At 42.5% G+C, this 144,179-nt stretch overlaps 1 protein-coding gene across 5 annotated transcripts; it reads left to right on the plus strand.

The window, feature by feature from the left end:
* The first annotated feature begins 3,043 nt into the window (after positions 1-3,043).
* Positions 3,044-121,151, plus strand: MET (MET proto-oncogene, receptor tyrosine kinase). Of its 5 annotated transcripts, none has more exons than XM_073328145.2 (21): positions 3,044-3,232; positions 32,365-33,579; positions 54,684-54,875; positions 68,988-69,122; positions 70,394-70,567; positions 77,411-77,571; positions 81,080-81,182; positions 81,413-81,549; positions 83,667-83,831; positions 84,256-84,355; positions 93,971-94,189; positions 101,190-101,336; positions 104,457-104,613; positions 105,142-105,282; positions 107,647-107,877; positions 110,402-110,482; positions 111,633-111,814; positions 114,693-114,802; positions 117,475-117,640; positions 118,484-118,620; positions 118,732-121,151. In XM_073328145.2, exons 2-21 carry the CDS (start codon positions 32,380-32,382, stop codon positions 118,940-118,942), a joined length of 4,149 nt encoding a protein of 1,382 aa, XP_073184246.2. In that variant the 5' UTR covers positions 3,044-3,232; positions 32,365-32,379; the 3' UTR covers positions 118,943-121,151. The 5 variants fall into 5 exon arrangements, with proteins under 5 accessions (XP_073184246.2, XP_073184253.1, XP_073184250.2 ...); XM_073328146.2 differs by lacking the exon at positions 3,044-3,232 and adding an exon at positions 3,610-4,032; XM_073328152.2 differs by lacking the exon at positions 32,365-33,579.
* The last annotated feature ends 23,028 nt before the right edge of the window (positions 121,152-144,179 follow it).

Genomic DNA, 144,179 nt, shown 5'->3' on the forward strand with positions numbered 1-144,179 from the left:
TTCTTTACCTTTTCCTTTTAAAAATAATAAGGATCTATCCAAGTCTGCCGTAGCTGTTTATACTTCTGCCCTGTTAGTGCTGGATGATGACTGATCCTGCATGGGAGCACAAGGGGAATTGTGGGGCGGGGAGAGCCTTCCACACTGCTTGGCAGAGGGGTGCACATACTGTACCTCCACAAAGAAGTAGCAGGCACCTCTAATCATGTTTTTCACTACCCCTGGAAGCATTGTGTCTGCCTGGGAGCACCACAGAATGCCTGAGGACTGGCATTTGTGTGTTCTACCTCCATATCCTCCTTGGAAGGCAATAGACAAGAGCCTTTAATCTGTATTAGTATTTTGAGCACTAATGAAGGGCCTCATCATATTTTGTTACACTATAAGGGCCTGATCCAAAGCCCATTGAAGTCAATGGAAAGATTCCAATTGACTGTGAAACAAATTATATCAGGCCCTGAATCAATCAAAATGATCTCTTTAGTGTTGATTTTGTTTTGGGGTGCAAAGGCTGTTTTTATTTTTGTTTTGCACAGCACCACACACTTTGTCAGCATGTATGAAATAATGAAACAACAAATAAAAATAATCCTTTAGTTGTCCTGTAGCCATAGGACTGTAGGGTTTTTCTTATTAAAATATGAACTCCTTTATGTTATTTTTGGAAGTGCAAGATATTATGGTATGCGATTCCACAAATTAAGCAGATAAAATAAAAAGGGTCAAATTCTGGTTTGATGACACATTTGCTTTTGGCAATGAATCATTTCCCATCTAGGTTAGATGTCTCTATCACTAAAGCCAACAAGTTAGTGTGAAACACAGACATATAAGCAAATTGTGAAAGTGCTGATGATGCATATTAGTGGTAGGTTGGCCGACTGCTTTATAAAAATAACCACTGGGGGTAAAGGTTATGAGGAAGTGCCTCTAGGCTTTGTGGGTCAGACTGTTATTGCAGTGATTTTTGTAGGCACCTAGAAGTCAAGTGTTGCAAAGCTAAAGTCCCTTTGTAAAACTGGACCTCAATCTCTCAGGGTCTGTCTACACTGCAATGAAAACCCAGTACTAGTACAACTCAAGTTAGCAGATCCGGGGTTCATTAACACAGGGCTTGAGCATCTACAACCATTTATAACCCCAGGTTAGGAATTGTTGAACTCTGGCTCCCAACCCGGGGCTCCAGCATTATGCAAGCCCCAATCCAACAACCCATATCTCCAGGGCCTAAATTCTCATAGAGTATTTCCTGGAGCTCCTAGTCCCCCATCCCGCTCAGGGCTTCAGGCCCACGGGGGTACGCCCTGCAGCTCAGGGCTTCAGGTGTGGAACCCCAAGCACGCCCAGAAACCAGCTCGCAGACCCCCAAAGGGCTGCAGACCCCCAGGTGAGAACCAACAGAATCAGGCTGGAGTCATTATTTACCAGAGCTCTGCTCCAGACAGCTCCAACTGAATTTAAACCCTACAAATCTCAGACTTTCTAGCACCTTCCCAAACTATAGCTGCTCTAGCTCTTTATTCATGGTGCAGTATGGGAAGATTTGACTGTCCACCAAATGTGACTGTCAAGAGGACAAAAAAAGTCAGTCTATGGGAATATGGAATACTTCTGGCAGACTCCCAGAGCACAAATCCAGTGGGGCTGTGTCTCCAGTGCAAAGCCATAAGGCGTGAAGCCTGGATCCCGGCTTCACTCAGGCTCAGCCCCTCTACTCCTGTGGACTCGGAAACCTGGGTTAGCACAATTTGTGTGTAGATGGGAAGGGGGGTTAGGCTTGAGAGTGAGTTCAAACCACGGGCTTACATTGCTGTGTAGACATACCCTCAGACAGTGCCTCAGTTTCTGATCTGTAAAAATGGAGAGGATACCTACCTTACAGAGGTGTTGTGAAGATAAATCCCCAGTACTTCATATCTGAGCACTTAGTATCCCTTGCGACTCACAGGGGCACCTTTACTGATAGATGGCTATTTAATTATCTATATGGGATTATTTAAATCCATTTCCTAGAGGACAGATGTTCACAATACAATTCCCACCTCTGACACTGCCGGTGGAGAGACTATGGACCAATTCCCCTTCTCAGGACAGCCCGGTTTGTGCTGTAGCTCGGCCAGCATGGCCAGGCCACTGCCACTGAGTTGCTGGATGAGAAGTTAATATTTCTTCAGGTACCAATACTCTCAGGTAGTAACACAGGGGAGAAAATCTGCTTTTAAATCCGATGTTTTCTGAAAGCAGCATAAATAGCCCACCTCTGTCTGAACACGTTTTGTCTTCCGGCCTTAGAGGAACCACCTAAGGGCTGGATCTGGCAAGCCTCTCCCGGTGCGCTTGCAGGATCCAGATCAAGGAGTTCAGTGGGGCTCTGCAGCTGCCGCTGGGAGCAGGCTCGGGGCGGTTAGGGATGCGGAGAGGGGAGGCAGTTGCGGTCTTTCCAAGGTACTCTGGGCGGTGCGTGGCACTTCGGGGGAAGTCCGGGTCCCCCGGAGTTTGCTTGGGGGCAGTTACACAACGAGGGAGAGGCAAACAGCGGCAAAGGTGGAGGGGAATCGCGATGGGTGGCAGGGCCCAAAAGGCCACTGGGGCTCTGCGGGGCTGGCCAAGTTTGGATCCCCTCCCAGATCCCCATTGCCCGCTCCCCGAGCCAATGCCTCGCTTGTTGTCCCCGCTGAGTCGGGCTCGTCCCTGCGCGGCAGCCCCGGCTCCGCTCAGCAGCCGGCCCCGGCCCCCGGCCGCAGCTCGGAGCCCGCCTGGGCTTAGTCCCTGGGCTGCTGGCCCAACTGGTTGAGGGGAGCGTCGCAGGAAACTCCCCCTTTTCAGCTGGAAAGTTGGGGCGCGGGGGACGGAGCTGAGGGGCCGGGGGGCTCTCCACGTGAGCAGCGCCGCCCCCCCCCACCTCCCCGGGAGAGGGGGAAGGGCCGCTTCCTCCGCGCTCCCGGGCCCCTGCGAGGCAGGCGGTGAGTCACGGCCAGGTCAGGACCGCGCGGGGCGAGGCGGGGGAGCCGAGGCCACCCGCTGATTTACCGCTGGGAGCCGCCACGGGAGCGGCAGAGGCGCCGAGGGAAGAGCGCAGCGCCAGAGTGACCGGCGCCTCCAGGTGCCTTGGGGAGCAGCAGGGCGGCGCCCACCCCCCAGCAGCGACGTTGCCTCCAGCTGGCGGGAGCGCAGCGCGGGAGTCGGGGACCCAGATGCGGAGCAGCTGCCTCGGCTTCCCCGCCCGCTCAAGGTACAAACGGAGAGCGCCGGGGACCGGCCTGTCCAGCCACCCGGCGCCTGGGTCAGTGCTCAGCCCCCGCGTTGCAGGAGGGGGATTCCCCCATCGCCCGGCTCCGCGAGCTGGAGCCTCAGTGCCCCGGGGGCGGGGAAGGGGCCAGATCCCGCCGTTCTCAGCCTGAGCGAGGTCTGGAGGATCTGGCCCCAAACTCGTGCGAAACCGAATCGATCCCGTTGGCTGTGGCCGCGGACTGGAGCCCGCGGCCGGGGGGCGGGGAGGAGGGGTTAGCGCACTTGTAGCTGTCAGTAAGCGCGGGGACAGCAGGCGGGAGAGACCGGGGCAGTGGGACGGGCCGCGCGCTCCTGGGGCTGAGTCAGGGGGAGTTCTCCGGGCGACCGCAAGGAGCGCGAGCCTGCATGATTCAGGAGTGAGTGACTCCGCCGAGGGCGGAGGCGGGAAGGTGAATGAAGTGTGTGTGCGTGTGCGGCGCTTACAGTCATCCACTCTGGAACCACCGCCGCCTGACTCAGCCTGACGGCCGCGGCGGGGAAGCGGCCAAGCGGCGCAGTAGCCGCGAGGAGCCCCCGCACCCTCCAGCGCTGAAAGGGGATCGCCTCGCCCTGCCTGCAGGTGCACGTGCATCTCTGCTGGCCTCCTTCGCGCTGCGCCTCCCGGGCGGCTTCTGCCCTCACCCGTTCCCAATGAGATGACCCCGCTGCTTGGGAATGTAGCGGGAAGCGTTGGTGTCCGGCTAGAAACCCCTAGAGGGGACCCCAGCGGGAATACCGCGTTGTTGGCTTTAGCAGAGACAGGTACTGTATGCATGTTGCACTGCCCTGGCGTGGGAGTCAGTTAAGGGGGTCAGATTAATTCCGACCCGGGGAAACGTCAACTCCACTCTGGTGTCTTCTGCATTAGTGTTTTATTTTACAGCAATCGCTGCTTTAGCAGCTGGAAACTTCCTGGGTTTGAGATGTAATAATAAAACCCTTTACCACCCTCCTCTGTGTAAGGAGCGTCAGAGAGTCTAATTTTGACAGAATCATGTCAGTTCTTCTAAACTTTCATCAGATGATTATCTATATACTTTTTTCATTTTTAAGGTATCCTAGTCAGTTACTACAAGGGTAATTGTTCCAAAGGGCATTAGAAAGAAAATGCCACACTTACAAAGCACTCTCTCTAGAAATGTTGTAAGAAGCATCACATTGTATAACACAATATTTAGGCTTGTATTTCATATGGAGCCATCCACCTACCGTACATATGTTGTTTTTAACATGCATCTTGTGTACTATTTTTCTTGTCAACTATTACACTTTCTCTTTGTGACTGTCTATTTGCAATGATCACATGGACCGTTAGCTGTGCTGTTTGGGGCGTAAGAGGTGCAGAAATGTAAATGAAGTCAAAGGCTTTGGGTTATTCAGATGGTTTTGTCAAATTTAACTTGAAAGTTCATTTTAGAAAAAAATGTGTTTTAAATATTTGGCTACTGATAAATTCTTGCATAGTCAGTCAGGCTTACATCAAGTTAAATGCTTTTTTTTTTTTTTTAAAGTATACTATCTTCCAAATTACCAGAGTATGTACTTTACAGATCTGGTGTATTTAAAATATTTCTTGCTGTTGTATTGTAGATTTTTTATTTTAAAGATTAAATTTGTCCACGATTAGGAATAATTTACACTCTGTAATGAAACTTTAGTACTGTGCCCATATCAACATTAAGTTAGATGGTCTCTTCTTTATAAATATTTATGTATGTTCTAGAAACTGTAAATATTTAGGTTAATCCTCACCCCCTAAAATGTTGAATATTTAAATAGTACAAATACTTTAATATCTGTGCAGTTCATTGGGAGTTGTTGCATTTATAATCTACAGGATTTACTTTGAGAAGCTGCAATGTATGGATGTTTTCAGTTTTCCCAAAAAACCTTTGCATGTGGTGGTAATTCATTTGCTTTTGATATATCTCATTCAAAATGTCCTTTTGCATTGCTGGCAAGCAGAATTAGGTGGAAATCATTTTTGAGATTCAAAAGGCACAAACTCATACTTAGGCAAGGTACAAAACGTCTCACTTCTCTATAAGAGCTGTTTAAATATTTGCAGCTAATATTTACAGTGTGTTATCCAATAAAGACCACAACGCTGCTGTTTTGCAAGAGTCACACATTAAAAACAAAATAACCTGAGAGATTAACTATCTCATTGTCCTTTGCACCCATTACCTCCTTAAACCTTCTGTAGCCATAGATAATTTGTAATACAGGTCTTTTAGTACACAATTGATAATTTGAAGAAAGGTAAATACACCAAATTAGTTATGTACAACAATCGTTTTTAAATTCACATCAAAATCTATTTCCAGAGGGTTGCAGAAGTTTTGTCTTGTCTTTTGTCTTAGTGTTTTTCAGAATTTATGACCATTCCATAACACTTGTTTCTCTTGAGACACAACTGCAGATGTTCTTGTTAGAGGGTTGCTTTCTTTACAAAAAGTCATTCTGAAGCCAGCCTATGGCTTACAGTTGATGGTAATGCAATGGGAAACAGAGTAATTAAGGCCTAAGTCAATTAGAAACCCAAAACTTAGCACAGGTTCATTGAGAGGTTCATGAATAAAGAATTGTTAGCAAATTTTGGCCTCTTACCTCATCAAGTCTACAAGTCCCTAACATCCTCTTTCCCCCTCCCTACTGGCTCTGAGACCCCTCCTTCATTTGTAATCTTCTGGGGGCTTGCATGGTGACCTGCAACCCCCTTCTGCTTTGTCCAGTGCTGTTGGGGGGCCAAGTGGCTTTTCCTCATCCTTCTGTGATCCTCCAGGTGGCTGCTCCACATTGTTTATCTCAGAGGGGAAAGGGGATGGCCTCTTCGGTCTGCTGGACTCCAAATCAGAGTAAAGACATTCTGGAGCTTACCCCATCCAACTGGCAGCTGTGTAGCTGTAAACATGCCTGACTCCACAGCAGCCAAGGGAACCTGACGCCTGAAAGATACCTCAGAAATCAGGGCTTCCCTAGCTACAGTGCAGACTCCAGGGCAGTGTCCACACAAGGAATTCTGAGGTCTCTCTCAGGACCCAGCACCCCTTTGTAGTAGGCACTTATCTTAACTCTACTCACTTAAGAGAGCACATTGGGACAGATGCAGTGTTTTCACATGTTTGTACAGTGCCTAGCACAATGGGATCCTGCCTGGGATCTCTGGGCTCAATAGTAATACACATAATAAATATTAATAATACCAATGATAAAATGGGGAGATAAAAGAGCAGTCACCTGGTATCCTCTGAAAATCCCAGGACCAAGACATGAAACACTGGCCCCAAGGAGCCTTAAGGATCCCAATTCCAAGGTGTGTTGGCGGGGAGGGAAGAGAGCGGGGAATTCTCAGGGATATTTGCCACCTGTCACTCTGAACAAACACATATGGGTTTCTTGTCTGCAAACCAGCTCCCCTAGCTTTAGTACATGAAAACCATGTGACCAGGTTTCCCACACTTATGGTCATTACCTCTTTGGGCTGCATTTAAAGCATTGGCACAAAGACCGAATGTTTAACAGCCCATTACCAGTCAGTGGAGGCATCATCTTGTGCATCTTGTCTATGATTGCCTCCTTTATAGAGTGTGTAGCCATTGAATTCACAATATGCAGATTCTAGCCATGCTCTTTCTAGTTCCCTAGTCTACCCAAACCTCTCCACTCCTACGTACTTCTATGGGGTGAGCCACTGTGGAGATGAGCTGACCACAATGTAAAGTATTGATCTGCATGGGCTGCCCATCCCCCACTGTGCAGCCAAACCATCAGGTTCTGTTTTGTTGGGCTTTCTTTCTGAAGAATGTATTTATCTTAGCAATGGTTTTAACAAATCTATACCTCATCCACAGCAGCTAACACAGGCATGTTAGCAGAAACCATCTTCAAAGCAGTTTTTTCACCCAGGGGAAAAGTAGTGTAGACAGGGCCTTAAAGAAAGGAATAATTAGGTGACCTCTTTTCCCCAGAACATCAGGCCTGTTTCATGTAGAGCTGTTTGAAATCCCACAAATTCTCATTACTCTTAGAATCGCTGACCTTGTGTTGCTTTCCTTGTTTCAAATACCTTTTAGGAAATCAAATCAGGGTTGCAATCTAATTTCTAAAGGCATTCATACACATGGTATGTGTGCTAACTTGTTTCCTTTAACATTAACAAATCTCCCAAATTGCCAAGCTATTTGCCTTCAGGAATATTATTATGTTGTACAGGAAGATAGAGCATTTTTCCTGCAATTTTAAATATGGGAGAAAAAAAAAGGTAAAGTTATTGGGCCAGATTCATCCAGGATGTAATGCCTGTGAGGGAAAAGGTGTTGTTTTAAGGATGAATTTTGCTCAAGGAGATGGAGGGCCATTTCTTGTTTTGTTTTTAAACTACACAATTATATTGTTATGCCACCTGATGTGATCAGATAGTGCCTGATACAAAGCCCATTGCAGTCTATCCTGTTGACTCCAAGGGGCTTTGAATCAGGTGGGTACTGTTTGCACAGATATTTGGGTTGAGACATGAAACTGAAGCAAGAGAATTTGGGGCACTCAGTAGTTACTCCTGGGGGAATTCTGCATCACTGCACATGCGCAGAATTCATGCCCCCTGCAGATTTCTTTGCTTCCCAGCAGAAAAATGACTTCTGACGGGGAAGCAAAGGGAAACCACAAGAATGGTCATGCGCCCATTTCCCGACAGTGCAAGCAGGTCGGTTTGGGCACCCACAGCAGCCAATAGAGATGTAAATCACCACTCAGGGCGGGTGGTGGTCTGAGTAGTCATGCATGTGTGAGAGAGACTGTCTCTCTCAACTGCTGTTGTGGTGTGCTCGGCATGGAGGGGCAGGGCTTTGGGGTGTTTCTGAAGAGGGAGACGCGGGGCAGATTCTGTTCCGTCAGGCAGAGGAGAATGTAGCAGCCTGCCTGCTTAGTGAATTGTTCCCATTGTTCTTATTGAATTCCCCCAGGAGTATAAAACAGGTGTAAACATTTTTACATTTTACATCTACATTTTACACTCCTTTTACATTGCCAGAGTGATGTAAAGGAGCCGTATTGTAAAGGACAGTATGGCCTTATAAATGCTTATGGTGCTTTAGTGATTAGAACTGGTCTAAATTTTTGGACTGAAAAAATTTCCTATCAAAATGTGCTCCATGAACTGTTTGCTATTAATCTTTTTTGGAGATGGTCAGTAGCCAGTATAAATTGTGAGTTTGAGTCCCCAGCCCCCACTTGCTCTTCGTTTGCCTAAGATGTAACAGTAAGCATATGGATGCATATATTTGTTGACTAATAACTTGAAGTAAACCGTCAAATACTAGCTACACTACTATTAGGCAGAGGGGGTTTGGTGATTTCCTCCAATGCTCCCCACTCCCATTTTCCATCCATTGTACTGTAATTTTAAATAAATTACAAAAATAATTGAAACCAGCTGGATTATATTGCATTATTTTGACCAAAAAAATGCAGAATTTTGCAGAATTTTAAAATATTGTGCGCAGAATTTTTAATTTTTTGGCACAGAGTTCTCCGAAGAGTAGGTGGTGTACAATTTTGCTAGAAGATTTCAGTAACAATGGTTTTCATAACATACCGATATCTGGTGTTCTCAAACTTCATTGCACCGCAACCGCCTTCTGACAACAAAAATTACTACACAATCCCAGGAGGGGGGAAACAAAGCCAGAGCCCACTTGAGCCCCAGGGCCCAGGTTGAGGGGGCCAAAGCTTGAGCACCTCCACCCTGTGCAGGAAGGGAGGAGGGGGACAAAACTGAAGCCCAAGGGCTTCAGCCCCAGGCAGGGGGCCTGTAACTTAAGCCCCATCACCCAAGGCTGAAGCCCTCAGTCTTTGGCCCCAGGTGGTGGGGCTTGGGCTTCAGCTTTGGCCTGGGGTCCCAGCAAGTCTAAGCCAGCGCTGGCAACCCCACTAAAATGTGGTGCCGACCCACTTTGGGGTCCCGACCCACAGTTTGAGAACTGCTGCAATATATAATAGTTGCAGAAGAACTTCAACAGAGAGTCTTTGAAGTGTGTTTTACAGTTGTATGATACAGCTTCTTCTACTTACTAGCCCTAGGGAAATCAAGATGAAATAGATTTTTTTTTGTAGGGGAGGCAATCCTGGAATTCATCAAATTCAGATGAAGCCTTATGTGAAATGAAAAATACTTAAATGCTGTGCCTTCAAAGAATTACTATTTTATTCAGTTTCTTATACCATGCCCATCATTGTGGTATTTGATCCCCAGCGGCATTCTGTTGTGTATGCCACAGCTGCAATTCTTGTCTTATGAGCTATGTCTGCATAATTTTTCTTCCTGTATGGTAAGGTACAAATAAGGATTCATATCCTTAGTCACTCTTCTCTACTATAGCTCCTTCATATTAATGCTTCTCCTACTAAACAGCATCCAACTTCTTTTGACATGTGCTGGCATAATTTCTGCTAAGGATCAGTGATCTAGCTTGATAAATTTAAAAAAATAAGGCATATAACTAAATATATGACATTCATTGAAATTCATTTTTTACCACAGAGCTACTTCATTTCAAACATATAGAAAATAGTAAAAGATTGCAGATGCAATTTGATTAAATCTGCAGTTGTTACCATTTGCCTTCTGAAAATTGATTTTCCCCCCAAAGCTTGACATGCTTACTGATTAAAAACCATGCACAGACTAAGACAGGTTTCATTTGTTTGTGTTTGTATGCCATCCATGCAAGTTCTAACAGGTTTTGAAATGTACTGTAAGTCTGGTATACTCATAACCTACTGGAAAGGGTGAACTTACTTAGCAATGGCCATTTTTGTTTTAAACTACATGATGACACATCTTTAAATTCTATTGTGTAAAGAAAAACACCTTCTTACTGTGGAGAGATTTCCTGTTTGTGTGTGTTTGCTGGAACTAAACCTTCCCCTGTGTGTTGACCAAACTTTTCTTCGTAATCCAAAATGGTAGTTACAAGCTATCCCATGAGCTTACTTTTTTGGACAGGATATTTTACAAAATAACTGTGCATTTGGAGCTGATGACAAAGTATAGGGGCCAAATTATGCCCTTGGTTACACTCCTGCAACCTGACTGAGCTTACTTATTAAGGTTGCACAGGTGTAAATCAAGACAGATTTATGTGGCTATCTTTTATTGATACAGTCACACATTGTAAGTTTCTCATTTCCCACACGTGTAGCTTTTGACTGAAGACAAATACTAATGATACATAGGATCTCGCCCACTGCCATAATAGCAGGAGCAGGTAAAATGTACTTTGTTGTGGCAGGATTTGATGAGCGAAAACCCCCCCAATTGTGTTAATTTGTGGGAAAACATCAAATCTCTTGTCAGTTTGTCATAAATAGAATTTTAACAATGTAAAGCAAGTTTTTACTTTTTTAAAAACAATAATGGTTTTAATACTTAAATTTAAGTGAGGGATAGAAAGAGATTTGATGTCTGTTATAACAGGAGCCAAAGTATTTTTTATTCTTTTAATGGTAAAAATTGTGTCTGAATTTCGTGTATGAGGAATCTGTCTCTCTTGCGGGATCTAATGTTTTTGCAGGTGGGAACGGGATGACAATGCAGGAGCGGAGGGGAGTGGGTATTGCAGGGCAGGGCAGGAGCAGGATTAAAAAAATAGTCCCGCACAGGGCTCTAGTCCAGAGTCTGTCTTGGTCTGCTTTCTCCTTACCACAATTCTCCCCTAATGACTCATTGACTCTGTTAGAGCAGAAAGGTTAAAACTTTACTTTTACTCATTCATTTTTGCTCACTAGGAAGTGGTTTGCAGGACTGGGTCCAACATCTCTGATTCAGGGCTGAGAATTTTGGGCAACCCCTCCACCACTGAGCCCCATTGGCTCCGATAGTTAGGGCTTTTGTGGGTCAATAATTAGTTGTAATTTTTTCTTTATAATAAATAAAGACGTAATGTTGGGAAATATGTATCTGTGTAAAATATCTCTAAATATGTATTTTACCCAATGTGCAGCAGCTGCTTCATATCTTTTGAGAGGTAATATATAAGCTATCACCCTCTATTTTTTTATATCTTTATTTAACACTGAGATGCCTCTAAGAAATCAGCCAGTTTAATCCTGGCTGAGTTGAGAGGCAGATGGGGATAGCTGCCACTTACTTTTATGTATAAAAGCATTATCTCCTTTTGACCAAAGCAGTTGCCAAAATTTGGGGTCCTATAAGTTGTTTCTGTTAGGAGGACATAAGAATGGCAATAGTGGCTCAGACCAATGGTCTATGTAGCCCAATATACCAGTGCCAGGTGCTTCAGAGGGAATGAACAGAATAGGCAATCAGAGTGATCTGTCTCCTGTTGTCCATTCCCAGCGTCTGGCAATCAAAGGCTAGAGATACCCAGAACAAGGAGTTGCATCCCTGACCATCTTGGCTAATAGAAATAGGAGAGATTGTTGGAGTCAGGATATACAAAGTTCTGTTTCCCTGGACACAGTAGGAATCAAACAGAATAGAGTTCTTTGCTTGCAGTTCCAAGCCTCTTTCAGCCAACACTCATTTGCAAAAGCTCTCTCTAGGCTTTTTTTCTCAGGGCCACTCTCCCAGTGTTTGTCCAGGCTGTATTGTCTTTGGCTTTCTGCTTCTTCTCTTGGTCTGCTTCTGTGGTGGATTTTTTTGCTGCTCTCTCTCTTGCACACATATGCCCAGTTAGTAGAACAATACCCAGTAAACCCCCTCTGTCTCCATGTGGTTTGCATATGCCTTTTTTTGGGTGGAGGCTGGTGCTGTTTCAGCTAGCTGCAGAGGTGAAAGTAAGCTGGTCCGGTCCAGTACAGCGTACTGGCAAGAGCCGGCGTGCTGTGCCAGACTGGACCGGCTTCCCCAGCACTGATTTAAAGGGCCCGGGGCTCTAGCCGCTGTGGGAGCCCCTGGCCCTTTAAATCACCGCCAGAGCCCTGCTGCCGTTACACCGGGGCTCTGGCAGCCAGGCTCGGACGGGGATTTAAAGGGCCCGGTGCTCCTGCCACTGTGGGGAGCCCGGGGCCCTTTAAAGCGCCACCAAGCCCCACTGCTGGAGCCCCGGGGTAGCAGCAGCAGGGCTCCTGCAGTGATTTAAAGGGCCCAGAGCACCACAGCGGCCGGAGCCCAGGGCCCTTTAATTCTCCCCTAAGCTCCGGGGCTCTCAGCTGCCTCTGCAGCTGGTAGCTCCGGGGTGATTTAAAGGACCTGGGGCTCCCAGTCACAGCCAGCGCCCCAGGGCCTTTAAATCTTGATTTAAAGGCCCCACCTCTTATGGTTGAGGCCATGCCTCTTCCAGTTGAGGCCATGCCCCCCTCAGGACTCCAGCATACCGGTAAGTCCTTTAAGTTACTTTCACCCCTGGCTAGCTGGTTCATAAAGGAGCTGAATGGTTTCTTACCACTACTTTAAATGAAAGACAGCTGTTGCAACAAGGTTTAATCCAACCCATAAAAACAATTTTAAAAATTGCAAATATATATTAACATTGTATGCATTTGAATGCATCCCTCTTCCCTCACCTCTCCCCCATATGTCAATTGTTTTAGGGCTAGACTGAAGCTTTGCACAGTGTATGCAGCAGAACAAAGCTGTGCTGCCTTAGGAGGAGCCCCCGGGAGGAAGTCACAATTTCTTCCTGGCTCCCACCACTTTGCTCCTGTCAAGGTTCCTTCCCCACTCTGAACTCTAGGGTACAGATGTGGGGACCTGCATGAAAGACCTCCTAAGCTTATTCTTATCAGCTTAGGTTAAAAGCTGCCACCACCAAAGCGTTACACAAAGAACAGGAGAAGTGCCCACTTGGAAACGTCTCCCCCAAAAAATATCCCCCCAAGCACTACACCCCCTTTCCTGGGGAAGGCCTGATAAAAATCCTCACCAATTTGCTTAGGTGAACACAGACCCAAATCCTTGGATCTTAAGAACAAGGAAAAGCAATCAGGTTCTTAAAAGAAGAATATTAATTGAAGAAAAAGAGTAAAAGAATCACCTCTGTAAAATCAGGATGGTAAATGCCTTACAGGGTAATCAGATTCAAAACATAGAGAATCCCTCTAGGCAAAACCTTAAGTTACAAAAAGATACAAAAACAGGAATATACATTCCATTCAGCACAACTTATTTTATCAGCCATTTAAACAAAACAGAATCTAACGCATATCTAACTAGATTGCTTACTAACTCTTTACAGGAGTTCTGACCTGCATTCCTGCTCTGGTCCCGGCAAAAGCATCACACAGACAGACAGGACCCTTTGTTTCCCCCCCATTCCAGCTTTGAAAGTATCTTGTCTCCTCAGTGGTCATTTTGGTCAGGTGCCAGCAAGGTTATCTTAGCTTCTTAATCCTTTACAGGTGAAAGGGTTTTTCCTCTGGCCAGGAGGGATTTAAAGGTGTTTACCCTTCCCGTTATATTTATGACAGCTCCTGTGGAGAAGTCATTCACTATAGCCCTTTGCCAGCTGTATGTTCCTTCTCTTTTGGACCAGCTCAGTTCTGCTGGCTAGTGCCTTGAGGAAGAGGGGCCTACTTGAAGTGAGAAGTACAAGAGGAACAGTCCCTGCTCTTTTCCGTTCCCATGCCCAAACCCACAGTGCAGGGATCTGTAACATGGCCACAGAAACTTACTTCTCCTTACTGCCCTATGTGGCCATGTTAGGAGCCAGGCACAATCTGACCCTCAAATTGTAACTTTTGTGGCACAGGACTCATGAGTGAAATCTGGCCCCATTGAAGTCAGTGTGAGTCTTGCCATTGACTTTAGTGGACTCTGGATTTCACCCCAATGCTTTGCCTGTGTTTGTACAGTACATAGCACAATGGGGATGCAGTCTGCAATATAAATAGCAGAGCTTGATGAATTTTTTCATTTGAAATATTTCTCTGTTGAGAAAAAAATTCTTTTTTTTTGTTGTCAAAATGGAAGCTTCCATGGAAAACAGCAGTTTTCTCAAAAAAAAAAAAAAGATTATGGAAACAAAACATTTTCTGCCCAGGTCTAATAAATGGTCAATGAGAACAACAACCTGTTACAGTTAGGCTGACCACCCATCCCAAATTGGGCAGAACAGGCCCAAAATGCAGGAATACTTGGAGATGAATCAGGATCAAAACTTTGATACTGGCCCTTATTTTTATGGTGAAAACATGGAAAAGCCTAAATCTAAATACCCCCACCTGGATCTGAAGTTTGTGGCTTGGCCTGTTTGTAGATTTTACAGTAAGTGTAATAAAATCCTGTATCTGTAGAGGAACACATTTTTGCACTCACACTGGTGTAAATCTGGAGTAAAACCACAGACTTCAGTTTATTCCAGATTTATGCTGGTGTAGATGAGAGCAGAATTTACCCCTATATATTTAAGACTTGATATTTCTCTGAAGCAGAACTAGAATCTCTGCTTTGAAAAACACAGTTACCACATATATTTTTATATAACTTGTACCCCCACCTCCCAAAAAATTAATTTCTGTAAATCAGTTTAGAGAACATATGATAAATACCAGATGGAGAGTTTAATTAAAGACAATGAAAGGTGACAGTACTTGAATATATGTCATAAGTCGATTAATTACCTCTCCAAAATGTTATTGAAAATGATAAATGAATTACTGGACTAGTATTCAGGCTTCCTGGCAAATTCTAAGTGGATTTTAATTTTAAATACTACATAATACTATGATGCAAATCCCTTGTTTAAAATCTTTAGATTCTTTGCATTTTTTCCTAAAAACCAGAGTTCCGTATCTTGTTGAAAGAAAGTTGGTTGTAATTAATGCTTTGTGTTTGGTGGTGCCATAGGTATCATCCTTCCAGATGTCCCAAAAACGGTGGTTTAAAACTAATACAATCAAACATTAATATTGTTTATGTACATTTAGTGCTTACAAAATAGGGCCCTGGTCTTTTAAATGAGCCCTTCACAGGCATCATGCATACTTGCATACCATGCAGGCTTGGGATACCCAGGAGTCGGTCTATCTAAAGCTCATTGCAACATTGCGGACTTTGAAATCCAATAGACCTCCTACTACCAGAGACTATAAGGCCAGATTTTGCCTTGGAAATGTGCTTAGCTCCTACTGAAGTAACTGGGAAATGCCCATGTGAATTTAAGGACAGAACGTGGCCCATAGTAACTGATTGTTCATAATGGTTATCTTGATTATTGGTTAACCCTTCTGATGAGGGCAAACTTGCCAATGTGGTCTGCCACTACCTTTGGGCAAATGCGCAAGGACAGAGTGTTGCATCAGAATAAAATGTGTCCTTGTTTGCATACACACTGCTCCAGTTTACTAAATCAACATGCTCAGCTTATCTGGATGGGCTACATCTGCCAAATTTAGGACCCCATCTACTCTCCAAACTCAGGTAAAACTCCCACCAACTTCAATAGGAGTGTTGCATGTGTCCTGAGAGCAGGCTAGAGCCCTCATTTACACCTTGACCCCATTTTTTCTAATTCCAGTATTTATAGGGTTGCCAGGTATCCGGTTTTCAACCAAGTACCCAGTTAAAAAGGACCCTAGCAGCTCCAGTCAGCACTGCTGATCAGGCCGTTAAAAGCCTGGTTGGCAGCGCAGCAGGGCAGGCAAGGTCCCATCCCTACCCGGCTCCGCGCAGCTATCGGAAGCAGTGACATGTCCCTCCAGCTGAGGGGTGGTCAGGGGGTTTCGTGCACTGCCCCCACCCTGAGTGCCAGCTCTGCAGCTCCCATTGGCTGGGAACCACAGACAATGGGAACTGCGGGGGCGGCACCTGCAGATGGTGGCAGCACACAGAGACCCCATGGCCACGCCTGCACCTAGGAACTTGAGGGACATGCCGGCCGCTTCTAGGAGGCACCTGAGTTAAGCACCACCTGGAGCCTGAACCCCCTTCCACACCCCAACTCCCTGTCCCACCCTGAGCTCCCTCCCACATCCAAACTCCCTCCCAGAGCCCGCACCCCTCCCACACCCCAACTCCTTGGCCCCAGCCCAGAGTCCCCTCCTGCACCCCAAACCCCTCATCCCCAGCCCCACACCAGAGCCTGTACCCCCAGACGGAGCCCTCACCCCTCCCACACCAGAATCCCCTGCCTCAGCCCGGAGTCCCCTCCTACACTCCAAATCCCTCGGCCACACTCCCCAGCCCAGAGCCCCCTCCTGCAACGCAAGCTCCTGCCCCAGCCTGGTGAAAATGAGCGACCGAGCAAGAGTGGGGGAGAGCGAGCGACAGAGGGAAGGGGGATGGAGTGAGTGGGGGCCGGGGCCTTGGAGAAGGGTGTTTGGTTTTCAGCAATAGAAAGTTGGCAGCCCTAAGTATTTAGTGTTTACCAAGCAGTTTCAAATCTGAATAAAAAATTTACCTGTGACCATTTTGCCTGGCGTTGCCTGCATTTGCTCTACAAATAAGATGGGCAGGGAAGCATAGTACAGTGACATTTCCTGGAGCTATGTTATACTCTCCAATTCTGTGAGTGGAGGGTCTAAGGATCAAGCAGTTCCTTGCCTGGGGAGGCCCAGCTCTGCAACATTGCTCCTCCCTTCTCCTGACTCCACCAAAGTCCCTCTTTGAGGTCTCCAACCAGGCTTCCCTTATGGAAAAATCCTATAGAATTTAATATTAAATTAGAACCTTTCTATAGGTTCTTTGAGTGGTCCTTATAGAATTTAATAGCGAGTTATATTTTTGCTATAGAGTTCTATAGATTGAAAACAAAACAAAACAACCCCGCCACACGCTGTACTATGGTTAACACTTTCTATTCAATTCCATGGAACCTCATGGGTTTCATGTCTCTCAAACTCTATAGGATTACTCCATAAGGGTCAGGATCTTGTGTGCAGGGAGGTGGCAAATTGCTGGATATGTGTCAGGGGGAGGAGAAGGAAGATCATAGACGCAGCACCGTCCCCACCCCCCAATCCCCAGTCAATAAGTTGGAACTTTTATGGGTAAGTTACTGGCAGTAGCTTACTGGGTTTTCCCCTCCATTCTGTAGGTTTTGTAGGCTTCATCCTCAGAGGAGTCTGGAAAGCTGGAAGTCAGCATGGAGGTGTATAACCCTCAGATTGATCTCCATATATCACATGTGAATCCAAATTCTTCAGAAGTTCAGCTGCTTTGTGGGGCTGAACTCCCTGTTTCTTCTTCAGGGTGGGAAAGTGATAACATGGTGCTGGGTCATTATCTGTCTGAAGGACTACTAATTCCTTGTGAATCTGTGTCATTTCAGTTTTTCTGAGAATGTGTTTAGAAGATTAATCACATGATTTTGTTTCATAAACCTTAAGCTCTCATGATAAAATCTGCTTGTGAGTAGTTCAGTGTCATGTTTGCTGCTTCCAGAGAAAATAGCTCTTTTTTTTTTAAACTGAGGATTTTTTTTGCTTAACATGCTTTCAAAAACATATTTTTCGGAAAGTAACACCACACTACTTTCAAACTAAATATAAGTTAGGCCAAACTGCCTTCAGATAAGCACACACAACTTCCATTGGCTTTGGTGGGAGTTCTTCCTGCTTATCTGAGAGCAATGTTTGGCTTGAAGGTCCTTCTGGCTACAACAGAAGCTAATACAAGTTAATTGTTTCTACAGTACAAAACCTCTTTCAGGAAACAACACTAAACAGTAAGAGATAGCTGAAGAATAAGAGACCTGTTTTCCTACTACTTATTGGTGAATCTTTAGCATTTTTCAAATTCAATTCTGAACGTAAGTTATTGACTGAGAAATGCATGCATATTATTAATGGGGCTAAAAGCCAATCAGTCAAGTCTCTGACAAGTCAGTGTATTTATAGGTAAGGCTATGTTTTATTCGGGTAATTTTAGTAAAAGTCATGGACAGGTCACAGGCAGTAAACAAAAATTCACAACCAGTGACCTGTTCATGACTTTTACTATATACACCTGACTAAAACTTGGGAGGTGGGCGGCTCGGGAGGGTGGCCCTGGGGCGTGGTGGGTGCTGGGGAGCGCGGCGCGGCCTGGGGGGGGTGCTGTGGGTGCTGGCAGGGGCGTGGCCCAGGGTGGTGCCGTAGGTGCTGGTGGCGGGGGGGAAGAGTCACAGCCTGGGGGGGGGGGCACGGTTGCTCAGGGCGGGAGTTGCGGCCTGGGGGCGCTGCAGGTGCTGCGGGGGGGGGGGGAGGGCATTGATGGGGCTGGGGCAGGCACCAGCTCCTAGCTCCACGTGCTGCATCCACTCTGCCCCAAACCCCAGTTCTGGAGCTCCCATTATCTGGGAACTGCGGCCAAATGGGAACTGTGGGGGTGGTGCCTGCGGGCAGAGGCAGCACGTGGAGCTAGGAACTGAGGGAGGGGAGTTGCTGTTGCCCTTCCAGGGAGCCTCCCCCCATCCTCAGGTAAGTACCGCCCCGCCCCCCAGCCCAGAGCCCCCTCACACCCAAACTCCTGCTGCTGAGGGGAGGAGGGGCCCAAGACTGCCCCAGCAGAGCTGGTGCGCCTGACCTGGGTGGCTGCCTGAGCTGCTCAGGTGGCCCCCGGGCCAGGCACACCAGCCGCTGCAGAAGTCACGGAGGTCACGGAAAGTCACGGAATCTGTGACCTCTGTGACAAACCCAGAGCCTTATTTATTGGGAATTCAAAGATATTTAAAAAGACAATGCCCATGTCCATTAATTAATGTTATTGGGAAATAATATGTTTTTTCACTCATTCATTAGAGAATAGTTCATTTCTTCATTAAACAATATGTAAGATTTTTAAAGATTTATTGTTTTACTCCCTATCATCCTTTTGACTTATGCCCTGCACAACTCATTGTTTGTCATGTATTAAGGGTTGCTCATTTTAAATGATGAAATATTGAGATTTTGTTATCTTAAAAGTTCTTCTGCCTCTTAGGATGTTTAAGGGCCCAATTCTCCAGTCCTTACTCAGATAAACTCTTTCTGGAATCAATGAGAATGTTGTCTGAGTAAGGGTTGCAAGACTGGGCCTTTAGTTACTTGGAAAAGGTGGCACATTCACAATAAAGGGATATCACTTGCCCAGACAGGCATGTTGTTTACTCACTTCCAAACCCAGGCTTTTCTACAAATATCCAGGTGCATAGTAACTTAGACCTGCCACTCCCCCATCCCTGGCAGCTGTATCCTGTGCAAGTTAAAAGCCCAATTCTGAACCCTTATTCTAGTGAGTAATTCTTAGTCACACAAGGAGTCCAACTTGGGATAAAGGTCTGATTCACAGGAGTGCAAGCAAGAAACTTCAGCTTGATTTCCTGACCCCAGTTACATGATCTGGGTCAGGGATCCAAAAGTCAATACTCTTGTTACATGATAAGGTTCACTGACTGATACCAGGGGCTGCTATTAAAGCATTGAATTCAATGGTGTTACTTATTTGAGCAAGCATTACTCACAGGAGTAAACATTGCAGGATCAAGTCCTAAGTGACACACATATACCAAATAAGCATCCGCTAGTTTTACCCCTGTCACTTTATTTTGCTTTCAAGTTAGCAGGTCAAGTTAAAGACTAAGGGCTGATCTACCCTGAAAACTTACATCAGCATAGCTACGTCACTCAGGGATATGAAAAATCCACCTCCCTGAAAGAAATAGTTGTGCTGAACTAACCTCCGGTGCAGATAATACTAGAATTCTTCTGTCGACCAAGCTACAGCCTCTCAGGGAGGTGGATTAACTACAGAGATGGGAGAACCCATCCCGTCACTGGAGTGAGTGTCTACACTGAAGCACTACAACACAGCAGCTGCAAAACTGCAGCTATGCTGCTGTAGCATTTTAAGTGTAGACGTAACCTAAGGGGGAGCTTTGTCTCTAACTTGTCTTGCCCTACTCATGTGAAAACTACAAACTGCCTTGGCTTCATTAGAATTTTGCTTTCAAGTTAGTTAAACCTTTTTTTTTTTCTAGTGAAGGTACAACCTTATTTTATGAAAGCTGAGATTCTGGAGCACAAGTTATCAATCTGGGGTCGGTGCTGTTACGGTGTAGTGTCCCACACCAGCCCATTCCAAGCCCTTATTTGGGACTCACCCATACTTTTTGGAATTATATAAATGCAAAATCGTAGAGATCCCTGTGGTTTGTAGGACTCTAAGTCAATAACCACCTGCATGTCTGTGGCAGGATTTAACATGTGTTAGTTCATTGCTCCCAAATAGAGAACAGACTTCATAATTAATGAATTTATTTAAAATATCCTCCTCATCAAGACTAACAGCAACTGAAACACATCACACACCTATATAGGTGCAATCCAAGCCCAATATAAAGTAGTCCTGGCCCCCTGAAAGAATACCTTTTGTTCTGCCCCAGCAACTGAGAAGCAGTCTCTGTGCTGAAAGTAGAGTGCTTTTGGTGGAAAGCCCTCAACTCTGGAATGTTTAGTTCAGCAAGGCCAGAGTTTATTAGCCCTTCAGCTAACACTGCTGGGCCTGCCTGTTCATTGTGGGAATGGATAAAATCAAGGCCTTGATGTTGAAGTTTTTAAATTGATTGTACATGCAATATTTTTTTATAGAAACTATGCTTAAGGCTAATCTCTGCCATCAGATCCAAGGCTACTCTCCAGTTTTTACTTGTAAGTGGTAATACTTAGCACGTTATATTTTCAAAGCATTTTGCAAGCATGAACTTACTTATCCTCATGTCACCCTTGTGTGAAAGATAAATAATCTGAAGTCTGGAAGCAGCTTCTTTGCTTATCTTACAAACTCCGGGAATCCTGCTTTCCAGCTCCAAAAAGGTCTCCAAAACTAGGCATGTTTTGGCCTAAAGAGTAAGTCTGAACAAGTCTGAAATTAAATGAAAATCATTTTACAAATGACCCTTGGGACTATTGGTTGTGCATTTTAGCCTTTTCAGATATCTAGCTAATGATATCTAGCGAATGGAACTATCTGGCTTCAAGTCTTTCTTCACAGCTCAAGCAGTATCAGGAGCAAATATTTTGTTTATTTCAGTTTTACTATTTAATAGACACCTATCCCAAGTGCTAGGCACTCAGATAGGAGTTTTAAACTGATCCAAAATGGAGGGAGAAGCATAAACAAAATGACAGCAGATCCCATCCAACACAAAGCCAGACACTTAGCATGAAAATAAACCCACCCCTGCACTCTGACGACTCAGCATCCCAAAACTCTGCACCAAACAAATGGGCTTTGCAGATGATCCTAGGGTGGCCAGATGTCCTGATTTTATAGGGACCGTCCTGATATTTGGGGCTTTTTCTTATATAGGCACCTACTATCCCCCACCCCCATCCCGATTTTTCACACTTGCAATCTGGTCACCCTAGCAGGTCTTGAAGTCAGCAGATTGGGGGGCTTTCAGAATGAAAGTGGGAATGAATTCTGTAGTTGATGGACCCGCAAGAGAAAACCCTGCCAACAAGAACCAAGTTAGTTCCAGCTCAGCCATCTCCACTAATTGTAACAACGTTGCACAGAAGAGAGCTGACCCATCAGATAGGCTAGTCCCAGGCAATTTAGGCATGTATAAGTCATCACCAATACCAGAAACTCTTTCAAAACAGATCAGTAAGCACTGGTGTCATTCTCACAGCGAGCTATTTTGCTTAACAAATGGGTCAGCAGTAGCTCACCTTCTAAACTGAGTTAAGGTGTGACCCTGTCTAGAGTACATTTTAATAATCTAATCTTGTTGTGAGAAAGTGAAGGTTAGCATTCAAAAGAGAAAGTCACAAGCACTGAGCCTAAACACAGATGGGGAAAAAAACATTGCACATATTTGATCATCCAAAAACTACAGGGAATCTACCCAGACACTCAAATTATTAATTTTGGTAACATATGATGGATATACACCACCAACCAACGGTGCGTAGAAGATCGTAGTTCTGTTTTTGTGAAGGATTTAGCAATTTCAGCATTTGGCTTTGTTCTGAATGAAAACGAACTGAAAATTTTGAAGTTTTATGAAGGAAAATTCTGGGGGGTGGGGGGAAAATCATGTTGGGGCAATCAAAAGGTTTTGTTTCAACAAAATAGTTTTTTATTTCAACTTTATTTTTTATTATACAAAATTTAAAAATATTCAAAACAAAAAGTTGTATCCAAAGGAAAAATTGAAATATTTAATTTTAAAAAATGTCACCATTGTCAGAACTCTTTTTTTCCTGGTTTTCTTCCAAAAATAAAAATCTGGCAAAATCAACCCAATTTCACAAATCATTTTATTTCAATGGAACCACATACTCTGACAGAATATGGTCCATTAGCATTTCTCCAGCCAGTTCTAGATATCTGAGAATGCTAAAATGCACAACCAATGGTCCTAAGAGTCATTTGTAAAATGATTTTCACTTAATTTCAGATTTGTTCAGACTTACTCTTTAGGCCAAAACATGCCTGGTTTTGGAGACCTTTTCGGAGCTGGAGAGCAAGATTCCTGGAGTTTGTAAGATAAGCAAAGGGGCTGCTTCTCCATTTCCTCTGGTTACTTCCCCCTGCCTACCATTATCACCTTAGTCTTTAAGGTTCAACCTGCTTAATCAACTCAGTCTTATCTGTGCACCAATCTCACCTAGACAGCGAGGGCAGTCAATCATCCTATCTGGGCTAGATGAGATGTTATATAAAGGAGCATGGCAGCAGCCTACTGAAAATACCTGACTCTTTGGGCTTGTCTTCACTTAGCATGGATTGACGCTGTGGCGATTGATCCACCGGGGGGTCAATTTAGCGTGTCTAGTGAAGACCCGCTCTCCCATCGACTGCAGTACTCTGCTGGAACGAAAAGCATAAGGTAAGTAGATGGGAGAGTTTCTCCCATCAACCCAGCGCAGTGTAGACACCTCAATAAGTTGACTTAAGGTACAAGTAGCGTAACTTAGGTTGACTTTACCCTGTAGTGTAGACTGCCCTGGCCTGCCCTGCCCTGGTTCTCCGCACTAACTCTCCTCATAGACATATTGAATAAGATGCGTGAGGACACAGACCATAGATGGCCCTTAGGACAAAAAAAGCAATTGACCAACACTACTATGGACTCTCAGGTCTTGTCTACACTTATTGGGGGATCGATGTGTGGCGATCAATACGTTGATGGTCGATTTAGTGGGTCTTAGACCCACTAAATTGACCACAGATCAGTCTCCCGTTGACTCCTGTACTCCACCGGATTGAGAAGAGTAGGGGAAGTCGACTGGAGAACATCTCCCATTGACATTGCATAGTGTGGGCCCCGTGGTAAGTAGATCTAAGCTACGTCGACTTGAGTTATGCTATTCATGTAACTCAAATTGCGTAGCTTAGATCGACTTTTCCCTGTATTGTAGACAAGGCCTCAGAGAAAATTAATAAATCACTTAATATATGTTATGTACATAGATTTGATCCTTTATGTTGGCTTCATGTTCAGATAATATTCTATCTGTGAGCAATAAACATTGATGTGCAGGACATATTTTAGGAATTAGTAACTGGCTAGGAAGAGTTATTGGTTCTGGTACAGTTAAAATCATTAACTGATGACTAAACCCCAGGAAATGCCCTGCATCAGGATCATTCATAATTGCTATTATAACATTTTGACCATCTCTGTACTTTCCCTGGGTTACTTATTATTTGCCCTTTTCCCTTTCATTTTATGACCCATTCCATTCTGTTTATTATCCCAGTATGTAAAACTGCTAGCTTTACTACAAGTATGGAAAGGTGTACAAAACCTGCTTTCTAGTTCAGTGCAAGAACTACGCATATGGCAAGAACACAAATGGAGAAGTAATACATCAGGGTAGTCAAATGCGTGGAAATAAAACTCTACTTACAGCCAGGCTTGCCTACTTGGATCTTCATGAAAGCAAAGACTGCATACCAGGGAACTTAGGCTGCCCCTGTTCTGTGCAGACCACCACAACATGTTTGCACTTATGCAAGCAGATCTTCAAAAGGACAGAATTTGTCAGGAACAGTGAAGTGTCAGAAAACTATCTTTCCCTACCAGGGTGACTTTTTTTACTTATACCAAAAGTACTGTTAAAGGACGCACATCTTTACTTGAGGTTGTGTGCCTTGATCTACTCCTTGCTGAGTAGGCCTCATCTGGAGTATTGTGTCCAGTTCTGGGCGCCACATTTCAGGAAAGATGTGAATACATTGGAGAGAGTCCAGAGAAGAGCAACAAAATGATTAAAGGTCTAGAAAACATGACCAATGAGGGAAGATTGAAAAAATTGGGGTTGTTTAGTCTAGAGAAGAGAAGACTGAGAGGGGACATGATAACAGTTTTCAATTGCATAAAAGGTTGTTACAAGGAGGAGGGAGAAGAATTGTTTTTCTTAACCTCTGAGGATAGGACAAGGGTAGGGGCCACCAAATGAAATGAATGGGCAAACAAATAAAAGGAAGTTCTTCTTCACACAGCGCACAGTCAACCTGTGGAACTCCTTGCCTGAGGAGATTGTGAAGGCTAGGACTATAACAGGGGTTAAAAGAGAACTAGATAAATTCATGGAGGTTAAGTCCATTAATGGCTATTAGCCAGGATAGGTAAGAAATGGTGTCCCTAGCCTCTGTTTGTCAGGGGGTGGAGATGGATGATAGGAAAGAGATCACTTGATCATTACCTGTTAGGTTCACTCCCTTTGGGGCACCTGGCATTGGCCACTGTTGGCAGACAGGATACTAGGCTGGATGGACCTTTGGTCTGACCCAGTATGGCCATTCTTATGTTCTTAAGAAGCAATGGGCTTGAATTGCAGCAATGGTGGTTTAGGTTGGACTTTAGGAAAAACTGCCTAATTGTCAGGGTGGGTAAGCACTGGAATAAATTGCCTAGGGAGGCTGTGGAGTCTCCATCATTGGAGATTTTTAAGAGCAGGTTAGACAAACACCTGTCAGGAATGGTCTAGATAAGACTTAGTCCTGCCGTGCAGGGGACTGGACTAGGGGACCTCTCGAGGTCCCTTCCAGTTCTATGATTCTGTGATAATGAACCTCAGCAAATACTGACTAGTATATTCCAAATGAATGCTATGCAAAGTCTGTTTTCTATTTTCCTGCTATTGTCAACTAATAACACCTTTAAAAAGAAAAGCCATGTCCTTGTACGTCAGGATGTGGAAAACACAACTGTATTGACAAGTCCCAGTCCATCTGAAAATGTTAGCAGTATCACAGATTAACATATGGACTATCCATTCTTGTGTGTTTGTCTTGTTTTTCAATTATTCTTTCAATACTTTCAGCATCTTTCTGATCTTCTCTCATTATGGGTTTGGTTCTGCAATCCTTACACTGCGTAGCACTTCCTCACGCTAGTAGTCCCAGTGAATCTCAACAAACGCTGAATTCCTAATTAGCCCTTTTTGAACAATGTAACACTATCAATCTGCTCCAGTCAGCTCTGTCATTATGAGAGCACCTCTACTGCCATTGTAGTCTGTCACTAGCAGAAGCAATTAAAAACAAAAATTGTGCCACAGACTCAAGACCTGCCTTGTCCTTAGGATGTTAAGCACTACAGGAGGTTTCAAAAGAAATGCCAGGATTTGTATTGCACTGCAATATACTTTACAGTAAATTAATGTTAAACAAGTAAAAAAAATATTTTTCTCCCTAGCAAAGAATAAATTGATTGTTTTGTGTTCTAGTGTGTGTTAAAAATAATCCTGGCAAAACAATGAAAACTCTTTTTACTGTAAACAACTGTAAATGATAATAATATATTGGACCTGTTAATGGACTGTGCATATTAATTAATATATTTTATGCATTGAGTTTATAAATTTATCTGATTTCTACTGTACTAGATTTTTATTTTAGAATGAATACAGTAAAAAGCTTTCAAATCAGCCCAACAGGCTAATGAATTCATCTCTTGGAAAGCCATTGCACATATTGTCAGTACTGTTCAGATTAGAATTTCATTTTTAGGATAAAGCAGGACACTGATTCCCCTATACTTTTCTTTCAGTGTATATAATAAATGTGCTTATCAGATGTTCTGGACACTTGCACATCAATTATATAAGCAATAGTTGGGCCAAGGTTCAGCAAATGAAACCTTCCCAAATCTTTTCAATGAAACCCCGCCCACCAGCAGGGAGAAACTAGTTAATGGTTTTCTACTGGCTGAAAAGCAGGCACATATACAGATACCATTACCTTGACCCCAGTTTTGCTTGCTGCTGATCAGTTATTTATGAAAAAAATCACAAGCAAATAGATCCCAGAAACTGAAACTGAAGCGAATGCCAGTCTCAGTATAGACAGCAGTGGCAGAATACATCTTAATGTTATTACCTTTACTTGAGTCTAAACTTGCTTCATAAATGAAGAAAGATTTATTTGACAAGAGTGGGATCTCACTAATTTGCACTAATTACTCAGACACGTTAAACTATTTCATTTTGAAAATTGGCAAGTAAGGAAGGAAGTCCAAAACCATCTCCCATTAAAGTCAATGGAGAGTTGGATCAGGCCATAATGTTTTATTCAAGCAGTTTGGGCTGGGAGCTGTGTAGCTATGCAGTGGGAAAGGGAAAAGCATCCTCCTCCTTCCCCAAATTCATGGAGAAGTTCCACAGCCATTCCAGGGAGGCTGCTTCCTAATGACTGAAGTAAACCTGCACTTCTCTAAGGTACTCCCCCCGAGACTCACACACACACACACCCCACAGAGGAGGACTGGATGATTCATTTAGTATGCCCATCCTCCAGCCTTGGCCTTACCTCTGCCCAGCCCACCTTTGCTGCATCACCCCATTTATTCTGCCGTGTATGGAGCTTGCGCACGCAAACCTGCCCTACCCAGCTCCCACCTTACCACAGAACCAGTTCCATTGCTAATTGATGACCCACAGTTGGGGTGGAAGGGCTGTATTTGCCCTCAGAGTAGGTCTACATTGAAAAAATGTGTCATGTTAGAAATCAGTTAGAAAGCACAACCACCTAACACATTTCTTAATTTGACTGTCTGTGATTATCCACACCGGGTATGTCCTCACTGTACTTTGTACCTCAAATTAATTGGCAATCAATTAACTCAAGGTACAGAAGTTAGCAAAGATGAGCCCACTAAGAGCTAAGTCATGTTTAACATTCCGCTGGTTAACATGTTACAGTGCACCTTCCCCAAGTGAATAAACAATATAAAAAGCAAGAACCCTACAGTACAAAATATTCTTTGTCACTTGCCAGGGTATATCTCAAGTAATCATTTCTCTGCCATTGCAGAGGCCTCGAGCACTAGTGTACCTGGGTCCCTTCACTTCTCTGCCTGTGGTACGTAATTATCTAATCTCTGTGGGTTTGTAGTACTTTGGTCTAATTTTGGTTGTTCAGGTTGGCGTGCAGGTGCTGGATGGTGTTGGAGGCCTTTGATGTGCAAGGAGTTGGACTGAATGATCTGGTGGCTGTAAATTCTATGACTCTATGTCTCTAGTTTATTTGCCAAGTGCTGTTTTGATTTGATTAGTTATGACAGTACTTTGACGTGCTCTCTATTAACTGCTCTGCACTGTATTTTGTAGAAATCATGGTGTCTTAGTAAGTGGTGTCTGAGATGCAACTAATAAGATCTACAATCTCATAATTAATAACTGTAGTGCTCTGCTATTAAATCTTAGCTAAAAATGGGAAGAAGCCATCATTTTTGTGTGGTAATCATAGAGTTTGTAGATTAGTGAAGTGTGAATTACCACATCTCGGCTATATCCCACTGGAAAGGACCTATTTTAGGAATGTGTTTTCTAGTGTAAACTTGCCGTTAACAACATAAGAATGGCCATACTGGGTCAGACCAATTGTCCATTTAGCCCTGTATCTTGACAGTGGCCGGGAACAATTGCTTCAGAGGGATTGAACAGAAAAGAGCAATTTTTCAGGGATCCATCACTTGTCATGACACAAACAGGCCCCTATCATTTCTTGTCAGGTAATAAAGCAAGGAAAATTGAGATGTGCCAAATAACAACATACAAAAGCCTGGATTTGTAGGTTAAATAGTATCATTCTCTCTGAGGTTTCATGAAGTGCACTGTGATCAAACCAAAAAGGAAGAGAAATTGTTAACATTAATGCTATAAGACCAAGCACAGCTACGGCATTTGGCTTCCTCACATGTTGCAGACTTGACATTACCTAGCAACCAGCGTTGGTCTGGAATATCACCGCAATAAAAGCAGCATCCTCATGGCCATCAAGAAAAGTTATTGCACTTGTATTTTTATAAATGATGACACAGTGTGAATGAGGCTTGTCAATGGAAAAAAGCTATCTAGTTCCCAGTGATGGATGTTAGTCACTAGCACACAAACTCCAAGTACCAAATATGTATGGGAAGCATCAACCACAGCACTTAAGCTGCCAGCACCACGGGCTGACCAAAACCCAATTTCTCATGGGTTATATGAGCTAGTGTCTGCTGAGGGATGGAAAAATGGGGGCATTGTGACATGACCTTTGAAAATATCCACTCACAAAAGACAGAATCCATCCACAGAATTAGCTTAATAGGAAGCACCACGGGTCAAAATAAGTTAAGACTCCTCTAGACAGATGACGCAGATGGGGATAAACTGATCAAAGGGAGGTCACTAAAATACAACATAGAAACTAACAGATTAGTTTTTTTCCCTTAGCAACAGAAAGGTATTAACTAATACCTTGACCTGCACGAAGAAGAGAAAATGGAACAAGTCCATAGCCTGGGTATTATGGCACTGATTCAGCAAAGCACCTAAGCATGTGCTAAAGTCCCACTGAAATCAAATTAAAGTTAAGCATATGTTTAAGTACTTTGTTGAATTGGGGTGCTAACACCTCTCAAGGGATGAGCTGCTGCATTTTTTACTGTATTTTTTATTTTATTTTTACTATCTTTTTACGCTTTCAAGTACTTTTCAAGTGTATCGCCAAGTAAAGCATTTTGCAGCCTTGAGGATATAACAAGATGGCTCACTATGCTGAAGTCTGCAAAAGAGGAATAGTGACAGTCTCCAGGCCGAACATTAGGTGAAAAGAGACATTGTGTGCCATCAGTGTCTCCTTGAGATCCAAAAGCAGCAACGGAGATGCCCCAAGGCTGAAATGCCAGATATACACCTCCAAGAGTTGGTGCATTCTGAACCGTGCACCCTTTCCTGAAGCTGTATCCCTCTGGCTATCAGCATCATTCCTGTCTCACCAAGGTTGAGCCTACAGCAGTTTGCTTCTGCTTCCCATTCTTAGACACCGTGAAGCAGGAAATCCATACTGTATGGGTTTGCAAGAGGAGAGCCATCTCCTCTTGCAACTGTATACATGTATTGACCTTGCGGGTTGTATGGATGGACCTCTGCAGGAGTCGGCATCTGAGACTTCTTGGCACATGTCACAAACACAAAGGAAGACAAGGTGTAGACACGATGGGAGGGCTCAGACTGCAAAGCCTGGATGAAGTTTGGTTCTCATGGGTTGTTCATATTTTCCTTCCTTGCTCATGGAGTTGAGTGTGGTACATATTATTAGTGCCGCCCATTGCACTGCACTGAATTAACGGAGCTATTTAGTTCTGCACCTTGGATCTGATTCTGTAAATCAACTTCAGCAGGAATTTGTCTGCTCCAGACTGCAGAGGCAAGCCTGGGACTTGAACTCCAGCAAGGAGATTAGTTAGCACCTGTGATTAGCAGCTCTTCAAGACCACAAGGAACCTGGGGAGCTGGGCAACACTTTTCCAGGGTAGGACCAGTTCCTGCCAGGAACTACATAATTGCTAGTAGCAGCTAGTGCTGCCATACCGAGGGAAGTGGGGACAGTGACCCAGCTGGGGCTTTCCTTTTAGCTCTGGGACCTGAACACCAGTGTGGCATGGGAAAAGAATAGTCCACCCTGTCTTTACACCTTCTGGGTCCCAGTGTCTTAAAAGCTGGTATTTTGCTCTTTTGGTCTTGAACACCCAGAACAATCTCTGCAGGAGTTCTCTGCGCCTCTCAGATATCCAAGGGACCAGGAAGGTGGGTTTGGGTAAGGGATCTGCATTCTGTAGAGGATTTTAGGGGGCGGGGAAGAGGGGAAGGTTTTGTGTGTATTGTCTAATACATTGGAACAAGATGAATGTATTGCAATCAAGTAACCTTGTGACTATTTTTGTAACTTTCATCTATCCACCCTTCAGTTTCTCAACCTATTGTTTGCAGCTCTCAATTCTTGTGTCTTGTTCAATATTAGAACTTAAGCTAGTTAGGGCAAAGAACGTGTCTGCCTATATGTTCTGCCAGGAGCCAGCACTCTGTAGATACTACAGGTAAATATTAAATCAAATTATCACTATTTTATAATAATAATATCCCTGCTTTTTTTTCCCCCAAACCAAATTCTTTTTCTTCCCAATATTCTGCTACTGTATTGCTAATTAATAGCAGAAAATGCCAGTTGCGTAAAAAATAATACTCTCATTACTCACTATCACATGAGTGGATTGTCTTTCCTAGCAGTTTTTCAGAGACTGTTGCTGATAGTCTTTGATTTTTTTCTCCATTCTTGATCATGGTTCTTGACAGACGGTTGAGAGGTTTTCGGACAAGGGACAATTCTCTTGTTTGCAAACACTGTGTGTATAGACTAATGATGTAAGCCGCAGAAAGAATGCAATATACATTGAAATAATGTATATGAAAGAGTACATCAGAATTATTTGTGTTGTTTAAACCAGTCTAACGAAAATATAAAAGTTATATATTTGTTATATAAAATTTTCAGTGACTTGTAAAATTCTGTCATTTTAACCAAAATTTTGCTTTTTTTAAAAAAAAAAAAAGTCAGTACAAAACTCCTGATTATTATATTTTGTATTTTCAAGTCTGTATTTAGGTCTCCAGAGACTCAGTGTCCTTGTGAGCATTTGTCTATCAGAAACAAGTGTTTAACTATAGCCAAATTATAAGCCGTTTTTTCCATAAAATCTTCTAAACAGCATGTAATCATATTTCTTTTAGAAAGTATAATTGTTTTCTACATCAGGAAGCCAAATTGAGTTTAGCAATTGTGGCAAGATATTAAGAGAATGATGTCTGGTATGATTTATGATCTAATGTAGATACTGGACCAAAATACGTGCCAACCACAATTCATGTACTTGGTCAAATGAGAGGGTTTTAAATATCACACTAGTCATGGGCTTTTGATTTTTAAAGCCACATAAAATAAATGAGGAAAATAAGTAAGAAAGAAATGTGCTAGGTTTGTTGATTTCATCACTTTATGGTTCTAATTCATTTGATATCTCTTTGTTTACAACACAGGGCTTTGCCTGTATCTTCTGAAGGTTCACCCAAGTGACTTATCACTGTGGTACAGGGCCTAAAATTAAACTTGCACATGTCAAGAACCACAAAATACATAAAATGTTTTAAGGATATATTATAATGCCTTGTTTACATGAGAGAAAATGACCATTCCAAGAACTAGAACTGGTTGAATTCTTTTCAGACAAAACATTTTTTGCCTTTTATGGAATTTTCAGGGAAAAACAGAATGGCTTTCTGGTAGTGAAAAATTTAATTAACCATTTCAATAATGATTTTGATAAAAATGTTGTGAAACACTGAGCAAAGAATAAAATGAGTCCACTTAAATACAAATGTCAATATTTTTTGTGATTTTTTTTTTTTTGGACCAGCTATACTAAAAACCACTCCAACCCCTAGGTGTTGCAGAACATCTCTCTTCCACACAAAGTTCTTCAGCCACTTTATATGTGTTTCAAGAACTGCTCTGATGTGAATTTCTTTCAGACTATTTAAGGATTGGGTTTATCTAAGCCATTTCAGTCTAAACTATTTTAGCATCAATGTGGAACTAGAGTAGCTGATATTATCAGCTCTCCACTTCTACCCCACAATGCACCGGTGGTCTTTCAAAATCCATCATAATCCATTGCTGCTGGGAAGTGTGCTGGCAGTTTTGAGATAGGTACCCATTAGACATTGTAATGGCAACAGTTTAGAACAGGACACAGGGCAAAACTGCAACTTGTTCTCAAACTGGATTAGAATGGCTAATACACATACAGCATAGAAGCAGATCTCTGATAATTGATAAACTGAAGCTTTACTATATGAAATATAAACACTATTTATTTAAATATATTTTGACAGGTTAAATCTATAACAATGAAGACTGTTGCTGCGTTTACTTCTGGGATTATTATATTCCTGTTTTCTTTGGTGCAAAGGACCAGTGGACAATGTAAAGAAGCAGCTATAAAGTCAGAGATGAATTTGAGCATCAATTATCATCTTCCTCATTTTATCACAGAAACGCCAATACAGAATATAGTTTTATATAAGCATCATATCTATATCGGAGCAGTCAACAAGATCTATGTCTTAAATGAAAACCTCCAGAACATTTCTGTGTACAAGACTGGACCCGTGCTGGAGAATCCTGATTGTGCACCATGTGAAGATTGCAAAGAGAGAAACAATTTATCCAGTAGTGTTTGGAAGGATAATGTCAACATGGCTCTGCTCCTAGAAACGTACTATGATGATCAGCTCATCAGCTGTGGTAGTGTAACTCGAGGTGTATGTCAACGTCACATCATTCACCCCGACAACCCTGCCGACATAGAAAGTGAAGTGCACTGCATGTACTCAAAGCAGAGGGATGGCGAGTCAGACAGCTGCCCTGACTGTGTTGTAAGCACTTTAGGAACCAAAGTTTTGGTGACCGAAAAGGACAGATTTGTAAACTTTTTTGTTGGGAATACTGTGAAGTCTTCATTTCAACCACAGCATGCACTACATTCAGTGTCGGTTAGAAGGTTAAAAGAAACCCAGGATGGTTTTGAGTTTCTCACAGATCATTCTTATATGGACATTCTCCCACAGTTCAGGGACTCTTATACCATTAAGTATGTCCATGCCTTTGAAAATGACCACTTTGTCTACTTCCTAACAGTCCAGCGTGAATCTCTTGACTCCCAGTCTTTTCACACAAGAATCATCCGTTTCTGCTCTTTTGATTCTGAGTTGCGCTCTTACATGGAGATGCCTCTTGAGTGCATTTTCACTGAAAAGCGGAGGAAGAGGTCAATTCGAAATGAGATATTTAATGTTCTGCAGGCTGCATATGTCAGTAAGCCAGGTGCAGTTCTGGCCCATGAAATGGGGCTTAGTGTGAACGATGACATTCTGTATGGTGTTTTTGCACAAAGCAAGCCGGACTCTTCGGAACCAACAAACAGATCTGCTGTCTGTGCAGTCTCTGTCCGAACAATCAATGAATTCTTCAACAAGATTGTAAACAAGCAAAACATGAAATGTCTTCAGCACTTTTATGGGAAAGATAGCAAATACTGTTTGAAAAGGGTAAGTGAAAATTACTTTGTCATATACTTTATGTCATATACTTTACATATATAAAATTACTTTGTCATATAAATTCTTCCACCCGTTACTCACATTGACTACTCCATTACTGTGTGATTGTCCCATTGATTGTAGTAGTGAGATGCAAGTCTTTGCTGGCTAAGGCCCCTAATCATTTACAGGTTATTTGAGTTGTCCATTTAAATAGGCAATGATTAGCACAAGTTTGCCAATCTTTGCAAGAAGCAATTACTGTAAATCGACTGCAGGAGTCAATGAAGGGCTTAAGGAGATAAAATAAACTATTAAAGGGACTGAAAAAATTCTTTTTAAAAAACAACTAATTTGTTTTCTGGTTTTGTGTGCTTTTGTTTCTAAGGATCATTAGGCCGTAGATGGAACAATGAGGGAATTATATCTCCTGCTGTCATTAAAAGGGGTTCACTAATATCAGTCGCCTTGTGCATTGAGTCCCCTACAACTAAAACTCACAGAAAATGTTAAAGGTGAAATAAAGGTTTGGGGTTTTTTGTTAGAAAAACAAATCTGTTTCATAATATAAATCATTTAATGGCCAGATTGTGGTACCCTTACTCATGTTTCATACACAAGCAGTCCCACTGAAGTTAGTTTAGTTAATCCAATCAGTGAGATTTCTTGTAGAGTGACAGGTTTCAGAGTAACAGCCGTGTTAGTCTGTATTCGCAAAAAGAAAAGGAGTACTTGTGGCACCTTAGAGACTAACCAATTTATTTGAGCATGAGCCTTCATGAGCTACAGCTCACGAAAGCTCATGCTCAAATAAATTGGTTAGTCTCTAAGGTGCCACAAGTACTCCTTTTCTTCTTGTAGAGTGAGGTGCTGAATCTCACCCTACCCGAATGCAGTCCCAGTCCTGCAGTGAGAACTAAGCAAATGTACTCTTGTCTCTGCAAATTTCTCTGTGAAGGATTGGGTCCTAAAGAAGTAACCTAGAAGCTCACTTTTTCTGAGTGCAATGTAGGGTTTATTAGATTAATGGAATCTGGGTAAGAGGAGTTTTTTGTGGTAAATATTGTCTACTAAAAGATGAAACCTGAATTCAGATAATGAAGGGTTCCATATCTTTACATCTGTGCTTTCTCAAATCTACTACACATTGAGGTTTCAGAGTAACAGCCGTGTTAGTCTGTATTCGCAAAAAGAAAAGGAGTACTTGTGGCACCTTAGAGACTAACCAATTTATTTGAGCATAAGCTTTCGTGAGCTACAGCTCACTTCATCAGATGCATATCGTGGAAACTGCAGCAGACTTTATATATACACAGAGAATATGAAACAATACCTCCTCCCACCCCACTGTCCTGCTGGTAATAGTTTATCTAAAGTGATCATCAGGTGGGCCATTTCCAGCACAAATCCAGGTTTTCTCACCCTCCACCCCCCCCCCCACAAATTCACTCTATCACCATGTCAAGGTTCCTCCCCCACTCTGAACTCTAGGGTACAGATGTGGGGACCTGTATGAAAAACCTCCTAAGCTTATCTTTACCAGCTTAGGTCAAAACTTCCCCAAGGTACAAAATATTCCACCCGTTGTCCTTGGACCGGCCGCTACCACCACCAAACTAATACTGGTTACTGGGGAAGAGCTGTTTGGACACGTCCTTCCCCCCAAAATACTTCCCAAAACCTTGCACCCCACTTCCTGGACAAGGTTTGGTAAAAAGCCTCACCAATTTGCCTAGGTGACTACAGACCCAGACCCTTGGATCGTAAGAACAATGAACAATCCTCCCAACACTTGCACCCCCCCTTTCCTGGGAAATGTTGGATAAAAAGCCTCACCAATTTGCATAGGTGACCACAGACCCAAACCCTTGGATCTGAGAACAATGAAAAAGCATTCAGTTTTCTTACAAGACGACTTTTAATAAAAATAGAAGTAAATAGAAATAAAGAAATCCCCCCTGTAAAATCAGGATGGTAGATATCTTACAGGGTAATTAGATTCAAAAACATAGAGAACCCCTCTAGGCAAAACCTTAAGTTACAAAAAAGATACATAGACAGAAATAGTTATTCTATTCAGCACAATTCTTTTCTCAGCCATTTAAAGAAATCATAATCTAACACATACCTAGCTAGATTACTTACTAAAAGTTCTAAGACTCCATTCCTGGTCTATCCCCGGTAAAGACCAGGAATGGTAGACTAGACTCTATCACCAGCAGGAGAGTGAATTTGTGGGGGGGCGGGTGGAGGGTGAGAAAACCTGGATTTGTGCTGGAAATGGCCCACCTGATGATCACTTTAGATAAGCTATTACCAGCAGGACAGTGGGGTGGGAGGAGGTATTGTTTCATATTCTCTGTGTATATATAAAGTCTGCTGTAGTTTCCACGATATGCATCTGATGAAGTGAGCTGTAGCTCACGAAAGCTTATGCTCAAATAAATTGGTTAGTCTCTAAGGTGCCACAAGTACTCCTTTTCTTTACACATTGAGGGTTTCCCTGATGGTGCTGGTGGCATCCCAAGCAATTAGAACAACAAAGAGGAAACAAAAGAAAAACCCCTCCTTCCTCTCTATTGAGTGGTCTGTGGTGATGTCAGCGGAAATATGGAATCCTGTATTCAGGACTGGACAAGAAGGATTTTACAAACAAAATATTTAAAACATAGACATATTTGTTTGTAACCCATTCTGTTAAGGACCTGGGTAGGGTGAGATTCTGTTACAGGCTTTACACAGTCCCTCCCAGATGGCAGCGGATGTTAGGCGTTCAGCACCAGGATGGGGCGAAGGTCACACTCGGTGAATCAATCACTGCACAGATCCTCTGGCATTTCCCTTGTGGCAGAGGCATGCTCCACTGTGGAGAGTCGCCTAGCCACTGGGCTAGAATAATCTCTAAATAGGCTCCATTATGATTCTGCAGCCTTCAGTGAAAGATTCCTTGCCAGAGGTTCCCAGAGCTGAGCTGAGATACTGGAGTTGCCACTTAGTGCTGGCACTGTGAACATGTCACATTCTATATTTTACTATTTTTCTTCCTAATTTTCAGGAAAATAGATACAGTTTAGAAAATTCTTAATATAGTAGCTTCTGTTATCTTTTTCTAGTGCCTTGTCCTCGTCTTTTCTCAAACCTTAATATTTCTTCTTCGTTTTTCATTTTGTGTTTCACTCTGAGTATCCATTTCTATTCTCTGAAAATAGTTTTCTTCCTTATTCTTGGATTATTTATTGGAGGGGGGGGTTAAGATCCTTTTGATCCTTTTATCTCATTCTTCTGTTACCCAACCAAACCTCTTTAATAAGATGGTCTTTTCACAGCAAAGTGCTCCTTTAATATATTGATGGAATAATCTATGAGTTTTCACATTCTAAGAATTTTTTTCCTGCTTCAAAATGCTTTCTAGGCTCTGCCACTGTTTTGCATATCTGAGCTGAATGTATTATGGCTTCAGAGGGTTTATTACAGTTGCATGTTTCCAAGAAATGTCATCAGAATTGCAGATTTCTGCTCTTACTGCAGCTATATAACATTGATAAAGGATTGCTTCAAAAGGAGGAAAATGGGTCTGTGCCTTTTGTGCACTTTTATTTTGTATAAAGAAGGCTTGAATGTAGTTTTTTACCATGGAAATATCAAGACTGTCAAGATAGACATTCTTTTTTTGGAGGAGAACTCATTGGAAGGTTTAAATATCTATTGTGAGCTTTCTCGGCCCTGGATTGAAGGGGTAGGTGATTAGCAAAGGATTTTTAAAAACTGGGAGTGTGCCCTTTCATTGCTTCATTATGATGTATAAAGAAGACATAAAAGGTTTTGATTTGGTTTTGGGAGGGAAATAAAGGTCTTTTTTTTCTTTTTTTGTTTTAATCTCAGAAATATCAAGAATGTCAAATCTCAGATTTTGCTGGAGAACCTCTGGGTGGTTTTAGGGATGTTTACTGTGACCTTCAACACCTTAATTGAAGAGATTAGGAGTTTGAATATTTATCTCACGGTTTCCTTTATCCAGAGTGTTCTTTAATCACTCAAGTTCAATAGGTTTCAGAGTAGCAGCCGTGTTAGTCTGTAGCCGCAAAAAGAAAAGGAGTACTTGTGGCACCTTAGAGACTAATGTGTTAGTCTCTAAAATGCCACAAGTACGCCTTTTCTTTTTGAAGTTCAATAGGAGATTATAAAAACAAACAAAAATCAAAGAGTTTTAAACAGTCTGACTGAAAATCTCTTCTCCTGTCAATTACTCAGCTTTCATTTTCTTGACTCTTGTAATGTCACCATTTCACATATTTTTCCAGTCTAGAAGGATGTAAATTTCTAATGTAAAAAACAAACAGGGAAAAAATTTCCTTTTAAACACTCATCAAACAAAAGCACTTTTCAGGCGTTCTTTGTGCATCATACAGAAGTTTAAAATGCCACAACCCAACTTTTCCCTTTTGTAGGTCACCTTTCACTTGATATAAAACTTTCTGTAAACTATGACAATTTGTCATAGCTTATTTTGGCAGAATCAGAATGTTATTTTGTGTAATTTAGCCAAAATGATGTCTCTCTTTAATGTTATGAGAGATGCAAACCACAGTCCTCTGATGCAAGAGAAAATGTACTGACTTCTACAGGATTAAATAACAAGAGACTTCAAACAGTACTGCAGTAATGAAAGTGTAATGTTAGCAACATCCAAACCAAATGCTGCGTCTTTGGCATTGTTTTCAAGGCAATCCTATAATATTTGATCATTTACAGTCAAAGGCTGATAGGTGAAGGACAAATCACATTAGCAGAAAGAGTTGCAAGACACATTGTCTTTGTTTCTGTTAGGCTAATAGATAACCCTTTGAATGACTATTCCTCGTGCTTTTGTTGTTTGGTGTGAAGCAGTTGAAGTGAGAAATGGGCCCAAATGAGAACAAATTCTCTGAAACTTTCCCTCTACCCTTCCTTCCCTAATTTGGGTGTTTGAATGAAAATGCTTCAACTCACCTCAGTTTGGTTGACAAAACTGGTTTTGGATATAAAAACCTGCCAGTTTTTACAAAACATGAATCAAAACTGGCTCCAGTTTTCCCTGTCTTTCAGGGAAGCTCATATAAGACCAAGCCCATTAAAGTCAGGCTGGCAGATCCACAGCTGGTGTAAATTGTCATAGCCCTATTTAAGTCAATGGAAATATGACAGTGAACACCAGATGAGGACCTGCTCCAGTTTTGACATTGATTTAAATGGGAACAGGAGAGCAATCAGAATCAGTTTTGAATCAGAAATAAAAAAGTGGAGTAAAAGTAAAGGTTTTCTGGTGCCTAAGCCAGGGCAAGAAGAGTGCTGTGAAGTGGTTGCAAATCTCTCCTGGAGGTTTTCGAATCATTGCTCTGGCATCTCCTCACCCACACCCGCTGTGGAAACTGGGTGTCGGTTTTAGTGGATTGAGCCTTAGTCACTGGTTCAAAATTAGTCATGTTCAGCTACTAAAATAGATGAAGATTCAGATCAAGAGCCAAATCCTACTTGCCTTTCCTCACTTATGCACATAGTCTCAAGGTGCCCATCTAAGTTCTGACTTCAATGGGACTCCTTAGGTGGGTGAGATGAGCAGGTTTTGGGCTCAACAGGTACAGATGTATTCTACATTGTAATATTTTTACTGAGCAGTAAGCTTAGAATTTTTTTATTTAGAATTTTTCCACATTGATTTTTTTTATGTGGTAAACAATTGTGAGCCAATTTGGCTCTCAGTTACATGGATCCAATTCCCATGGAGCCGTGCCTGTGGAACTGCAAGCAGAATTCAGCTCTAGATTTCCTGTGGCACAGGGATTCCTTTTGTTTTGTTTTTCCTGTGAGTTTTCACATCCAAAAGTTACTCCATACAGTGTCTTTGATCCAAAACATGGCAAAGCACTTTGCAACCAAACAGAGAAACCAAAGGCTGTTTTTTGTCACAAAATACCCTGAGATGTGGACAGACAAACTGGTCACCACTCCTATCAAAGGAAGAGCACAAACAGATAAAAATAATTTTGAAGGAAGGTGAAATGAAAAAGACAGTAAAATAAACATGCAGTGATGTTTCTTTATTACTGTTGCAAAGATGATAGATGAGTTAAATTTGGTTATGTTTATATTATAATGGAAGAAAATAATTACGACCTTCCATCAGGAAACCACAAAGACCCTTATTGATCTGTCATCCTCAGGGTATGTCTAGTAATATTTAATAAAATAAACAGAGACAAATAACTCTTTAGAGGCCCTGTAATCTCCCACACCATTTAGATTACAAATTTTTGGCAGAATTAAAAATAGCCCCACATCTGTGTGATTATAAAGGCTTGGAGGGGCTCATTTAAACAATCTCGCACGGTAAAGGAAATGGATTTTCTATTACAAGTAGAATACAATATGGGCTGAAATATTTCTCCTAAGAATCAGGCACTAGAATCCTAATTTTTTCATTAGTTGATGCTTTTGGAAATGCTATATATTAAAAAACATAAAAATATCAGCTGAGATCCTCGCTCGTGATGCTAAAAAGAACTGTGGGCATGTAACCTTCCTTAAGGTTGGTATACCACAGTAATCCAAATTAAAAAGCTGTAAAAGTTAAGGGCCTGATTGTACCCACTAAATGTATGCATAGAGGGTACTGGCGTATGCTGCAGCATCCCCTCTCGCCTTTACAGCATCTGTAGAGGGTTCTCGGTAGGTCATCTGTTGGATGCGTAAACAGGATGTGATGGGGCAGTGGGAAATGTACATTGTCCTCTAGGAAAACATGCTTAGCTCACGGCAGAAAGATAATACGGTGTAAAGGTGTATTATCTCTGTATGATCATTCTCAATTAAAGGGGAGATCCAGGGAAGGAACCAGGTATAGAAGCCCTATCATTCCATTGGAATCACACTGCCAGGAAGTAGGAGGTGACTTTTGGAGACCCAGATGTGGTGCAGAAATGTCCTCCTGCTGATCCCTGGGATCCATGGAGTTTGGGGCTGCCACTTGCTACCCTGATGGGGAGAAAGCTCTGCAAAGAGAACCTTGCTGAATTTCCCTCCTCCTGAGCTCCCTGCTGAGGACTGGTCTCTGTGTATCTCCTACTCTGTTGTTCAGTGTGATGAGGATTTTTTTGTTTTGTTTTTAATCATTTTCTTTCTGAAAGTCGGGTTATTCTGTGAAACTGACATTTGTTCTCCTGTCATCTTCTGGCAAAGGCGCTGCTTTTTCAGTAAAGCCAACTAATAATGCTCACCTCCAGACTTTTAAATCAAATCCTTTGATTGAAGAGAAAGCTGCCCGTTGGTCACTAGTATGGCAAGAGAGTGTACTGCATACTCTGAAAATGCACAGCCCAAACTTCTAGTAGCTCAATGAACAGTTTCTAGATGCAAAAAGAACAGGAGGACTTGTGGCACCCTAGACACTAACCAATTTATTTGAGCATAAGCTACAGCTCACGAAAGCTCATGCTCAAATAAATTGGTTAGTCTCTAGGGTGCCACAAGTCCTCCTTTTCTTTTTGCGAATACAGACTAACACGGCTGTTACTCTGAAACCAGTTTCTAGATGTTGACCAGTGGACTGAAAAATTGTATTTTTTTTTTTATGTCTCAGATTTGTAAAATGCCTTTAAATGTCTCTTAAAGCACGTGAACATTAATTACATAACAAAATAACAGGTTTTTTTCATAACAGGCTGAAGCCCCAGCTAGTCTGCAACCTGGCCTCCTTCAAAGTGCCTACTCTATCCCCTCCATTCCACAAACGATGCCATCCATTGTCCTACTCCTGCCTCTGACCCTCCTTCCATCCCATCCCGTATGCCTGGGACACTCTCCCGAGGTCTGTTTCTAACGTCAGCTCCTTCTCCTCAGTCACATCACTCCTAAAAACCTGCTTTTGCTATGTCACCTATGTGAAACAAAATGAACAAACATAATAACACACTGCATCATCCAAATGTACACATTTGCCTTACTGCATAACCACATTGAGTATAGTCATAAAGTTTAAGGCCAGAAGAGACCACCAGGTCATTTAGTCTGACCTCCTATACATCACCGAAACCACCCAGAACCCGCATGTTAAACTCAACAACCAAAATTAGACCCAAATATTACAGCCCCTGGGAGACTAGACTATTATATGCCACAGGAAGAGAATATGAGGGATCAAGGTGCACCAATACCCAAGGACCCTGCATTGGCAGGGGAGTGATTAAGTGAAATATATACAGATAATCCTGGCAGGTGAAGATGAACCTCACCCCCAAAAGTCACTGCCAATCTGACCTAGAAGAAAATGCTTTCCCAACCCCACATATGGTGATCAGTTAGACCCTGAACATGTGAGTAAGAACTAGCCACCTGAGAGAGACAAAGCTCACTTTCACCTCAGAGCCCTGGCTCTCCCCATCCACTGTCTCCAGCCATAGACACTGTCTCTTCTGATACTATAGAGGAAGGTGATGTAAAAAAACCCCACCCAGAATACACTGGAGAAGGGGGAAATCCCTTCCTGGCCCCAGGTGACCAGCAGAGACCCTGAAGCATGAGCTTTTAGGAACATAATTTATGGAAGTGAGCCCAGCCCACTCCCATCACAGACAACCCCATCATACAACTGCACGCATGATTGTCCAGCTCCCTCTTAAAACTAACTGTTGTTTGCCCCTACAACTCCCAATGGGAGGCTATTCCAGAATCTCACCCTTCTGGTGGTTGGTATTATAACCCATGTCCCTCCACTCCTAGTTCCCCCTTTTTGTCACGTCTGAACTGAAAGTCTAAATCATGCAAACACATATGTATGGCACTTCAACTCCCTCTGTACCTATCCTGCTTCAGCTATCCTCAGCATCGCTTCCAGTCAGTCCAGTCCAATCTGATTTGTAGTTTTATCTGAGTTGATGACCCCTTGGCACTTTCACAACTGCCAGCCCTAGAGCAGCAATAGGAAATTGGGCTTCAGCATCAGGAGACTTTGAAGGAACCTCAGTTCCTTAGTCCAGGTCTGCCTTCAGCACCTTCACAGTAAATGCATTGGCTTGTCACAGAAGTAAGCAATTGTGTAACTTACGCTTTGGGACAGATTCTGCTCTCACACAGGTCTGACATCGTTGTAACTCCATGATTCCTGATTTACACCTGATTCAGAGAAACCAGAATCAGATCCTGTATTTTATAAAGAATACCATTACTGCAAACAATGGGCCAAATTTATTGGTGGCTTAAGCAGTGACATAAATGGTTTAGTAGAAGACAAATTCAGGTGGCAAAGCAATGCAAGCTGTGCAATTTGGCTTGCAGCAGGTGAGCAGAATGAATGGTTGTAGCAAGAAAAATACTAAGGGAGCAGAAGAAGAGATTGCAGCCAAAAAAAAAAGCACCCAACAGGAGGATGTGCTCTGCCTCCTCTGTGTGTATGTTATTCTGCTTTTGCACACTTACTGAATGGAAATAGGTATAAATTATACTACTTTACCTTGAAACTCATACCCATTTTCTGACCTACTTTCATCCCTTGTCTCTTACACCAGTGCTTCTCAAGCTATCTGATGTGGGGGACCGGCAATTTTTTTTTCCAATGTGCGCGCAGACCGGCAGCCAATGGCTCGCGGACCAGCACCGGTCCGCGGACCACCACCGGTCCACGGACCACCACTTTGAGTAGCACTGTCTTACACCACTGTTTAAGGGCTTCTCTAAACATGGAATTATTCCACAATAACTATTCCATTGTAAATTCATACCCTACCTTTTTCTGGAAGAACTTTCACAGACAAGCCATAAGTCACAAATGTGTCCTAGGGACTTCCATGGGAGATGCACTTGCTGACACCAAGTCTGTATTTAGCTCAGTGACTCTGGGATATTTTACCAACATCCTCTGTGTCTTATTTTTAATTCATTAAAACTGAATAATGAACCACCACCTCCAGAATGATAATCTGTGTACTGAGTGAAACGTCATAAAATTAGTATAAAGGAAATGGACGAAATTCAAAGATTGCATAGGTCCATTATATCTGACTGAATCAATAGTATTTACTTAGTGCTAATGCACTAACTAGATTACAAGAACTAATGCAATGGTGGTCAATGACAAAAACAAATAATTCTTTGAATGATCTTGACAATAGAATGTGCAATGTTTTTAATTTGTATTAACTAATTACACTAACATGTACGTCTTTTCTACCTTGTTATCTTAAGTAAAATAATCAGTCTCACCTCTTTTTTTCTGTTATTCAGCAGTGAAATAGACCAAAGTAATGAGTATTAAGAGTTGATTGGAATGATGATATTGCTATGAGAAATGTACACCGGTGACTTTTTTCACAGAACTACCATTTATTTGGGGTCTGATCAATTTAAATAATCTCTCTGTTGATTTCAGTGGATTTGGGATCAGGTCTTTAAAGTGTGTGTTAAATGTAATATTTCCTTCCAAGCTTTTTGTTTGTCTGTTTTTTGTTTTGCTACAAGATGCTATTTCCATGTGACTTTTTGCGTGCATAGTTGTGATTATAGGCAACACATGTAGCATCACCTATAGCTAAGGTTGCCTAAACATTTCCTTTCTAAAGGATTATTTTCAGTTGTTTATAACTTTCTCAGAGCTTTACCTTTGCAGCCAAAATATGAGATGCTTGCTCTCAGAAAGGGAGTGTACTTTTCCCCTGAAAGTTTCATCAAAAACATTTGAGTCATTTTCAAGCACAAAAGGAGTGGGAGGTGGGAACAATTTTCTACTTTAAAAAAATTGCAACTTTTTTATGTTTTAAAGAAAAGCTCTAATGTTTTAGCTGAAGTTTGTTAGAAACTTGATGTTTGAAAAGGACAGAGGGTCCAATCCAATACATTGAAATCTGTAGGATTCTTTCCATTGACTTAAATGAGTGCTGGATCAACTCCATAGTTCCTCAGGCATATATGTGCCTTTCATTGGTTCATAGAAACTCAGATTTGACTTGTCGAAAGATAGTGGAAGATGGATCTGCTTATACCAGGGATGAATTTAGCCCAGTGGATTTGCCCAGGTGTATGAGAACAAAATCTGTCCCATTCTGCATATTTTTCCTCTGTTTCACCACTTCATTTGTCACAAGGAGCAGGGCTGGGTGTAGGAGGCAAAAGGGTGAGTTTGCTCAGGCCCCCCATTTGAGAGAGTCCCCAACGTTACAGAGGGGCCAAATTAGAGTGAGTGGGATTCCAGCCTGGCACACTGGGTCACAGTGCCACTCAGAATTGGTGTCTGCCTTCAATATTGCATGGAGTGACTCGCCTGCCCTAGTGGAGCCCAGATGCCATCATAGCCACCACTGGCATCATTGTACCAGGCCTGAGGCAACACACCAGGCCAGGAGCCCAGAGACAGGAGCAGGTTGGGGGATACCAGTCCCACCAGCAGTGGAGTCAGAGCTCAGGGACAAGCGTGCTCCTGGCCACATGCAGGGTGGAGCTCCACCCATCCCCGTGAGGAGGGCAGCAACCCCACAAGCTTGGGCCCTCTTTGACTTTACTTTTTTCCCCTCTTCTTAAGCTCTTTCACCTCCATGGTAATTTTTTTGGATGGGGGGAACCTCCGTTTCAAATTTTGACCCAGGCCTCCAAAACCCAAAGCCCTGATAAAGAAGTGTGGGTCCTGATGCTGCTTTGTTGAAGCCAAAGAAAAATATTCCATGTGGTTTGATTGCCGTTTTGAAAATGGACATTTCTCTAATCCCAACAGACAGCCAATAAATTCTTCCTGGGTGGAATTCACCTATGACAGGGACACATGCAGAACAATCAGGTCCTGGATTGGAGCCTTAAGCATAGGTGCTGGAACTAGCGGTTCTGGGGGTGGGGCAGCACCCCCTGGCTTAAAGTGGTTTTCATCGTATACAGGGTTTACCGTTTTGTTCAGTGGCTCTCAGCACCCCCACTATACAAATTGTTCCAGCACCCCTGGCTGTAAATGCCTGGTGGTAAAAAGTCTGCCTGGCTGAGGGTGGGTATTACATGGCACAAGACACCACAACTCCTACTTTACAATGGGAATGAGCAGTGGTCCAGTGCTACCCCGGGCAGCATTATTAGGTCATGTACTAATTAACTGAGTCCCCCAGACAGCCTATACTGGACAGGTTTCTATGAAGTCTCTGCTGCAAATTAAACCTGCCCTATTAAGTCAGGATACCCAGGGAGGATAGTGCCTGCCCTCCTTGATATTTAACCTCCCTCAGCAGCTCATCAGTGCAAGGAGGGTGCAATGTACCAATGGGGGTGAATCAGTGCCTTTATTCATAATATTTTGTTGAGCAAGCCAGATGGGAGGATATGGACATGCAGTTAGCACCAGCAATAACTTAGGTACCAACAAGTTACATTGTTCTTTTCATGAGCGTTTACTCTGTGGATCAGTGAAAAACAAAACCCAAATATTGTTTGTATGGCATTTCCTGCTTATTTACATGCTGCAGTTTTTCTTGGGAACACACCAGCCTGTTCTGGGAACATGCATAAGTTGTGCAATGTTTTACTGAGGAGCAGAACTGGACTGATTACAGTATTGGATGAGTGGGAGGGTCTGCACAGGGCATGTGCCCTGGGCATGACATAAATGATGGCTCATCATGAGTCCTTTCCATGGCTGATAAGGAGGGAGGTAGCTCAGGGTTAGGATCAGGGAACCCAATGTTTCATGGATCCTCCTGTCAGCATAGGTTCCCCCCAGAGGTTACATCAGCAATTGGGCTTTGCAACTCTTCTATGGCACAGGTAGGAAAATCTGTTGACTCATTCCCTAGTGCATTTCACAAGTGCTTCACCCAACTCCTTGGACTGGGTGCTGGATCTAAATGTGGCCCTGGGTGAGGATTTGCATACATTCTAGAAGAGGACCTTGCAATTGCCTCTGTTCCTGCAGAATTTGCATATCTCATTTATTTCCTGTACTTATTTCTTGAAGTTTGGTCTATTGTACTGTAGATGTTTGTTCTATAGAGTTTTCTTCTAATCTGCTTTCTTCCAAGGCAAATCATGTGAATTAGTCATGTGAGTAACTTGAAAGGAATTCAGACCGTGAGTGCCAGTTTATATACCCACAGAGGTAGGAAATCTTCAAGATTTTAAATAACATTTTGTCCAGTTTCACAAACATTCTGTACTACTTAATCATGCAGAAAAAATTCACCCTTCTGCCTTTGAGGGATGAAAGGGGAAATCTATTTACGTGTCTGCTTTACCTTTTTCGTTGTATTTTATTCATTTTGTCCAGCTGTGCCGTGACACCACTTGGGAAATGAAAAAGGAGATTCTTCAAGATGTCCTTTGTTAAGGAAATAGGCCAGAGAAGGATGAAGCAAATAGGATTTGTAATTGTGTCAGAAACAGGAAAGTTTGACGTTGTTTTTCCCCCTCTTCTCTTTTGGTTGCGGAGTTATAACTGCAAGAACCATGTAGTTGTCTCTACTAGAGCCCAGAATTAAACAGCTTGGTATGTGACAGAAGCGGAGATTTATGAGTTATGTGAAACCTCAGGAATAATTCCTTCCAAAACAAGCAGTGACTGAAAGTCCAGTTCTTTAGGGCACTTTTGTAATGGGTTTTGGGTTCTGCACAGGACCGGGAAACTGGAGATATGGGTTCTGCTCCCAGCCTTCCAACAGACTTCCAGTGTGACATTGGGCAAGTGATGTTAGCTCTGTGGGTGAAATCCTGGCCTCTCTGAAGTCCACAGGGTCAGGTTTTCATCCTTTGTGTCTCGGTTTCACTGTGAAACAGGGAAGGTAATAGTACTCATCTACCTCACTGGAGGGTCATGAAACTAAACTAATTCATTGTTTGTATACTGTCTTGAAATCTCAGATGGAAGTCACTATAGGGGAGAAAAGTATTTGTGTTTTATTAAAAATATACAAGACTGTTTAGAGAGGGGAACCATCAAGGTTGCCCCATTTTCCCCTTATTTGCTCTTTCTCTTGAGACTGTGTTGATCCATCTAAGCTTCCTACTTTTTCGTAACCATATTTCATGAGGGCAGACACGCTTGAAAATTGTGTTCTATGGGTGACGATACTATTTATCGCTAATCCTAATTCCTTGACCCTTGGAACCATAGAGACAAAACATTGTTTTGAAGAGCTGTCTCTACAGAGACCTTGGGCTTCTCCCTTCCAAATAGGCTAGGAAATCAGTCCAATATCTAAGACTATCTATTCTGTGCACTTTACACCAAATTTATTTTTTGAATATTTATGCCATCATTGACAAATCTCCAGACCCACTAAATGCTGGTAGTCCTGCCCACTCTCTATGTGGATGGGAGTGCCTGATCATGGAGATGTTATTGTGGGACAGTACGTGTGTTGATATATATTGCAAACATTTCCTTGCCTTTTCTTTGCTAAAAATATAGGTTTTGATTCAGCAAAGTGCTTAAGCACATTTATTTATTTATTTGTATTATTGTAGTGCAGAGTGGTTCTCAATCTGTGGCCTGTGACCACTTGCAGCCCAATCAGCACACAGCTGCAACCCATGTGACATCCTCAGTGCCATAAAGGTAGTATATATGTTGTGTGGATGTGGCCCATGTTATAAATAGACAACCCACAATGGCAAATAGGTAGCATTTGAGCATGTGCTTAATTGGACCATTCAGTGGAACATAATTAAATGGAACATACAGAATCTGTTTTCCTGCATTGGGGCCTTAAAAAGAATTAAGCAAATGTTTAATTATTTTTAGATCTTCAAAGATTACACTACCATAGAATCATAGAATATCAGGGTTGGAAGGGACCCCAGAAGGTCATCTAGTCCAACCCCCTGCTCAAAGCAGGACCAATTCCCAGTTAAATCATCCCAGCCAGGGCTTTGTCAAGCCTGACCTTAAAAACTTCTAAGGAAGGAGATTCTACCACCTCCCTAGGTAACGCATTCCAGTGTTTCACCACCCTCATAGTGAAAAAGTTTTTCCTAATATCCAGTCTAAACCTCCCCCACTGCAACTTGAGACCATTACTCCTCGTTCTGTCATCTGCTACCATTGAGAACAGTCTAGAGCCATCCTCTTTGGAACCCTCTTTCAAGTAGTTGAAAGCAGCTATCAAATCCCCCCTCATTCTTCTCTTCTGCAGACTAAACAATCCCAGCTCCCTCAGCCTCTCCTCATAAGTCATGTGTTCTAGACCCCTAATCATTTTTGTTGCCCTTCGCTGGACTCTCTCCAATTTATTCACATCCTTCTTGAGGTGTGGGGCCAAAACTGGACACAGTACTCCAAATGAGGCCTCACAAATGTCCAATAGAGGGGAACGATCACATCCCTCGATCTGCTCGCTATGCCCCTACTTATACATCCCAAAATGCCATTGGCCTTCTTGGCAACAAGGGCACACTGCTGACTCATATCCAGCTTCTCATCCACTGTCACCCCTAGGTCCTTTTCCGCAGAACTGCTGCCTAGCCATTCGGCCCCTAGTCTGTAGCGGTGCATTGGATTCTTCCGTCCTAAGTGCAGGACCCATACCGTTTGTGTTTGATGAAGCTGACCTCAGACTGCATACTGCAGACTGCACAAAGATGCCACGTAACTGCTTGACTTCATAATTTTAACTAATTTTAGTTAAATACATAGAAATATAAAGTCTTCATATCTGCCATGTACTAATTATGTTTTTTGCCTCTTTTCAAAAATGTTAATCCATTTCTCTCTATCAAGTTAGTTTCAGATTCCCCAAACCTCTAAGTACTGCTACCTGCACATTTATTATTTTACTTTTGTATTGAAAAGTAAGTGTGCTTTTTTACACATTCACCATTCACTTGAATCATGAAAGCTTCTGCCATGATTAATAATTCATTTCTAGTTCATTGAAGATATTAAATATTATATCTTTTTTCTGATTGAGGAACTCAATTTGGGAGCAGGATTTTGGACTGCAGAGGCAGAGACCTGAAGAGACCATTAATGTTTGCAGATTAGAACATAAGAAGAACATAAGAACGGCCATACTGGGTCAGACCAAAGGTCCATCTAGCCCAGTATCCTGTCTTACAACAGTGGCCAATGCCAGGTGTCCCAGAGGGAATGAACAGAACAGGTAATCATCAGGTGTCCATCCCCTGTTGCCCATTCCCAGCTTCTGGCAAACAGAGGCTAGGGACACCATCCCTGCCCATCCTGGCTAATAGCCATTGATGGACCTATCCTCCATTAATTTATCTAGTTCTTTTTTGAACCCTGTTATAGTCTTGGCTTTCACAACATCCTCTGGCAAGCAGTTCCACAGGTTGACTGTGCATTGTGTGAAAAAATACTTCCTTTTGTTTGTTTTAAATCTGCTGCCTATTAATTCATTTGGTGACCCCTAGTTCTTATGTAATGAGGAGGAATAAATAACACTTCCTTATTTACTTTCTTCACACCAGTCATGATTTTATAGACCTCAATCATATCCCCCCCTTAATCATCTCTTTTCCCAGATGAAAAGTCCCAGTCTTACACATCTCTGCTCATATGGCAGCTGTTCCATACCCCTAATCATTTTTGTTGCCCTTCTCGGAACCTTTTCAAATTCCAATATATCTTTTCTAGGATGGGGCGACCACATCTGCACGCCGTATTCAAGATGTGGGCGTACCATGGATTTATATAGAGGCAATATGATATTTTCTGTCTTATTATGTATCCCTTTCTTAATGATTTCCAATATTCTGTTTGCTTTTTTGACTGCCACTGCACATTGAGTGGATGTTTTCAGAGAACTATCCACAATGACTCCAAGATCTCTTTCTTGAGTGGTAACAGCTAATTTAGACCCCATCATTTTATGTGTTTATAGTTGGGATTATGTTTTCGAATGTGCATTACTTTGCATTTATCAACATTGAATTTCATCTGCCATTTTGTTGCCGTAACCCAGTGTTGCGAGATCCTTTTGTAGCTCTTTGCAGTCTGCCTCGGACTTAACTATCTTAAGTAGTTTTGTATCCTTTGCAAATTTTGCCCCTCACTGTTTACTGCATTTTCCAGATCATTTATGAATATGTTGAATAGGACTGGTCCCAGTACAGACCACTGGGGATTGCAGGATCTGCAGCTATTGCAGAGACTTCATAAAAATCCTTAGATAAAGCCTTTATTTCACTCAGTCTGGTTGATATTGGATATTTTGAATTATGATACTTGTCTAATTGGGTAGCTTCGTAAAAAGTCACTTTTGGAGGAGTTGGAGGAGAGAGGGTGGCAAATATTTTGAGGCCATCACATTTTGGACATTTGGTTTCAAATGTGCAACTTTATGTCAAGACATTTTAAGTTTATGTCAGCTAAATTGAATGTACAAGCATCAGTTAATCTTTAGGCAGTGACAATTCTTGCTAGCCTAGTTCAGAGACTTTTTTGACCAACTGGCAACATGTATTTTGCAGACTGGATCCAGGGCAAATTCCAAGTAGTTACAATCTCCCCTTTGAGCAAATAGGATTATTATCTCATGTCCATACTGGATATGGGCAGAATTCAACACTTGCCTACTACACCTCATCACATTCCAATGGCACACCTCTATCACATTAACATTTTTCTTTCTGAGTCATATACACCACTTGCACTCCTAGTCATGCATAAAAAACAATGTAACTAAACCCAAACTCATACCAGCAGGGTCCCTGGTTATTTCAATATTTGTATGATTTGTCACTAGGATTTGGCATAATATTGTAAATGTGTAACCCAGAGATCAGTTATTTTCCATATTACCACAGAATACTTGGCAGAGTATTTGTGTCAGGAAGAGACTCAGGCTTCACAGGGTCAAAGGGTTAAAACAACAGCACATCCTTTTCCCAGTAGTATTTTGTGTTAGCTCAAACAGTGATTTACTTTAGGTTGCCTAGCAAAAGCTAAGAGAAATGGGTGAGACCATTTAAAATTTTCCATCCGACTTCTTGCTCTAGTTTTTGGGGTGACCTTTTTGCCTCTCTGCTCCATTCAAAGAGCAGCTTTGTGTTTATCCCATGCAGAGCCAGGATTTGTGGAAAGGCCTTGTGTTCAACATGTCCTTGGACATCTGGGAGAAGGGTCAGTTTAGTCATATCTGTCTTTAGGATGATACAGGAAGGTGTCATCTGTTAGGAGCAGGAGGGAAAATATAGGCCACTTGTTCTTAATAAGGGATTGGAAAATGTTTAATGAGGACTGGCAGGGTGTTCAAATTGCAGAAGATGAGGTTTTGATGTACATTTTGTGCCTCAGACGGGAAATCTTCAAAGGAGGTCAGCAGCACAGATGTAGAGGAGTCCAAAGTTCCTCTCTCAATATGGGGAGGGATTATAGCAAGGGAACAGAGGCTGAGATGGATACATGTTCAGAGGGGGTACATCTGAGTTGTATATCCTGCTCTGGTGGAACTATTTGTGCTCATTGCATCTCTATGCAGATGTTTTGAAGACACTTCTAGACTGGCCAGACTAGAACTGCAAAATAACCCTGCTTTTGAGGACAGAAGAGAAGAGGGGCTAAATTTGTTAAGTATGAATCAAACATGAGTTTTAGAGAAAGTGAGCGTAGTGGTAATTACCTAAAGTCATTACCCTCTGATGATTATTTGGTGGCCTATATGAAATGAGCTCATTGTCCAAAACAGTTCTTATGGGCAGGTGTCCACATCACAGTAACTGTCAGCACCAAAACCAATCCAGCAAAGCACTTCAAACATACAAATAGTCCCACTGAAAAATCAGTGCTGGACCAGGTGGGAGGAATCAACAGCCTTGAACCTGGGTCCACATGTCCCCAGGCAGTGCTCAGACCATGGTCACTTGAATGACTGGAGAAAGGGGCCAGCGAAGCTCTAACTTGCAAAGGGCCTGGCCCACAAAGCTCCTGACTGGGGAAGACGTCCAGCCCCATTGATTAGCGGGAAGCTCTACTTAGGTCAGAAAGAGGCACAAGAAATTGCCTGCGCAACTAAAGGAGTCCTTGGCTAGTGGCTGCTATCGAGCCTGCCTACTTGAGTCCTGAGCCCTACCCTGACTCCTGAGCCCTGCCTCCCAGATTGTTCTTGGTTCCTCCTTATTCCAGACCCCCGTCTTTCCCAGTTCTTGATTTCCTGCCTCACTCCAGGTCCCTGCTCCTACACCTTACCCCTGATGCTAACTCCGGCTTCAACCCCTGGCTTGGCGCCTGGCTTTGACTCCGGCTTTGAGCTTCAGTTTGGCACCTGACTCTGGCTCTTACCTTTGGCTTGGGGTCTGGCTCTGACCCTAGCTCTGGGAGTTCCAGGCTGCTGATGCTAAACATTAGGCATGACCGCCCATGCCCCATTCCCTACACCAGGCCTAATTTGGAACCCCTTCTTGGCAATATTGCCGTAGAGATGCGTACAGTTCTACATGCATGAATTACCTTCCATCATCCATGTATGTGATTGTTTCTTCAGGTCACAGTTAAAACACATTGATTGGGCAGCATGGGGAAGCTGGTACTGCTACAGTTTATGCTAGAATTGTTCCGAGGATTAAGAGAGTCTTAACTTTCTAGTGCTGCCAATGAGGGTCTCTTCATAAACACTACAATTCATAAAACCATTGGGTAGGTTGGAAAAGGGCCTTAAATGTCTTTGGCCATTTATCCAGCACTAACAAGCCTCAAGGAACTAATTTATTTGCATATTTGGTTGCCTTCTCTTTGATAATATTCTGTTCATAAGTAATATAAGGTAAATCATCTGCAGCGGGAGAATTAGAATAACTATGTAACAGTTATGTAATAGTTATGTAGTAAAAGCTTATTCTGGCTTGCTGTTTAAGGGCCTGATCCAGACTGCACTGAAGTAAATGGAAATACCGCCATTGAAGTCAAAGAGTTATGGATCAAACTTTAATATCCCCCACCAAAAATTCCTTTTTTAAAAAAATCGATAAATAAAAATTGAAAGAAAAAAACGCAAGCTCAATACTGGTTTCAAAAGAAAGATCCATGATATTTTGCTTTCTTTGTACATGTAGTCATAGAACATGTTCCAGTAGAAACATAGCTAGACTATTTCCAATTTTAAAGTGGTTATAGATCTTTTAAGGGATCCCTGTTTATTATCTATATTATTTCACCAAAATGGAAGATGAAGCATCAATAGTAATGGAATTATCAGTTAATAGATTACTATTGAATTGTCAGTACAGCATAGTTATCTTCTTTTCTAAAGATTAACCTGAAGTATATTGTTCAAGAAATTTTTCCAATGAAAAGAAAAATCCATGTATTCTCCATTAATAATCAGAAGAGAATTTTTTAAAAGCTCTGCAAATGCAGCATCTATTCTAATAATAAAAAGAAAAGAACTCCTTTTCTTTTTGCGAATACAGACTAACACGGCTGCTACTCTGAAACCTATTCTAATAATGTTCATGATAAATATAAAAAGAGATTGAAAAGAATAATATATGAGCAGTAGATGATCAAAATAATCTCAGCCTAAGTAATTATATTGACCTGGTTTTATTTTTAATCAGAATCAGGACATAGATTTTACCCATTTTATCTCCCTCACTTCCTCTCTTGCCCTTCTCCCCCCCCCCTTTTTTTTTTTTTTTTTTACTTTTTGTCACTGAAAAGGGGGGAAGGATAAAAATGGGGAGGGAGAGAAGGAAAAATCAGGGGGAGGGGTTTGAAAATTTCAAAATGCTGTGAACATTCTTTCCCAATTTTTTCTGTATATTTTTGCAAAATATACTATATTTGGGCAGCTCTAAGTTTAAAGCATTTTTGAGACCTTCAGATGAAAAGCACTGTAAAATATATTACGTATACTGTATTATATCTTAATGTAAATGCTTACATAATATCTACTTGTTGAATAGAAAAACCATCATTATCTTCTGGGCATCCAGACAAAACATATTAAAACAAATGGGAAATATTCCCATAATGTAAAGAAATCATTATCTTCCCCGTGGAACGTGATAACTGGTGAAACAATTACAGTTTGAAACCTCTAAGTACGTCTGATGAAATGCATTTGTGTCCACTTGCCAAATGACTTTCTTCTGACAAAGAGCTTTTCCTGCCTGTGCCCTGCTGAAGAGACACTATTCACATCGACTTTATTTTCTGACAGACATTTTCAAGAAATGCGTCGTACTGTGGAGCACAAGATGATGAATATCGTCTAGAGGTTACAACTCCTTTGCAACGGGTGGACTTGTTTATGGGGCGATTCAACAGTGTCCTGCTAACTTCAATATCTGTCTTCACCAAAGGGAATCTTACTGTTGCTAATCTGGGAACGTCTGAGGGCCGCTTCATGCAGGTAAATATAACTGTGACATTAGCACACTTTAACGTGAGTGCAAAGAGTAAGCAAGATGAATTAGAACCATAAGAAGCCAATTATATATAAATGGGGTTGGGGAAAGAGTGGGGACAATATAGTCACAGATTAATGGAAAATCAGGTGAGCTGAATAAATTGAAGCATCTGTAAGGAAACATAAGACAGAATACCCGATACAGCATCTCTGAAGGAAGTCAGCTTTGAGTTCATCACAAGACTCAAGGGTTCTATGACTTTCTTATTTTTAGCCCTGTAGCCATGGTAGTAAGGTTAGCTTGTCCCCTTTCTGGTCTCACTGAGTGCACCCCTTTGGATCTTAGGCCTCTTGCTCTTACCTTTTTCTGTGTGGAATATCGCAATTCTCCCGCTCTTTGACCGGGACCAGGGTCAGGCTGCTCCACCTATATTAGTCACTTAACACTCTGCAGGACTAACTTGGTTTTGGGCACATGAGTTTGGGCACATGAGTTTCCTCCCTTCTGGGACCTGTAATCAGTACTATAATGCTGATAACTTTCTTAAAACAAAATATTCTTATTTAGCAGTCAGAACAAAACATTAGAGGAAAAAAGGAGGTTAAAGCAAAAGAGAGCCTCTACGAATAATGGCAACCTAGGCCAGGCTTAGCGACACCCCCACAGATTCCCATGTTGCCTGTGTCTCAGTCAGGTTCCCCCTGCCCCCTACAACCTGGAGAAAATGTCCTTTTAAACCCTGCCAGTGTTCTTTATGCTCCAGGAGGGTTCATCAGTTTTTGGTGGACTTTGGCACCTCCTGGTCAAATGAGTTCCATAGGCTCTGGGGACTGAACTGAGTCATCAGAGCTAATAGTTCTGGCATTTTCTCTTTCCATCCTTAAGTGGAAGCTGATCAGAGGAAGTAGAAATGGATCTTGAGCTATTTTCTCCTTCCCATCTGACCCACCCAGATGGTCCCCCTATTGGGAAGCATTTTAATCAAAGATATTCAGAAAAAAACCATGCCAAAGCCAGTCCACATACATTATTAACAGATTGTTACAGGACATCCATGTACGTGTCATACTTGCTGTCCCGCCCCCCTCAGGGGCTGAAGGAATCCCACCACCCTACTGGAAAGGACACATGGGACACCTTAGAAAAAATCAGTGTGAATCTCAAATGTGAATTTAGCAAAATATGAAGTGATTATGCTGTAATGTTTACTAGAAGTCCCCGTGATGAACTCACTGCCTTAAGGATGGAGATTGCTTTCAATACGGGATGCCTAGTGGTTAGAGCAGAGTCCTGCAAGCCAGGGGACCCAAATTCTAGGCCTGAATGTAACCACTGACTCACTGTGTAATCCTGAGCAAGTAACTTAACCTCTCTGCCTCACTTTCCCATCTATAAGCATGGGCAATAATGCTTACTACCCTCTTTGTAAGGTTCATTGTGGGACTTCAGTGGGCTTTGGGTAAAGCCTTTGGTGATCTCTGGAGGAAAATACAAAGCAGTACTTTTATTTATTATATTTTTATTATGCATTCATGTCTTGAACCAGACTTTTTATTCAGGATTTTGTCCATCTCACAGAACAATAAAATATAACAATTAAAATACTTCCAGTCTACATTTCTCATTCTAGGGCCAGCCATAGATGAAAAGAAAGGCTATTGTGTGAGCTGCGTATTGCCATTAACAGAAATATTCACATCATTGAATTAGATTGGCTTGAGTTACAGGGGGAAGTTATCGGGAAGATCATACTATAATAACACTCTAAGCCTTTCTTTATCCTGAACAGCCTTAGGGTCTAGTACCTCCAACAGCAGAGTGAACACTCAGACAGCCTTTAATGACTGGTAACAGCACATCTGTATAACCAAATGTAATATTTCTTGCCTTGAAAAAAGGTACCATGTCTCCAGGATACAGGAATTACAGTATTTTCCAGAATGTAATACACACAAATTATATCTTTTTTTTAACTCCACTAATAGTTGTCTAGGTATTGCTTCCAAACATATGTTGATTAGCAAATTTTCAACTAAAAGCAAAATGTAATGGAGTTTCTATAGTAATCTGTCTGGTATCTGCAATGAATAGAAATAAATTCATAGCATATGGGCCACTTATTTTAGTGTTGCTGGGAAGTAATTGCTAAAAATCAGGATAACCTCACAATGAAACAATTCAGTGTGCCACTCAACCTTCCAAATATTGTATTCAAATTGTATAGCGAAAAGCCACATTTCATAATAGTGATTTTATTTACCATACCTACCTGATGGGTTAAATTTGCAGTGGGCCTCAACTTGCCCTGTCTTTGTACACATCCATATTTGCTCTCACAAGTCGTTTGCACTCATTTAGTGTATTAGCATTTGTGTATTTAAATAATTGAATTTATATGCACAAAATCTGTTTGTGGTCAAGCGAATAGATTTTGCATATTAGGACCCTGATCCTGCAAATTGACTGTGATCATGCAGAGCCACTTTAACTTCAATGGGCAGTCAGCTGCAGGATCAAGGTGTAAAATTTCTACACTTTGAGTGCACACAAACACAGGCCATGCATTGAAAATATGTGCCTATATACTATTTCAACCAAATAAATTTTCAAGACAACTATTAATGGCAAAGCAAAAAATTTCAAATGTAGATCCCCAATGTTGGGCCCCAATCCATAAAGGGACTTAGGCACCTAAACCCCACTAGGCTGCTGCCTAATCCTATACGTGCTTAAACTTGCTACATGCCTAAATTTTCACTGTAGAGTTTCCTCGGTGCCTAAGTTTCTGCCTCTGAGTATGTGCACTGCTGCCTCACACTAGGCATCCCAACACCAGTCTCCTTCCTAAAACACAGTGGAATCCACAAACCACCAGGAGCTAGGCATTTGCCTGCTTATCTAGCCTGCAGGGCCCTATCTAGTAGGCCTGCATGGAGCCCCATTCAAGACCAGAGATGAGGACGTGTCCACCTTATAACTTTTAGCCCAGTGGTTAAAGTCCTCACCTGGGATGTGGGAGATCCCAGGTTCAATTCCCTCCTCCGTATGTTGGGGAGAAACAAACTGAAGAGGGATCTCCCATCTCTCTGGTGAGTGCCCTAACCACCAGGCTATAGGGTATTCTGATGTGGGGGCAAGTGGTCTTCCTCAGTCTCTCCGGTAGAAACTGTTCTACTTTGGATAAATTTTAAAGAGTTATTGGACTGGGGAGAGAGTGAGAATGACTCTGTAGTCCAGCGGTTAGAGCACTCACAGGGTAGACGCAGGCTCCAATCCTGCTGTTCCAATGGCTATTTAATTACTTATCCAAAGCAGAACAGCTTGAACAAGAGAGATTGAGGGAGCACCCCCCACTGTGTCAGAATAGCCCGACCACTTTCCTGGGAGGTGGGAGACCCCTGTTCAAACCCTTTCTCTCTGGTAGTGGGGGAGAAACTGAACCTGAGTCTCCCAGATTCTGGGTGAGTGTTGCTAGCCGCTGGGCTAACAGGCAATAAGGGAAGCAGCGCCAGTACCTCCTTCTCCAGTGTTTCTGACAAGAAATGGCTGAGGTGCCTAGGCAGCCTCATTCCAAGAGTCGATCTTGACTCACAAAGAGAGACAAGTGCCTCCCTGCAGCATGGATTGAGGTGCCTAATTTCCTGAGAGAGGTCGGGTTTAAGACATGCCTCTCTCATTGGTATCTCCCACCAGCTAACTTAGATGATGCCCTGCCTATTGAGCTGGTTTTTATGCATCCCATTCTTAGGTGCCTGTTTCTCCCCATTCATTGTATAAAGGCACCTAACTCAAGCTTTGGTGGTTCCCATTATTTTTCATTGTAATTTTCTACATGCCTAAAAGTTAGGTGTTTCAACACCAGAGCCTCTTTGTGGATCCAGGCCTTAAATTCATATTTAGGTACCTAACTAGGTGGCCTAACTTTCAGACCTGCTCAGCACCCACAGTTCCTACTGACATCAATAAGAATTGTGACTACATAGCTCCTCAGAAAATCAGGACCTGTTTATTTGAGTGCCTAAATATTGCAGCTGGTCAAAAACCAAGAGAAATATTAGTGAACATTTTTGTCAACTTTTTTTTAGTTTTTATTTCTTTTTGAAATATCAGTGAAAATTTTTGTCTAATTTGACAAACATTGGCCAGCACTAACAAGGATGGAGGCTCTGATTGTGCACCATAGAAGTCAATGGGAGTTTGGATCAAACCTTGAGGTGCTTAACTTTAGGTACCTGCATTTGAAACCATTTCCATCAGTCTCTTGGTAACCAACCATGTTATTCTTATTCTCTTTTTTCTTTCCCTTCCTCTCTCTCAGCCCTTCACTATTTCCTCTGCTTGCTCACTCCCACCTTCATACGTACCTGTGTCTCCACCTCTCTTCTCTCTGATTCTCCAGTTCTGTCTCCATCAACCTTCCCTCTGCTCTCCATACAATTGTAGTAGAACACTACTACAAAACAAATGTAATCTCTAACACACTGATTTTGTGGCCCGAATTACTGTAGTGGTTGCTACAGTATTTATTTAGTGGATAGAATCTGATACCCTTACTCACAAGGTACAGTACCTTACTTTGTGAGTGGTTCCATTGAAGTCAAGTGCTACAATACTAAACCAGAGAAAGGGTATCAGAATGTAGTCATATTTTGTTTGTTTAACAAATGCATTTGAATGTGGCCCAAAAGCTTACATATTTTATTGAGTCAGTAAAAGATATCTCATTCTTTACCTTCTGTGATTTTATTTGAGGATTGAGAACTGGTTGAAAAGGAGACACATTCTCCTGCATTAAATGTAGAAAGTTGTGCATTTTTACTCAGCCAAGCTAAGATGCATTAAATTGATCTGTATGGTCTAGATACAGAAAACTCACAAGTTCTTTTAAAGCAAGTAATTGGGGAGGATGGGAATTCCGTGTTCTCCAACAGAGAAGTCGCAGCCCATTGATGCACTGATAATGTTTTGTTTGCATCAAAAGTGTTAAACCTGTGTTGGGCCACGAGTAGCTTGGAGTTCATAGTTTACTAAATACTATGGAGTTTCTGTTACAAAACAGAACAGTAATAATTTTTCTAAGACAGCTGCCACGCATGAGAAGGCAAAGAAAAATGGTTTGACTTCCTTCCTAAGCGGGAGTCTGACAACAAGCTTTTTTAAACAGTTTTTTTTTTCTTCTGAGTGGTTGCAGCTGTTTCTGCCTTTCCTATTGTCCTTGTTTTGAGTGTGTGGCTGGGAACACAGGCCATAAGTACAGCTGTTGGGTGCAAAGTGAATCAGGTATTTCACAGTGGTTATTTGATTTGAAAGTAGGATACTGTCACAATGGAGATGCTATAGTTATGGGGCCAGATTCTTAGCTGGTGTAAAACAGCATAGCTCCTTTGAAGTCAGAAGAGCTACACCATCTTTCACCACCTGTAGATCTGGCTCATGACTGAAAAGACTCTTTCATTATAAATAAGCGTGGCAGAATTTTATTTTCTTTGATATTATCCATAGAAATGATAAAATGTTTATTTTTAGGCTTTTTTCCTATTTTTATCTATTTAAATTTTCAGTTGATGGACATTATGGGTGGGGGGTGGGGACAGGGCTCAGAGAATAATTTACTGTCCTTGGATGTTGAGATTCAAAAAGTTAAAGCTTTATAACCATTAAAACACGTCAACATCACATGTCAAAATATGCAGTGTAAATATCCTTAAATCAAACTCTCATAAGTTCTCAAGCAGCATTTTTCTTTCTTTGACTATTGGTAAATTATGAGTAGTTTGTGTGTGTATGATGATGTTTACTGACATTTACCAATAAAAATCTAATCTTCCCAAGCCTAATAATAAGCCTCTATTTTCAGGCAGTTAGAGCTTGTCACAAAAGTTACCATAATAAATTGGGCTGAAATTTCTGGAGCCTAAAGGGAAACTTTTTTCCCCTGAGTACGACAATGTTCTGTTTGGCCATTTTTGAACTCTCAGTGTGAACAGTCCATTTCACTGACAGGAGATTTTGTTGATTTTTGGGGTGTGGAGGAGGGTGTCAAAATGACTTATTTTTAAATGCTCAGTGTAGGCTGCTGACCTGTTTCCCTATCCCAGGAAGGAGTGACACCCTACCACGAGTCTAGTTTGGACTCTTAGCTTTATTTCCTCTAAATAAGACAAATTCAGCATATCAATCATCTCTTCTCTTGGAACCCAGGATCTCCTGCAGGGATCAATCTGTTCCCCTCAGATTGTCTCTCTACCAGCCACTTGCCTGAGAGTCACCCTGCCACAGAGCCACTCTACTTCTTGTAGTGCTTTCCCCTTCCCCTCTCCCCATTGCATCCCACCCCACCTCACCTCCCCATTCCATCCCCCGTGCCCCAAGGTCTCCTGCAGGAGCTTTCCTGGTCCTTGCAGGTCTCTACTGCAACTGTGCTGCTTGCTATCTTTTAAAACCACCTGGTCCCTAGCTGATCAGACTCAGCTGAGACGTAGCTCATCCATCACAAGTGAAGGACCCATCTTCCCATAGAGGGCCAGCCACCCTGTGATATTCAGATTTGTAATGGACTTAATTGTCAGTGAGAGGAATATGTCTTTGATGTGCCTGATGAAATCTGTTTTGGAAACAATGAGGTTCCCAGTGTTTGGAAATTGCACACCTAGCACGCTCACTGTGAGTGAAATGGACCTCACCAGTGTGAAGCCCAGGAAAATGAGCTTCACGTAGGTGCCCTACATGTGGAAGCACAGGATGGGAAACCTCTCCTTACAATTCATACAACCTCTCAGAGCAGTAGGAGCAGCTGCAGTTCCCTATCTTCCCTCTATATGGGGCTTTGGCAGGGAAGCCATATTATTCATGGATCTACTGACCCTTGGCCTGCTGACAAACCCCACTCCACAGCATTGTAGAGAGAACCACGGCAGAACCCTGTCCTCTGGTGCTCAGGAAATTGAGAGCTCCCGACTGTGCAGCCTGTCTGCATCCTGCCTGCTTCCTGCAGAGAAACAGCAGCAGTGTGGCTGCCCAGTAAGCTCTCTGGGGCAAGGAACATATCTTCCTATAGGTTTATGCCACACCAAACACACTGGTGCCTTGACCCTCACTAGGGCCTCTCTGCACTACTTTAATACAAATAGTTAATAATAATGGGCCCTGGGCAAGGAGGAATATTTTTATATACATTTTCCACCACATTTTTGATAGCCAAACAAGAGGTGGAGTTTCCACATGCTGATCCCAAATCTGTTCGTTTTCAGTTCAAAGTATGTGGCACTCTTGTTTGACAAAGCCTTTTCCCAGGACACCACCCCAGGTTAAAAACTAACAAACAAATGAAACCCCTAGCACATGCAGGTCTTGCTCTGCATACTTGAGGAGCAGAAAACTGCTATGGACACTGTATGCTTGTTTTCAGTGCTTAGATACCTACACGAATGATAGATACTTTTGGAAGAAAGCTAGATAGAAATAATCACAACTGTGTTTAACTCAGTGATTACAGTTGGGGCCTGACCATGTATCCACTGAAGTCAAGAATTGCCACAGAATTCAATGAGAGCAGAATTGGGCCTTCAACACTTTGCATCTCACAAGCTGTGATCTGCTTACATTCAACTAAGTCAGTGGCAGAACTGCCATTACTTCAGTGGTGAAGGATCAGGCCCATAGTATATATTCATAAACAGCAATGGTTCAGAGTAATGATGTACAGAGCCTTTCAGCTTTAGGTCAGTCATTCAAATCCAATGCATATCTAAAGTCCCAGGAAATCATTACCATCTTTTGGCTGATCAGTGGCCTTTGATTTAGTGGTCTCCATTCGTTTTCTACTGGTCAGGTGTACACGTAAGAAAATCCACCAGTATGAATGGCAACCTTTGTTGGAAGCATTGGCAAAGAGACCAAGGAATGAATGAACACCGAATTGAACAACGCTGCCATCCCTAGAAGTGGTCCCTCCAGAAAGGGGTTAAGGCAGTTCGGTGGAGCCATGGAACCCTCCCACCTCCCTGCTCAAAGCCTGCTTCCTATATTATACCTGTTCGTTATACCATGTTTTGTGGCTAGAGGACTTGACTTTCCAGAGTTGGCAATATAAAACATACATATATGAATTTATGTGAATGTGTAATCAATCACAGTGCTTCTTTTCTTTCTCTGGTTTTAAACCAATGAAATTAAATGTCATAATCTATATTAGTAAAGAGTTATTAATATTTTTAAACTTACTTTTTAATATTTAATGGGTTTTTGAGTAGTAGTTCTTGTTTCTGTGGTAGAGAGCATGCCTAGATAATCCCAAAGTAAACTCAAATAGAAAGGGAAAAGAGAGGAAATCTTTATACTGAAGTTTAAAATTAACACCTGGAACCAAGTTACCGTTTTGAGAGAGCACATGTTTTAATGTTCAGTTCCAGTAGAAAAGCTTATGCCCTTCAAAGTGGATCCATTATACTCAATGGATTACAATGATATATATACAGCATCCAGAGAGCTACATGTGTGCCCTTTACAAGGCTATGCTGCATATCCTGGGGCGCTTGGGGGTTACATAATAACATTAACCCTGAACCTATCTCTGCTGGATAATGGCCTACACCTGCCAGACATCTAGGGAAAACTAACAATATGATACTGAGACTGGCTTGTTTTAAGTAGCCTCTGATTTTTGCAGAAGATATTCTGACATGCATACAGTAACATTTGTAACTCAATCCTACTGACTAGCAGGACTGATCATCAAAATGAGTAAAATATATATTACATGCATGCTTTTGTGCTGAAGTTATTATGGTCTTAATATGCAAAGTTGTATATAAATTAACCAAATGTCAAGGCTTCTGACTGAACATTGATTGGTTTGTGATAATGAAATAGAGTTTAAAAGAATGCATCTGATATCCATGGACATAAAAATGATGATTCATTTCCAGTATAAAGTAGATACTAATTAATCTATTGACCTCCTGTCTTCAAAGCCAATCATCTCTAAAGTCAGCAACACTGAAATACTCTGAGCTGTACTAGAAGGCTACTACATATATTTTCAGTTCCCATGATTCCTTTTGTGTGTGTCTTTTTGGATGTTGAAAGTAAAACATACCCACCTTCAAAGCTAGCAGTGTAAATTGAAGTCTATAGTTCAGTCAGTGTACTGGTGAATTATCCATATCCCTCAAGGATGGAGTGGATAAAATGTTATATTTGTATTTGTCTTGAGAGGAATGTCAAGAATTGCACTGCTTATTGTCTATGAACGTGCTTTTCTGGAGGGCAGCTGGCACACGTGTTCTGCTCTTTGTGTGCTCTGGAGAGATGTTTGATTTCTTATGAAAATGGTATATGTGCCCCAGGAGATAGACAATCAAATTTGTTATTTTTAGGGAGTAATCCTCGCTTCCACTACCCCGCTTCCTAGGGTCATACCACAGCCACACCACCCTGTCCCATGGCAGCGAGAAGATAGGTGCTGAATAATTGCACAGGAATACCATGCAACCCAGCTGCATGATGAAGAGCATGCCTTAGGAGTCTGTCTCTCTTGTTTCAGAGTAACAGCCGTGTTAGTCTGTATTTGCAAAAAGAAAAGGAGTACTTGTGGCACCTTAGAGACTAACCAATTTATTTGAGCATAAGCTTATGCTCAAATAAATTGGTTAGTCTCTAAGGTGCCACAAGTACTCCTTTTCTTTTTGTCTCTCTTGTGCTCTCTCTGTAGGATTATGTAAGACAAGGTTTAGGCAGGCCAAGGAGTTGCTATTAGGTGGGTGCACAACTGGGTGAAAGAAAGTACTCAAAGAGTACTTATCAATTATTTACTGTCAAATGGGGAGTCTAGTGCTGTCTCCCATGGGTCAGTCCTCAGTACAGTACTATTAAATATTTTCATTAATGACTTGGATAATGGAGTAGAGAGTATGCTTATAAAATTTGCAGATGACTCCAAGCTGGGAGGTGTTGCAAGAACTTTGGAGGACAGAATTAGAATTCAAAACAACCTTGACTAAGAATTGGTCTGAACTCAACAAGATGAAATTCAATAAAGTGCAAAGTACCTCACTTTAGAAGGAAAAATCAAATCCCCAACTACAAAATTGGGAATAACTGGCTAGGTGGTAGTACTGCTGAAAAAGATCTGGGCCTTAAAGTGGATCACAAGTGAATATGAGTTAACAATGTGATGCAGTTGTAAAAAAGGCTAATATCATTCTGGGGTATATTAACACGAATGTTGCATGTAAGACATGGGAGATAATATTCCTCTCTACTTGGCACTGATAAGGCCTCAGCTGGAGTACTGCATCCAATTCTGGTGCCACACTTTAGGAAAGATGTGGACAAAGTGGAGAGAGTCCAAAGGAGAGCAACACACATTATAAAAGGTTTAGAAAACCTTACCTATGAAGAAAGGTTAAAAAAAAACCTGGACATGTTTAGTGTTGAGAAAACAAGAATGAGGGGAGACCTGATGATAGTCTTCAGATATGTTAAGGGGTGTTATAAAGAGGATTGTGATCCGTTCTCCATGTCCACTGAAGGTAGGACAAGAAGTAATGGACTTAATCTGCAGTAAGGAAGCTTTAGGTTAGATATTAGGAAATACTTTCTAACTATAAAGGTTTTTAAGCTTTCAAATAGGCTTCTGAGGGATGCTGTGGAAACCCCATCACTGGAGGTTTTTAAGAATAGGTTGCATAAATGCCTGTCCTGGATGGTCAAGGTTTATTTGGTCCTGCCTTAGCACAGGGAGCTCGACTAGATGACCTCTTGAGGTCCCTTTCAGACCTACATTTCTTTGATTCTATGGGCTTGGCCAGTGAGATCACAAATTACACAGATACGTTGGCCCCCAAATTTTTATTTATTTATTTTGAATCTCTTGGCTACCTCTGCAGTTCCTTAGTTACAGGCTTGGTCTACGCTTAAAAGTTGCATCAGCATAGTTACGTTGGTGAGGAGTGGAGAAAAAAACACACCCCTGACTGGCACAGCTGTGCCAACAAAAATCCCAGTGAAGATGCAGCTATGCCAATGGAAGAGTGCTGCTGTTGATTTAGCTAATGCCATTCAGGCACCTGCAGAAAAACTCCTGTGTGTACTGTGTTTACACTAGAGGCAGTGGTGGCATAGCTATGCCAACATCAGCTCTGTAGTATAAACATAGTCATACTGTTGGCTATAGATCAGTTGCATGGGTATTTGGTATATGGGTATTTCACACCATAGTCCCAAGATGTGGGCGGGGGGGGGGGGGTAAATTCTATTTCTCCAACCTCAGATCACATCACCAGGTAGAAAACCATTTTACTCAGGCTTTGAGCAGCTGATGTGAACTTTATCTGTGATGAATCATTCAGTGTTTTAAAGACCAAACATTCTCTAGAACCATAAAAATAGGGTATTAAATTTACTTAGGCTATGTCTACATTTTGAGCTGGGGTGTAATTTCCAGCTTAAGGACACATACCTGCACTAGCTCTGATGGAGTTACCACGCTAACACTAGAAGTGCATTTGTGGGAGTGCAAGTGGTGGGAGGGGTTAGCCACCCAAGTACATACCTAGCGTCTCAGACATGATCATACTGGGAGCCGCTAGCCCCTCTCACACTGCTTCAGCTACATTCTAATTTTAGCGTACTAGCTTGATCAGAGCTATCATGGGTATGTCTCCTCAAACTGGAAGTTACACCTTCAGCTTGAAGTATAGACATACCTGTAGATTGTAAGCCCATGAGGCAAGGACTGTCTTTTTGTTCTGTGTTTGTACAATGCGTAGCTAGCACAAACAGATCCTCGTCCATGACTAAGACTCCTCAGTGCTATCGCAATACAGATATTTACTTACAGTAATAATAATATCATTTCTTATATTGTTCTTTGGCTGAAACCCAGAAGTATTTAAGGGTTAACATTGTTGCTCAATCAGAAAGAATGTTTGGCAATAAGAAGAAGCCTGGATTAATGATAGAAAAGAATTCTTAGCATTTTATAGCAGTGGGTATTTGAGAGGAGACATGGCTAATGATCAACTAAAAAGATATTTGCAGCTGTGGTGTTACCTCTGCTCATATAATACTAACATTAATCAAGCTTTTCCATGCAGCTTTGCAGTTCATTCCATTTTTCACTCTGTCCTGCGTATAAAAACAGAGCTCATCTCCTAATGTATTGTGCCAAAGATCATAGCTCTGTGTCGCAGAAAACCATCAAACTTTATTGATTTCTAAAAACTGCATTTTTCTGTGCTGTGAATCAAACCTGAACGGCAATTCTGTAACAAAAATAGCTTTACCTTAAAGAAAAACTTTCCCTGTTATTTGTTTCCACCCAATAGTCTAAACATCCGTAGGGTGTGAAACACATATCACCATGAATTAACTGGGAACATATTTTATTGAAGTTTTGAATGACAGCAAAGTGGGTATTTCTAAGGCTAGTTCTGGAGTAGGCCATCTTGCCGAAAGACAATGGCAGTGTGGAAGGCCAATGAAATCCTCGAAACCCATGGCCTAGCTGTTTTAGGATTGGCTTAGCAGTTAGGTGAAAATTTTTTATAGTCACAAAATAAACATTTTGTGTATTAGGTGTTTTAAAGATTGTTAAACTGCTCTAAATAATGATATCCAGTGAGTCTCACTTTCTCATCAAATACTGATATTCTAAATTCCTCAGATAAATAAATAAATAACCTGAGGTGTAACTTTTGGAAACAGTACCCTTGTAACCTTTGTTTAAATGATCCTCTGCCCTTGTTGCATGATGTTATCACCTACCAGCTCATGCCGTATATAATTATGGGCCCAGTCCTGCACATCCTTGCTCTCGGACATAGTGACTGAAATCTGTGGGGCTAATCATGGTAGTAAAGTTAAGCATGTGCCCATGTTTTCACAGGATCAGAATTATAGACCTGGATTGTCAAAGGTGTTTAGGCACCTAAAGGTGGGGCTAGACATCTAGTGGGATTTTCAAAAGCACCTAGGTACCTAACACCTGTTGAAATCCCTTGTGGTTCTACTCAGAGTAAGCAGAATGCACCCAAACAGCAGAGATAACACTGCGCTGCAGAAGCCTGTCACCAGATCAGGAGTGGACAGCAGTGGCATACAAGCATGAGGTTCAAACCTCGAACACACTTGTAGCCCTGTCCTTACCTACCTCTGACAGATAGTTTTTACACTTTAGCAATTCTTTTACAGCTTGTCATGCCAATAGAGTCTTGTTGAACTAAATGAGCCTGAGCTCAGATCATTGACTTTCTTATTCTCTCTGTAAGGTGCTGTGCACACCTCTGGCACCATAAATAAAAGTTAAATAAGGATAGTACAATTCTTGCTCTTCTTTTTCTTTTCTTTTACTACTTTAATGTGTTGTTTTTTTTTAAAGTGCAATATGTTTATGCAGTAAAATACGTACCAATTTAAATCCCAGGTTAGAAGCTGAGAGGGCTCTCAATATTATATGTTCAATACAGATCTTAAAATTTTTTAAAATATATAATATATAGAGCAAATCTTAATTTTCAAACCAAAGGATTAAAAGGAAAACAAATTAAAATATTGTTACCTTTCTAAAACAGAGAGGGGACAAACTCGCTGGTTTAATATGCTTTTAAATAGACCTTGTTGGCAAAATTCCTTTACTTTTCTCTTAAATGCAGGGAGGCTGATTAAATAGACACTGAATTTTTTACAATTTATTTCGTAAACACCTGAAATTTAAGGATTATGGAGCAAGGGATGATTCCTTCTTAGTGTTACAAATGTGATATATTATAAAAGTCTTTCAGGCAGTCATGAGATTGCTCTGTTTAAGCAAAGCATATGTTATAAAGCGTGGTTTTATTGCTTCATAATGTATTTCAAAGGGGTTAGTGCAACAATGCTGGTTAGTACTAACCATCAGACAGAAAATATTGTGAATGTGGAATCACTGTTCAATGTGCACACAAGTAACATGTAGCCTATTGATTTTAAGCTTCAGAGGGGTAGCTGTGTTAGTCTGCATCCGACGAAGTGGGTATTCACCTACGAATGCTCATGCTCCAATATGTCTGTTAGTCTATAAGGTGCCACAGGACTCTTTGCCCCTATTGATTTTGAGGGTTTTTCTTTTTTAGATAGTGATTTCCCGTTCAGAAGCTACTCCACCACATGTGAATTTTCCTCTGGACTCCCACCCAGTCTCCCCACAAGTTATTATTCACCATTCATTAGTAGCAGATGGCTATACTCTGGTTGTCACCGGAATGAAGGTGAGTGGTTCATAATCTAATCACGCTTTGTATTATGTAAACCTACATTCATAGTATCAGCTTTACATAAGAGTGGTTAGTCAGTACAGTATTCTGAGTTCTCATAACATGCAACTTTTGCATCCTTTCCAGTCTCTTGGGTATGTTGTTTCCTCAAAAGCTTTTTTTTTTTTTTCTATTAAACCAACAAGTAAATTAACATTGAGAAATGTGCAAATAATGTGAGAATTGTGATAGAAACCAACAAAAAGCCAGGAAATGCAAATTTAAGGCTGACACCCTGTCCTTAATTCAAGCTCTTGTAAAGAAAAATACACAATGGCTTGAGTAAAAAATAGTGTTTAGAATTTCCTGGTCTTTGTAGATTGGTATTGTAACATTATAACACTATTTAAATGTGGGGGGGAGTTGTGGGTGTTTAAAACCATGGTCACAATTCATATTAAGATTACATTTAGCAATAGTTTGTCAAAGGTTAATGAATGATTGATTAATAGATGATATAAGTATGTTACAGGCATGAGTACTATGTGTTATAAATGGTTGAAAACACATTGGTAGAAGATATTATAGATGATTATAAGCCATGGTTATAGGCAACCTCTTGACCTGTTGAATTCTCTAACAATCTATAAGAATTGATTAACCATTTATTGAAATATCTATTAATCATTTACTAATCCTTTAAGAATTAGATATAAATGTAACCTTAAAACAAAGTATGATCAAAATAGGCTTAAATGTGGCATGGAAATATGGTGAAGTAACTGTATATTAATTAAAGTCATAAAATGAAAACCACTTGCAGAGCATCTTTGCTCTAAAGCTCTTAACATGGGTTACAGATAACAAGTAATCTTCACAACATACCTGTGAAGTAGGTATTATGTCCATTTTACAAATGAGTAAACTGATTTACACTGACTGATATTTCAAGTGAGTTAATGCAGAGCTGGGAGAAGAAACCAGGTGTTCTCCTGATACTCTGTCCAAGTTCTAATCACAAGATGGTAACCCCTCTTTGTAAGCAACAGCTGTTTATTGTGACTATAGATATTATCAGTATGGCTTTAGGGTTTAAGAGTGAATTTAGAAATGTGCCAATTAAATTACTTATCAGATCTTCTAATTACTGAACTAAACTACAGTAGAGGAGTAATTTTCACATTTGAAACCAGAGTAACATCATTATACTTTGCAAAAATTAGGAGTTTCTCCTTGCTAGTTAAGATATTTTTGTAAAGATCTGTGTATAATTCTCTTATCAATAGATAACCAAGATTCCGTTGAATGGACCAGGCTGTGATCACTTTAAGTCCTGCAGTCAGTGTCTTTCAGCACCTCCTTTCATGCAGTGTGGCTGGTGTAGCGATCAGTGTGTGAGGTCCTGGGAGCATGTTAAAAGGATGTGGACGCAGGAGACATGTTTGCCGAGAGTTTATGAGGTAAAAATTTTTTTCCCCCAAAATTTATCTCAGAGGTAGGACGCTATTTCAAGCATACCTGTCCAACAGAATGTACCTCAGGCCTCTTGAGCCTTCTGAGCCCTGGAAGTCTGCAGATGCTAGCTTTTCAGCTAGCCGGCCTAGGCAGTAAAAAGGGCAAGCTGCCTTTTCCCCTTAAAAAATCTCCGAACTTTTCAAGACCAGGAGCAGAGCTGTCTGTGATGAAGAGAGTTTGTGTTCATGTAACTGTTTATTCCTGTTATTCTGCATTCCAACAGTATCAGGATTGGTGGTGTCATCGCATTAGGATCTGTATAAACACATAGGAAGGCATGGCCCTGCCCTAAAGAGCTTACAGTGTATGAACGCAAATTACACATGGATGCTGAGGGGAGAGGACTACAACCAAATAGATACCATTTTAATATACATTTTTTCTCTTTTTTTTAAATTATGATAAATAAAGTTTCTGCTGTCTTTACTTTCCCCTCAGTGTAATTAGCCTTAACGGGCTGCTGGCCTCATGTAAATAAACACCCCACATTCTGTGCTCCATAGCTCTCCCATTCTGGATTTGTCCCTCTGCTGGGGTCTGTGCAAGAAGCCCTCGTCTTCAGTAACTACCATTTACTGTCTTAAATGTGGAACTGGGGCAGGGTTTCAGCTGATCTGTTTGTGATTTTAAAAAAGGAAATTCCCTTCACCTGGTGGGGAGAAGGAGGGCAAGTCACCTCTCAAAGCCTTCCTCATAGGGAGAATGGGTAAGAAGAAGCTTCCTGCTCACAGCTGCTGGAGATGATGTGGAGGAGTTCCCCATCCCATCTCATATTTTGATGGATGGCTCTGTCTCTTCTTCCCTCCCACCACCCCTGCCACTTTTTGGTTTGTGGCACTGATGGGAGAGAAAGGGAACATCTTTAGGCCAGGTGCTTTTTCAAACATCTCCCCAGCCTGGACAGTTTCTTGAGTGTCATTCCCATAGGCCTGGTTGTCATATGCATGGCCCTGGGGCAGGGCAGAGTCTGTGGCTCTGTCCATGGGAAAAAGGACAGTTGAAGGCTGCTTTCAGTTGTTAGAAGACCCCATAAATGTTAAAAAGTACACAAGAGCAAAATTACACTGATAATCAAAGAGCCCACTAGCTCGTTGCTGTTTTCGTTTAGCTATGGTTAAGACAAGATTTGTACTGGCTGACTGTGCATTTAACCAAGTCATTTTGTGTTAAGTGTGACACAATTATGAAGGCCTTGTTTCATGGAGCAGTTAATACACCAGTAAATGGAGCGGAGAACAAGCATAAAACCTTCTTATAGCATTTATAGCCATTATTTTTACTGATGTATACAGTGTTAAATTCTTATTCCTTTTGCACATCTGAACTCATAAATAGGGATGAAACTTAGAAACTTGAAAGACTCAGCACAAAGAGAGAGACACTTTTTAAAATAAATAATATTTCACTAAACCCAGAGGTGGATGATTCACATGCTGTACCTGCTTAAACATAATATCCAAGCAAAGCTGCTGAAAGACGTTTGAGTTTTGTTAATAACCTATAAAAAACATTTTAAATGGTGGTTTTTCTTTTCTACATTTATGTTTCAAATACGAAGTCACTCTGGGGGTAAAGTAGGCAAAACCCAATCAACAAACAATGAAATTTTATTGGGAACCAAACCTACAAAAGTCTTATTTATCTTTATATTAGGATTGTGAATACCAAAATGATTTTGTTACTGCTTCTCCACTGTCTTGTGCAGTCATTTACATCTGTGCAAAGGTCTGTAAAATAAGAATGGGAATGTTTTACACTCACTTTGTACAAGTGCACAACATTCTATGGCAGGAGTGGGCAAACTTTTTGGCCCAAGGGCCACATTGGAATTGCGAAACAGTATAGAGGGCCAGGTAGGGAAGGCTGTGCCTCACCAAACGGCCTGGCCCCTGCCCCCTATCCACCCCCTGACTGCCCCCCGCAGAACCCCTGACCCATCCAACCCCCCCTGCTCCTTGTCTCCTGACCGCCCCTCCGGGACTCCACACCCTATCCAAACCCCCCTGCTTCCTGTCCCCTGACTGCCCCAACCCCTATCCACACCCACACCCCCTGACAAACCCCCTGGGACCCCCAACCCATCCATCCCTCCCCCACTCCTTCTCCCCTGACCACCCCCTTCCAGGACCCCCGTCCCTAACTGCTCCCCCAGGACCCCACCCCTTATCCAACTCCCCCTGCTCCCTGGTCCTCCCTGAACCCCAGGACCCCACCCCCTATCCAACCCCCGCTGCTCCCTGGCTCCTGACCACCCCCACCAAACCTCCACCCCATCCAACCGCCCCGTCCCCTGACTGCCCCCCGGGACCTTCTGCCCTCCCCCTGTCCCCTTACCCTTACCAGGCTGCTCAGAGCAGCAGGACAGGCTCATTTGAAAGCCTGTGAGGTGGGCAGGCGCAAGCCGCACTGCCCACGCAGCGTCATAATTGCAGGGGAAGGGGAACAGCGGAGGAGGGGCCAGGGGCTAGCCTCCTCGGCCAGGAGCTCAGGGGCCAGGCAAGACAGTCCCGCGGGCCGGATGTGGCCAACGGGCCGTAGTTTGCCCACCCCATTCTATGGTCTGTGTTATACAGTCCAGACTAGATGATCTAATGATCCTTCTGGCCTTAAAATCTATGAATTTGTGAATCACACATGTACATGGGTGCATGACACTGGACACAAGGCAGTAGAGAATCAAGCCCAGAGAGTCTCCATTGCATCATAATTAAATACATACATATGATGTTTCTACAAGACCAAACTGTTCAAAGCTATATAACATAGCTTATTTTGTGTGTAGGTACTGATTTTCAGATATCCTGAGCACATACATTGACTTCAATCAGAGTTGAGTGTACTGAGCCATTCTTAAAACCTGTCCTGTAGAGCCCAGTTCTGCAATCCTTATATTGAGTAGTGCTGACTCATGAGGGTAATCCCTTTAAGGTCAATGCAATGATTCCTCTCAATAAAGTATTTCAGTACAAGTGGGGATTGCACAATTGGACCCCTAGAACTTTAGAGAGAGCAAGATCTCATAAGTTTTTTCATGCTTATTTATAATTTAGTGCCCTGTGTTCAAATGTGTGTGTGTGTGTGTATATATATTTTAAATTTCAGTGACTATGTGTCAGTGATTGATCTTCAAAGTGAGTCTCCTGAAGGTTTGCATTACAGCATGCACAAGTTTGTAAAACTTGTTTCTAGAAGGCTTGGAAGGAAAATAATGCAGCTAAGTGCTTAGTTCCCTGTGGATTGCTAGCTGTTAAGGCAAATTTCTTGCTTTGCTTGACCATGACATTTAAAATTATTATTGAAAAAATTATTTTAAACAGATTATTAATCTTTTTCGGTTCTATCTTTAAACCCATGTGCATAAAATACAAGAGCCAAGCATGTTTTGTTCCTAACAAATGGAGGAAGCCTGCTTTGCATGATGTTTGACATTCAATCCTAAAATCCCACAAAAAGTAAGCAAGATTTCAGGGAGACAGAGGTTTATGTTCTGTGATATCTTTCACCTGAAGCAGACGCAAGAGATGCTTTGAGGGCCTGATCCAAAGCCCACTGAAGTAAATGGTTGACGTCAGTGGGATTTGGATCAGGGTCTGAAAAAATTGTTCCCAGTATATTCCATTTTTTATATTCCAGCGTTTTATTCCATGAAAAATCTACTAGGGGATTTTCTCCCTGTAAGCGAGGAAGAAAGGAGCATTGTAGATCTCCCAGTTGTTTCCCCCTTGCTTTAAATATCGAAGATCTTTATTTGGAGTTTTGGGTCACAGTGACCATTCTCCCAACTGGAGAGGTCTCAGCGCGGTTCTTGCACTCCAAACTGCTTCTTTCCAAACATTCTCTAAATGGTAAAAACAGACGGAATCCTTCCATATAGAAAAATGTGCCATATAGAAAAACACAGCTAGCTGTTGGTGAGACAAACAACTCCAGTTCTCACAGACAGGGTTTCTTTGAACACTCAACTGTTTGGCACAGTATACCTATCAAAATGTTTTGCAATTATTGCTTATGCCAACAAATAAGTGCGTTTTCTCAGCCTGGACAGACAGTGCTAAATCAAATCTGGGAGTCTTGGATGGGTCTCATCAGAGATAACTTGGTAATGGAACAAATTGCAATGCTCCATTTGTGGGATTCAGGTCACTGTGGCATGTGAACTGCACAGGAGAAAAAAATAGGATTGTGTCCAATCTTGCTTGTTTACTGTGTATAAAGAAGCCCTGAGAGGTTTTGTTGTTGTTTTTAAACAGGGTGGCTTTTTATCTTAGAAATATCAGGAATGTCAGGCCTTTTGTTCCCTGTTTAATAGGAGGACTCATTCGAGGTTTCAGATGTGCATTGTGAGCTTTCTTGTCCCTTAATTGAAGGGATGGAGCTGTGGAATCTTTAACATTTTTTCTTCCAACAGTTTATAGGGCATTTGAAGTTAAACAAGGTGGCTGTTAAAACCAAGTAAAAAAAACAACAGAGTTTTAAACTTTCTTAATAAAAATCACTTCTGCTCTCATTTAAGGCCTGATCCAAAGCCCAGGAAAGATGATGGATAGACCGCCTTTGACTTCAAAGGGCTTTGGATCAAGCCGTGAATTGGGTTTCATTGCTGTTATCTGTGATGTTTTCTTACTCCTACTAGTTCTTCACTCGTTCCATAAATTCTTCTAATTAAAACAGGTAGACAGGTCCTGAGTTTCAGACTGTTTAGAACTGTTTGTTTTTTGTTTACTTTTATTAACATCTAATTAATGCAAATGCACTATGAAGAGGTTGCAGAAAAGACCTGTTCGTTAAACACCCTTCAGAAGGCTTACAATTCAGTTTCTGTAAGTCCTCCAAGAAAAAGTCTGGAAAACAAGGCTGGACTCTTTTGATATATTTAAGGTACAAACAATAAAAATAAATAAATGAATTAAAGCTCATTGCAGGCCTTTTTATTCAATATAAAAAACACAAAAGATCAGAAAGTGTTTTTTAATCCTTTAATATCCACTTCTAAAACTTACCTTTTAAGCTTGTTTTGCAGGATGTAATGGCTAGATTTGGTATCCCTTGATTCATGTCATCCCCCAGCATACATTATATGGCTGATGTCACACCCTACCTTTGAGGAATAAGGCCATTTAAGAGGGGTCAGGTAAGTCCCTTCGCTTACAATATTGCATAGTTTTGTGAAGTTTGCTTTTAATTTCCTTATTTGATAGCTGACTGGCTACAAATGGGGATATTCAAATGGTACGGACCTGTGCATTATTGTTCAGACAATGGGATTTACCTCACCCCTACAAAACAATTTCATTCCCTAGTAGGGCTCCATGGTGAGTGTTACCCCGAAGGCAGAGTGCACGCTGAGTTACATGGAGCAGGGGCAATGATCCAAAGTCAGTCTCAACTTTGGGGACCTAGAAACAGAAAACAAATAAGGAAAATGTAACTCTGAGAACCAGTGAACACAAACCCATAATGGCCTAGTGCCCCGTACTGTAGAAGGTGTAATACTGGCTGTAGTATAATGTGCTGAGTGGCTATGTGGGCATCTCTGTTTTATTCTAACTCCATTCCCCCAACCCTTGGATAGGTCCCCTGTGTTTTGCTCAGTCACAGCCTGATCCAAAGCCTGTTGAAGTCAACGGAAAGACTCCCACTGCTTTCAATGAGCTTCTTCTGGTTTTTGATGACAGTAGTAAATTTCACTGTATAGAATATATGATATAATTCCTGTGAAGTATTTCTCAACAGCTTTTTACCTACAGTTTCATTTGTGAGATTCTTCATGTATAGCTACTAGGAGAGTTGAAAGGAAATGAGTCTGTCTTACTGGATTTTAGATGAAATAATAGCCACGTAGTTCTTAAGCAGTTTTCTTTCAGCTTGAGAGTGCAGAAATAGAATTTATGAAAGGCACAATTGTATTGAATTTTAAGGGCAAATGTGCTATCTCTAGGAGCATTAAGCCAAAGACATTTAAGTACTATGATCACAAGTGTAAGTTAAGTCTGTTGATTATCTGGTAGTGACTGGAATGTTTGCAAACTTAGGCAGTATTGTTAAAAGCCCACATCAACCCTAAACCCCCGTGTCTTTTAGATTTTTATTGGCAGTGCTTTGCTGAATACCTTAACTGAGGTTTGTACAACTTCTATAGTGTTCCTATGTTTTTCCCACCATTGTTCTATTTTACAACACAATTTACAATATACAGAAAAAAAGCATTTCCTTTCTAGATTGTCAGTATGTTGCTGAGAGGTAGTTTATTTTTAACTCAGAATTAGAAGTAACCAAATGTAACAGATTTTAGTCAAAGAATAGTAGAAGTCTTATTAACTTTGTAACTGCCAAAGCAATATCTGATTAAGATGTCTTTGAAGTTGCTCCATTATGAACCTGCCCTTTCACCAAGCTAACAAAAAAGTTACATGGTCATTTTTGGACTCTTTTTTTGTTCGGCATCCAGCTCGTAATAAAATACATACATTATATGTTTAACATACCAGAAATGGGACGTAAAAGACAAGATCAGGAGGATTAAAAAGGCTATTACAGTGCACAGCTTGTTCAGTGCCCCTAAACACTATCCCTCAAAGCTTTCTAGCAAAGGTTTTGTTATTTATTGCTACTGTCTGAGGAAGCCCATAATGTGATGAATGAAAGGTGATGAACAATTAAGATAAATGGTAGGATACCGTCTACCAGAAGAAGTGCTTCTATAAAACTATTCTCCTCCTTTGCACATTCTGTAAAATTCATCTGAAGTTCTAGCAAAACTAATACAACAGTATATTTTTTTCTTATAGATTGTCCCAAGGAGCGCTCCATTAGAAGGCGGAACAACACTTACAGTGTGTGGCTGGGACTTTGGATTCAGCAAAAATAATAGATTTGACTTAAAAAATACAACAGTTCTTATTGGAGGAAAGCCTTGTACTCTGGAAGTAAAAGTTAGCAACAAAAACAAGTAAGATACTTAAAATGTCCTGCATAGTAAATCACTTAGAGTCTTCACTTGCTGGATTCAGAGTAGCAGCCGTGTTAGTCTGTATCCGCAAAAAGAAAAGGAGTACTCGTGGCACCTTAGAGACTAACAAATTTATTTGAGCATAAGCTTTCGTGAGCTACAGCTCACTTCATTGGATGCATTCAGTGGAAAATACAGTGGGGAGATATTATATACACAGAGAACATGAAACAATGGGTGTTACCATACACAGTGTAACAAGAGTGATCAGGTAAGGTGAGCTATTACCAGCAGGGGAGCGGGGGGCGGGGAAACCTTTTGTAGTGATAATCAAGGTAGGCCATTTCCAGCAGTTGACAAGAACGTGTGAGGAACAGTGTGTGTGTGTGGGGGGGAATAAACGTGGGAAAATAGTTTTACTTTGTATAATGACACATCTACTCCCAGCCTTTATTCAAGCCTAAGTTAATTGTATCCAGTTTGCAAATTAATTCCCATTCAGCAGTCTCTCGTTGGAGTCTGTTTTTGAAGTTTTTTTGTTGAAGAATTGCCACTTTCAGGTCTGTAATCGAGTGACCAAAGAGTTTGAAGTGTTCTCCGACTGGTTTTTGAATGTTATAATTCTTGATTTCACATTTGGGGACAATGTATACCTTCAAATCAGCGGCACTGCTATGGGTACCCGCATGGCCCCACAGTATGCCAACATTTTTATGGCTGACTTAGAGCAACGCTTCCTCAGCTCTCATCCCCTAATGCCCCTACTCTACTTGCACTACACTGATGACATCTTCATCATCTGGACCCATGGAAAAGAAGCCCTTGAGGAATTCCACCGTGATTTCAACAATTTCCATCCCACCATCAACCTCAGCCTGGACCAGTCCACACAAGAGATCCATTTCCTGGACACTACGGTGCTAATAAGTGATGGTCACATAAACACCACCCTATACCGGAAACCTACTGACAGCTGTGCTTACCTACATGCCTCCAGCTTTCATCCAGACCACACCACATGATCCATTGTCTACAGCCAAGCTCTATGATACAACCGCATTTGCTCCAACCCCTCAGACAGAGACAAACACCTACAAGATCTCTATCAAGCGTTCTTAGAACTACAATACCCACCTGCTGAAGTGAAGAAACAGATTGACAAAGCCAGAAGAGTATCCAGAAGTTACCTACCACAGGACAGGCCCAACAAAGAAAATAACAGAACGCCACTAGTCATCACCTTCAGCCCCCAACTAAAACCTCTCCAACGCATCATCAAGGATCTACAACCTATCCTGAAGGACAACCCATCCCTCTCACAGATCTTGGGAGACAGGCCAGTCCTTGCTTACAGACAGCCCCCCAGACTGAAGCAAATACTCACCAGCAACCACACACCACACAATAGAACCACTAACCCAGGAACCTATCCTTGCAACAAAGCCCGTTGCCAACTGTGTCCACATATCTATTCGGGGGACACCATCATAGGGCCTAATCACATCAGCCACACTATCAGAGGCTCGTTCACCTGTGCGTCTACCAATGTGATATATGCCATCATGTGCCAGCAATGCCCCTCTGCCATGTACATTGGCCAAACTGGACAGTCTCTATGTAAAAGAATAAATGGACACAAATCAGATGTCAAGAATTATAACATTCAAAAACCAGTCAGAGAACACTTCAATCTCTTTGGTCACTCGATTACAGACCTAAAAGTGGCAATTCTTCAACAAAAAAACTTCAAAAACAGACTCCAACGAGAGACTGCTGAATGGGAATTAATTTGCAAGCTGGATACAGTTAATTTAGGCTTGAATAAAGACTGGGATTAGATGTGTCATTACACAAAGTAAAACTATTTCCCCACATTTATCCCCCCCCCCACACACACACACACACTGTTCCTCACACATTCTTGTCAACTGCTGGAAATGGCCCACCTTGATTATCACTACAAAAGGGTTTTTTTTTTCCTTCTGCTGCTGGTAATAGCTCACCTTACCTAATCACTCTTGTTACAGTGTGTATGGTAACACCCTTTGTTTCATGTTCTCTGTGTACATAAAACCTCCCCACTGTATTTTCCACTACATGCATCCGATGAAGTGAGCTATAGCTCACGAAAGCTTATGCTCAAATAAATATGTTCGTCTCTAAAGTGCCACAAATACTCCTTTTCTACTTGCTGGATTGTAGCTCTCCAACAGCATCTGGCTTCCTCCAGTTCCCAGGTTTCAGACCCATACAGTAGTATAGAAACAGCATTAGTCTTGGACAACAGCCTCCTCAGAAAAGGGGAATCCATTGAGGACCTCCATGTTGGAGGTCTGATATCCTAGCTAAGGCTGATAGTTCTTTCAGTAGTCTTTTCTGTGATTGACCATGAGGTGTGCTGCCACATCTGTGGGACCTGACAAAGGTGAAAGGGTGTTAGGAAAGTTCTGCTTGTTTCTGTTAGTGAGATCCAAGAAGGTGGTAATGGATAACTGCTCTTCATAACTATGATACCTTAGTCAAGGTCCCATAGGGCTCGGTTTTGCCATCTCTCCCTTTCAAATTTGAGAAGCTGCCTGGGAGATGATGAGGGGATACATGCATTATTGTCACCAATAGTCTGATGACTCTTTGTACATCTCCTCTGCCTCAGACACTAAAAAAACTGTTTCCATATTTTCCTGATGTCTGGCAGAGACACCAGGATGAAAGTCTTAAGCTCACAGTAGACAAGACAGAGACATTGGTTAGCATCTTGAGGAACTGGCAAATTCTATGAATATTCTCTTTCAGCTGATGACATCTGCCTATATATTGATAAAGCAACCTGCTGTCTCAGGGTCTTGCTAGATACATCACTACCCATCTAGTTCCAGATAGAAAATGCCATGTATAGCCACTGTTGCTATCTTAAGCTGCGCAAAGATGTGCTCTTTCCTTTCTAATAGAGATGTCACTGCTATGCCATGATAACTCTCCTGAATAGTTTAACATGGCAAATAAAACAATTTAAGGAAAAGAAATTGACTATATATCTATATACATATATATAGATATAAAAATGTATTGATGCATATTGCCATCACATTCTAATTTATTTTTTCAGTAAAGTTTAAATTTAAAAAAGACGCTAATAGTTGTACATTTTTGCTGCCTGACAAAATTCAGATGTAAAGAGAAATTTTTAAAACAAAGTAACTATTTACATGTATAAGATACACTGGCTTTCTGTCACATACTCAGTGTTTTCAGAAATATAATATTCGATATATCAACATAATTTTCCCTGGCGCTATTCTAACACTATAGTGATGTGAAGTTTAGTGTGATACTAAAGAACTACAGTTCATTAGATTGTTATTTCTAAAGTATCCATCACTCAGATGGATTTATGATTTTTGTTTAGTATAGGTGCTATATTATTATGAGTTCATGTGACTCCATTTTCATATGAAATAGTCAATCCAGAAAACAAAATAAAAACCATCTTGTTTTTTATTTTTCAAAGGCTAGAATGCACTGTTGCTGCTGCAAAGAACCCCAGTTTTAATATAACCAGCAGTGTTTCAAGTGGACATGGCACATCTCCCTTCAACACGTTTTCCTATGTGGTAAGCACTCTGATTAAAATTGTAGTGCCAAAATTAATTTAATTATTCATTAAAACAGGAGATTAGATGGAGCATGGATCTGACCCAGCACAGCAATTCCTATGTTCCTATTTGTGTCATTGTTGCCTCATTAAAGTGCTAAGAATATTATGATTGTATCTTCTAAAATCCTTTTTTAAAGATATTGAAGCACAATTTAACAAGGCCATTTATTATTTTTACCCCTACAGAATCCTGTAATAACAAGTATCTCTCCCGCCTATGGTCCCAAGTCTGGTGGAACATTATTAACATTATCAGGGAAATACTTAAAGAGTGGAAAATCCAGAGAGATTTATGTTGGTGAGAAACCATGCACCTTAAAAAGGTATTATATTCACAAGAGTATTGTAAGAGTATTTGCTTTGTATTATGAATTGGGTTTGATTGAATGTTTTGGACATACAAAGTAAATGAATCCATCCCCTAATGCTATGTAGAAGTGGCACTGTAGTATATGTGCAGAGTATTTGAATGTGCTAGTTTTCTGTTCTGGTGTAGTCCCTTTGCCCTACAGGTCAGGAGATTTCACCTCTTCTGTAGTGCGTACATTTCACTACAGCCCAAGAGGAAGTAAAAAGGTGATGACAAGTTGTGATGATAGCTCCTGACTGGCTAAGAATTGCACACATCCTATTATTTTTGTCTGCCCCACCCCCATGCCAACCCATTTGTTCTTCTGGTCGATCTGTTATATCTTGTCTTTAAGACCATTGAGGTATTTTCTATATGTTTGTACAGTATCTAGCACAGTGGGGCCCTGACCTGTTTGAGGCCTTCCCCTGCACCAAGTCTCAGTTAACGCGGCTTCTGAGACTGGCTGCTGCAGGTATTGTTTTGCTGTGTAGACGTATCCTAAATGCTACCTCCGTATAATCATTAAATAATAATAATAGCTATAGGTTTTGGGTTGAGAAATGTCATGAAGTTCTCCCTATTTTTCTCATCTACAATAATAATATTTGTATTATTGTAGTGCTTAGCTCCAGTCATGGACCAGGACACTGTTATGCTAGGCGCTGTACAAACACTGATGTTGCATTTATTGTTACATACGTTGTGCCCAGTCCTATCCTTGGTTAAATGGGTGTGATGCATACTTAAGGTAATGGAAGTTGTACCCATTTTCTTTGGGGCAGAATTGGTCTAAATATTGAGTTTTTCCACATGGTTATGGAGAGACCTAATGGCAAAAACTCACACTTGTGGGACACATGAGAGAGCAATGGTCTATGTGTTAGTGTCAGAGTCAGAAGGGCTGTATTTCATTCCTGGCTCTGACACTGATTTAATGTACATTCTTGACCAAGTCATTTGAATTCTCTGAAACTCCATTTCCCAGTCTGTAAAATGGAGATACTTATCTTGCAGGGAAGCAATTGGATCTAAGGTGCAAAGTATTGTATTGTATATGTTTTTTTAAAATTATGAGAATTGCTCACGCAAAATAATGGCATACCTCCTCTGCAGATGTGACTGCAGGAAGTATGAAAAACACTTCAAAATAATGAAAATATTGTTGCCCATTAACAGCCTATTTCAGTTTGTTAAGGCAATGAGTTTGATTCTCCTCAGACTCGTACTTGTTTTACACTAGTGTAACTCCACTTATTTTGGTTAAGTTACTCCCGAGTTTCATTGGTGAAAGTGAAAGTGATGAGCCTTACATCCACTGATCTCTCAAACTACTGAATACATAAAGGCACAAGTTGACTCTCACCTCCTCCCCAAGACAAAGTGAGATAGCCTCCAAATTGCCACCATGGGATTACAATATGGTCTTTTGTCCTTGTTTTTTTTTAGTATTGACCTTTGTTCATTCTTCCTTCACCTTTTGAAAGGCCCTGTGACCTGTGCTGGGTGACAAACAATTATCTTAGGCCACTTCCACATGTACAGTATTAGGTGACTTTCAAAGCCTACTCAGTAAAAGCCCTTTGTCTCATTATTAAAGGCTATGGGCCAGATTCTCAACTGATGTAAATCAGGATAGATCCATCAGCTTCAGTGGCGCTATGGCAATTTACTACAGCCTTATGTGGCCATATATATGCAAGGTAGTTGGAATAGGGTTAAAATGCTAACATTCTCCAAGACCAAAATCCCAGTTTAACTTCACATAGCCTGTTTTTGGAGGGCCAAGATCATTATAGAGATTGTACAATGTCAGTCTTTTCTCATAAGAGCAGGACTGGGATGACAAGGACAAAGACATCTGAAAGACAGTTTAGCATAAATGGCATTATTGTCTCATCCTCATCTCATGTTTACTTTTGAGGTCCTGATCTTGCAATGTGAATTGCTTGTTTGGACCCCACTGGCAATTTGTGCTAGTGGATCCTCCTGCAAAATCAGGGCCCAATTTAGGAGTGTGTTTTAAACAGATTATGTGTTTTGTGATTATTGCAAGACAAGTTCCTCTCTTCTTCTGTAATTTCCTTTCAGTGAATCTGATAGCACCATAGTGTGTTACACACCTGCACAAAGAATTCCATCGGAATATCCTGTTAAAATGAAGATTGATTTAGCTACTCGAGAAGCTAAGGGTCATTTTACGTACAAGGAAGACCCTTTTGTTTTTAAAATTCATCCAGCTAAATCTTTTCTTAGGTGAGTAAAAGTGTCTCAAGTCAGCAGTGTGAAAAGGACAGACTCTTTTAAGCTGTGCTTTGAAAGCAATGTATAAAATACACTAGCAAATACTTGGGACTTTTTTCTATCTTCCTTTAAAATGCACATTTCCTTTTTTTGTTCTGGTGTATCAGAAATTAAATACAATTATTCAGTTTTGTAAATTATTTTTCTTTTTTCTCTTTTGTTCCTGTTTGTTTGGTTTTTTTATCATGAGTGTGAAAGAAACTTAATTCCCAGAAATAAATATCACTACTATAAGCTATATTTCAGTTTGTATTTCCTATTCCATTTGTATGTCTTTAATTTTGTTTCCATGCTGTAATTTGATCTAAAATATATTTGATTATATGGATTTTTCTAGAAAATACAATAGTAATGATTTATTTTTAATTTTTACCAGTGGTGGGAGCACAATCACAGTTCATGGAATCAACTTGAATTCAGTGTGTCTTCCTCAGATGGTGATCACTGTACCTAAGCTAGGAAAGAACTTCACTGTGGTGAGTCATCCTCCTGGGTGATAAAATATCATCTCATCATCGTAACCTGAATGACTCTGTTCTCTTTGGTCAGCCTGGCTTGTTTGTACCTTGTACCTTGGGGGCTTGATCCTGCCCCCATTGGAGTCAACAGAAGTGTCAAAGGGGAATTGGTCCGTGTGAGTAGAACTGAGCCCAGTGCCCCTGTGTCAGAGCAGGTAAGCCTAATCCAGCCAATTCAAGGGGGCTAGACTACAAGTGGGCCTATAAAGGTCTGCCAGAGGGCAGGAAATGAGAGAGGGAAGAGAATGGGTGGGACAGGCTGTGTCTGGGTCCCTGGAGCAATGGGTGCTCAGGGAAGCAGCCCTGGGACTACTGCCCCAGGAAGGAAATAGAGGGGACTCAAATTGGGAAGCTGCCAGGAGATGGAGGGCCAGAGACCAGTGGAACCTGAAGCTAGGGGGAAAGGAGTGAGTTAAAAGACTGTTTTCTATTATGGTACTTGGTTGGGGTCAGAAAATGAGCCTTCCGAAAGGAGACTGGGCATAATAGTGAGTGTTTGGAAGCTCGGGAGAAGCCCCTCCTTGTTACAGGGAGGTTTTCCATTGACTCCATTGGGAACAGGATCAGACCCAGATTTCATTATCCACATAATTCTGATTGATTCTGCTACATGCAACAAAGCTCAATGATCATTTGAAAACTAGATTTTTAAAATCTATTTAGCACTAATAATAATAATATCTTATAAAGGATGCTATAGAGGAGTTTTGCAATTTGAGAGCAATAAAATAGTGCAAAGTAAATAATTAAAGAAATTATAGGGACAGATTATGCTCCAATTGAAGCCAACTGCCAGACTGCCTTTGACTTTAATGGTGTGGGACTGGACCTGTGCTTGAGACATGAGTGATGATTCAACCCAAATTAAATTGCAAGTTACATTGCAAAGCACAGTTCAAAAAAGCAAACATAAAGGTAAGCACAAATAAGAAGTCACATCACACTTTTTTTTTAACATTTTAAATTAAATCATTGAAGAAGAATAAAACATTGGAGCCTGTTGCTATGCTCCTTGGGTTTTTGTGCTTCTCTGCCAGCCTACCTCCTGTTGAGTTTCACTGCCAGTCATTCCTCCACCAGTCTCTGCCCCCAGATTTATTCCTCAAGGCAGGTTCTGCATTGCAAAGGGAGAAGTGCGGGGGGAGAGACAGTTAATATTGACAGACTCAGCACTCAGATCCTGCAGGGGTTGGTGATGCAAAGTGGGCTTGGCTGCTGCCCTTAACCATGAGGAACGTTCACAGAGGAGCAACCATGGTGTCAAGAGAAGGAGGAGATATTACTCTTCCTTCCATTTCCCTCAGCTTGGATCCAGAGTATCCAAGTGCCCTGCATGTATATGACATAGGGCCACAGCTCCATGATGGGCAATATGTGTGCACAGAAGTTGACTTCCTCAGTGGGAGCTGCAGGAGGTGCTGGGTAGCCTGAAGCTTTAGAGAACACAGCAATTAGCCAGCTTTGGAGAGAGTTTGCTCTGCTCTGCCTGTTCTCCTCAGCCCTTTGAAGAAGTCAATGTTTGAGCTGGTCAAAAAAAATTAGCGGAATAGTTTTCCATCAGAAAATGCAGTTTTCTCAAAATCAGAATGTTTCACAACAAAATTTTTGACAGGAATCATTTAGGTTTTCTCATTTCTTTATGTCAGAATATTTCGTTTCAATAACATGAAAGTGTTTCATTTCAGCTTTATCATTTTGATTTATTTCACTTAGACTTTCCTATATTCAAGTGTTAATTTTAATATATATATATATATATTGTGTTTACTGTTTTATATTAAATATTATAACACTTTGACATTATCAAAACAAAACATTTCCCCTTATTGTAATAAAATGATTCTGCAATATTGAAAAGAAACATTCTGATGTTTCCAAATTGAATTTTTTCTGCATTTCTGTTCTATGATGTTGAAATTTTGACCCTTCCTTCCAAGTCAGATGGAAATCAGATTTTGAGAAGTTGGAATTTCCTTCCAAATGGAAATTCCATTTTCTGACCAGCACTAGTTAGTTTCAAGAATAGCACTAGCTCTGCAGAGGCCTTGCATTCCCTGATGAAGAACTCTCATAAGTCCCATCCCAGGCTGAGGATAGAAGGAGGAGAGAGGCTCCTTCTTTCTTGTGCGGTTATATAAAGGCTTTGTATAATCTGGCCTTACCATCTGGAAACAAATTTTGAACTCATGTGCCTGCCTGCGAAATGAAGTCCCTCTAACCTCTGCTGTAAGTCTTGTTAATGGATCTCTTCTGTCCCCTAAGCATTTGAGGTCAATATTTTCTCTTTGAAAGCCTATACTTTGCCTTGATTCCCTAATAGCAAATAAGTAGTCATTTGGGAATCTTTTACTGTAGAGGAATGGCCCATCCTCATCCCCATCCATTGATTTGGACAGTATATTCATACTCTTAACTTCTTCTATAAAGGAATGTCCCAGGGTGTCTGAGGTGCAAAATTAGGAAGTACTTAGATTTTTAGACAAAAACCTCCTCTACCGCCACAGCCTGTAAAATATAGTCAGTTGTCACATCTATGATCCAATATGGATTTGTCCTGCTATCAGGCCAGGTATTTTGTGGCTTTTGCATTGTAACAGCATAAGATCATCTCTTTTCTCATTATTATTTTTTCATTTCAAGCATTTACAAAACTGGGTCCACAATATCTAGCCCCTTCCATTGGATAGCCTTGAGAACCTTTTAATTGCTCCCCTGTGATGCTGCTCTCTCTCATCTATTCCCAGTCACCTCCCGTGAGATTAAAGGAATAGTATAAAAGCTTTCTCAGATTTGGGATATCATTAATCTATCCCTGTTTGTAGTACCCATCAAACCCTAAAGCCTGGGATCATGCGAGTCTAGAGTAGCTTTATGAGATAATGTTGGAGGTAACTTTGCTGGTTTATTCTATTCCATGGAAATCACAGAAGCTCATCTTTTCCTCTCTTGAAGAACTTTTGCTTGCCCCTAACAGATACTGAGGGTCAGATTCTCTAGCTGGATTACCTCAGTCATACACAGCAGCTGTAAGCCTGCTACAAATGCCCAGCAGAGAATTCCCTTGTTGGAGGGGAACTCCCTGCAGATGTTCATGGGCCCTGCATCTCTCCTGGTATATGGACTGTGCAGGAGGGGCAAAAGGGAGGAGTGCTGAAGATACACCAATCCTCCAGTGATGTAGAGTCCATGAAAGACCCTAAGCCAGTGGTAGAACTGGTAGCAACTGAAATTTCTATTGAGGCCGGTCTGGCCTTCAGAATTAGGAACCCAAAATCAGGTGAGGCTGTAGCTCTGTCTACTGTTTGGCGCAGAGATCTGACAGCTTGGAGTTTGTACCGTCTGGAACAGACACTCTTTTTCTGTATTTTCATCCAATAAGATGACTAGAAGAGAAATAGGGGCAGATGCCACTGAATCATTAATACCCACTTGTGCAGCAGCCTAAACAGCAGCATCTGTCCTTGCAAAGGCTGGTGCATTCTGTGACAGATCTTCATGATCAACAGACCAAGTAAGGTTACCTCTGACATTCTCACCAAGAGAGAAAATCCTGTTGAGATGGGAGACTATACTCCCCAAGCCAGCCATTGAATTCCTATCCCTACCTCTCATTTTGTCGTCTACCAGATTACTGAGAAATCACCCTTTGGACTCTGAGATACAGATATCTAGGGGAGCAGAGACAATATAAAAGTCTCCCAAATTGCTGTAGATCTCATCCATCTTTCATTCATCATTGGAAAACTCCAAAATTTTAGACTCTGTGTCAAAGGTGAAGTTCTCCTCTCTGCCCCTTCTGACAGTTTCAAATCACATGGTATCTGGGTCAGCTGCTGGGTGACCCCTTAAATGTGGAGAAATATTTCTGCTCTTTATCCTGTTGAAAAAAATCAAACTGTGGATTGAAGTTCAGATTCTGTAAATCAAGCTTTCATTAATTGCCTCAAGAGTCACATTTTATGAAGGCAAAAATACATATCTTTAAGTGGTGAGTCAAATACATTAAGCAAAGCGTCATTATTCTCCCCTGGGTAAACTTATTTGCTATATGCTTGTGAAACACTCCACATTTTTGGCATCTTTTCTTCCTCATTTTCTTCTGATGCAGATTATAGTCATAAGCAGAACACAGGTTCAGCTTTTAAAGTAAATGTATTTTAAAACCTAATTAAATAAAAGTTAAAGGTGCTGCCTGATAGGCAGTATCTTAATTGAGTAGGCAATTGATTGAATTATAATTCTTTCCTTATAGATTCTCAATCCAATATTTCTTGAAAACTAAACCATCATATTTTTCAATTGCTAAAACCAATTTCAAGGTAAAAATGTCATGTCAAATCACGTAACAAAAAGGGCATTGCAAATAAGATTTATCTTGACCTTACCAATCAGTCACATTGCATCACCTCTAAAGAGTATTATTAGATTTTTATCATTCTCTGAGAGCATCCCCTTCAGAGACCGGCCTGATAAAGTAGCTGGCTTCAGAACCAATTCCAACAGATAGCCACAAACAAAGTTATGAATACCACTGCTATTGATTTAAAAGACATCACTACTGTACAGTAGATAAGATGTGTAATGAATTCACATTAATCAAATAAGAATAATGATTACCTAAGATGTATTTGGTTGTTTAAACATATGTATTTTAGTGATGACTTGCTGACCAGCACAATGCTATAGGAATCTTTAAAAAGGATAGTCATAAATAAGGAAAAAATAGCTTGATTCTATATTTTCATCATACATTTGTTATTAACACATTGACTCAAATTATCTTCTAGGTCCATTAGACACAGTAAAACTTGAACTACAGTACATGGCCCATCACTCAGCATTCAGAAGTAAACATACCAGAGCACATCCTCAGCTGGAGTAAATTGCTATGACGATTTACATCAACTCAGGATTTGACCCCACCTTGTTTAATAGTTATTTTTAACAATTCATTTATACTAGGCTAGTCAGTTTAATATATTAGGGTGTGTTAGACCTGAGTTCATAGACTTGAGTCAAAAAGAGAATCCTACAACAATGTTCCATTGGGCCAAAGAAACTTGGTTATGTTGCACAAGACAAGTGAGCTGGCCTTGTTGGGGACCAGACAGAGATGGTAACCGCCGGAACAATTTACCAAGGGTCATGGTGGATTCTTTATCACTGACAATTTTTAAATTAAGATTGGAAGTTTTTCTAAAAGATGTGCTCTATGAATTCTTCTACAGCCTGTGTTATACAGGAGGTCAGACTAGATGATCACAATGGTCCCTCCTGGCCTTGGAATCTATGAATTATTAACTCTCTGTATGCCCCAAGCCAGCTGAATTTGAAAAGACATTACAGGGAGGAAGGCACCTGCATGTAGTTAAGTCCAGGGTGTTGACTTTTGGGCCTGTTCCTGCTCCCATTGAAGTTGATGAGAGTTTTGCAGGCCCTTCAGTTAGAGCTTGACATTGCAGGGCGAAAGGCCCACACCAAATATCTGAAGGGAGACCCACGAGAGCAACAAGAGAGAGAGAGAAGCACCCATTTAGAATATGTTCCTGTTACGTGTGTTCACATTAATCTTCAGCATCCCAGATTGTCTTAACAGTAAGAAAAGCTATCTCCTTTCTCCCTACAGCATGGGCACAAATTTAGTTTTGAAATTCTGCTCTGCCTTAGACTGTTCCATAAACCAGAAAGAAGGGGTTCTGAGCAGGATTTAAAACTCAGATCTCCATGCACAGGAAAACTGGCAATATAGCAACACTGGGACCAACGCTGGTCAAAAAAAAGGGGGAATTTAAAATGTATTCTGATAAATTCTGAGCAGCTCTCTGGGACATTTCTGCCACCTGTTGGTTTTTCAGAAGGACACCAGGATAGTTCTTTAAAAAAATCAAAGAAACCTGTAACTACTAGAGAAATTGGGGTTTTTCACTGCAGAACTGAAGTTCAATAAGTGTTATACTGTCAGTTAAAATACAGTTTTCATGCCAACAGCAGTAGATCACCTTGTGACCAGGGAGCCAAGTAACAAATGCAACTGAAATATAGAAAAGAACATAGTTTAGTTGTACTATAAAATTATGGTGCTTGATTCTACACCTTCTGTTGCACCCCAGAGATCACGCTGGTGTCAACAGGAATGTGTAGGTATATCTGAAGGCAGAGTATGGTCCATAAAACCAAATAGCTCTTAGTTACATGGGTGCAATTCCCATTATCTTCAGTGAGAGCTGCAACCATTTAACTGAGAGCAGAACTGGGCCCATAGTCCGTAGCTAAGTAAAACTTGTAGTACAGATTTAAAACTCCAGTGTTCCTTTCCAGATTCTTGGAAAAATGTTGGCAGGGCTAAGATTTCACACTTTTAGGTATGAAAACATGAATTACTGTGGTGATAAGAAAAAGTGCTGATCTAGAGACAAATAATTTAATCCCAAGCTAATGTGAGTAAATAGCTTTAACCATTATTATACTAATTTGATACAGAGCGAAATTGTACTGCATTAACTTGGTATGAAAGAAACAAATGGAAATTATTTCAAGGCAACATTCAGACTGGATTTTATAATGAGAACCAATATAACTAAAAAGGAGTATTTTGGCTCTATTTATGTATGCAGAGTTATTCAACAGTATATTGGTTTTCTAAGGATTTGGGTGGGGGTGTTAGAGTACAGAACACTAGGGGCAGCTGTAGGGTGACCAGATAGCAAGTGTGAAAAGTTGGAGTAGGGGGGTAATAGGCACCTATATAAGACAAAGCCCTGAATAACAGGACTCTCCCTATAAAATCAGAACATCTGCTCACCCTAGCTGGTAGTGCTAAGAACCATCATTAATGTCCCAACTGTCAGCCATGCTACAGACAAGTATAGTCTCTAAGAAGTGGCTGTTGTGCTGGAGGGTGCAGTGCACTTGCTTACCTTGGGGGACTTCTTGCGGAGCTGAAGTAACCCCATCTGCATATAAGCTGCAGGCAGCAGAGGGAATGGACTCAAAGTAGAGAATACAGGCTTCTGTAGGACGGACTCATATTAGAGCCTCAGGGACAGTCACTATGCCCTCTAGATATGTTTACTGTAGATATAGGCCTTCCTTGCTTCCTCTGCCTCTTGACTAGGCCAAGCAAAAACTGGGGGCTCTGAACTGAGGGGGTGCTATGTGAGACAGTAGAGTTTCCAGGTGTCCAGTTTTTGACCAGAATGTCTGGTTGAAAAGGAAAACTGGCAAGATCTGGTCAGCACATCTGACCAGACACTAAAAGTTACCTGCAGTAACTGGCCTCGGCTACTGAGGGGTGGGGGTGGGAAGAGCAGCAGCGGCTGCTGGAGCCTGGAGAAGTGGCTTTGCTTAGCAGGTGCTGCTTTTCCCACCCCCCAGCCTGATGGAGAGTACTGGCTGTCTCCCAGACTGGGCTCCAAAGTAGGTACCAGTGCCATCGAGGTGGGTAACCTGTCTGCCCCCCACCCCACTGTGCCCCGATTTCCCCAGCCCCTTGCTCTGGGGATCCCTCTGCCCTGCTGTGCCCCAATTTCCCCAGCCCCTCGCTCCAGGGACAGAGCCCCCCACCCTGCTGTGCCCTGATTTCCCCACCCAAGCCCCTCGCTTTGGGGACTGATGCCTGCCGTGCCCTGTTGTGCCCTGATTGGGCAGGCTCTGTATCAGCTCCTCCCAGCCTGGCTCTGCAGGTGGCAGGTGAGTCCCATGGGATCGGGGGAGCAGGGCCTCGGGGGAAGGGGCGGTCAGGGTGTTCAGTTTTCAGGGATTAGAAAGTTGGCAACCCTATGGGATAGAGGGGATTTTCTGATGGGGGGTTGTTTTGAGTCATGATCAGATGGGAGGGGTTTTGTGTGCATAGCCGGGCATTGCCCAGGATGAGGGTTTAGGGGAAGGAGAAGGAGAAGATTTCTAAGAAGTGAGTTCGGTTGCTGGGAGGGAATTGAGGGGGAAGGTTTGGCAGCGCTGAGGTGGGAGAATGGAAGGAGTAGGGGTTGGGAATGAGGGAACTGCTGAATGAAGGTGAATGTAGATGAGCCAGTGGTATACAGTACGGAGCAGGAAGGCAAGAGTACAAGCAGTCCCGCAGAGACAAATACTCCTTTCTCTGTGCCCTGCCCTATACTGTAATGTGCCCTATGTTTTCATTCTGAAATGAGGAGGATGCAAAGTAGGGGAAGAGAGGGCTCCTTTCTTTCTCTTTTCCAATCAACCTCCTTCATCCTCCACCAAACCCCCTCCTGTGACATCCACCACCAGTGTCCTCGTTTGAAAATCTGGTTAACGTGTCAGAGGAAGCGCCACCTATTTTGGCAGCAACTGCCACTGCAAAATACCAAGTATTTTGTTAAGGTGAATATTGAAATAAATATTAAGTGCTGTGCTTTTGGTATTCATGTATTTCCTACCCTTGGCTTAGCTGACTCCTGTTTACACCCAATTGAGGTGCACAGTAGAGGAATGGAGATGAAGAGAGACATTGGTGGGGGTGGAAAATGAGATTTCAGAATTTGTTTTCATCCCTCATTGGAAAAAAATTGCGACCTTTCAAAAAATATTTGAGAGAAAGACCCACCCCAGAATAGCCACTAAGTCAATGGTTAGGGCACTCACCCAGACCCAGGTTCAAGTCTGCTCTGAACCTGCGAGCTATCATGGGGTGGGAGCTCTCTCTTTCTCTTTCTGACTAGAAAATTCCATCCTAGACCTGAGAAACCTTCCCAATGAATCAACGTGTTCCAATGAAAAAAGCTTTTGTCAAAATATTCCTGACCATCTCCAGTGGCAGCTCTACCATCCTCTCTAACCATTTTTGTTAAAAGGTATAACCAAAGACACAGCCCTTCAAAAGCTCATCCTGGGATCATTTTGTCTCAGCTGCTGTCAGGAAATACAGGTTGAAACGGATCCTGTAGCATACAACACACGGGCAGACTGCAGTGGTGCTCTGCATGGGCACATTAGTCCACCTGAGCATTGTATGTTGCAGGACTGGAGTCTTAACTATATAATTTTAAAAGAAAATTAGAGAATTTTTGGCACAGATTCTCATAGCATTTTTGGCAGCCATGTTCTGGTCACTTCATGTCACTTTGGCAGTATAAAGGCACTCCAGCAGATCTCCACATGGGAGGCCCTCTGACAGACACTGGTTATTTTGGGTTTTGGCTGAGTTGTGTCACTGGAGCAGTAACAAAGCAGCCAGAACATAATATACTGATGATCCTTGGCTTTGAGATTTACTTTCCATTAATTATCTGCAAAATATTCGCCTAAAATGTGCACACTGATGCTAGGAAATATGTTTGCTAATATACTTCCTCAAAAGTGTGCAAATGCTATCAAAGTGAAGTTTTTGCACTGATCACTCAGATCTAAGAAAAATGCTGCATAAGATGCATGATTTGATTTTTTTTATAGCAAGATACCTACTGCTCTGCAGCTTTTATAAACTTTATTTGAAAAGAGTTGGCAATTGAAGAATATATTTTAATGTAAGTATTTGTATGGTATTTGAAAATGTTTATGCACCTCCAGTATATTAAATGCATCTCTCTATTCTGTACCCCTTTCTTATTACAGACATGTAACCATCGTTCTAACACAGAGATAATCTGTTGCACAACTCCTTCACTGAAATCCTTTAATCTGCAACTACCTTTTGCAACAAAAGTGTTTTTCATTTTTGATGGAGTCAGCAACCAATACTTTGATTTTGATTATGTGAATAATCCTGTATTTAAACCTTTTGAAAAGCCAGTGGTGATCTCAAGGGGCAATCATAATATACTGGAAATTAAGGTAAGAAATGTTTAATGGTCTTTTAAATCATTGGCTTTGATCTACTAGACTCTATGCAGATAAACTGAAACACTATTCAGTAAACAATATTCTGTAATAATATTGCAGCTTCCACCAGCAAATAGGTACTAAAACACAAACTATTTGTCATAATACTTATGTGTAGTAGGGGGCTGATGTGTAATGACTGTTTGGAGAAAAGATCTAAAGGATCTCTGCAGAAAAATGTAGGGAATTTTTCAGCAGGGAATATCTTGAGAGCATTGTTTTCTCCTTGTACCACATTCTTCTGAAGTCCCAGTTGTCATGAACTATAAAGAGCTGATTTCACAAATATGCCAGGGGTACACTTGGCACACCGGGTGGGAATGCAAAGGTGACTTTCCTGGTCCTCCAGGGACCCAGGGGCTAATTCAGCCCCAGTTCAAGTAAGAGCAGCCTCGGGACTGTTCTAAATTTCACCAGCTTTTAACAGCCTATTACAAGCTGTTATAACAGAATGGATAATCCAGAGCACAGCATACTCCAGCAATATCTCCTTCCCACCGTGAGCTCAGGAACACTTGGGGAATCTTCAGCTGCACAATTAAGAATTAGCAGGAGTAAAGATCTAGCTCAGAATTTGAAATGGTTGGTCTGTAGACTCATCTATTTCTCCTCTATGGTTTTGTGACCTTTCCTCTGGAGGAAAATGGAACTGCCTTAGCAGCACTGGCATTCTAGATCTTGGATGCAGGAATTACTGGGTGAAATTCTATGGCCTATGTGATGCAGGAGGTCTAACAAGATGATCTTAATGGTCCCTTATGGCCTTAAAATTTATGAATTTATGAAGGGTGCAAACTCAATACTGAGTGCATGTTCTGAGTAATCAGGCTGTGTGCACTGAGGCATGGCATTCTTAGTCCCAACCCAGCATATAGGGTTAATGCAGGGTGTGGGTGTACTAGCAGACACAGCCCAGGCTGCGTGCTTGGAACTAGAGCTGGGCAAAGAAAGGTAATTCCACTGTGCAGAGGATTTCGATAGAGCAAAATCTGGTTTCATTGTGATTCAGAATGAAAACCAAAAATTTCAAAATTCTCCACAAAACGGAGGTTGGGCTGAGCTGTGAGGCAGCCCACCTGCCAGACTGTCCTGGAGCCATGAATCCTGGAAGACCTGGGGTCCCTGACTCTGCGACAGTCCAGCAAGTAGGCTGCCAAGGAATCAGGTGAGCAAGCTGCCAGGAAATCAGGCAGGATTCTGTCAGACCCATGCCTGGGTTCCATTGGATCTTCAACAAAATTCAACCATGTCCACAAAACATTTCGATTTTGACTAATCAGCAAATTCTGACAAAAGAGCTTTTCATTGCCATTTTCCCAACCAGCCTCACCTGGAACCCCTGCCCACACAATCCTCTCTCCTTCAGCTGGAGAGACCCTCTACAGCATTCAGCTATGCAGCGTACAGAGAGAGCATGGAATCTCTCTCTCTACCCAGCTTCTTCATGCAGTGGCAACATAGCATTGCCATTGCACTCCTGGTCTTGCACACTCACTGCGTGGGGGACAGGCTGCTCCCATAGGTGAAGATGTGGGATTTGGTGCTTCCCCATTCACTCCATGCTTTCTTTTGCCCACCTAGCTTAGTCCCAACAACTATATTTACCATTTCCTCCTCCAAGAGGGTGTCCTGTTTATGCTTCGTTGGAAGCAGTCATGAGGTTGAGGAGTTTGGTTTAGGACTGGCTTATTGGAGGGTGACCGCAATGACACTTCAGCTCTGTTGGTTTACCTTGTCATGGTGCCGTAAGCAGCTGCCTTCTGAAGCCCAATGCCCGGATGATTTCCTGGCAACCAACTAAAGAATGATGTTAGTTGAAGCTGGTCTCCTAGAATAAAGCATGAGCAGGAGGCAATTTAACATCTTCCTCCAAATAAAATTAGTTATAGTGGGATGCTTCCATCTAAACACTGAGGCGACTTTAGAATTTATGTTCAGGAGCCAAAAGATCATTATAAGCCGTACTGGCAACACTTTCCCCTCGCCCCTGACACACAGATAAAATCACACACACGTAAGTTTACATGCCTCATGGTCTTATTTTGAGCAATAATTAAGCAACCACAGCATGAAATTAAATGGCAGCTTGCTTCAGTGAGCAAACTGTTCTACCAAACCAAAGTTCTTTTATCTTTTTCTTAATTAGTTTTAGAAGTGGGGAGAGCTTTTATCACGAGTTTTTCAGTCGGATTAATCTAGTGTGACACATTTAGCTTCCAACAAATGACTGGATACTGACTGAAAGGTTCTCTCTGGTTTTCCTTGATGAACACAAGATGTTTTATAAGAACATATTGCTCAGAAAAACTATACTTATTCAATTGCTTTATCTAGGACTTTGTCCATCTGGGCATTGTATTCCTGGAGTGCCAGATGTTTTTTGTCTTCAGTGGAGGGCTTCCAAAACTCCATATTACACTCTGTGTCTAGGTCCCTCATCACAGCCATCTTCCTTTGCCAGGTATATGACTCTCTTTGAAGTCTATCAGTGCTACTCATAGGCTGGTCAGAAGGGTCATGGTAGAGTGACATGAGGCACTCTCTTGGTCAGTTCCCACCCAATGAGCTGAGCACACTGCTTCTGAAACGCTCCCATCTCCTGTCAACTTGCAAAGCACACAAGTTAGGATAAATCTTATTGTCTGTCAATCTAGGACAACCAAAAACTCAGTCTGGATAAGAAAATGTAATTACTTATTGCCAGCCAAAAGAAGTCAGTGACCCGTTCTTATGAACTTTGGGCCTGCTGACTGCCCAGTGCATCCTAGCTGTAAATGAAAAATGACCTCCTGTCCAAGTTTGCTTGTGAACATCACCAGACTGCAGAAGGAATGGATGATTTGTCCACATGGCCGGCTCCTTTTGTTGAATTCCTTCTCTGGCACTACTCAACAAATTGCTCCGTATCATATGTATAGGCTAATTATACATGTTTTCATCTTCCAGCCTCCCAAATGCAATATCTGTCTGTCTATTCTTGGGTATTTCTGTCATCCATTATCATAGTACATAACTGCAGTCCAGTGGCATTCACAAGGAAGCCACAGGTACAGACCAATGTTTGTTTTAAGCCTCGGTTGGACATGCCGGGCAAGCAGGGCAACAAGGAATTTTAACAGCCTATCAGATCAGGTCAGCAGCTTGTCCCAGCATGTAGGAAGTGACAGGCAAATACACAGAAGTAGAAGAAACAGCTGCAACCGACTCCATAGCAGTTCTAGGTCAGAATTATCAGTGAGACACTTTAACTTGCCTTAGCTCTGCATGTGATCATTACTTAAGATTCTCTTGAAAATGCCCATCAGTGCTGTCCTGAGTCAGAGGCAGGCTATTTAATTAAGTGCTGCTACATCTGAGCCCCTACAAGATTGTGCACAAGTGCACTACACTCTCTGGAGCAGCTGTTCTACAGGAGTTCATCAGCTTAAAGAACTAGACAATTCAATTAACAGTGTAAATGGGACAGAGAACTGGGCCAAAGGTAGTTTCAATTGACTCCAGTTGTATCTCTGTAGGGCCAGTCCCCCAGATTCCAGAGTATTGTCTGAGTCCACTGTCCTCACCACCAACACGGATTCCTCTCATGCTCTTACTGCAGTTTTATATCAGCTTCAATCCCCATTTCCATTCAATTTCTAAGCAGAGACTGAGCAACAGGCCCAAGGCTTTGCCTGATCAGAGCTCATACACACATACCAAACCAGAGACAGACTACAAGTATTACTTATATATAGCAGGACTTGATTTCTAAACAGAACTCATTCTGGCCATGGAAAATATTGGGACCATCACAATTTTATGTCAAACAATCAAACTTGACACGTCTGCCCTGGAAATCAAAGATAGAAGTGATCTATTAAGCCTCTTTGTCCATTCCCAGTCCAGTGTAGGATGTTCCCTGTGGGGTAATCTTAAGTGTCACTGCCTCTTGGTGTGGTCTTTTTAGGGGTCTCAGCTTCTTCTGACTGACTCTTCTGAGCTTGGTCTCAATCAGGTCAGTTCCTGGATCTTCACATCCAATTAAGTCCATCAGCCTTTCAATTTTAGGGCTTGCAGTCTCCTTCAGTCTCCTGGCTGTTTTCTTGGAGGCAGCCTGGTGTAGAGCTGTCACCCCTTTGCTAGCTCAGGCCTTTCTGCCTCCCCTTTCCTTCTCTGTGCTCTCCCCTTCATAGCAGATCTTGTTTTCTCTATTGGTTGTAGTTGTGGGTGCCTGCCTCCAGGATTGGTAGTTCTGGCAGCTATGTCAGGGTGTGATCAAGCCGCTTGTTTGTAAACCAGAGAGACTCTCCTCCCGCCTCTGTCTATGCGTAGTATGGAGTTTGTAGTCCCCATTACATTAAGAAGCTTGTCCAGTCCATTTTTAAATGACTCTATTGATCTATCTCCTTCTATGTCCTTTAGCAGATTGTTACAGTCTAGAATCTTCCCATTCGGAATTATTCTGACATTAAGCCTGCATCTTCCATTCTTAAATTGCATTCCATTATTCCTACTTATGATCTGTAGGACCATTCTAATCCTTCAGTACTGTTCAACATGCTTCAGATACTCATAGATGTGGGAGCAAATGGTATATGTAGTTGGTCTGTGATGGCTACTCCAAGTAGTAACTAACTGCCCCGTCTGGCTTGAAGAGGCATCAACTATTAAAAACAGGGTGGGGATGGGTAACAGATTTTTTAAAAAAAACAAAAGAACTAATATGAAAGGGAATCTTATTCTCCTACCCCGGTAGTAATCAATAGGCACTCCCATCTATCCTTAAATATGTGACACATTCTGTGGTCCTTAACTGAGCAGAATTGCCATTGAATAAGAGGCTTGATTAAGGATCTTAGAATTTAATCCTACAAATGTATCATATATTTATTATGATCTGCTATGCATGGGTACAGGGATCTGCTCCCATGGAATTCATTGCAGTGTTCTTCAGCGCTCCTTTCTTAGGGAAAATAATAATAATTAATAATAAATCCATAGCTAGCCAATGTAAAGTGTGTTCTTATTACTGTTACCCTCAGCCTGCCTGCCCCACTTCCCTCTGATTGTTTGTTAAAATTACTCTTTGTGTTTTGTCTCAAATTAGATTGAAAGGTCTTCATGGCAGGAGTTGTATCTTCTTAAATATTGTATGCTGCCCACCACCAAGGGGGCACTAATCCTAGACAGGATTTAAGTTGGACAGCCCTGTTTTAAATGTTTTTTCCCTGTCGGTACAGAGACAAAAACGGCAGTGGTTATGTTTGCTATCATGGCTGGGGGACTATGACAGGACGGAGTCCTGATCCTGTCTCTTTTCTAGCCACAAACCACTCAGAGGCTTTCTTCTGGTCAAACACCTTTGCAATTTATTTAGTGTTCTCCCCACCACCCTTACAAATTTGCACAGCTCTGTATTTACAATAGCTTACTCTCCTTAGCTCCTTACAAGGTATCTTCCACCTGAGAGATCTCTCTTGGCTCTGATCCTGAAAATGCTACCAGTCTTTCTTCCCCCATGGGCACTTCCTTCCTGTGCCCTTCTACCTTCTGGGCTAATTAGCCTTGCAGCACTCTCCTGCCCATCCCCAATCTATCAACTGGGCACAGCTTTGCCCCATAGGTTCACTCCAGGGCAATTTAATTGTTGATACAGCAGTACAGCTGCTGTTGCCCAGCACACTATCACAGGGACACCATTTTGAAGAATGCACTGCTCTTCCCCCACCATTGTGACCTTGTACGCACTGTGCGTGCAAGGTCACACTGGCGGGGTGGAGTCTCACAGCCGGGGGCAGGTCCATGCTATTCCCGGAAGTACCCGAATGTTCAGTATTCTGGGGATGCATGAGTGGCCACCCTCCTTAATCCTGAGCAGGGCCTTTGGGCACTAACATGATACAAGTAGCAATAATAATGATTATTCATCTTACTCTGGATATAGTCAAGGGCAGTTTTCCTGGGTAAGGAGTGCAGAATGGGGTCCTTTTAATGCTGTCATTTTTACTGGTAAATGCTCATCTTTGGCTTGCAGAACATGTTTCTTTTTATCCAATTTACTGGGGTGACCATATTTCCGAAAGTGAAAACAGGATACCACAAGAGGCTGGCCCGAGACCTCACCCATCCTGCATGGAGCTGGCCCAAGCCCTCTCCCCCTGCATGGCGCTGGCCTGAACTGCCAGAACGTCACTGCTCGCCCAAGCCCTGCCACCTGGGGCTGGGGCTGATAGCTTGAGCCTTGCCCCCTGGTGTCACCACATGCCCCCCGACTGTTCCTCTGCACTCTCCCTAGGGAGGTGCACCCTACTTTTTTGGCAAAACCAGGCATTTGTCCCATTTGCTCTTGCCAACTGATCATCAGCAAATGCCTAGTTTTGCCAACAAAAGTCGGGACATCCGGGATAGGACTTAAAAAGGGGTCTGTCCCAGCCAAAATAGGATGGTCCTACTATTTGCCCAATTCTATGAGAGCAATTCGCTCTCAAGTTTCACTCCCTTTGTAAATATAATGTATCTCCCCTTGCCATTTGCAAAACAAAATGTTTGAGATGCCTACAATGTAGTGGATAACAGAATGCCAGTTTTGTGTAAACACGGCTATATAATGCTTCCTTTCTCATGTGAATTATGCAAAAATGTGAGACAGTTAAAAAAACCCCGCAGAATATGTTCCTTGGATGTTTACATTTTTAGAAATCATGTGGGTTGCATGAGTGTAACTGAGAACAGAGTTTGGCCTTAAACATTTTACTTCCCTTTTTGTTTTTCTGCCAAATTGCCATTTACATTAACAGAAATTAAACATGTACATTGGCTGGGCCATAGAAGACCAATTGTGTAGTATTTTGTTTGATTTCATAATTGTTGCTTTTGCCACCATAAAATAACATTTTCTGAGTCAATAGTAGAGCATCTCCTTAAGAATTATATTAAATGATTGTTAATGTAATATTTTTTAAATTTTTTGTAGGGAAATTACATTGATTCAGAAGCTATTAAAGGCGAAGTGCTAAAAGTTGGAAATAGAAGTTGTGAGAACATCTACTTACAGTCTGAATCAGTTTTCTGTATGATTCCCAGAGATCTGCTGAAATTGCACAGTGAGCTAAATATAGAGGTGGGATACCCTCGCTCCATATATGATGTAGCTAATAACGATCCCACTGGAATTATGGTGCCTGCAAACTTAAAATGCAAATCTAATCCTCATGTTGGTAGTGGTTTCAGTTCATGAACTTTCCCTTTTGTGTGTGTGTGTGTGTGTGTGTGTGTGTGTGTGTGTGTGTGTGTAGGTCTTATTATTTCTAAGTTCCAGCTTTCTTCAGAAAAATGTGAATTCTTTTATGAGAAACGTGATTATTATCTGTATTGTGGTAGCACTTAGGAGCCCCAGTCATGGACCAGGACTCCATTGTATTAGGTGCTGTACAGACAAACAACAAAAAACGGTCCTTGCCGCCAAAGAGATTACAATCAAATTGTAAGACAAGAGACAACAGGTGGATGTGGACAGATAGACAGGGAAGCAGGTGGAAACCATGAGGCAACAGTTTTGGTCCTGATCCTGCAGGCCTTCCTTGGAGTCAATGGGATCAGGCACTTTGTGTAGAAAAAGCATGAAATAACCTGTTCTCCACCTACAACAATTCAGTTTTATTAGTTTGATAAAATCCAGATATTTAGGACAAGTACTTGAACCCAGGTCCTTCACCCTCTATGAACCAAAACCTGGTCCTACTGAGTTACTGATAGTGTTGCCATTGATTAAAATAAGGCCAGGATTTGACCCTGTGTTGATTCATATGGCATTACAAGTATCTTTCAAAATTGTTGAGAAAATTGTTGAGAAAAGACAAAAATCACAAATGATGTTCCTTTAAACTATGCAGCTTATACATTATGGGCCTTGTCCTGCTCCACTGAAATCAACAATGACTTTAGAGTGAATAGGATCGAAACCTACAGTATGACTTTCATTTAGTTTGGTGGTCCCCAAACTTTTTATGTCATGGTCCCCACTTACCCATAATGTAATTTGTCTGTGCCCTGCCAGGAGCAGGTCTGAGACCACACCCAGAGCCACAGCTGGGAGCGAGAGCCACAGGCGGGAGTGGGGCCAGGGCTGGGGGCCGCAGTCAGGGGTCAAGGCCAGAACCAAGCTTCGGTCAATGCCAGGAGCCAAACCAGGGCCTCTGCTGGGGGCGAGGCTGGGGCTGGAGCCGGACTGAAGCTGGGAGGCTCCCTCCACACTTTCTGTGGGGGCTGGCCCAAGCCCTGTCACACCCCTCTTAATGTTCCTTGGTGCGCCCTGCAGTTTGGGGACCACTGATTTAGATGGTAAGCTCTTTGGGGTAAGGATTGTTTGCTTGTCGTTTGTTCGTACAGCACCTTTCACAATGTGGTCCTGGTCCATGACTTGCCTCTTAAGCTCTACCTCAGTACAAATAAAATAATTATATTAGACAATTTTTGTTAAAAGCACAGGCACTAATTCTTGGATATAGAGCTGGCAAACTATGACATCAGATGTTCTCCTTATGCTTTCCCTTTGGCAAATACATTTTCATAGAAGATTGAAAATGCCATGTCTCTCATATTTTATCTATGTATATATGATATTAAATACACACACACTTTTACATTTATGTCGTTGGTTATGTAACTTATTTAATCAGTTCTATTATGTCCTATTTCCGTAACCCTTTGACTCCTAACAACCACAGGTGTGGCACATTCTACATGTGGAAGCAAAGAGGTCAGTAGTGAAGGGGTTAATCATGTTGTGTACTTGTTTACTGGCAAAAAGTCTTGGAAATTGCTGTCTGCCCAGCAAAGAAGACATTTTGCACTTTTGATGGACTAATCCTTCATTACAGTACCCAAAGGACTGACTTCCACACAAGAAAGACGAAGGATTGCCAAATGCATTCCAGTTGACTGAGATAGTGCCATGTGTCCTAAAATAATTTTGCCCTGGTAGCTGGTCAGTGTTTGTTTGCTTGTTTTTTTAAAACTTGTTGACTAGCTAAAAATTGTCAAGGATAGAATCACATGACGTTGGGAACTGTGCTACAGGAACTGCAGCATATTTCAGCCAGAAGGACATGTACTAGGGCTGTTTTAAAATCAATTACAGGTTTTTTCCTATAAACCCCCACTTTTGCCAGTGCAATTTGAGTAAAAGGTGATTAACACAAAATGGCCATTTAGACTGTAAGCACTTCAGAGCTGGGAGGGATAGCTCAGTGGTTTGAGCGTTGGCCTGCTAAACCCAGGGTTGTGAGTTCAATCCTTGAGGGGGCCATTTAAGGATCTGGGGCAAAAATTGGGGATTGGTCCTGCTTTGAGCAGGGGGTTGGACTAGATGACCTCCTGAGGTCCCTTCCAACCCTGATATTCTATGATTCTATGATTCTATGACTGTCGTCTTTGTTCTGTGTTTGTGCAGCGCCTATCACCATGGGCGGCAGGTATCATAGGCCAGCGAAGGCTAAGTCTCCCCTAACCCAGGCCTCTGGCTCCACCTATGCTCTGCCCCAAGGCCCTGCCCTCACTCCCCCTCTCCCCTGAAGCCACTGCTGGCTCTGCTGTGGCCAGTGGCCCAGGGCAGCTCTGTCCGGCCAGTGGCCCAGTGCTCGGACAAGCCAGCAGCCTAGTGCTCAGGCCCACTGGTGGCCCAGTGCTTGGGCCCACTGGCATGGCTGAGACAGATGGGCTGGGGCTCCTCCAGCCACAGGGCGGGGTCGGGGCTCCTCCAGCTGCAGGGGGGTGGCTCGGGGCTCTAGCAGGCAAGGGCAGGGTCTCGGGCAGAAGGGGCGGGGCTGGGGGCTAGCCTCCCCAAAGGGGACATTCACCTGCTGCCTATACCTATCACAAAGGGGTTCTGGTCCAGGCATGCAGCTCCTATGTGCTACATAATGCAAAGAACAAAGTAATTGTCTGTGTGTGCAAATGCTGAGTTTCATGTGTATAATATCATTTTGTGGGTGTGATGGCTACTTGGCTTCTTGAAAGGATGTGATGAACCACAGAGGACCAGATTCCAATTTCATTTCCACCAGTGTAAATTTATTACTCCAAACTTCTCTCCATGGTGGAGCCTTTCAGGCCAGGATTTAGCCCATAAAGGGTATTTCAGACTCACTGTTTCAGCGCTAATATGTATTCTATATTTTTGGTGGATTTTTTATTTTAAATCTTCACAGTATTACAATATCTTTTTCTTTATTTCTGTTAGTGGAAGCAAGAAGTTTTTTCAACGCTTATTGGGAAAGTGATGATTCTGCAAGATCAGAATTTCACAGGACTGATTGCTGGAGTTGTCTCAACCTCAGTGTTATTTTTATTGTTGTTGGGGGGTGTTCTATGGATGAAGAAGAAAAAACAAATTAAAGGTGCATCATTGCTAACTTCATGAAGTAATTTAAAAAATATGTGGGTTCTGTTAAAGCTTAAACTATTTTATGCACTGCCTACATGTAATGTAATATCCTTCTCATATACCCTGCCAGTAGAAATTGCAAAATATAGGCCCAATCTTCAGTTGCATTTCAACGCCTTTTTGGTGCCAGGGTTGTGTGAAGGGCCAGAGAGCAGATCTGGCCAGCTGACAATTTCCCTGAGGTCGGGGAGCTCTCAAGTGGGGCAGAACCCTAGCCATTCCTCTCCCCGTCAGTCTTGGCATAAGGGGCAGGAAGAGGGCATGGCTGGAGTGAACTGTACTTCATCTATACTCAACTGTTGTGGGGTCCCCTTGTGGGAGACGAAAACCAGCTGGTATAAATTAAAGCAGCCCCCAAGCGGCCCTAACTTTTGTTGAGGCTCAGGACAGCACATTTCCCTGAATTTCCCTGGTGGCCCCCCTTCTCAGCACAGCCAAAAACATGAATGTTTGACACTGTTTCTTTCAAACCCCCTTTCAGATCTGGGTAGTGATTTAGTTCGTTATGATGGAAGAGTGCACACTCCTCATTTGGATAGGCTTGTGAGCGCAAGGAGCGTAAGTCCAACTACAGAAATGGTTTCTAGTGACTCTGTAGACTACAGATCAACGTTGCTAGAAGGTGCGTCTCTGTTGTTAATCTGAGCAGACATTGCCATATTTTAACTTTCTTGTTTTTCAGCTATCTTCATATGACCACCTGTTTTGAACTATATCTTATTGCTCAATTTTTCATCAGACCTGTCTGTCTTTTGTTAGGGACCTTCACCTGGTTTTTTATAGAAAGTAGACTTCAGGGGTCTTTCACCATGTTAAACTGAGGGGTTTTTTTTAATTTTTACTATAAAATAGTCTGAGTGGCAAAAAGAGATGAGATTAGTGAACACATTGTAAAATCAGTGTAAAAAAATTAAAGAAAAAAGTACCATATTCCAAACCTTAATGAGGAGCTGTGGATTTATGATTTTTTCACTCTTATATGTTTATGTAGGTCTAGCAGGTAAAGGTGCAATTCTACTCCAGAAAGAGCCTGCAAGGGTAACATTAAGTATGTCTCAATGACTCCTACATCAGTTATGCTCACTTAAAAATGAAATTACATATATTCTGACTGCCCAACACTGCAACTCAACTGATGGTTCAAAAATCAAGCTGTATGATTAAGTCTGCTTATGTGGGTCTTTCTCAGTGTCTCCTGTCAAAGCTGTTCCACTTTGTACAAAATGCTTGAATAAGTCACTGGGCTGGAAACTAGCCTGATGGTTAGGGCATTCACCAGGCGAGATATACAGGAGAAATCGAGAAAGCCAGACCACAATAACTAGGGCACTCTCCTGTGATGTGGGAGACCTAAGTTCAGATTGCTGGTCTACATCAGGCAGAGTGGGGAACTGAAGGTGGGTCTCCCACATCCTTGGTGAGTGCCTTAACCACTGAGCTAAAGGTACCACCACCTCCCCCTCCAGCTGTTTGGTGAAGCTAGCCCTTAATTTCCTTTGCTTTTATGTTAAAAAAATGTCCAGAAATGGCACCAAACAGTCCATTAGGGGTCAAAGTAAATGCTTTGTTCAACTAGAAAATAATTTTTTGTGGACTTTTTTGACTTCGAAATTTTTCAGAATTTTCTAATTTGGTTTGGGTCAAACTGGTTTTTCCCCTCCCCCAATTTTTTTTTGAACTATCAGCAAACTGAAAAATAAGTTATTCACCCCGCTCTGTGCAGGACGTGTTTGCCATACTCTCCTACAAGGCTTCTTCATCTTCTTGACATAAAAGAAAGCTACAGCTTATTCCAAGAAAATCACAAGAACTAAATTAATATTGAATATGCCTTTGATATGCATATCAGTTACTGTAAGGAATAAAATGAAAAGAACACTGGAAAACTTTGAGGTACATTGGTAATAGCAATTAACATTATTTTACAAAACTGGAAAGACTCGCCTCAGTTGCGTAGTGATAATTGGATATATTCCCTCCTTGTGCAGCATAAATGCGAGGGATTTGTGTTTCTAAACATAACAGCATGAAGTTAGTATCTGGAATCTAATGAAAAATTTTAGCACTATCTGCATTTTATAATTTCATGTAACATATCTATGTCCAATTCCTTTTTTCTCTCTGATAAAATAGCCTCATCTGTTAGGGGTTTTCTCTGACCGTGGGCTAAATTCTGCTCATTGACTCTGCTGGAGTCATTCCATATGTAACTGAAAGTAAAATTTGGCTCTTTGATTCTATTATACAAATGTTTAAGAAACAATACCAAAAAAGTGAATGTTATATTGATTTAACCTATTCCCAAATCGTTTACTATGCTTAACTGAAACATTGTAATTGTTGTAATTTAAAATCCCTTGACAAATTGTTGGTTTTTTTCATGTTACACGAACTGTATTATCTTTGGAAGCTACAGGATATGACTCACCTTTAGGCATTTCCCTGGTTGAATATTGACCATTAGATAAATATAGCTTGTCACTGGCAATTTGGGAATTTAATGAAATGTCATGCAATTTAAAGTTGCCTACCAAATTACAATCTGACAATAACCCAAAGTTTTGTATTTTGCATCCTTTACTACTTCCTACTTGCATCTGTGTTCTTTTTCAGTTGTACTCCTATGGCTATATAGTCTAAATATACTACACACTTCTTTTTTTTTTACATTGGCTAGAAGTGGAAGGGCCTGGTACTGTTCCCTCTGACGTGAGTGGCAGTTTTGCCATTAACTTCAAAAGAAGCTGGGCTGGGCCCAGAGTAAATTTCTGTCTTCGGTGATGAAGTTTACATGAGCTTGGCAAGGCAGCTACATATATTTTTCTTTTCCCTTTTGTGACGGAGTATGTTGTAAAGCAGGCTAACTTCTAGACTGATTGAATATAACTGACTTTGCACAAGTTCCAGTTAAATACACCTCTTGATCTTTCATTGAGCACAGCAGGAAGCGTAAAAGAATTAAAATAATTTCTGTTATTACTTGCAGATCAGTTTCCAAATTTGTCTCAGAATGGCTCATGCAGACCAGTACAGTATCCTCACACAGACCTATCATCCAATCTGTCTAGTGGGGACTCGGATTTAGCCAGTCCACTGCTGCAAACTAATGTCCACATTGATATCAGTGCCTTAAATCCAGACCTGGTCAAAGAAGTTCAGCATGTAGTCATTGGTGCTGACAGCCTGATTGTGCATTTTAGTGAGATAATAGGAAGAGGTAAGTATTTCAACTCTTATCTTGCTAAATAACATTTTTGCACAGCCATTCATCATATTCCTTTCTGAAGGTAGCATCTTACATATCACTGAAAGATACTGCAATCATTTAACTAGAGACTTGCACACTTTGTTGTTTTTATAGGTTGACCACATTGCTTGTTCCAGGGACATCTTGCATCCCTCCATATGCACCCCAACCCCAACCTCCCTGTGTGCTACCCACCATCCCCCTCTATTTCATGGACTCCCTGCATTATCCCCCATGCCAGGGGCTCTGTCTCATCCTCCCGATTCCACCATCTGCCACATGGCATGGGCTCTGTGTCTACCATGTCCCTCTCCCGTCATTGCTCCCTTTCCCCCCATGCCAGGGGCTCTGTGTGCCCCTTATTCTCCCTTCCCCCTATAACAATGCCCCAGTTCTTCCCTTTAATGCCCGAGATTTTGTGTGCCTGACCCACCCCATCTCCTCCTTTCCCCCACACACCAGGGTCCCCCATTCTTCCTGACCCCCATGCCAAGGTCAATATATTTAGAGGTGTTCACTAATTTTGTGCACTTCAATATACCTGAGTGACTTAAGTGAAAGTTTGGGGTTTTCAGCACCTCTCAAAATCAGGCATAAAATGTCTCCAGTTGCACACACAAAAACTGAGGGGTAGAAAACCAGTGAACAATGATGGAAACTTGGCTGTAAACCATTTGTCCAATTTCTGTGGTGCAGGAAAATAGTCACAAATCAAATAAACAGGCACTGTACCCCCTCAGTGCATTATAGTTAGACTGGGAAGGATTGGGTTCTGAATTTGTAAATGTTGATTTCACCGTACCTCACAATATTTCTACTGATAATAATCAACATTTACAGATGAGCAAAGTAAGAAAAATGCTGCTTGAGAACTTAACAGAGTTTGATTTATGGATGTTTACATTGTATATTTTGACATGTGGCTATTGACAATGTGAGTTTTAATGGTTGTATAGCTTTAACTTTTTGAATCTCCAGGTCTGTCATTAAATAATTGTTGTCTGATGCCCCCATAATTTCCCACAACTGAAAATTAAAATTGATAAAAATAAAAAAGCTTAAAAATAAAATATTGATATCTGTTGAAATTATTTAAAAAAATTGAATTCTGCCAACCCTAGTTATAGATTATGTTTCCTATAGCAAGAGCAGGGCATTATTTTTCCCCAAACAAACATAAAAAAATCCCTTCATTTTTTTAAATATTGGAAAACTGCCAGAAAATGTCATTGATTTCATTTACTATGTCCCTACTTCATTTCATTCACTATATCCCCTTTTTTAAGGGGGCCAAAACCAGAAAAGGGCCAAAACCAGAAAAATTTAACTGACCCATACTTGAGGGTTTGCATAAAATGTGCCCAGTTTCCAAGATTGGGAAATTTTGGTTGCTTTTGCAAAACAGACTCCTGGCCAATTCCAGTTTGCAGGACTAAAGCCGCTTTTGGATTTGCCCAGAACTTGTGACTCTGGATCCTAAGTAGAATTCCTCAGCCTTATTTTCTGCACTGCTAATGCTTGAAAAACTGCTTCAGCTCTGTGACTACAAATGTTAATATTAACTTTAAATGATCTTTTACCTCTTGTGCCCAATGAATGTGCATTCATGATGTTGGCAGGCAAACCCTATCGTTAGATCTGTTTAAGAACATGCAACCTCATTGACTGGGATCCTCCAGAATATCTGTTTTTATATTAATAGTGATAAGTAAGTGTTCTCAGAAAATGCACAGCCCTGAAGCTCTAAGTTCTCTGTTGATCCACAGAGCAGGTTAGCATGGGCTGTGACTGGGGGTGCTTCTCCACACTGCCCCTTCCTTAACCCAAAAGCCCCTCTCCAGGGATGAGAGAGGATTTCAATCTACTCTACACACCTATTCATTTCTCTGCTGAGACTGCCAGCAAGAAGGCAAATTGTGATTATCATTTTTCGGTGACACACCATGTGGAAACTAGGGTCATGTTCCAAAGCCCATTGATGTCAATGGGAAGACTCCAATTGACTTTGGAGAGCTTTGAATCTGACCCGATGCAAGATGCCCAGCTTATTTCACAGAGACCTCTGATCATGCCCTACTGACTGGATTTTTAACTCATGAACTGCAGGTGAAATGCTCTGTTCCCCCTTATCATTCCCTTGAGCCATTCAGTCCCCTCCTCCAGAATACATCAAATAGCAGAGTATGGGGGGAAAGAAGGAATATTGTTTTTTTAAAATAGTCATTGCAAGAATATTAGGCAGTTGTGGAGCTAGCCTTTAGTCATTTATTTATTCTTTCCATCTAAATCAAGAAATATCAATTATGCTGGAAATAGAGCTTTAGCTTTATGTACTTGCTGCTTAATGTGTTATAAAGTATACATTGCAACAGTCTGAAATTAGAGTCTATTATGACTATGTTATAGCATAATTGCTAGTCAGTAAAGTAAAATGTAATATAAAGCTAATCTTACTTATTGAGATTGAGGTTAACCTTACTCATTCTTCACACAGGGCATTTTGGGTGTGTGTACCATGGGACATTGTTGGATAATGATGGCAGGAAAATTCATTGTGCTGTGAAGTCCTTGAACAGTGAGTTACATTTTTTAATAGTGAGATATCATCATAGCTCGTAAGGCAGCCAGAGTAACCCAAAATAGCAAATTGCTCTGTAGAGTTCCACTTTCACCTATAAAAGACTGACTTCAACTGCAACTACTATGAGCCTAATTCATCCCTGGGGTAATTCCACTGCTTTCAGTTCAGCTACAGAAGGGATAAATTTGGCTCTGTAAATTTGTTTGTCAAGGAGAACATTCACATCTTCTCCAAATACAAACACAGGCATAGGGAGAAGAGCTAGGGGAGGGCAAATAGCATTTTGCACACCATTAACTTGGCTTAGGTTTGGTTTTTATAAATGAAATTGAAAACCAGCAAAAGGAAGTTTGTACATAGTATAGTAATGATTCATTCCTGGCTTTATCTTCAGGCATTACTTTTTTAAAAAATGACTATAAAAAGGGAGGAATAAAAAATAATAAAGTATTTGAGAGAGACCGATATATCCAGATGATGGATTATTGAATATGTTCTATAACACAGCTTGCTTTGAACCTGACAGTGTTGAAAACTTACTGGACTATACTCTAAATATACATATTAGTATGCAGTTCAAACTGAGCCCAAGCCTGAAACACTCATACATGCTGGTAACTTTGACCTCAATGAAGCTATTCACATGAGTAGTTCATGAGCATGTTCATGAGTAAAGTCAAGCTTTATGGCAGTGGTTCTCAAACTTTTGTATTGGTGACTCCTTTCACACAGCAAGCCTCTGAACCTGACCAACTTTATTAATTAAAAACACGTTTTTAAATATTTAACACTATTATAAATGCTGGAGGCGAAGCAGAGTTTGGGGGTGGAGGCTGACAACTCATGACCCCCACGAAATAACCTCGTGATCCCCGGAGGGGTTACGACCCCCAGTTTGAGTACCCCTGCTTTATGGAATCAGGTCCACTGACTTCAATGTGAACCATGTGTCAAACTCCACAACCAGATTTGGATCATAGTTTCAACTATACCTCCCTGCTTGGGAAGGGGAAGAAAATGGCCCGTTTTCAAAATTATATCTATCCCCTCTAGTTTCTGGTAAGTTAGAATTTATTGCACTTTAGATGTATTGCAAATTGATCTCTCTCCCCCCCACCCCAACTCCCACTGCCGTATCTCTCAGGAATTACAGACCTGGAAGAAGTAGCTCAGTTTCTCAAAGAAGGGATCATCATGAAAGATTTCACTCATACCAATGTCCTGTCGCTACTGGGAATTTGCTTGCCCAGTGAGGGGTCTCCTTTGGTGGTGCTTCCGTATATGAAACATGGAGATCTTCGAAACTTCATTAGGAATGAGACTCATGTAAGTACATTATCAGATCTGTTAAATGGTGACGTTTGAGCACTCCCTATAACAGTATTATAGGTTACCAGATCTGACCACTACATTCTGTTTATAAAATGGCATTATTTTTGTATATTAACCACTGTTCTGAGAGTGCTATATTCTTTTTCAGAATATAGTCCCAAAACTCATTGACAATAAAGATTTACCATTGCCATCCATAAGCCCCTTGTTATAAACAAATTTGGTTTCTGAGATTAAAGTTGGTGTGCAAGACCATCCAGTGGTGTAAATTGGCACAGTTCCATTAACTTCAAGGGAGCTGTGCCAGTTTACACCCACTGCAGATCTGGCCCTGTGTGTTTGATGTAAAGGGACAATCGTATCTGGCTGCTATTATCAGTGCCATATTCACAACAAATTTCAGAGTAGTAGCCATGTTAGTCTGTATCCGCAAAAAGGAAAGGAGGACTTGTGGCACCTTAAAGACTGACAAATTTATTTGAGCATGAGCTTTCATGAGCTAGAGCTCACTTCATCGGAGAACTGTAGCTCATAAAAGCTCATGCTCAAATAAATTTGTTAGTCTCTAAGGTGCCACAAGTCCTCCTTTTCTTTTTACTCACAACAAAGTCTTTGTGATTTTTTTTTAAAAAAAATGAAAAAACAGAGCAATGGTTGGTACTAGTTCAAGTCTCTCAAATTTGCACTAAGAGTACAAGTTAGTAGAATGTGTTTTAGCGCTTTTACCAAGTATAAGATAATGGACCTGATTCTCCATTCTGTTAAGGCTCCTTTACACGGCTCTGGTGCATTTTTGCTCACTTATAGCAGTGTAAAGGAGCCTTTGGGTAACTGAGGCTGTATATATGTAGCAAGATACAGTTAGTAAATAGTCAGTTCACTTAGTAAATATTCAGTTAAACAAATGATGTGCAAGAATGGTAAGCTCTTTGGGGCAGAGACTGTCTGGTTGCTCTGTGTTTATACAGCAGCTAGCACAGTGCAGTCCTGGTCCGTGTTTGGGGCTCTTAGGGGATACAAATGATAATATAATAAAGAAACAAAAGCCAGTGGAACAGTGTTGTTTCACAGAAAGAACTGTCCAGAGCAAGCTTAACCTCATAGAAACCTGGAGGGTGTTATAGTTGTATAATAAATAGTCATGCAACCAGATACAGAATTTACACATTGGTATTAAACTTCTGAGTCTATGTAATTTCTGATTGAATAAATTGGATTGCTGGCCTTGGGCATCAGGTCTGCCTAGGCAATATGTTCAGACTAGACTCAAAATAACAACTGTGACAGTCCTGGCTGAGCCCCCCTAGTGGATGGTCACCAGTCTGCTGCATCAGTCCCAACCTTTGGATCCCACATACTTTGAGGCCTGCAGGGTCTGGGCAGTGTCCAGACACTGTTGCTAGGCCTGGTCTTCAAGGCACACTCCCAGAGTGCATACTCCCCATCTGGCACCCTCCTTGAGATGTGGGACCCTGCAGTTCAACTGCCTTAGGCCCTGAAACCAGTGCTGAACCCCCAAGCCTTCCCAGTCATTTATTCAGACTCCGCCCAGAGCTCTACCCCCATGGGCACGCTGGTGCATAGTTTAACTCCTTGTGAACACATGGCAGGTAAAGTAGGGAACACAGGCTTTGCACAGGAACTTCTTTAACACACACACTTTACTCTCAACACAGAAGCAATACTCCTGTAGGCAAATGTAGGCAAAACAACATCTTGAAGACACCCCTCCATCCCAAGTCCTTGTCATTCCTGAGTGGTGTTGGGATTTGGTCAGTTGGCATTGGCATTGGGGAAATGCCAGATCCTACTGCCCCCACTCCTCCAGCTATGTCATGTTTCTCAGGTTGGAATGACTCTCCTTGCTTGGAGAGCATGTCATTTTAAAAGCTGCATGTGAAGCCTTTTCTCTTTCTGCCCTTCCAGTGGGTATTTTCCATGCTCCAACCCCCACTGGAATTGCTGAGGCAGAGTCATTACAAGTCAGTGGTTGTGTCAGAGCAACCCCATTGTTCTGCCAGGGCTGACCTATTCAGTTGTCAATGGGCCTGTTTCAGTCTCCCAGCCTTAGTCGGTTCCTGCCCCCAAAACAGAGGTTCTAATCCACACTGAAGGTTGCAATCATAATTGTTGTTCGGAAAACAGAAAAGAATTCATAAATTGATACAGTCACTGTGACAGGGAACAAAAGATTGTAGTGACTGTGCGGGTGATATTGGAAGTGAGTATGTAAAGAGAATGGGCCAAATGCTGTTCTCTTACTGATGTGAACTTTAAATTTAATCTGCTACCTGGGGATTCCTGGTGTAGAGTTGGCATAGTAACTACATGTGACCCCAGCCCCAGCATTGAGGCTGGTAAGGCCAAGTGTGAGTCCTCTGCACTCTGGTGACCTCCAGTTGCTGGGATGATCCTTTGGGACAATGGCAGCCAGGTGTAATTTTGTGCAGCCTACAGGCTGCTTGAAATTATACTGGGGGTCAAACTGGCCCCCTGCCAGCCTTTGCCTAACCCATCCCCTTGGTACTGCACTGAGCTTGACTAGGCCAGGGGTTCTGGTCCATTATATTATATATTCCATGAATCCACAGACGGGAAGTTTTGTTGGTTTTACTTGCTGCTTCTTATGTTGTCTTCCTATCAAGATAAAAGTTATGTTTAGCTTCTATTAGCTGGAGCCTGATCTAAGCTTGTACCTGGTTTCATTGCCAACTTCTGCCTCTCACTGGGAGTTTTTAATACAAATTGAAGGCAGGATACAAAGCCCCAAAACATTATGGTCATAGCAAAAGATGGCCAACTGCATTCCCAATCAGTACTCCCCATAATTTACTATATCCTATTAACGATTGTAAATGTCCATGTTTTACAGAACCCAACAGTTAAAGATTTGATTGGATTTGGCCTTCAAGTAGCAAAAGGTATGAAATACCTTGCAAGCAAAAAGTTTGTCCATAGAGATTTGGCTGCAAGAAATTGTATGTAAGTACAATAATCTAATTCCATGCCACATTATCACATTATTGTGGGGAGAGTAACCCTGTGGTAAATGTAAAGCTTCCTGGACTATATACTGCAGCAGAAATGTATTTTTATGTTATACTGATACTATTAAGCTCACATAAAAATGAGCTGCTTTAGCCTGCTAAAGATTTACGGTTACACATATGCATGAGCCTAATTCAGTTGGCTCTAGACTGTTCTCAATGGTAGCAGATGACAGAACGAGGAGTAATGGTCTCAAGTTGCAGTGGGGGAGGTTTAGATTGGATATTAGGAAAAACTTTTTCACTAAGAGGGTGGTGAAACACTGGAATGCGTTACCTAGGGAGGTGGTAGAATCTCCTTCCTTAGAGGTTTTTAAGGTCAGGCTTGACAAAGCCCTGGCTGGGATGATTTAACTGGGAATTGGTCCTGCTTCGAGCAGGGGGTTGGACTAGATGACCTTCTGGGGTCCCTTCCAACCCTGATATTCTATGATTCTATGTTTTGTGCAGGCAGAAGGAAAAGGAAAGGGAGGATGGCAGCTCTCAAGGTTGAGCTGCCAGAGAATTAAAAAGGACTCCTATGAGGGAATTTAAACTGCGTTGTCTCAACTTGCCTTTTTTAACGCTGTGCTTTCACCCAGGCTACTCATAAACTGCCTTTCTATGCTGCCTCACCTGGCAGTAAGGAGGTAAATGTGGTGAAACTTTGTGGAACACAAAATGGGGAAAACAAAGAAACAGTAACAATGAGACTGCTTGACAGTGGGTCTTTCATTGCACGGACTTGACATCATTTTGGCTTGATTCTGCACAAAAGGGCATGAAACAAAATTATGCAAAGAATCTTATTAGTGTCTGGGTGACCAGACAACTTAGTTCGCACAATGACTGACATAGTACTTGCCCATGTTATGCTGATTCATCACCTACAGTAGGAATTAATGTACTACAGTATTAATCATTGGAATTTACTTTTTGTACGTGTGAGGAAGTGGAGCCCTGGTAGCAAAAAGGTTATTCACCCTTGCTATATAATATTTTTAAATGTGGCTGCTGTGGAAAGCCTCTCCTAATTCAGTTACTCTGCAGATCCAGGGATTTGTAATGAGTGAGGGGTTACATATTTTTCAGGCTTTTTATGAACAAAGGAATTGCCAGACTGGATCAGACCCAATGGTCCATCTACTACAGTGTTCTCTCTCTGGTGCCAGATACTTCAGAGGAATATACAAGAAACCCCACTTTCGGCAGATATGGGATAATTTGCCCGATGAAGGTCTCATCCCAATCACTAATAATTAGAGATTGGTTCAAGCACTGAGCATGGGGTTTAATGTCTCTTCCAATACTCCTTCTTTAGCATTATCTATTAGAATTCTTTGGATGTTTTTGTTATCCCTATAAATGTTCAATCCCTCTTTGAATCTTACTAGCAAGATCCCTCAATGATATCATGTGGCAATGAGTTCCACTGTCTAAGTAATCATGTGTTGTGTGAAAAATAATTTCTTTTGATCAGTTTTTAATTTGCCATGGTTCAGTTTTACCTTGTTCTTTATGAGGAAGAAAGAACAGAACTTCCTCTGTTACATGCATTAGTTTACATACTTCTATTTTGTTACCTCTTATAGGACTCCTTCTTAGGCAAACAATCTCAAGTTTACTCCAAAAATTTATTTTAGTTACAGTGTAAGGGCTAAAATGTCTCCCTTCATCCAGGTGGCTGGGTGTGGTACAGGATTGTCCTATTGGGGCTTGGGTGGAAACATCCTTCTTCCTCGGATGCAACATGGCTGTTACTGTCGCCTTGAGGTTGCACTAGTTACTGCCACTCATCCACCTCCATTTCACACAGGGTAATGGCCAGTGACTCTTCTCAGCAGCTGGTGGGTCCACCTTCACCCCAAATCCTTCCCTACCCCAAGCCCTGCTTTATGGATAACCTGGGAGCCCACATAGAGCTGGGTTTCACAGCACACAGGAAACATTAACCTCCTGTGTGGGCTCCCAAATGCTGCCTTCCCACCCAATAAAACCACAGCAATAATAATGTGTCTGGGACCTTCCAAAGCCAGGAAGGAAGGGGGAAGGATTTGCCCTACGGGCCTTTTTCCATCTAGTATTACTTATCTATTAAATAACAAAAATACACCAACCAATGGATCAGCTCTGTGTATTTCAATATGTACACCTAATACTGCCTTTGCTATGGACTATCATCAAATCTGAACAATTAGTGTGATAAAGAGGAATTGTCTTGTCTAAACTATTAGTGAATGGGAAAGGTGGTATCTCAATATGAAAACTAGTAGATTTCCAGGTAGATGGAAGAAGAAGCAACTATATAAGAAATAATTCAGCATTCACTGTCTGGATGTACAGGGCAGTATTAGAGACCTTTTTTATGATACAACTGTTTTTAAAGAATTGTAATTTGAATGATCAGGGCAATAGCAGTAATATTTCTGAGTTCATTCAATTTGTTAAATGGATATCACATGTCTTTTGTTTCAATTTAGCATGAGTTAATAGACGCAAGATAGAGTGCTGGCTTCAAAAGTTACGGTCTCAAACACACAAGTCACTTATTATAATTTAGAGAATATTCACAGTCATTGTAAATCCTGTCTGCTCAGCTACAGATAATAATTTTTGTCATTTTCATAGGCTGGATGAAAAATTCACTGTCAAGGTGGCTGATTTTGGTCTTGCTAGAGATGTCTATGATAAAGAATACTACAGTGTGCACAATAAAACAGGAGCTAAACTGCCAGTGAAATGGATGGCTTTAGAAAGTTTGCAAACTCAGAAGTTCACTACAAAATCAGATGTGGTAATGTACAGACTATCTATGTATATTTATATGTACCTCATTTAAAAACACCTCTAGAAATACCACCAAAGGCATCTTTATGGCATTTGATTAATGCACTAAGACTATATGTCCAAGCCAAGACTAGGGTGGAATCCTAATCTAGCTCACAAAAGAATATGAAATTGGTGTTATCCAAGTGCACAGGAGATATCTGTGCTCATCACAAAGCGACAGCAGTTTGGCATGTTTTGTCAGTTGCTCCTCAGGAAAGAAATGGAGGCCTAATCACAGTCCCAGTAAAACGGAGGATAAATCTGTCACTGAAATTACTGAGAGCAGGATTAGTTCCTAGGTCTGCAACTATAGAAAACACAAAGTTAGCTTTCACATTCTTAACAGATAACACCTCTTGAAGAGGCTTTATTTGCTTTATAAATACTTTGACCATTGCGACCAAACGTTACCTGGCTACATATGAAGAAAAAAAGTTACTAGCTGAAGTCACTAGTTGGCTGCATCACTTTGTATTTTAGCCTAAATTCAATTCAGATTCAGATTAGTCTGATGTATAGAATTTCAGCCATTTGTATTCTCCAGTATGTATTTATATGGCATTAGCCCAGTCCTCAGCTGCTGTAAATTGACCTCAAAGGAGCTCTGCCAATTTCACCTTACTTAGTTTAGTTTCTCTCCTTCTAGTTTAAGTGGTTCCTCAATTGTTTGCAGCATTATAGGCTGCATGCAGTAAAATAGCTTGTTTCACAGGGAAAATGGATATGATCAAATCTGTCAGACCATATTCTACAAGTGGAGTTCAGAACCTTCTCTCCCCTGTGATTTACTATTGGTTTGTTTTATTAGTGGTCCTTTGGTGTGTTGTTGTGGGAACTTATGACAAGAGGAGCACCGCCCTACCCAGACGTGAATTCTTTTGATATAACTGTTTACTTGTTACAAGGAAGAAGGCTACTGCAACCGGAATACTGCCCTGATCCACTGTAAGTAAATAGATTGCAACATATCCTGCAAACGTTATTGATTCTGGGTTGTTGGGTTTATTTTACATATTTCATAGATGAGCACTTACTGTATTTTTATTTCAATGGCAGGTATGAAGTCATGCTAAAGTGTTGGCATCCAAAACCTGAAATGCGCCCAGCATTTTCTGAACTGGTTTCTAATATATCAACAATCTTCTCCACTTTTATCGGCGAGCATTATGTTCATGTCAGTGCTACATATGTCAATGTGAAATGCGTTGCTCCCTATCCTTCTCTTTTGTCATCACAAGATAACAGAGACAGGGATGTGGATACATGACCAGGTCTGTCTACAATACAATGCCAGAGAGAAATCCATTAGTAGTAGTATGAACAAAAGTAAATGTTTTGTCCACTACTTTTTCACTGCCCAGTTTTTGTGAAAACACTGTTGCACATGTTTGATGTTGTCCAAACTGCACTGTTGATGAGATATGTTGTTTATAGCTATGGGATTCTACACACTACAGTGGTAAATCCCAAATATTTGGGACGGCTGTATCTATTTACCAGACTACATCTACCACCATCTAGTGCTAATACCCACCAGCTCTCATTCATTTGTGAAATGAATGTGCTCACCATTTGCAGCCTGGGTTTTATTGTAGTTTACAGCATGTACAGCAGAATGAGGGGTGAGCAGCAGGGATGTACAGAGACTCATGATTAATGCAAAGACGGGAAAAGCTAGAGTACCAATCGCTCAAGCCTGATGTACCATTCCTGTTGCATGTGCTATTGGGCAATGGGCAGTGCAGTAACGGTTTTCACACAAAGACCAGGCCAGATAATGAGAATTCCAAAACTGTACAATGTCTCCTGTTGTATAAAGTAGACTCTACCTTTGTTCTTTGTTTGGCCATTATATCAATAAGGTTCCTTAGAGCCAGTCTCATGGCAAGTTTCTAAAATGATAGTCAACATTCCAAAATGCCATGAAATAAAATGAGTATGTCAGCTTTTGAGGAGCAGTATATTTATGCTGTACATAAAATGTAAGGGAACACACCCGGAAAAAAGCTATCTCAATGTTAATGTCACTATCATTCCAAAACTCAGTCGCTCCTTTGAGAAATAATTTGTATGTACAGATTTCTTACTGAAAATTGTGAGGCTTCTCTTCTGTCAATAAAGTGCTTTAATTGTTCCATGAGAGTAAAAATTTAAGGAATCCATATTAACCAGTAGGCTAAAGCCTATGATGCAGCAGTTTTGGAAGCACCATTTGGAGAGGTAGTCAAGTAAACAGTGGACCAGTAACAGTGCGAGGAGCCAAGTGACCCTGAGGAGCTGGTATGACCGCATGTTTAGTAGCTGCAACTCTGCCAGCCAGCCACGCAAAGGAGCTGCAGCATAGTGTGTGTAAGTGGTTGAGAAGAGATGCTGAGCCAGCTGAGGAAAGCCAACAAGGCTGCAATGTGGTGGGATTGCTGCCATCCTTTGCATGCCAGTACTGAAGGATTAAGAAAATTGAACAAAAGAAGAAACATTTTTTAGCACCCATAGTTGCTCCTTGAGTTAATCCAGCCCAGTGAGTTATGATACACAGTATATTCCTAAATCATGACCAGAAGTGATTTTCAAAAGAGATACTAATTAAAGTTTTTGTTATGTAGGGAAGAGTACTGTAGCTTTAGGGCAAGCATCATGTGTCATTTATGTTCCTGTGGAATTCTGTGCATATTACTGTATAGCTTGTTTGGTGTAGGATATAACTGGTTGTTAGTTTAAACACTTAAAGTATTCTATTTTTATAAAAAAAAAAGTTTATTTTTAATGACATATACCAGGTTTGGTCAGGCCACAAAATACTGCACTGTGAATGTTTCAGAAAATGTATGTCAACGTTGGAGTCATACATTGTAGTGAGGTTAAAAATGACTATGTAAATATTAAGGAGGAAAAGAACTAATTGATACTCCACCCTAACTATAATATAACCATTGCTGGAAGTCAAACACTTTAATATGTGCAAGGTGAGGTAGTGTTTAGAAAGGACCTGATTATGAGGAAGATTCATTGTTCTTGAGGAAGAGTGTTACAACGGAAAGGTTTCTAATGAGGGTGGGCAAACTACAAGCTGATAATACTGTATTGTATTACACCACCACTTTCATTTCAGATGCAAACATTTCATGTGTGCTAAGAGCACTACTAACTGTAAACTGCTAAAGGACAAAAGATTTTACTGCAGGAAAAAGAATCATCTCTACAGTCATTACAATGGCTAAGAAAGTTTATGACACAAAGATTTGGGGAGGATACTCCAAAGCCGTACATCCATGCTTGAGGAAGGCTGCAATGTGAAAAAAAAAACATTTTTACTATTTATGAATTTTGCTTAATATAGTTAATGTTGTGTCTGGGACACCTGTAAGAGTATATGATTCTGGTAAGGATTTGATGTTTGTCAATTCATGCATTTGCAAATGAGCTGAATGGTACTTATGGAGATAGTTGTTGGTGTGACCTAATAAAAGTTATTAAAATGAAGTATCGTAACATTCTGTGTGCTGATAATTCATGGTACTACTATTTGTATTTGACTGTTAAGCTGACATAGGCCTTTATATTCCCTTCCACTAACATGAACAGGGGGATCGGAAACTTGTGGAACTGGACTGAGGGAGCAGATGGGAGGGAACAGTTTAGACACACAAAAACATAGGGATTGCCACAGTGGATCAGACAATGGTCCGTGTAGTCCAGTATCCGGTCCTGGCAATGGCCAGTACTAGATGTTTTAAAGTAAGGCACAAGATTCCCTATAATGGACAATTGTGGCACAGTCTGTCCATTAGTCTCTTCCAGACAGCAGGAATTTGGTGCTCAGCTTCCATTCTGGAGCAAGGTTTGTATCATTTTTACATTTTTGTTCTATTTAATGGAACTAGATTTCTCTAGACCTGAATCCTTCTAAGCTCCAGGTCTCAATGACAATTGGTGTCAGGGAGTGCCACAGGTAATTAGGCATGATTGTAGGTCGGGGGGAAGGATTTCCCCTGCTGCATTTCTCCTCCTCCCCACAGAAACGCTCCATCCCAAGTCAATGAGAGCTGTGGGAGGAGGGTGTCAACAGAGGGAGGGCCACATTAACACTACACTTCCTAGCATGCTCCTCTCTAAGCCAGGTGGCTATTTGAGTGGGAGTTAATTCTTCTCTAAGATGGATGGAATCAGCTGAAGTGTTGTCAGATGCACAAAGCAGAGAAACAAAGTGTTTGTCCTCTTAGATTTCTCCCAGTGACAGCAATCTCCAGGGTGACTGGGAGCATGGGCAGGAATGCAACATTCAGCAAAAATTCAGGGAAGTGCCGTAGTCACTAATTCGGTGGCATTGATTCTGGATCTGATCTCACGTATGCAGTGGTGAAAGTGCTAGTACGGATAAAGCACCAGTGGCTGCCAGCGTTCTAACCACTCTGTTGTGCAGACCAGACGCAACCGTGTCTGAGGTGCCAGGGGTCCCTTGGCCTGTCTATTCTGTATAGCGCACATGATATTAAAACACTGTGATTTAATTATTAACTAATTAGGCTGCTTTTACTGTTATTAACCAATTGTAGAATACTTGGTCATTCATTTTGCTGTGAGATTTTATATATCTATATATAGATATAAATAAAATAGTAAATGAAACAATGAATTCACACGACTGTGGCTCGTTTGGATAATGTTGATCACTAATTTGGCCCCTGAACCACTGAGCTCTGAGTATCACAGCTGCAAAGGTTTTGCTGATACAGCTATATACTGTTATTTCTATACTGGCAAAGCCCCCGGTGGAGATGCAGCATATACTGGCCAAAGGAGTGCTTTGGCCAGTATAGTTAAACCATAAACCACCTTTCCAAAGGACATATGCTATACTAGACCCTTTTGCCTGTATAAGCTGTGTCTACATGGGGGGTTGCCACATAGCTGTTTCTCTTATTTTCCACACCCTTTACCAGCATAGTTATGCTGGCAAAACTATGTAGTGTAGACCTGGCCTAGATGATTTGCCTAAGTTTTAAATCCAAACCATTTTTTAGTTAACTAAGTGGGGTTAAAAATCAATGTCTAATTGGTTGAAAACAGCATTTTTGTGCTCTAACTCCGGAATAGCTGAAGAGTTTGTTTGGAGAAAATCTGACTTGTTGACTGAGGACAAGAATGAGCAACTTCAACCCCAAAGGTAATTTTGAAAAAAAAGTTATTGAAAATAAGGGCTTAGAATGAAAGTGCACTTTTGTTGTGTCATAAGCCGAATACACTAATAGTGTTGCCATTTTTAATATCCGTGAATTATTTTCCATTAGTACATCTTACATGTTGGGATTGAGGAGTGCGCTGGAAAAAGTCATCTAAAACTTCTCAATGAACCTGGAGATTTTACTGCAGTCAAAAATCAGTTGCAGTGTCATCAGTCTGTTGCATTACAACGTATAGCCGAATGACGTACTTAGCTGAAATACCAGATTTGTAATGCATTCCTCTGCTTCCTTCCCATGATTTGTTAAGACTTGAAGTTTGCTGCGCTGCTGAAAGGACATCAGAATCACAAGACTAACACTTGGTTATGTGCTCTAGTAACTTCCTTTATATAATGCACATAACATGGTGGGGCAGATCTTCAGCTGGCCTAAATTGGCATCGCTCCATTAAAGTTAATACTATCTATTGTTCTGGTACATTAGTGCAAAAGCTAACAAGAAAGCAGAATACTAAGATTTGAGAAATCAAGCCCACAAAAGCCAAGAGGTTAGAAATCAGGGGGAGAAATCCTGACCACACTGAAGTTTTGCCATTGACTTAAATGGTGCCAGGATTTCACCCATGTTTTTAATGTAATGTTTACTCAGCCCTTTTACACGGCTTTTATATTTTACAGTAGACACTTAATAAAATACAATAAAGTTTCTACTAAAACAAGGGAACCAGTGATACTTTACTACCACACTGAGCTGGCGAGGTGTTGCACACTAGTATTTCCCTCCCTCCCACTGGTATTCTTGCAGGTTTGTTATTGTTGAAATATTAATCTGATAATATCACTCTAATTGCCATATACAACTTAATTTATATAAGAATGTATGCCAACATTTCTGTTATAGTTTCCTGGATTAGTAAGGCTGAGGAATCTCTTAAAACTGCTTCAAAAGGATTTAATCTATATGACAAATTCTACCCTCAGAAATCATATGAGTAACTCAGGGTGAAATTTGGCCCCAGCTCTGTAAATCAGGAAAAGATAAAATCATAGGTGTTCAAGGATGTAAACTATATGAGGAGAATGTGGCAAGAGACTGGGATGGAATTTGGACTTTGTGTGGTCTTGTATGTAACATAACATAAAAATAAATGAGAACCCCCCGAGAAGGAGTTTTGTGAAGTTTCTCTTTAGTGGCATAAACCTTGACCCTGCCACAGCCTTTCAGGGAAACTCTGTGGGACTAAAAGGTCATGTGGAATCAGGGAAAATTGTTGCACACTGGGCTACTGTGCCATGATCTGGCTTCAGTGATGTGTGAGGGATCTGTGTCTTCTTTGGTCTGAACGCCCTATCAATTCCAGGATGGGAGGCAGCTCCCAACAGAATGATACACAGGAAACTCCATGAGTGGCATAACCTAGATAGGGAAGATTTGACCCTACATCTCTGCCTCCTTGAGACCAAGAGTAGAGCTAATGTGTCTGGTTATGGCAATTTGACAAGAGATTCAGATTTGCCCGTTTTAATTACCAAGTACATTTGAACCACTCCTCAGAATAAATGAGATTTGAAAACGCTCCCCTATGGTGTAGTAAGTGCTACTGCCAAAAACTTTAGGGTGCAGGGCGTGTGCCAAAAGGAATGCTTTGTACACATTGACAGGGGGGCTTACTGGCTTATTAAGCCACAAAAAAGTACTTCAGGCTAGGGAGGTCTCTACTTGCTCATTGCACTTATGGCTCTAAAACTGAAGCACAATTTAAATAAGAAAGCTGAGTGGAAGTTTGTAATATTAGTATGGAGACTGTATGAACTTAATGGTAAATAGACGTGTACGTTATTATAAACCTATAGCCACTGACAGCAAAACTGGTCATAATGGAAGTCACATCAAGTTCCAGCAAACTGGTAGATGGTTTTCCAAAGCCTGGGACATTATTGTGATGCTTCCCAGGGGTATCTAGGGTTGTGAGGCACCTCACTACCACTTGCTCTTAGCATGAGGAAGTCTGTGGGTCAGCTTCCAGACTCCACTAGCCTCTGGCAGCACAAGCCCTACCTTCCATGCCTCGCTCTGTGTCCAAGTTAGCAATAGGCACACACCAACTCCCAAGTCCTCCAAGCATCCCTCTTGGACGAGTGCTCACAGAACTCTCAGCTTCTCTACTCCCAAAGGAATAACACTCATCATCTTACTAGTTTCACCTCAGACTCACCACTGCACTTAACACACAGCACTTAGATATAGTGAAAACAAGAATAAAGTTTATGAAAGCAAATGATACTAACTCAGACTACTGAAAACAAGGAGTTACATATAAAACAAACTCATGACACTCATTCTATAGCCTAAATGTAACACACAAGACTTTCCTCTGTTAGGCTAGCTTATCCCAAGTCTTTTTCCTAGCATTCTCAACCAGGATGACTGAGACACTCCTTTGATAAGATCAAGCCTGGTGACAGCTTCTCTTCCCACACCAAAGGATGAAATCTCGTCCCCTTTCCACTTCTCTTATGCAGTTACAGAACATGGTCCCTTACCCCAGGAGGTTCCTGCTTCAGAGACTGATATTGGGGTTCCTTTGTCTTTGTAAATCCTCAGGTCTGTACCTGACCCAGACAGCAAACATAGCCTGTTTCCAAGAACAGCCATTGTTTTTACGCCGATTGAGTTGGCCCGGAGGTATACAATACATGAAGGTCTGCCAGGCAGATAAGTGTTTACTAACCCCTTCCTGCCTAGAATCTGTTTCTCATCTAGTTACCTGTCTTAATTTGCCTACTTTAAGAACATAATTTTCGGTAGACATACATAACTCCTTTCACATTATCTGCACATCCACTTCACAAGGATCATGATTAAGGCTACGATTTAGTCACAGGTACTTTTAGTAAAAGTCATGGACAGGTCACGGGCAATACACAAAAATTCATGGCCTGTGACCTGTCCATGACTTTTACTAAAAATACCTGCGACTAAATCTTGGAGGCGGGGGGTTGGTGCTGCTCCAGGGGAGGGCAATGGGAGGGGTGCTGCTGAGGGGGGGCACTTGGGGCCAGCAGCACCAGCTGCCAGGGGCTGCTCTGGCCGTCTGGGGGGCTGCTGCCCGGGGCCACCGGAGCAGCATCTGGTGTGACAATCCCAGGGGCCACTGCAGAAGTCATGGAGGTCACAGAATGGTGATCTCCATATCAGACACAGAGCTCTAATCATGATGACCAGTGTGACACATGCTTTAAATAGAAACCTCACATAGATACCCTGGGTGCACCCAGTGGATCCTTGTACCCCGTGCCCTCTGCCAGTTGGCACCAGGAGGTTTCTGGATCACAATTATTAATTATTAATCCTGTCCTGCCCCTCCATAAGCTCAGATCCCCAGCCCTGCATAGGAGTTATTGTGCCAAAGCAGCTCTCCCCATCCATGGCTCTCCTGCTGGGATCCACAGGATTTTATCCCTCTCCGCAGAGGATTATTTGGTCCTATATTTTGCAGAATAAAACCCCAAGGAGATTAAAATAATAATAACACTACCTTCATGCCATGAAAAAATGAATGTCCATTAGGGGTTAATGGCCCATGTTAAAAATACACTAGGAAATGTCCATGCTTTATGCAATGCTTAGTTTAGATAATATCTGTAATATTTATGTGCTTGTTCTGCCAAGGAGATATTATAAAACAGACTCATTCATAAAATGTGGCATTTGCTGGCAGTGTAATCACTGTGATATTTTTCAGCATGAATTTAGTTTGTAGAGCTGTTTCATCTGAGTGAAAACTAGTCCCCCTCCCCCACCTTTTTTTTAAATGCCTGAATGATGATACAGAATCTTTGTTCATTGTTCACACATTCAGCCACAATCAGGAAATTACAGAAGAAGATGAGATAAGAGGTTTTCACTGCTTGAGATGCCCGATATCGTCTTTTGTAGTTTAATATTGTTTTTTTCTGTTATGTATTTATTTACCATCACTAATGTTTAGGTCTCAGTGGTCCCATACTGCCAGAGTAATGGCAGCAGCTATAAAAGCTGCTGGAGGAACATTCTCTGTAAAGATCCTTTCCTTTGGAATGCTCTGCTTCCCTGAGATCTGAATAATGCTCGTCCCCTCTCCCCATTCCCCCTCCTAGCCCCAATCTTTTGACCTTCTGGATACATTGTAAATTCCACATGTCGGAGCACAAAGTGATGGACATAGGAGGTTGAGGGTAGGAAAGTGCAATACTGATTTAAGATGTATTGGTCACATGAATGGTAAGTAAATGATGGGTGGTAGGAAGGAGAAGCACTGTTGCATTGGATGCTTTATGTTTTGTAATGCCTATGTGATGGTGTTTTTAAATGTACATCAAAGGCACTCAGAGGAGGGGTGCAAAAGGCATGTAAAGTGGCTTTTAGCATTCCCATCAATATCTAAATAAATAAAACTTCTTGAGAAGCAGAGCATCAGGCTATGATCGGGTGTGTCTTTGACATATAGCCAATCACAGACCACTCTGAAGCTGATGGGAATTCTAGCCACCATTCAGTCAAGATAATGGATCAAGGAGGACTACGCTTGGGTGCGTGGGCATTTAAGGAAGTGGAAGCTCGGGTGATTTTCAGCAGAATGCTTCAAGTCCCTAGAGAAGGAGGGTGAAGGCATGATAAGATAATGAAGATCAATGGATGGCTCAAGGATTGGTGCCATGAGGAAAGTTTGGGATGATCGATCATTGGGAAGCATTCACAGAAAGAAGACTCTTCTCGACTGATAGACTCCACTTGAGTACCTGGGCTACTAATCTTTTGGGATCAAGTCTGGCATGCTTGATCAGGTCTTTAAACTAGGAGATGAAGGGAGAAGGTTGGGAGAGACTCATGAACTCTCCACTCCTGCCATCAATACACAGGAGGAGAAAATCAACTAAATGAAGCGATAGTAAGAGACAATTGAACACCTCAGAAGTAATAGAATGGACAGCATGGAGAAAGAAAATATAAACACTGATTGGACAAGTAGTCACAGTTAGTGATTGGACTACATCTAACCCAGCTAGACAACTGGGTAAGGTCCAAGGGAAACAATGTACATGAATGCAGAGTCTGGGCAATAAAACGGAGGACGTGGAACTACTGGTGCAGGAAGTCAAACCAGATATTATAGGGATTACAGAACCATGGTGGAATAGCATTCACACTGGAATACAAGTACTGAATGGTATGTGCTGTTGAAAGAAAGAAAGAAAGAAAGAAAGAAAGAAAGAAAGAAAGAAAGAAAGAAAGAAAGAAAGAAAGAAAGAAAGAAAGAAAGAAAGAAAGAAAGAAAGAAAGAAAGAAAGAAGTAATGGTGGTTGAGTAACAATGTACATCAATGACACAATAAACTGTTAAGAAATAAGCAATAGTATGGACAAAACCGTATCTGTTTGGGTCAAAATCACTGTAGCGAAGGATTGTAAAAGATCTTCTATTTCGCTAGTGTTAGGAGTCTGCTATAGGCCCCCACCCCAGGATCAGACCCAGACATGGATAGAGATCTCTTTAATGTTGTTAGAGAGAGACGTACCACTGGGAATTGTGTCATAATTGGAGACTTTAACTTCCCATCTATAGATTCGAGACTATATGCTACTAATACCGATAGGGCCCAGTGATTCCTGGCTGTGACAGATGACAGTTTTCTTCATCAAATTGTCACCAACCCAGCAAGAGGTGATGAAATTTTAGAATTGGTTTTGATAAGTAGTGAGGACATCATAGACGAGCCAGTAGTAGGAAATAACCTTGGATCAAGTTCATCCAGTTTAAATTAAATGGAAGGATAATCAAAACCAGGTTGTCAGCTATGGTCTATTAATTCAAAATGGCAGACTTTGGAAAGTTAAGTAAATTAGTTAAAGAAGTCAACTGGACTGAAAAGCTCAAGGACTTAAAAGCAGAGGAAGCTTCGAATTTCTTCAAATCAGCTATACTAAAACTATCTGAAATTTGCATCCAAGCAAGGGGGAAAAAACCATGTAGGGAAAGGCTCCAGACCAAGCTGGATAAATAACCACCTGAAAAAGCTTACTAGGAGTAAGTAGCGAGCCCCCAGAGAATGGAAAAAGGGACCGATCAGCAAAGAATGCTGCGAAGGTTAGAAAATGTAGGAATAAAGTTAGGATTGCTAAAAGTCAAGCAGAATTAGCTCTTGCCAAGGAAATTAAAATAAATAAGAGGTATAGTATATAAATAAAAAGAGACTCAGAAAGGATGAGGCTGGGCCACTGTGCAATGTGCATGGGAAGGAGATTAAAGATCATCTAGGTACGGCCCAAAAACTAAATGGGTATATCTCACTTGGGGCCTTGGGCACAGAGGCAGATTAAGGTTTTGTGGGGCCCTGGACCACAGCTAGTGGGGGCCCCTCCCCAGTCCTTCTGCCTACAGTCCCCCTCCCACCCCTCCCCCCCCCCCCACACACACACCCCAGACTCCTGCCAGGGAAATGGGGTCAGGGTGTGGGGGCTTCCCCGGCCTGCCTGACGCTCCTACCTGGGAGCGGGGTCTCCACTCCACCCACCAGGGACTCCTGCCAGGGAGCAGGGTCAGAGCATGAGCCATAACAATATTAGAATGGCCTGCACGCAGCTTGTAGGTGGAGAGGTCTTTAGGATAAGGAATCCCTTCCAAGCCCAGAGCCTGTGCTGTGTCGGGGAGGGGGTGTCTCAGTTTCAGGGGGCTACTGCTCTGCTCGAAGGGGCCTTGTAACCCTGTGAGCAGAGAGAGAGAAGGATGGCCTCTCCAGCAGGGAAGGAAGGGAGCAGCCCTGCTCTGGCCTGGCCCCCTGGGAGGGACTGCATCACCAATCTTGTCCCCTAGTGCTGACTTCCCGGCTTTCCAGCGGAGTGGGGGTCACTGTCCTCCCCAAGCTTCTACTAAGGGCACAGCTGCTGGGGCTGGCAATCGGAGGAGGGCTGGAGCCAGGCTCTGACAGGGACCACTCCCTGCTGAACATGCAGTGACACGGGCAGCTGGTGATGGGACGTACCCTCAGCGGAGAGGGGACGGAATAGGAGCAGATCCCCAGCAGGGACAGGCGGCCTCCATGCCTGGTGTGGTGGGGGATCAGCTGCAAAGCACAAAGATGCAGTGGGCTGACACTGGAGAGGGGTTACCATACCTGTGCCTGGCTAGGAGTGGGCGGCGGGGGGGGGGGGGGGCGGGAAAGGATGCACTGGCTGCTGCAGCTCCACCAGAACACTGGTGGGGGGGGGGCAGCGCGCCAGCCCCCTGATGGGCCTGAGTCCTGCACCTGGACCAAGGGGTTCCTACTGCAGCTGGGTACCGCCTGGGCAAGCAGGTGCAGCGGGCTCCCTCCTGGAGCCTGCTCTGTTCCCCCATACACACACCTTGCGGGGGCTTGCCTGCTCCGCCTGCCCACCTGGCGCTCCTGCCGGGGAGTGGGGTCGGGGCACGGGAGCTTCCCTCACTCCCTGGCAGGAGTGCCGGATGGGTGAGTGGGGCAAGCCCCCACACCCCTACACTGCTCCCCAGCAGGAGTGCTGGGCAGGCAGAGGGAGCGGGGTCAGGGCATGGGATCACCCATTTTTCCAATTGGTCAGGATCCCTGGGCACAGGCGCTGGTGGCCCAGTGGTTAATCCACCATTGCTTAGGCACTGGTGCGCTTCAGTCCCTCCTATTCTCTTCCTATGGCATATAAGTCTAATACCATGTGAGCTGTAATACTTTGGTCTAATTTCTTATCAGCTCTGTGTTCTTGGGGAACCAGGGTGTGGTATCCAGCCTGTCTGACTCATGAAAGGCCTAATTTTTGTTGTGGGGTTTAGAGTGTGGGTGCTGGGTTGTGTTGATGGCCTGTGAAATACAGAATGTCAAACTAAGTGATCGGGTGGTCCTGCTGGCCTTAAACTCTACAAAGTAATTAAACTCTTTTATGGAATAAGATAACAGAAACAATAGACATCACTGCCCAAGAAACTGGCTGCATACAAGGCTGATCAGAAGCTGAGCTATGTGATCAGAGGGGTTTCCCTGGGAACTGATTGCAAGCAGGGCAGCTGTGTGTGCCTGTGTGTGAAAGAAGCAGAAAAACAACTAGAGAAAGCCAGGAGACAGTGAGAGAAACACTGGTAATTGGGCACTGAAAACAACTTGAGAGAGAGAGAGATTCTTTTAGATAGAATGCTGGTTGGAAACAGGTTTGAATTACTTAGCAAGGAAACTGCATCCCGTTGTTTGTTCCTACTGTGTCAAGGAAACAGGACTTTGTATACATTCTTGGTAAACAGATTGTTGGAGCCCATAGCATGAGTAGTTTCAATATACTGGAGAGAAGATCTCGAGACAACTAGAAGAGAAGTCAGTAGGCCATTCGTTGTTACATAGTTAACTCACCACCAGTGTCAGGGTGTGATGTTGCAGGGGTTTTCATCTGTGGTGCAGGCCATCTGTTTTTGTGCACCACTCAACCCTTTAGCTGAGAAGCAGCTAGTTGAAACCCCTTTCAGGATAACAAATGTCCAGGTATAGTCCAAAGTCCCAAGGAATCATCCTGTCCTCTGAGCGCTGTGCTGAACACTTTCCTGGGCTTCCACTGCCTTTCCCCAGCTCAGGTATCAAGAATTGTCATGCCCAAACAAAGTCTTCCTGCGATCTACAGCCTCCAACAGTCTCTGGCTCTTCAGCCTTTGACAGAAGCAAGCAAGCCTGTCTCCTCCCTGTGGTTTCTCCCTTCAAACTGAATTCTCTCCCCTTTCATAGAATATCAGGTTTGGAAGGGACCTCAGGAGGTCATCTAGTCCAACCCCCTGCTCAAAGCAGGACCAATCCCAACTAAATCATCCCAGCCAGGGCTTTGTCAGGCCTGACCTTAAAAACCTCTAAGGAAGGAGATTCCACCACCTCCCTAGATAACGCATTCCAGTGCTTTGACAGAGCTCAAGCATCCATTAAATTATCACCTGATCTTTCCTTAATTCCTGTGGCTAATTTTAGTACACCTATTGCACCTGTTCCATAATTAACTTTCAACCCTTTTCTAGCCCATGGTGCACGTCACCCCATCACACATCTCTCCCCCACTTCCCCATCTCCAGACAGAACCCAACTGGCAGGCCCTCTCAGGGGTGCAGAGAGGCCCAGGCCATTTCCAGCTTTTGAGGCCCCTAGCTATAATAAAAATTAAAAATCACAACACATGGTCTAACCTTGTGCCATCAGAACTGATATATTTTATTAATATTTATGAACATTTGTAACTCTTTAATATGACAAAATCTATAACAGTTAACAAAAAAATTATGTCTTTTACCAAAGCACATCTCTTATTTCTTAAATGTGCAGCTCTAAGCTGAGAGAGTGTGTCACATTTTGGTCAGATGGGGATGCACATAAAAACAAGCTGTGAAACTTATCAAATGCCAAAAAATTAACAAGTGTCTAAATTTGAGGCCCCCTTTGAGCTTGAGGCCCAGGCCAAATGGCCCTCCTGTCTCTCCCTCTGATTGGCCCTGCCAACTGGGTACTCTTCAGGTACCTCATCAGGTGGTCGAAACCACAGTTCCAGCTTCCAGTTCATCCACCCACATAAACCACAAGTCTTTTTCCTCCAGGATCTCTTGCTATATTCCTCCAGCCGTTCTTTTTCTTGTGTGACCTTTTGTAGGGCCTGACTGGCAGACACCAATCTTTTCTGCAGTTTCTCAGTCTATGTTCCCTGAGCCTTTCCCTCAGCCTTCTCTGATTTCTCCCGAGGTTGAGAATCACGTTCTATGGTTAGTGCAGACTCCTCTGCCCTCTCACAGAAAACATCCTTTTCCCAAAAGTCTGCCCAATTTTCTTCCCCTTCAGTGCCCATGAAGGCTTGTTCCTGACTTCCTGAGTCTTGGCGCTTCCATTGATGGATAAACTTCTATGATCCCATTCCACCTTGGTTTGTAGCAACCTCTGTTCCCATTTCTCTGGTCCGAACATAATCTTCTGCTGGGAGGCTTTCATTTACCTCATCTCTGGCCCTCACCTCTTGTCATTTCACCCCCAGGCTTTGAAGATACTTTAAAGCTTTCTCTTCAGCCCTTTCAACATCTCCTACATGGACAGTCAGGTCTCTCTGATCACTTCCCTTCTGTTCAGCAGGGCTAAGTGAACCCAAGCCTGGTGCCTGGTTCCTGGGCCAGGGCTGACATGTCACCTAGCAATGCAGGAAATACTGAGTATTGCCTCAGGGTTGGAAAACCCCACCTGTCTCATCCCACATCATGGGCGGGGCAGCTACTTTGCCACCCCAACCCACAGCCAGCACCACTGACCTCATACTTCAATATCTGCCTCTGCTCTCCGGTTAACATGGTTCTTCCCATGCACACAAGAAATGTGTACCAGCAAGTGTCTGTCCATCTTTATTAATAGAAGGCTGTTGCCCCCAGACCAATGTCTGTCTAGAGCCCAAGTCGACCAGGTGTGACCCTTCTCCAGGATTCTGAGGGCAGTGAGGCACGTCACTACCACACGCCCTTAGCATGAGGAAGCGTTGTCTGTGCCTGCCCTGCGTCAGTTCCCTGACTCCACCAGCCATGAGCCACACAACCAGTCCCATCTCAGTCCATGCAGGTTCTGCTGTTCCTTTGCTGGTTAGCAATAGGCACACTCCAACCCCTGACCCCTCCCTGGAATGTCCAGCCCCTGTTCCATTGGACACTTACAGTATCCAGACTGGCTGTTCCCAAAGTTACAACTTAGACTGGCTGTTCCCTACTTGTTACACCTCAAATCACAGCCCTGCTTAACCCACAGCATTTCAATATGTTTATAGTGAAAACAAGTGAAAGTTTATTCAATCAAGTACAGAGATTCAAGTGACCCAAGTAGAAATATTAGAAACAAATGCAAAAAGAAAAAGGAGTACTTGTGGCACCTTAGAGACTTACAATTTATTTAAGCATAAGCTTTCGTGAGCTACAGCTCACTTCATCAGATGCATGCTGTAGCTCACGAAAGCTTATGCTCAAATAAATTTGTTAGTCTCTACGGTGCCACAAGTACTCCTTTTCTTTTTGTGGATACAGACTAACACGGCTGCTACTCTGAAACCTAGAAACAAATGATTATTTATAAAGTAAAATCATAACACGCATTCTAGATTCTCGACTCATTTAGCTAGATATTTTCATGTCTTAATGAAAAAAGCTCACTCAAAATCCATCCAGCGTTTTTCAGCCAGGCTTGGCTATGATTTACATTCATGAGACAAGTCATGCTGTCAGCTTGCTTCCTAGGTGAAAGATCCAGGGTATCTTTTGGTACCTTTAGATATATAAGAAGAGTTCTTTTTTGTAAACAGGTCAACCCCGCTGCTATTTTTTTCCCCTGTGGCCCCCGTCTCTTGTTGACTTTGCAACTTTAATCAGCATCTGGTTCCATGTGCAAATAGGCATACGGTTGTGAGACACACAATGACCAGACAGAGAGATAAGTGCCTACTACCCCCTGTCAGAACAAAACCTTTAAATTCAAGGTACGAAGAACATAGCTTTCAATATGGATAAAATGTAAGAAGTTATGTATCCGTACATTCATTTGGCAATGATTATGATGACCAATGGGCTCTTGGCAGAGAGCTTACATGCCACCCTTTGGTGAATTGTTGTGCATATACTTGGCCAGGTGATCCCTGTAAGACTTTATGCCCCCCTTGGCACAGAGAGGTTCCTGGGTCACACCAAGCCCATGGCTACTCGGTCCCATAGTCTAGTGGGTACTACATATGGTGGGGTTTGACCCCTATTATGGGAGCCTCCCCATCCACAAACTTGGCTATAATAGCACCCCAGAGAGCTGTATTCCATAAGGCAGCAGATAAGGCTGACCACAGCAGAAACAGACCACATAGTGTTCCTAATTGCCCTCTGATGGTCCCTTGCAGGTCTGTGGGAACTGTTGGGGTGTTTTTAGCACCTCTTGTCCCTGATACTTAGAAATGAAGAAGTGTCCTTCCTCATCCAACTCCCTTACCATCTGGAGTTTGGGGTTCTCCTCCAGCCTACCTCCCTTGGTAAAATATCCTTAATTTAGGCCATTGCTCAGGCTGTTTTATGCCATTGGCTTCTAGATAGGCCTTTGTCCTCTCTACAGCCTCTTTGATGGATTGTGGTTGAAACTTTCAGACCCAACTTTAGTCTGCAACTGGCAGAACTTGTAAAAACTGTTCTAAGACTACAAAATCCAGCACTTTATCCAATGAGTTCATTTATGGATGCAACCACTGTTTTGCCAGGTTCTGTAGGTGCTGTGCCACGATGTGGGGACATCCTCCCCGTGGCAAAGGCTCTACTCTCAAGAAGAGTTTGTAGCCATCCACAGTTAGTCCCCTTCCTGATAACATATGATTTTGCTTGTTCATCTGAGAGAGCACAGGAAGTGGCTTGTGCCTCCCCTGAGAGGAACCGGACCACCCGGGCTGCCACTGCTATCTGACACTACTGCCACTCATTTGAAAGCATATAAAAATGTCTCCATATCTTCTCCAGGGCCTACTTTTGATGGGATCAGGACTGGCCTACTAGGGTCCTCTTCCCATGGAGTACCCATCTGTCAGGTCCCCATATCTTAAGGCACTGGAGAAAATGTTCTTGCTGTAACTGTTGGGCCTCTTGCTGCTTCTACTGCTCTGGTGAAAGTCATAATAACACGTGAGTCTGCTCCTGTTGTGCAGCCAACATGAGGATGTTTTTCTCCATTTGGCTGGCTACCTCTGACAATAATAATAATAATAATAATAAAACCCTTACTCTCTCTCTCTTTCCTCCTTTCCCAGAGGGGAGAGTGGTTAATCCCACTTTTGGTATAATGTATTACATAGCTACTCACCACCAGGGCACCCCGTTGCATCAGGGTGTGATGTTGCAGGGTTTTTTTGTCTCTGGCACTGTTGTAGGCTGTCTGCCTTTTCATGCCAATCAGCCCTTGGGCTGAGAAGCAGCTAAACCAAATGTTTTCCTGGGTAACCAATGTCCAGGTTTACTCCAAAGTCCCAAGGAATCATCCTGTCCTCTGGGGCCTGAGTTCAGCACTTTCCTGGCGTTCCACTGCCTTTCCCTGGCTCTGGTATCATCAAGTGCTGACCTGCCCAACCAAAGTCTTCCTGAGGCCTCCAACTGGCTCTAGCTCTTTAGCCCTTCACAGGAGTCAGCCTGTCTGCCTGCTCCCCGTGGCTTCTCCCTTCAGACTGAATTCTCTCCCCTTTTATTTGGCCCAGGTGTTTGTTAAGATACCACTTGATTTTTCCTTAGTCCCCGTGGCTAATTAGGTACACCGCTTGCACCTATGCCATCATTAACTAACTATTAACCCTTTTTGAGCCCACAATGGGTTTTACCCCATCATAGGCCCCTTCATTGATCTTAGCGATGAAGGGGAAAAGGGAGAAAAGGTCATTTGATAAACAAGTGGAGTTGCGGATTACTGGATTTTTGTTTGTTTGATGGTGAGAAATGCTAGAGCATGCCTGAATGCTGAAGAAAAGGAGCCAGGGGACTGGAAGAGGTTAGGGTTTAACACAAGAGATGGGAATGAGAACAGGGGCAAGGGAGATCAACAGAAAGGACAAGACAAAGTCAAGAGGCCAGATGGGACAGAAGGAAGCAGGGAATAATCAAGATACCCCAAAATAGGGACTCGAATGACAGAGTATTGGGAAAGAATGGTTAAAAAGGAGAAGGGGGGGCTTGATTAAGTTAGGGTGACATCGTATTTTAGCGGTATTCCATCACTATAGTCACAAGTGCCGACTTTCTTTCTGGGTGGATGCTCCCCCTCACCCCCACTCTCCCCTGAGGCCCTGCCCCCACTCCGCCACTTCCCCCAAGACCCCACCCTTGTTCCACCTCTTCCTGCCCCATCCCCTCCCCTGAGATCCCACCCCCTCCCCCAAGCATGCTCTGCCCTCGCTCCGCCTCTTCCTGCCGCCGCTCCACCCCCTTCCCCAGCACCTCCTCACCACTGCCAAAAAGCTGATTGGCAGGGCCCACCAAGCAGCAGATTGGCAGGGCTCGCCGAACAGCTTATGAGCGGGGCCCGACGAACAGCTGATCGGTGGGTATCTGGTGAGTACTGAGCACCCACTATATTTTTCCCACCCCAGAGCACCCATGGAGTCCGCATCTATGACTATAATGACCACGATAGTCAAAGGAACCAAAGCTATTTAAAAGTTCCAGAAAATATGATTAGAGGAGACTTACAGCAGATGTATTACAGTAACTTTATCAGTATTGCAGCGCCCAATCATTAATCTGAATCTGTTTTAATAATGTTAGTTTAAGGTTAGCTCCACTATTTCAAAGCACAAGGTCTTGTGTAACCCTAACAACTAACTGCAAACTCCTTTTTCAGCTAATCAGTGTCTTTGCTTCAAAAGAAATTAAACCTTCTACACCCAGTGACTCCACTGGCATTTGATCTACAATTGGACTGAAGTTAAAAATTAATTATTCTTCCGACATATTGATTACATGACTATAAACATAAAAGCAGCAGCCCAGAACAATGTACACTGACCTTCTGTTGAAACACCATGTTTATTTTCCAAAGGAAGCTAATTAAAGTTTCAAAGACTAGTTCTTTCTAGCAGAGAAAGTAGTAGGTACACTAAAACCAACAGTGCCATCTAGTGCCTCAACGTGTTCTTAAATAATAACAAACAAAGCTCTGTGTATGAGATTCTACATTTCAGATGATGCTCCTACTACTAAATAGAAATGGCTAATGACATAAACGAAAATGACTCAGTGAGCTTAAAGTCCCCCCCGCCCCAAAGTCGTTCCAACATAAAATAAATGGCTTCTAGACTGACAAAATCTTTGGTTTTGTATTATTAATAGCTGTTATAAGAATATAACGACTGGTCTATTTGATTATTACGGCAGCTGTGAATTAACTGCTATAGTTAACAACTCTACATTAACAATAACTTTTCAGGCAATTGGATTACATCTTTACATAAAACTGAAATTGAACTACTCCTTGTTGTCTATGTTAGATAGTATAATTATATTACATTGAACTATTCATTCTGCACTGCAGTACTATCAGTTAGAGTTTTATGACTGGGGTCCCACTAAGATTCTTATGATACGGAGTTGTGTTTTTTTGAGAGGCTATCCCGGGGAATAAAAATAGGAAGGGAAAAAGTAAGGCAACATTTCCTAATTAGTGGTTCAGTGGATAATGGGATCTGTTAGACAGATTTGCCTTTTGCTCCTATTCTCTAGCTAGTATCATAGGGGTTTTATGTACCAATTCTATATTAGACAAAATTAAGTAATTAAATAAAATGATTTTATTTTATATAAAGTAAATGTTATAGATTTCATAGAGTTTAAGGGCAAAAGGGACCATTAGATCATCTAATCTGAACTCCTGTATATCACAGGCCATTAAATTTCACCCAGATACTCCTAAATTGAGCCCAATAACTTTGGTTAAACCAAAAGAGTGTTGATAAAAATGGTAGGGCCGATCCCGCATTTAGTCATGTGCATAGTTCCATTGACTGACTCATGTGAAGGGCTACATGGATGAATAACAGGTTTTCAGGACTGCACTCTTGTCTTGTGTTGTTGTTTTGTTTTATACTTTATCTAAGATGTATTGTTCGAATGACTAATTCAAGGTATCTCCTATTATAAGAATGCTGCCTTTCAAGAACACTGGACACTAGTTTTGCTTCCCTTACCCTATGTTCTGCAGTTCTCATGAAGCATAACATGGAGATTATATTTGGCACCTCACACTAGCCTAAGATATATATTTATTGTCTATTGTTAACTTAGAGTGACTGTACCATAAAAAGGAACCCAAGATAAAGGTTGTAAATCCTATAACAGGAAGAGAAAGATTATAATCTTGATGCCAATTGCCTCGGATTCCTTTCTACTGTGAGGATTCAAATTTTAGTGTTTTTTATAATCCTTCTTGACTTTACTAATCTTACGCCCATAGGCAATAGTGTAGGGTAAGACTCAAATGACAACATATTGCTGTATATAGCAAATGACCAAAAGAAGAGTCAATTGTGCATTATTTAGGTTTCATATTTTATTCTCTAGGCAAGATTGCAATTCAAGTCTCTCAAGCCTTATGTCTCTAAGGCTATGTCTACACTTATGGTAGCATATAGAATACAGACACTCCACACCCGCCGAGCAATGTAGACGGTGAGCACTGTTTAGGCAAGCAGAGTAAAGATATTCCAGAACCTTAAGGTATATATCAGGGGTGGCCAAACTTACTGACCCTCTGAGCTGCATACGACAATCTTCAGAAGTTCAAGAGTGGGGCATACTTGCCGGGGCCTGGGGGTTCAGCAGAAGTGGGGCTAAAGTCCTGAGCCCCGGCAGGTGCTTCCCACAGAACTGAAGCCCTGAGACCCACTTCCCAGCTAGGCAGAAGCCAAAGGCGATGCGTGGGGGGGCACGTGGGGTCACATGCCCCCCCAGATTTTTTACAGGGTTTGCTTGCTCTGCTCAGTCATATGGTGCCTCTGAGTCCCCCTCCCTGCATGCAGTGATGAGCTGCCAAAATCTTAACAACGGGTTCCCTCCTCACCCCACGAGGGGGTTGTTGCCCACTCCTGCCCCCCAGGACCCCTGCCCCATCCACCCCCCTCCTCTGTCCCCTGACTGTCCCCAGAACCGGGCAGGAGGGTCTCGTGGGCCACCGTAGTGTGTGCCCACCCCACTCCAAAGAGCCAGAGGCACCTGCCGGGGGGTGGAGTGGGGCGTCCCGGAGGTGCTTACCTGGGGCAGCTCCCAGGAAGCATCCAGCAGGTCCCTCTGGCTCCTAGGGGCGGGGGAGCATAGCTGGGGGGGAGCAGCTGCTCCCCCACTGATCACATCAAAAGTGGTGCCTTAGGCACCAACTCCCTGGGTGCTCCGGGTCTGGAGCATCCACAGGGAAAATTGGTGGGTGCAGAGCACCCACCGGCAGCTCCCCACCCCACGCCCGGCCCCAGCTCACCTCCTCTCCACCTCCGCCTCCTGCCCTGACTGCACCGCCCCGCTCTGCTTCTCCGCGCGCCCCCCCACCCTCCAGCTTCCTGCGAATCAGCTGTTCGGCGGGAAGCCGGGGAGGGCTCAGAAGCAGGCCGTGGCTTCACACTCGAGGGTGGCGGAGGTGAGCTGGGGTGGGGAGCGGTTCCCCTGCGCCGCCCCCTCCCCCGGGTTACCTGCTGCAGCGCAGGCGGCCCTCCTCACACACACACACACACACACACCCCGTCTGAGCTCATCTCCACCTCCCTGGGCCTGAGCGGGAAGCCGCCGCTTGCTTCTCAGCCTGCCCCGGCTTCCCGTGCGAACAGCTGATTCGTGGGAAGCCTGGGGGGGCGGAGAAGCAGAGCAGGGCGGTGTGTTCAGGGGAGGAGGCAGAGGCGGAGCGGAGGTGAGCTGGGGCCGGGGCTGGGGCGGGGAGCTGCCAGTGGGTGCTCTGCACCCACCAAATTTTCCCCTTGGGTGCTCCTGGGCTGGAGCACCCATGGAGTCAGCACCTATGGCACAACTTTTGGCCGGTTAAATTTAGAAGCCCTTTTAGAACCGGTTATCCCTCGCAGAACAACCGGTTCTAAAAGGGCTTCTAAATTTAACAGCTGGTTCTAGCGAACCGGTGTGAACCGGCTCCAGCTCACCCCTGCCTGCATGGCAGCTGCTGGACCTGGCAAGCTGGGAGCTGTGGCCATGTGCAGAGGCAGCGACAAACAGCTGAGAGCTGCAGGGAGAGCTCCTGCTTTTGCCACTGCCACTCCATGCTAACACCTGGGAGTTGTAGGGAGGTGGGGCCACTGAGGGTAAGAGGGGGTCATGCTGGGGGGGCCTGACTCAAGCTGTTGGGAGGGCCCAAACCTTTAAATTGTGTTCCCCCCCCCATGCTCAGCAGGCCCCAATCATCTCTGGCAGAAGCCCCTAGCCTCACCACTCTGCCTCAGGGCAGAAGCCCTGTGCTTATCCCCCCATCCCCGCAAGCTGGTAGGTGGAGAAGAGGGGGGGACATGAGGGTGCTCCACAAGCTCCATTGTAACTGTAAAAGAGACACATGTGGCTCACGAGCTGTGGTTTGGCCACCCCTGGTATATACCCTACATGGTTCTCTACGTGCCCAAGCAGTGCCTTCCTCATCTACACTGCTGTTTTCACACTGCATTGATCCAAATCCATTTAACAGAGCACTGAAAAGAAGTCACTACCTGCTCCCAAAGTTTGAGGACATACTGCCTGATCTAACCAGGGCACAAGTATTCACTGTTTGTGATGTCAAAAATGGGCTCTGGCATATTGAACTTCCTGAGCAGGTACTGCTGGTACGAATGCCTATGGGCATCAACCCAGCTGCAGAGGTGTTCCAGTGTAATTTGAACCGGGCACTAGAGGGACTCTCAGGCTGATGTAGCTGATGACATTCTTATTGTAGGAGAAGGAGATGACAAAGGAGAGGCAATCCAGGAACATGACACCAAGCTGTGACAATTCCTAAGCAGGTGCCAGGAGCGAAATAATAGGGTGAATGCAGACAGGCTGAAGCTGAGAACTGAAGTCCCTACACTGGATATCTGTTAGCTTCTGAGAGACTCCAGATGGACCCTGAGAAACTGAGAGCCTGTGATGGAGTGTACAAATCCCACATTGGGCAACAAGGGGCTAAGGAACTACTTTGGGCCCATCTAGCCCAGCCCCGCCCCGCCATACCTGTAGGATATGCTCCAACTAGGGCAGGAGTTAAAAGGCAGGGGAACAGCTCATTTGGTGATAGACCAGGGAAGAGCAGACCTGCAACCTGCAGCTTCAGCAGAGGAGAGTGGAGGGAAGGCAGAATTTCTTCCTAAGACAACTGCCCAAAGGTCCCTCCCTGAGGGAAGAAAGGACCTACCACAGAGACAGCCAGAGAGGGAAGCATTCCCCTCTCCCCCGCATATGAACTCTGGACTGTGGTAATCCCCTTTACTTTTTGTTTGGACTACCCCATCAGTTTGGACTGATCTGGCACAGGAGCATGGGCCATACCACAGAAGGAGGCACTTGCCACCTGAGAAAGAGAGTTACCACGCTGCATGCCGCCACCAGAAGGTGTCCTGTGGTGAGCAGGCACCCTTCACACTGCCTGAACCTGGATGATGACTTTGGGACAATTGCGGGCAGAGATGGGAAGGAGGGAAGATAGGAAGTGGCCCAGGGACGGCAGCCTTAAGCAGCCTTGGCTGTCAGATCACTGATAGCCCTCAAAGGGCCCTAGGTTGGAGCCCAGTGGAGTGGGAAGGCCCCAGCTCCCCTACCAACAACCTCCCTGCAGGTCACGGGCCTTATCCATGATCACTAGATGACACTATCCAACCAACCAGCCCCTGAGTGAGGACCATCACAGAGCCATTAAGGAAATGTCCAGCCCAAAGGATGTGAAGGAAGTCCAGTAATTTAGAGGGAAGACCAACGATCTTTTCAGATTCTCCATACACCTATCAGAAGCCTGTGAACCCTTGAGATAGTTAACACACAGTGATGTGCTATGCAAATGGTCACAGACCCACGAGCAGGTATTTAAAAGAATAAAGAAAATCACAGGAAGGCACCAGTCCTAAAGTACTGAAACCCTGTGGAGAAGCCTTGGAAGGAGGCCTAGGAGCAGCACTGATGCAAAGCCTGCTGCCCATAGCATTTGCTAGGAGAGCCCTGGCAGACACAGAAGAGGATATGGTCAGATACAAAGGAGCTCCTGTTTGTGCTCTTTGGGATGGAACAATTCCAGCTGTTCACCTTTGGGCACCAGCTGGACGTGCAGTCTGATCACAAATCATTAGAAAGCATCAAGAAGAAGCCACTGCTGAGTGCACCCAACTGACTACAATGCATATCATTGAGACTCCAGTGATTTGATGTGAGGATGTGGTTCTGCCAAGGAAAGTCACTACTGGTGGCAGATACACCAAGCAGGGCCTCCCTTCCAGAGTGAAACACAGATGGCTCTGTGGAACAGAAGATAGTCTGTCAACATACTGCAGTGCCTTTGCACCTCCAATGGCAAGTTCCAGGCAATCCAACAAAATACTGAACAGGATGATGTGCTACAGACAGTAACACAATTCATACTGCTAGATCGCAAGGAGCAAGTGCAACAGGAGGTTACCCCTACTGCCAGGTAAGGGATGAACTGTGTGTGCAAAATGGGATTTTGTTTGAAGGGGACCAGGCAGTAACCCCAGCAGATTTAAGAGATGACATGATGATACCGATACACTCTTCACTCCCTGGTTCATGTCAAGCATGCCTGTATCAGGCATGAATGCCCAATTAAGAGTGCACATGGATCTGCAGGAGGTGTGTAACGAGAATAGTGGTCAAGGACAGAAGGACCAGTGTACAGCCTCATGAAATCCCAACCTGACCCTGGGAAAAGGTTGGAACAGACCTGTCCACTTTTGAGGACAGGAACTATATGTTCACAGTAGATTACTACTGTAATTTCAGGAAGCGTGAGGCAAACCCACAGCCAGCCCAGGGCTGCTCACTCAGCTGCTGTGACTCACCTCAACCAACAAAGCCTGAAGTGACTCTGCCCTCAGGCATGTGGCAACAGCCTATCCCTGAGTAGGGCCCAGGTCAGATGAGCCCCAGGCACAGGTATTTCACTGAGGTGCAAGTTAATGTGTGCAACAGAACTACCTGGCCAGGACTCCTGCTGCTGCTGCCTCACAGTGTCACGCATGCCCTAGGCTTTCAGCCTGCCCTTGATCTGGGTTCTGTTCCTGCCCCAGCCTTTCCTGAGTCTTGTTCCAGCCCTCTCCAGCCTTGTCTGGCTCTACTCTGACCTTGGTCCAGGTCTGTTACAGACCCACTCCAGCCCTGCACCCACCTTCATAGCCCCAGATCCGCAGACTGACTCCAACCGGACGGGGTGAGAGGGACAGCCAGCCAGGGCGCAAAGCCAGCCAGGGTGCCAAAATGGGGTGGTGCAGGATCAGGCCCAGCAGCATTGGTTGGAGCCCAGGATGCTCAGTGTCCCACATCCCCCCCAAGGGTGAGGTGCTGCCAGACAGTGGCAGAGGCAAAACCCCAGCACAGGGAGGGGCAGAAGGGGTAACAGTTACCCCAGATGCTTGCAAAAACAGGGTGTGGGGAAGCAGAGGGGCTTCTTTTATTTCCCCTCCCACAGGACAGTACATCTTAGCATGCGCTTCCCTGGGCTGTGTCCTCAAAGGCACAGGGCTTCCCAAGGCCTAGACACAGCAGCTCCTCTCTATCTGATATAACGTACCGAGGTGCTACAGGAGACTCGATTCAGTGAAA

The sequence above is a fragment of the Lepidochelys kempii genome, chromosome 1 (assembly GCF_965140285.1).
Source record: "Lepidochelys kempii isolate rLepKem1 chromosome 1, rLepKem1.hap1, whole genome shotgun sequence".
NCBI lineage: Eukaryota > Metazoa > Chordata > Testudines > Cheloniidae > Lepidochelys > Lepidochelys kempii.

What these genes read in the sequence shown, in the direction of transcription:
- MET (XM_073328145.2), top strand. Translation starts at nt 32,380, where the DNA reads ATGAAGACTGTTGCTGCGTTTACTTCTGGGATTATTATATTCCTGTTT. An exon ending in GCAAATACTGTTTGAAAAGG is followed by an intron (nt 33,580 to 54,683) that starts GTAAGTGAAAAT and finishes ATTTTCTGACAG; the next exon opens with ACATTTTCAAGAAATGCGTC. An exon ending in TGGTTGTCACCGGAATGAAG is followed by an intron (nt 69,123 to 70,393) that starts GTGAGTGGTTCA and finishes TCTTATCAATAG; the next exon opens with ATAACCAAGATTCCGTTGAA.